This window comes from Melopsittacus undulatus, chromosome 5 (assembly GCF_012275295.1).
Source record: "Melopsittacus undulatus isolate bMelUnd1 chromosome 5, bMelUnd1.mat.Z, whole genome shotgun sequence".
In the NCBI taxonomy this organism is placed as follows: Eukaryota; Metazoa; Chordata; class Aves; order Psittaciformes; family Psittaculidae; genus Melopsittacus; species Melopsittacus undulatus.
The window spans coordinates 84,067,708-84,211,886 of record NC_047531.1 but is presented as its reverse complement, the minus strand read 5'-3'; the positions used below and the strand labels follow the sequence as shown (position 1 = coordinate 84,211,886).

The 144,179-nt window shown below is 39.8% G+C and overlaps 4 protein-coding genes across 7 annotated transcripts; 3 read left to right on the top strand and 1 right to left on the bottom strand.

The window, feature by feature from the left end:
- Positions 1-29,728: 29,728 nt before the first annotated feature.
- Positions 29,729-42,833, top strand: PYROXD1 (pyridine nucleotide-disulphide oxidoreductase domain 1). Its single transcript, XM_034062792.1, has 12 exons — positions 29,729-29,889; positions 32,378-32,458; positions 34,320-34,439; positions 35,764-35,892; positions 36,549-36,622; positions 37,408-37,568; positions 38,476-38,576; positions 39,380-39,509; positions 40,435-40,547; positions 41,424-41,546; positions 41,837-41,974; positions 42,472-42,833. Exons 1-12 carry the CDS (start codon positions 29,809-29,811, stop codon positions 42,718-42,720), a joined length of 1,500 nt encoding a protein of 499 aa, XP_033918683.1. The 5' UTR covers positions 29,729-29,808; the 3' UTR covers positions 42,721-42,833.
- Positions 39,033-63,439, bottom strand: RECQL (RecQ like helicase). 3 transcript variants are annotated; one of them, XR_004549611.1, is made up of 17 exons: positions 63,313-63,439; positions 62,076-62,182; positions 61,047-61,122; positions 59,468-59,665; positions 57,458-57,637; positions 56,518-56,624; positions 55,402-55,600; positions 54,129-54,295; positions 53,576-53,657; positions 52,392-52,540; positions 52,189-52,306; positions 50,474-50,612; positions 49,539-49,630; positions 47,185-47,404; positions 46,380-46,509; positions 45,920-46,167; positions 39,033-39,579 (listed from the first exon to the last, which is right to left on the bottom strand). XR_004549611.1 is itself a non-coding variant. In XM_034062790.1 (16 exons), the coding sequence occupies exons 3-16, from the start codon at positions 61,060-61,062 to the stop codon at positions 45,979-45,981; spliced, it is 1,986 nt and encodes a 661-aa protein (XP_033918681.1). In that variant the 5' UTR covers positions 61,063-61,122; positions 62,076-62,182; positions 63,313-63,439; the 3' UTR covers positions 45,856-45,978. The 3 variants fall into 3 exon arrangements, 2 of the variants coding, with proteins under 2 accessions (XP_033918681.1, XP_033918682.1); XM_034062790.1 differs by lacking the exon at positions 39,033-39,579 and having other exon boundaries at positions 45,856-46,167; XM_034062791.1 differs by lacking the exon at positions 39,033-39,579 and having other exon boundaries at positions 45,856-46,167; positions 62,076-62,135; positions 63,313-63,430.
- Positions 63,440-63,540: 101 nt separating this feature from the next.
- GOLT1B (golgi transport 1B) lies at positions 63,541-74,670 on the top strand. Its single transcript, XM_034063286.1, has 5 exons — positions 63,541-63,671; positions 67,206-67,297; positions 69,041-69,219; positions 70,609-70,690; positions 72,045-74,670. Exons 1-5 carry the CDS (start codon positions 63,647-63,649, stop codon positions 72,081-72,083), a joined length of 417 nt encoding a protein of 138 aa, XP_033919177.1. The 5' UTR covers positions 63,541-63,646; the 3' UTR covers positions 72,084-74,670.
- Positions 74,671-81,318: 6,648 nt separating this feature from the next.
- BCAT1 (branched chain amino acid transaminase 1) lies at positions 81,319-138,860 on the top strand. Of its 2 annotated transcripts, XM_034063016.1 has the most exons (12): positions 81,319-81,482; positions 93,636-93,809; positions 95,732-95,803; positions 110,657-110,857; positions 114,120-114,230; positions 115,117-115,236; positions 116,323-116,486; positions 117,960-118,102; positions 123,236-123,321; positions 125,410-125,550; positions 126,714-126,788; positions 131,586-138,860. In XM_034063016.1, exons 1-12 carry the CDS (start codon positions 81,474-81,476, stop codon positions 131,625-131,627), a joined length of 1,338 nt encoding a protein of 445 aa, XP_033918907.1. In that variant the 5' UTR covers positions 81,319-81,473; the 3' UTR covers positions 131,628-138,860. The 2 variants fall into 2 exon arrangements, with proteins under 2 accessions (XP_033918907.1, XP_033918908.1); XM_034063017.1 differs by lacking the exon at positions 93,636-93,809.
- The last annotated feature ends 5,319 nt before the right edge of the window (positions 138,861-144,179 follow it).

The following is a 144,179-nucleotide window of genomic DNA, read 5'->3' as shown; positions in this document are numbered from 1 at the left end:
GAGTACCACTTCAGTATCATAGAAGTGTTCAGATTGGAAAAGACCTTTAAGATCATCAAGTCCAACCATTAACCTACCCTTCACCAGACTAAACAACCCCAGTTCCCTCAGCCACTCCTTATGAGACCCTTTACCAGCTTCACTTCCCCCCAGTCCAGCACCTCAATGTCTTTCTCACAGTGAGATGCCCATAACTGATCTCAGTGTTCAAGGTGAGGCTTCACTGGTGCTGAGTACAGGGGGACTATTACTCTCCTGTACTTTATGGGCTAGAGCCTCTGGTCAGAGCATGAGTCACCTGTACTTCTCCTAGTTTCTCCCTTGGTTTTCTGAGGCCATTCTTGCTTATCCTTCCTTCTTGAGGAACACTTACTAAACAAGGACTTTCTAAAATCATTATTATTGAGTCCTTAGTTATTTGCTGTTAACTAATTTGGGTTGTTTGGGTTTTTGTTTGTTTTTCAGGAAACTTTTCCCAAGTCAAAAACCAAATGTCATTGTTTTTTCCTACAAGTTTTTTCATAGCATTATAGTAGGACATTATCAGGACCCTCTGCATGCACTCCACTGCTAATATGCATCTTACGCACTGAGGATAAAGTCAGATATCAGTATGTTTGGAAAACACCTAATGAAAGTGTTGTTAGATGAACCCAGAGAACATAAACAGTAAAGAAACCTAGCATGGTGCTACAATTCATTTCTGGAAGAGAAAAAGGTTGTGATTTTCTCCTTACTCATTCTGTGTTTTCCCAGCTCAAACACAGGCAAATGAAGCACAGCACTGACAGCATCAATACAAGTTCTGTAAGCATGAACACAGAGTGAGCCTAATGTAGCATAAAACTACTAGACCATGGTATCTGGAACTGAATGACTGCAGGAGAAGTCTGCTTTATCCTAATGCTTCTCTTCTTTATTTCACACCTTAGTAATATAACTTCTGTGAATCACCACTCACAGCTATGAGAGAAAGTAATTAAAAACCCAACTCCTTCTACATTTTGACATTAAACAATTGGCATTGGAGATTAATGACTCTACACTATGATTCCCTTAGCATTGCTATCAGCTGGATAAGCCTTTGTATCTGAAAGAAGGCTATACACACAACTAACCATTTCACCACTTTTTTGCACCCCAGAACCCTCAGCAAAGACACTGCCTTACAGATCCTCATAACCAGGATCTGTGCTACAGAACTTCCCAAGTTTTTCCAGCAAGATCACTCTCACCAGAGAAGGAATATTCTTCTCACTACAGAGCACAAGATAGGAGAACCTGGACTGCAAATGTCTTCCTCCTGTTGGAGGTTCCAGACTCTAGGAGTTGCTGCGAGGACTGTCAGTTTCATCACAGGCAATCCTCCTGCTTTGTTAGACACTGTTACTTTCCAGACTGGCTTTTGTAGGAAATAACTAAACATTGCTTTGAAAACACCACAGCACAATCACCATAACCAGAGGAAAAGATAATGTTTTTCAAGGCTGCAGACAGACACAGATTCCAGCAAACAACTTGTGACCCTCAGTCACAAGGAGAGTCCCACTTGACTTTACAAGCTATACAGAAATAACATAGATTTGTCTAATGAACACAAGAGGTAGCAAGGGACGAGAGAAGAATTTTACAACACTAAGGTAAATAAAAAACAACCTTGAAATGAAATGGGGGATACATTTTTGTTGCTTAAAAAGGAATCTTGCCTCAAAGTCACAGAGACTTTCAGAGTCTTTAATAAATGTGTACTCTCCTTCAAAACATTTCACTACATATTCAGGTAGCTATTTGATAATACATGGAGCAAATGAGAAGGCACATCTCATCTCTGATGTGATTTTTGCAGCTGAGTAACGTCTATTTTAATATCACTATCAAGTCAGTACAATATGTGGCTAGATTAAGAAACACTAGTAAACTAGGAAATAACTCCTGAGTCGACTTCAAAACCCCAGAACAGTGGGGTTTCAGATTGCTTACATTGCTAAAAAGAGCTAAGCTGACATTTCTGCAGCAAGGCAGCAGCAACAAGCCTCAGCATACAGACCATTTCCCTGACACTCTGTATGTGTGTTATGGGATAACACATTGAAGTTCCCAGTTTCTACTGAGCTTCAACTGATTAATCTATTATTTATAATAGTATTGCCAGCACTAGTATCGAAAATGTTTTTCTTTATGACAAACTCGTTTTGTCAACATCTTTTTTATGAATTCCAAAAAGATAAGGGCATCAAAAGAGTTTGAAATCAACACAGGGTATTGTTACATGGCCTGGGAAATGGGGAAGAATGAGTTAAGAAGCTTGATTTATTAGTAAGCTTGTGGCCTCGCAGATAAAGTAGGAAAAAACTAAGGATAGCATGATGAAACTCAGGAGGCACCTAATCAGCAGCCTGGGAAAAACCTTCAGAGACATAAGTAAAGACAGAGAACAGCTAAGGTAAAGGGGATGCTATGGGTGGCAAACCTACATTTTTCATCTTTTGAGACCAACATGCACCCCAAGGATTCACACCAGCACAAGAACTCTTTCCTGACTCTCAAGATTCAAAGATCATAACCTTTAGATAGGGCTGCTACACAAAAGCTAGCTTCATCCTAGAAGTGGAAATCTGTTTCTTCACTTAATCCTCGTATTAAGTATTGATTTTGACTAAAGACTGCAGGATTTAGCCTATTGCTATAACATGTCTGTAGGAAGAATCAAAATGATGCATGTTTTGTGAAATCCTTTTCTGCACCCTCTCTTCAGAAAAGCAAGCAAGAGACTCCAATGAGATCAACCAATGGTGATAAATTTTACTGCTCATGTATGACACTATATTTATTTATATATTCTGAAAGGGACTGGAGATTGGGTATGTGACTAATGCTAAGGTTATAAATTGCTCAGAGAAGAAATCTAAACATAACTGCGAACTTCCTCCTCATCCAAACCCATCCATCACATTCTAATAATATGAAGCACAGTTCTAATCAAACCTGAGCTGAACTTTTTTTTAATCCATACATCTGTATCCAGTGCATATCCTGACAAAAAATAAAAGGTTCTTGAGTTCGTTAGGTTGTATTACTGGAGAATTAAAGAACTACAGAACTAGCACAGACCACTGTGACAACAGCTTTACTTGTGTTTTCCATATCCTATAGAACCTTAATTTCCCTGTTAAAGTTTGTATAATATCTTATAACTGTGATCAAAATATCCCTAAAATAAGCTGGCACAAACTGTGAACTTCTTATTTTTCACTCTGTGCCTCAGAATCTCTCTCTGAAATACCTCTTTGAAAAATGCCTGTTTCAAACAAACAAAGATAAGCTGGAAACAAGACCTAAAGAAGTTGCATTCCTGCCTAGTTGTTTTCCACTGTGTTTCACTCTAAAGCCTAATAAACACTGCTCATAAATGAACACTGTTAACTATTTCACTTTGGCTGTAAGCAGGGAAGGATGCAGACATACAAATTACAGTGCTGGTCTGCTAATCTGTTGATAAAGCCATTTACTTTGGGCAACATGTTTTGCCACCACTAGCAGCTTCAATGGTCAGGGTACTGTGGGATTCTCCTTTGAAAACTGGTAAATTTGATACTCAGATCCATGCAAGTCTTTAAAGATGCCATTTGCCCAGATCAACTTCTCAAACCAAAACCAACTAACAAAATCATGTACATCACAGACCAAGTGAAGCTTAAGTATTAAGCAGGTCCTAATAAAGACCAAGTGCACAAGCATAAGATAAAGCACAACTATTTTTCCTAAGAGTATATAACTCATTACCACCCAGTATCATTTTCTGTTTAACCTTTTATTGCATCTACTTATGTCACTTTATATATACACTCTTAAAGCCTGTGTACTTTTCCCCCACCTTCTATGTCATGTTTTGACTTTTCTTATGTAATACTTTTACTTTTCAATGCATTAAAGGGTATTGTTGCAGCCACAGAACACTCCTACTGCACTTATCTTTTCCAGTATGCAAAAAATAGTATTAAGACAGCCTTTTCTTGCCCACCTGCACACAACTCTTCCTCTAAACATTGCTTTCCAGCAGATTTGATCTCTCAAGTTTGCTGCAATCTGTCCTCCTCTGCTCAACTGCTTTTAACGACTGCTCTCACTCCTTTCTCTTCATAGAAGAAAAGCCTAGGAAGAGGTTACTCACAGCCAGCATCCCTGCACATAGACAGAACATCTTATACTATATAACCTGACACATCCTTAACCTGTGGTACTAAATTAATAAAGGAGAAGGAATTCTATGAAGGTAGAAGGAATAACATTAAGTTCTCCCTTCCTCCACTCCCTTCTTTTTTCTTTTCTGAACAGAAACATACAGAAGAGAGTCAAAACCAGAGGACTACCCCTTGCAGGACACTGGCACACTCAGGATGAGTACTTGGGTACCCAGGTATGTCACAGCACCAGCTCTAATCCCTCTGAGCTCCCTTTCTTTCCCCTGAGTGTTATAGAGCAGGGGAAGGTAGTTCTTAATTAATCATAGCACCAGCCGAGCTCCACTTGCACATATTATCTCCAGATCTGAGTGTAACCAGAAGAAAAGGACATGGCTGTAAGTTATAAAGCAATAAAAGGGGCAGAAACCAGAAAGGGCAGCACAAATCATAATGCAGTGGAGGCTCCCTGTCAAGAGGACTCCAGCCAGTGTTAGTGTGAGGATTCATAACACAGAAGAGAAACTCCATGGGGGAGCAGAAAAGGCAGTGCCAAATGAAATCCAGCCTGGTCACAGGACGGTCTGTGTACAAGATTGCTTCTTCAGTTCTATTACAAAGACCCTTTCCCCATGTCCTTAGCCCCTCTCACCTCCTGCCTGTTACGACACCCGCTGCCCAGCCTGCCCAGATTTACACAGTACCCAATCCTTCCAAACCTTAGGTTCCCCAGTAGAACTGATATGGCCTCACTCTCCTGTCCCTCTAGCCTTTTGGCCCACATGCTGTTTTAGAGGCTGATGGCAACTATCCTGCAATGTTGTGTTTCAGCACAAATATGGTACTTGAAAAATATAAAGCAGTGTGACCTGGAATAGGATTCTGCTGCAGTCGGTTGCTACTGTCCAAGGAATCAAAAGAAAACAAACAGAAGTGCCCAGACTGGCTGGACACTTGAATACAATTGTACAGTTGAAGACATATGCAAATAAAACTGCTATGCCCCAGAGGGGAAAAAAAGCCCCACAAAAACATTTTTCTAGTGAAGCACAGGACTGCATCAGTTTCCACAAATGAAACTTAGTCATAAATTGGACAGGGAATGATTGCTCTGAGACTATGTTACAAGAAGAATGTGAAAGACACTTCTGATAGCAAAGCAGAATGGACCCGGTGGCCACATCATACTCCAACTACCAGAATGGATCCCTTTATCCCTTCTACCTACACATCATCAGCACACAGCCAGCTCCTCATTGGCAAGCTATGGGGCATTCATTACCATCCCCCCATCCACACTCACCCTTGCTCCAGGCTGCACCTGATAGATGAGCTAGTGGTGATCAGCTAATAGCTGCATCCCCACACTGATGTCTGCAACCCCAGCACTGCCCAAAGAGTACTTCACTCCTCATATACTCAAGCCCATTCTTCCTGGCAGAGTAGCAATATCCAAGTTCAGTGTTCAAGCTGCTCTTCTCTCTTTCAAAGAAAACTTAACAGAGAGAGAAAAACAGCTGTGAGCCAGGAAGACAGCCAAGTTTGTTTGCCCTTGAAAGGAGGTGGTCACACACAGCGAAAGGCAAACCGAGCAGAGAACTCCTAAGGAAATATATTCAGCTTAGTATCTTCCCTTAGCATTAGTCAAAAACTCCACAAGTTGGGCAGCAAGATACCACTGTCACCATCCTGAGGTCAAATGTTTGTTCTTTTTCAAACAAATACAGGAAACCCTAACAAAAGGGCATACATATTGACAAGGAGTAAACACTGTATTGATGAGTTCAGGTTCCCTCTCACTAACATAATGTGAACTAATAATATAGTTAATAACAGATTTGCTACAGATTAACAAACTGTCTCTCTAGATGAAATATCAGCAACAAGCATCAACATAACTGATTAATAACAGTCAAGCTGTATTAAATACAGGACAAGCAATAACTCTACAGATGTTCATAACTGATGGCTATAGGTTTCAGGAGAACAAGAACCAGTACAATTACTGGAAAGGCTGAGCTGTGGGAAAGTGGGTAGGAAATGATAATAAAAGTGCCTTTAGCCATCAAGTAATCTAATCACTACACTGACACACTTTTGTTCTGTAAAATACATTCAAAGTAGTAAAACACTACCAAAACAAAAGCCTATGTGAGTTAAAAGTTGAAAGAGCTGAAGAGTCCTGTAACCCAGTACTGTGGTGTGCATCATTTCTGGGGGATGTGAAGAATGTAAATAACTGTTAATATTGTTTCTATTCATATCTTACATTAGATTAAGGGGGGGGAATGCACTCATTCAGAACCATGCTAAGCTCTGGAAACAAAGAAAAAAACCCCAGACAAGTAGAGCTCTAGAGACAGGGTTATGAAGTAATTTCTACCATGCCACAGTGTACATATTCCTCTGCAAACAAAATAATAATGATGGGGGCTAAAGTGCTCTATGCTATCAGGAATAGAGTTCTGAATATGATGGCTCTTGTACTGGTGAAAATAACAAAAGAAACCATCCAAGAGCATAAGTAAAGGCAAAAAGTTCCTCCACAAAAGTGTCCAAGGCAACCAATACCTATTCCTTAAATCTAAAATGTTCACATCCCACATGTTGAGGTATATACCTCTACAAAAAGGGATTTACATTACAGGAATGTCAGCAGAGTTATATTTGATAACTCAGGTCATTTGAGGGTAAGATGAGTAAAATATTCTTGATAGAAATAGCTTTTGTTTGTTTTTTCAGGGACTGATTTGGTTCTCTATGGAAATTTAATGAGCAACACTAACTTCCAGAAGGAATACAAAGTTAAAACTGTGCAGTCTCTTTTCTAGTTCATTATGGTAACTGTTAAATTCATTGCTTTAGGAGATTAACTCTCTTCTTCAAACTGAGGCATTTACAAAGTGATAAAATCTTCAGGGTTTCCTCCCAATCCCTAGTGCTTCAGCTCAGACTAAAAAATAGCATCAGTTGTACTCTGAGGTCTTTTGCAGGACTTAAGTTAGCTCAGCAAGTCCTTTAGGAAAAATATCTATTAATTCTATTTCTGCTTGTGTATCTGTAATTAATGCCATGAATTTCCATTAAAAGCCTATGGTTACCATTTGGTTCACTGAAAATTAGAATCTTAACAATAAAATTCTAGGATATAGGGGAGTAAGCTACTGTCATTACATCTTTGTGGCACTGTAAATGGTACTTCCACAGAAATGTTGTGCTCCTACAGTGCAAATGGGAGCAACAAGAAGGGGCCATTTTCAACACAAATAAAAGTAAATTCTAAAAGTTAATAGTGATCTTAAGACATTGTAATACCATTCTCCATTTACTTCACTCTGAATATTGATATTACTACAATTAGCCCTTTCAAAAAGCAAAGACCTCTATGAAAAATAGAACTAATTGCGCTGGGCATGTAATTTATGAATTCATTTTTGAGATAACTTAAACCATGGCCCAAGTAACAAACTTCCTCAATGTTAATTATTTCAATGCTTAATGCATCTTAGGCTTTCCAGCTGTAGATTAACTTCACACATTCATAGTACACGTTGAACTTCTGTTCTATTCTATCTTGCCATAAAACACAGTAATGGATCATGGTCACTGTGACCGATACTTTAAAATGAAATTACCCCTACCCCAGTATAGACACCGTGACTGTACTTTTAACTAATTGGCAGTACTATTAACTACCCACATTTAAAGTGTCAGTGCTCATGACAGAAAGCAAGCAAAAATAAAGCCTAATTGGCTTTACTTCCTGCTAGAAGGACAAACTGCCCTGAAAAACTCTGGCTACCACTGAATCAGAACTGAAATTCACTGGGGCTGTGGATGCTTATCACCTCTCAAAAATGGGTAATTTGTCAAAGCTTGCATACCATATTAGAAATAATGAACCCACCCCCCTTAAAACAGGACACAAGAACTAGTTAAATTTTAAAGCCCCCCCACCTCCCCAAATCATTGAATTCAAAGCAATCATAGAGCTCTGCTGAACAGAATGCAATTACCCACATACCCAAATCAACATACAATTACATAGTTTGCTGATGAGAAGTCTGTATTTCTCCTCTATTCATTCTACATTCAGTTCTACCTCAGCCACAGCTCCACTCTCACTGATGCCCCTTGTCCTTCCTCAACCCTAATGCTGCTCTGTATTGCACACTTTTCCTTCCTGCTCACAGGTTGGCTCCAACTTTAAACAAACTTTTGTGTCACCTGCTGGAAAAGAGAAGGGTAGAGCTGCTCATCCCATCAAGAATCTCATGACATGCTATTGAGATCAAAAATTGCCACTGCACATTGAAACACTTATATGTCAGGCTAAATACATAATAGCTGGTTGTATAATTTTGATTATATATTAATGACTTCACTTTTCTTTTTAAACACAAAATACATTTAATTCAAGTAAGATATGTTAGATACCTTTTGCTGACTCATCTGAATATGAATATGCTTTTTCCATACTCATATGTGCATAAAGACCTATAAAGACGTGCAGATTAAGAACATCTAAAGTTATTTCTATAACTCATTAACTGACTGGATTTGCTGAAAAATACAAGAAAATATCAGCCAGAAGAACTGAAGAGCCACACAGTGAATGCTAATACAATCTCCAAGCAAATCTAGCAATAATAGCATTAGCTAGCCCTAAAAACAGATCAACTAACAAAAGCTGAATCCTGATCCACCAACTGGATCTGCTGATGTCTGAGTGTGGTTAATAATGTATTTATGGTTTTCTGTGTATGTGACTGTTATAAGTTTTTAGGGCTTCTTTAACAATTAGGGCTAAAGGCTTTTCTGATCCACAAGAACAAAATATGAAGAAAAGTTAAAAGTGAAAAAACAATTAAGGACATTTTGTTTCAGCCCTTCCTGCCAATCACAGTGAATACTGTTTTAGTAGGTGTTCTCCCCTCTTTTTTTTCCTGAAAACCCCCCAAAATGCTATAGGATGCATCAGCATTCCTGCAAACTGTCATTCTTGCAATCTAGTTTCACTTATAGTTAGAAATACTCTTTATTGCTGAGATTCTGAGCAGGATTCATGTGGCCAAACAGGCTGTAAGACAGGAATAAACAAATTCTTATAACTGAATTTATTGTAGCTTTCTTTTTTTGATCATCAGTTATCTTTCAGTAGCTTCTCTTCACCAGAGATACACCTGGAATTGAAACCCTCAAGTTCATGCAGTCAGCAAGAAGCAATCAATGGATTTATGTTATTTTTCCAATACTCTTTAGACATTCAAAACTAATACCAATAACTTTCATCTATTCATTTATCAGCAGTATTATCTGGCCATGTGGTTTATTTTCTAAGACAAAATGTTATTAATTCCTCCTCAGAAAAATGTGTTTATTATCCAGTCCTCAGGGTGCCCAACAAGTCAACAAGAGTCTTTCTTTGATTTAAAGCATGCAATTCTCTTACCATTCCCTACACTGAAAAGGACGCTGCTTGATGTGTCAGCATAACTGATGTCCAATGGGAAATACTGGAGTATATGAAATAGCATATTAAGTTGTAAAAATACCTTTAAGGAGAAAGGTTTGTTTGTGAATGAGAAGAGACTGAAGGACAGTTTCCAGTTTCTCACTGCTTTATTCATGGTAATTTTAAAGAGTACTGTACCTAAATAAGGTAAATTGCAAATCATTTTAAACAAGAAATCTGCTCCTTGACTTTGTAAGCTAAGATGGCTTGTGTCCAAAACAACTGTGTTGATTTACAGCTCTGCTTGAGCCCTTATTTTTGCCAACAGTAAATTCACAGGGATTCTGTATTTACTTAAGTATATTTCCCAAAAATGTTAAAAAAAAGTGCAAGAAATGACTGAAACTTGAAAGATGTTTTCCAAATGAGGATTTTCAAAAGTAACGTCCTTATAATTCATACTTACATAAGGCCAGATTTTCTTATCCCAATAAGGTTATTGTTAAGGTCATGGTTATTCTGTCATGCAAGGTTTTGATTTTAAACCTTGACCAATGTATTTATGATTTTAAGAAATAGGCCATGCTGACCTTTTCAGACAAATTATATGACAAAATAGAAAGCAATTCTGATAGCTTCCTGCTATTAGAAACAAAAAGATATGTTCCAAAAACTTGCAATAAAGTTGTGCCTCTGATGCACCAACAGAGGTAAGTGACAGCATCTGTGTTAGAATGAATCATCAAAAGGGACTAATAAAAAAACCCATTGCAAAAGAGCTTCTCCCTCTGTAAGTGATTCATGAATCTAATCTTAGAGAAGGAAGGAAGAATGAAAAGAAAAACAAAGAATAAAGGTAAAAAGTTGTGCAGTTGGAAAGTAAGAAGGCAGAAGACAGTAAGTGTGCTTGTCTTTGAGTACCACTGTTAACTTCTTGATGGATAGTTGCATACTAGCTATATCTGCTCAGAAAATTAAATATTACTTACTATGGTCATTATTGTAGATAATGCAATTTATAATAAAACTATTTAATATGGACCAATTGTTCCTCCACATCAATGCTATTCACAGATCAATCTAAGCAGAACTCTAAGATGCCAGATCTCTGAATTCTACAAACACAAAAGAAACACCTTCCATTTCCCTCTATATCAGACTGACCAAAGTCTCAAGACAGACAATATTCAGTCCAACATGTCAGAATTACAATCACCATTTCTCTGCTACTATTCATATCAGAATTAATCAGGCACTCTTACAACAACACAATAACTAACAAGAGCAAGGGAAGCAGAATATGGTTATTAAGGTCTAACTTTTAATGAATCTCAAAGTTTAAAACAGAACTTGCAGACTACTAGAAAAAGGACAAATATGACTTGCTGAGTGAAATATGCATGATTCCCACATAACTCCAGGATACAAAATACTAAAACTATTTCATTTTAATAAATAAATGAAACATTATTTCTAAAGATTTTTATGAAATTGTTATGATTTGTCAGACTTACTAAAATATTTTTTAATAGCCATAAAATGTTGTGGGGTTTTGCTGTTTGGTTATTTTTAGAGACTGTGTGTGAGAGTATAGGGTTATCTATTCTGATCCCTATTCTGATGCTAAAGTCAAAGATGCCACAAGCAATTCACAGCCCATCCAAAACCAGGTAAATAAAGCCAGCAGTTATTTCCTGTAACTGATAGTTAAACCATTAGATTCTCTAAGCCCACTGCTCTGAAGAATTAATGGCTATACCAGAGTTTATCTCTGGCTGCAAAGCTCTCTTGATCAGTATGTCTACTGAGTAGCCTCTGGGTCTGCTTATGTAAAAACATTATACACCTAATTCAATTCATTTTCACGAGAGGTTACTTCTGGAGTTATTCTATTCTTCTGCAAGAATGAGATGTGAGCTGCATATAACACCTGCAAAAGTCTCATATCCTATGTTAAAATTTATCTCCATTGCTCAGTATTTACACTGTCTTTACTGTTGGAACATGGTCAGAGGAGAAAGATCAACCTTCAGGTAGAAAGAACAAATGCCACTGACGTTTTAAATACTAAAATATATTCCTATAGGAATATAAGAGCACTTTCCTCTTCTCAGCAATACTCATTCAGTCTGGTTTGAATTCTGCATTGGCCAGTGCTGTTTCTTAGGTGCAAGCTTTATATTTATCCTGAGATAAGTGTTGGCAAACAGACATGTTTGATAAAGACATGCAGAACTATCAGACCATGCAAAACTTGATAACATTCCAGTAATAATTCTGTTTTGTGGAGTTCAAAAGGTGACCCCATAAAGTAAATAAGAATGTGGCCTGTGAGATAGGCTTACTACTTCTGTACTGATGAAAAGAAAGACACACAAAAATAACACGATATGGTCCTTGTTCCATTCCTTAGTCTGAGTGATGAAGTAAGATCAAGCTTCATTTTCAGAACTACAAATCACAGTATAACTTCTTGTCGTTATTTGCCTACCTTTGTAAATCATGCAGAGCATCTTGAGATCCTGAGATGAAGGTAGCCTCAATACACCACAAAAATAACTGACAGAGAACACTGTAAAAGCCAGAATAAGGTACGGTTAAGTAAATGCATTCAAAGTAAATCTATTTTATAGTCATGATGCTGTTAAATACTCTGGTTAAGACTACAACAATCTTACTCTGTAAGTTTCTTAACCAAAGACTGTGAGAGCCTGGAAGAATATTGCCAAAGAAGGTCACTCCATGTCCTTTTTCTGAGTTGATACAATTGTCAGAGACTAGATGACAGTCTGGAAGAGCCTTTGATCAAACCCTGTATGACTGTTCACATGCATACATAGAAGAAATATACTGCATTTCATCTTTGTTGCACTGTATTTTTTTAACTGATGGAAAAACTACAGCCAGAGTTCTATGAGTATCCATATATAAAATTACCTGTATATATCCCACTTTGACATACCTTACAGATAACATTGTAAAACATGTAACAAGCCATGTAATGCAACAAACTTAAGATTTTAGTTTAAAAATACTAGATAGAAATCATGCATTTAATGAAATTCTTAACGGCAAGGCATCTATGACAGCAAAGTACAAAATAAATCGAATGCATACTATGCACTACAGTTGTTCCTCATAAGCCTCTGTAGAAATGACAGAAATATAAAGCAGTTCACAAAAAAGGTTTCTGTCTCATTTCTGATGGTTTCATTTATCAACAAACAAGTTTAGCTCTATGACAAGACTACATTAAGAGAGCTATTAAGCTAAATGTGACCAAATGTTATTTGTTTTACCCATCAAAACTTATTACTGTCAGAACCACTGCCAACATCACAGGCTTGGAAAGACAGACTCAAAAGCTGGTTGCTTTTTAAAACACAGTTAATATACAGCATGGATAGAAGTTTTTTCCCTTACCTTGTGCTATTATGACAAGCCTGGAAATAAACAAAACCACACAAAAAAATAAAGGTTAAATCTTTATTCTAGATAAAAATCACCTTGAGGAGAATTACATGTGCTTCACTAAACCACCAGTAAACATCTCAGATATATCGTGGAGGTATATCTCCAAGCTGCCTAGTCACATCAACATAAGGCCATTGCCAAGACCAAATGGGGATGGATAGCTAAACTTATCTGCAAATGTAAGATGTTTGAAACACCTGGGTTAATATTAGCCACAAAACTAATTCACCTGTTATTTATCATTTCTTCCAGACCACAGAGGGCAGCAGGGACAATGAGCATCTCTAACTACATCCAAACTACCAGTTGCTTGCTGGGTTGATGCTAGTAAACTTTGCAGGGAGAAGTGAGGATGGCCAGAGGACCAGGAGATGGGTAAGAGGTACAAGAAACTAGAAATTAATAAAGCCATGCAGATAAATACATTTCTGTCAGGCACTAACTGATTGGCCCATCTAGGACTTCCCCATGGCCTCTGGGAGCCATGTCTGGGCTTCAGTATACTTGTCTCTAGATGGGTCTTGAGGCTCCCTTTTAGTTGTGTGTCCTAGTAGGATTCTTTGGAGAGACCTGGCTCACTACATGCCATCCTTGAAACTGCTGACAATGCCCCTACCCAGGCCCTGCCTTCCCTGCTCAGCCTGACAGGGTGAGGGGCACAGCCTGCAGTGGAGGACACCAGGAGACTTTAATGACCCATGGGTCCTAATGCCCCATTTCACCATAGGCTGAGGTCCATCCTTGCCCACACCATGCTGCAGGTGTGCCTGTGCTCAGCCTAATCTCTGTCCTGCCTCCTGGACACACTGCAAACCTACACCATGTTTCTGCCTCCTGCTGCTCCCCAGCAGCCTCCCTGTATAGGCCTGTTCCCTGCTCAGGGCTGCCCCACAGGACCTTCTGGGGTCTATGCTGGGGCAGCTGCCATGCCCCAGGCAGCCAGGCCCTCCTGCCCCTTGCTATTGCATCTGGCCCTTAAAGGCTCTCTAAATGTGAGCTCAGATCAAACCCAGGGTCAGACACAAGGGCAGGTTTATTTAGGGGAAGATGAGCTGCAGCTATTTCCTGTTAATTTGGTGGAAAACAACCCTGATTTCCACAACATTCAGTAAAACATGTCTTAAATAGTAGCTATACACTCTTAAATGTCTGGAGGACAAAAAATTCCTCTGACAGTAATTTAGCTTGAATATCTTCAGAGCACAGGATGCTATAGGGCCAAGTCCTGCCAAGCAGCATCCGTCCTCCACTGCCCCACAAGTAAGACTGCTCTCCTCAAGGTTTTTCAATGCTTAGCTCCTGCTCTCCCAACAAAGTATTTCTATCAGCTTTGAAAGAACTAGATTGTTTTTAGTAATATTCCAGAGAAAGTATTGGTCTGTAACCATAATTTCTGAGTGTTGAGGACACCAGGAAACAGCCAAAGTGACACTTGCCATCTACATGATGCTAGAGAGAAGGGGTAAGGGAGAGACAAACGCAAACACAAAAAGCTATGGGGAAAGATACATTTCTATCCTGAAAGCAAATCACTTCCCAAAGCTGAATTACAAGACACAATTTGCTGAGGTGGCTCTGTGCTTGACCTAGCCAGAGCCGGGTTCCTCCTCATTGATGGTGCTCTGACCATGGGGAGTGTAGGTGACAAAGGGAAGAGGGTGGCTCCAAGGGAGCAGTGTCACAGCCCCCAATGCTGTAGATTTCACTGTCAGAAATAATCCAGGCTGGTAGAATTAATGGGAAGTGGCACAACTGTGATCTGATAATGAGGTAACAGAATAGAACTGTCAGAGCGCTTCCCAGGGCAATGATAAATGATGTCATCTCTATTTCAGGAGGTTTCAGGTGGAAAGCAAGTCTTAACCACACAGATTACTGGAGGAGAATGAAAAGACACTATACCCAAGAATAACAAAATATACTAGGTTAGTGTTACATTGCATAGGGTTGGGCTGTACAGCCACCTCTGTGCTCTTTTACCTGGGGGGATCCTGGCTGAGCACACAAGGCTTTGTGTGATTTCCCATTTCTAGGTCTGTTTTCCATTCCCCAGCAAGGATGGGGAATGAATATACCCATTTCATAGCTGTTAAGCTGTGATCAGTCCAGCCTTATAGACCTCCAAGCTTTGCCAAGCCAAAACTGTTTCTGTTGTGCAGCTGGGTGGTCAGCCAAATGCATGAATTATTGGTGACAAATATAATGTATATGTTTTAGACCCCACAACTGAAAGGTAAATTACAGGCCTCGCAGGGTTTGCATCCTGTTAGAGAGTTATGATTGCTCCCTGAGTGAGAGTCCACACCAGTGTAGCCTAGACCAAGCACTAGTGAGGGTGCCTACACAGGTTCACATGCCTCTTGCTGATCCTGATCCTCATTGAGCAATGACAGAACTTTGGGAACTGCAAATTCCATTGTCAGAATTCACACACTGTTCATGAATTCCTTTTACTCAGACAATCCAGAAAACATGGGGACAAACATTTAACCACTGTGTCATACCACAGGTACAAGAAAAGGCAATAAAGAGCAAATGATACAGCAGCAAACCTAGCATATTTTCATGATACAGGTAGCAAATTTCCAGAACATTTCATAGACTATAAGAAACTATATTGGCTTCATTTAGCAGTCAGGAGGTCCAATGATAATGTTTGTATGTGTTTTCTCATGTGTCAATAAATTGTGAGTTTGCTTAGGTATTTGCTGTTGTCCAATATTAAAGAAATGGGGAAAAGCCAAGATTGTATTTTTAAAAGATAGCACAAGCCAATGAAATAATAGCCTGGTCACATACAGGGTGTTATATTAATATTTTATTTGGCAAATACATCAATACCAGAACAAATCATACTATTAATGAGGGAAAACATTCCCCATGCAGATTAGTAGTTCCTTCACAGCAGAAGGTTAAACATAAGTAAGTACTTTATCCACTTGCAAGGAAAAGCATTGCAAAATGGTAAAACTTGCACAGTATTTCTCCAAATTAACTACTCACATAAAAGTGCCTTTCAAATAAACAATTCATTATAAGGACTTAATACAGCATGCATAGTAGTAAAGAGGGCATTACTAAATTCCCTTCTCTCTGATCCCCAGGTTGTTATGGCTAATTGAAGCATTTTCTGACTATGAATTAACTAAAGAGACCATCACAACCATAGGTCCTCTCAGCCGCAGTGAGACCCATGAAAAGCTCAACTCTCTCAGCCTGTCTCCATAAGAGAGGTGTTCCAGCCCTCAGATCATTGTTGTGGCCCTCCTCTGGTCTCACTCCATTGTGTTGGGGCCCCAGAGCCAAATGCAGTACTCCAGGTGGTGACTCATGAAAGCAGAGGGTCAGGATCACCTCCCTTGACCTGCTGGACACACTTCTTTTGATGCAGCCCAGCATACTGCTGGCTTTCTAGGCTGCCAGCTCATGTTAAGCTTCCCATCAACAAACAACCCCAAGTCATGATTTCAGGCAAAAGAGTGTTTCTGCCATGTGAGTTAATGAGCAGTATGTATATAACTGGCAACTGTCCCCAGCCTATAGCTTGATAGCAGAATCCCACCCACTGGGTCTGCCTTCAGCCCGGTGCAGAGCACATCAAGCTGTAATCACACACACACTGTGTACAGGTTATTGGCCCTAAGCACCTCCACGTTTCCCCACCATGCTGCAACCACTGCCAGTACAACTCGGCCTGCCTTTGGAAGGGCATATTAGTCTCTGTAGGAATGAAGCACTCTTTAGAGACCCACAGCTTTTCTGCTTTCACCTAACAAAGGATAACATAAAGATTAATGTTCCAGTAACAGCCAAAACAAACCTCTTAGGGATTCCTGATAATAGTGCTTACTCATACAAACATGAAAGCAGAACCCAGTCAACATGTTTTCACTGGCAAATTCCTTACTGTTTTTGCTAATTACAGCACTTTTGACTAATAAGAGTATTGTGACAACACAAAACATTAATTTAGCTCATATTAAATTATCTGTTCATTTATTTTCGAGTCCAATGTGTCAAAATTATAATGCTTGGCACAGAAATGTTTCTTGAGAGAAAATGCCAGTAGCAATCACTTCAGAAGTAAAGAAAACATGCTAATCTCTGAATACCTTGTTACAGAACACATCAAAGTCAGCTAAATACTGTTTGAATGCAGTGAAATGACAACAGAATGCATAAGCACAGTATAAAGGCACTTCCAAGCAGCCTGGTGATGCTGACCTGAAGACCAGTGTGCATGGAGGGGTTGGCACCAGTGTGTGCTGTGCTCATACAGTGCTGCACATACAGCCTGGCTTCCTTCGGCCGTGCTGTGCTGCACACATCCTTTGGCCACAGGACAAACTTAGCTCACTAGTTACAATCAAAGAGCCAGTTACCAGCTCCCACTCAGTACTGGTGATTATCACCACCTGCATGGCCTTGTCTGTATCTGAAAGCAACAAGTTCTCATGTAAACATCCATTTTTGTTTGACAATTGAAATGATGGATAGAACTGTTTTCTTGCAGGGAAACCCTATAAAAGCTCAAAAGGCCACAGCTCTGGGTAACCTTTCCACTCACACTCTGCACCGTGTGCTACACCCCGACAGGAGACCCTTCCAACGCTGCGCAGCCCGGGGTTCCCACTCGCTGGAGGGACGTAAGATTACTCGTACTTATCCTCTTTTCTACAGCCTTAGCCCGTATGGTGCCGTTTCATGCAGCACTTTCCCTAGCCCCAGCGCCTCTCTTACAAGGGCAGTAACAAAGCGGCACCCGCGGCCCGCAGCAAGCGGGGTCCCGCTGGAGGCGCCGCTCTGCAGGGGGGTGCGGGACACTGGGCACGGATGATCGGGGTCCCCGGCCTGGGTTTGGGGCTGGGCGCAGGGCCCGTGGGCCAGCACTGCCCGTCAGTCTGCCGTTGTCCTCGGCGGGGATCAGCGTCCGTCCGCCTGGGAAGCCGTCAGTCAGCGGCCGCTATCCCGATGGGGGCTGCCCGGGGAGCCGCGGTGCGGGAGGCTGGCATCACCCGGAGCAGAGCTGCAGGCTTCGGCTTACGCTGAAGCCGGCGTGCAGAGGGGAGCTGCGGGCGGGGAGGGTACCGAAGGTGCCGCCGGGGCTGCCGCCGAGAGCCGCCGCCGGTCGGGAGATGGGAAGGGGGCTCGGAGGTGTCTGTCCCTTCGGGCGGCTCTCCTCGACAGCGTCCACTTTAGCGGCTCCCCAGTTTCCCCCAGCACTGGGTGGCAGTGGGCACAGGATGAGGGGATGGGTTGGCACGGGGCTGGCATGTAAGTGATGGGCTATGGCTCATCTATTAGGGTATCTAGACCGTAACTAATGGAAGTGTGATTTACTGCACGAATAAGGTGATTCATATTAAGGGGGGGGGGGTGTTTGAGGGAGCAGCGATGTTACAGGGACTTATAAATTGAGTCAAATTGAGTATATTATTTGAGACAAATAATATACTCAAAGTTTACTTTACAAAACTAATTGAAACTCCATCATATGCCTGTTGGGGACAGTCCTGGGAGACTCCTGCTGCTGCTGACTGGTGCCTTTCTAGGATCTCATTCTCTGCTGATGGTCATGATGTCATCTTTTTCTCCCCCCCAAAATCCGGAGTGCTGGAGATGAGCATTTAGCTGCCACAGGAGTGTTACATAGCAGTCAGCAGCATAAAATCGAATTAATTTGCTGTTTTCACCCAAAATTAAATCTCTTTGAGGTACACATTGGGACTTCACCACAGAATCATACAATGGTTTGGGTTGGAAAGGACCTTCAGATCACCTAGTTCCAACCATTCTGCCATGGGCAGGGACATCTCATGCTGGACCAGGTTGCTCAAGGCCTTGTTCAACCTGTCTCTGAACACTGCCAGGGATGGGGCATCTACAGTTCTCCAGGCTACTGCTATCTCTATCACTAGAACCCACATGGACCACTACAAATGGCTAATAGGCAGTGGGACGCACCAGAGCAGGCAGCCTCTCTGCAATATGCCTGATCCGTGCCCCTGGTAGGCAACACACCTCCCTTGAGACTGGGTCAGGCCGACAGATGGGTGCCTCTGTGCCTTTCAAAGTAGAGTCCACTACTGCTATGACCCGATGCTTTTTCCTGGCAGCACCAGTAGTGATCTTCTTTACCAGTGCATCAGCTGGTTGTTCATGTTGTGAGGTGTGTGTTTCCTCATTAGCCCCCTGCAAAACTACAAAGCGGTTCTGGATGGGGACAGTGGATTTAGGAGGATGACACTTGCTTTTAACTGTCCTCTTCCTCCTTTGGTTTTGCTGGGGGTTTGTTTGTTTGTTTTGTTGCTGTTTCCCAGCTTCCTGAGTTAACGGCCTCCTTCTTTCCTCCATGAGCTACAATGGATGCTTGCGGCCCCTGCACAGTTTGGGCCTGGCACAAGCAGTCCTGCTTCCTCTCAGCTTCCCTGACATCTTGCAGCTTACTGACAGCATCCTGTAGCTCAGCCACCTGCTGCAGGGGGACCTCCACCACAGAACACTGCATGCATCCCTGCCCATTGTGCTCCCTCCCCTCACCAGACCAGTGCAGGTGCTCTCTACACTCTGAGCTCTGCACTGCAGCCTCCCTCTCATCGGCTCTGTCTGGGTGCCTACACTGACCACCGCCAAGGCAGCCAGAGCAGGGCTCCCATGCCAGCCTCTGGTCATAAGGTGAGTGCTCACCATCCCGCTCACCGCACTGTGGGACCTGCCGCATAAAATGCCTGTACCCTCCCTGTTTGCCCACACTGTTCGCTCATGCTCCCTGGGGCAGGGTTTTACCCAGTCAGGGACAGTGATGCTCCTCCAGACTCCATCCCCTCTTAGTCAGTTGCTTGCATCAGCTGAGCTGATGGCCCCTGGGAAAGTCCTGTCGAGAACTTCAGGCTCCCTTGGTGGCTCCTGCCACTTGAGTTGAGGCTCCTGGATGCTGAGCTTCACCCCACTCCTGTGCTGAAGGTGTCCTCTCTCAAGCTACTCACATCAGCATTTGATCCTCCTCCTTTGACCTGCTGGTCACACTCTTTTTGATGCAGCCCAGGATACGGTTGCTATCTGGGCTGTGAGTGCACACTGAAGCTGGCTCATGTTCATTTTCTCATCGACCAACACCCCCAAGTCCTTCTCTGCAGAGCTGCTCTGAATCTCTTTGCCCAACCTGTAGCTGTGCCTGGGATTGCTCTGACCCAGGTGTAGGACCTTGCACTTGGCATGGTTAAACTTCATGAGGTTGGCATCAGCCCACCTCACAAGTGTGTCAAGGTCCCTCTGGATGGCATTCCTTCTCTCCAACGTATCAACCGAACCGCACAGTTTGGTGTCATTGGCAAACTTGCTGCTGGTGCGCGCAATCCCAGTGTCCATGGCACCAACAGAGGTGTTGAACAAGACTGGTCCCAAAAAGATCCCTAGGAGACACCACCCATCACTGGTCTCCAGCTGGACATCGAACTGTTGAACACAACTCTTTCCATGCAGCCATCCAGGCAGTTCTTTATCCACCGAGTGCTCCACCTGTCAAATTGATGACACTCCAATTTAGGGACAAGGATGTCATGTGGGACAGTGTTGAACGTTTTGCACAAGTCCAGGTAGATGACGTCAACTTCTCCACCCCTGTCCATCAGTTCCGTAGCCCCATCATAGAAGGCCACCAAATTGGTCAGGCAGGATTTCCCCCTAGTGAAGCCATGCTGGCTGTCACCAAGCACCTTGTTGTTTTTCATGTGCCCTAGCATGCCTTCCAGGAGAATCTGCTCCCAGATTTTGCCAGGCACAGAGGTGACACTGACTGGTCTGTAATTCCCTGGGTCATCCATTTTCCCCCTCTTGAAAACGGGGGTTATATTTCCCTTTTTCCAGCTGTCAGGAACTTCACCTGACTGACATGATTTTTCAAATCACAGAAGCACAGAAACACAAGGGTTGGAAGGGACCTCAAAAAATCATCTAGTCCAACCCCCCTGCAAGAGCAGGGTAACCTAGAGTACATCACACAGGAACTTGTCCAGGCGGGCCTTGAATATCTCCAATGTAGGAGATTCCACAACCCCCCTGGACAACCTGTTCCAGTGCTCTGTCACTCTCACAGTTAAGAAGTTCTTCTTGATGTTAACGTGGAACCTCCTATGCTCCAGTTTACACCCACTGCCCCTTGTCCTGTCACTGGATATCACTGAAAAAAGCCTAGCTCCATCATCCTGACACCCACCCTTTACATATCTGTAAACACTGATGAGGTCACCCCTCAGTCTCCTCTTCTCCAAGCTAAAGAGACCCAGCTCCCTCAGACTCTCCTCATAAGGGAGCTGTTCCACTCCCTTCATCATCTTTGTGGCTCTGCGCTGGACTCTTTCAAGCCATTCCCTGTCCTTCTTGAACTGAGGTGACCAGAACTGGATGCAATATACCAGATGCGGCCTCACCAAGGCAGAGTAGAGGGGGAGGAGAACCTCTCTTGCCCTACTAACCACCCCCTTTCTAATGCATCGTAGGATGCCATTGGCCTTCTTGGCCACAAGGGCACATTGCTGGCTTGCCGCGGAAAGGACTCAGTCAGAGACCAATATGATCAGACAAAAAGCCATTTATTGCAAAGCATTAACTCCTTATATACTATTGCTTACACACACCTACAGCAATTTGGCATATCATGATCGGATACTTGTCTTGAAGACCCTTAGCGACTAGCATAGAATTGGTTAAGCACAGGTGTGAGAACTTGACCTCGAACGCTTGCCAACAGTCCACAGTTCTCATAACTCAGTGAATTACAGCTTCTTCTTATCTTGCTTGCTTAGGCTTCCTCGGGCCTCCCATGGCCTTGCTGTATCCCTTGGAGTTATTCAGAGCTCATGTACCAAATATTCATTTTCCTGTGAGAACACTGTCTCCACACTGGCTCATGGTCATCCTCCCATCCACCAGGACCCCCAGGTCCCTTTCCCCTTCACTCCTTTCCAGCAGGTCAACCCCCAACCTGTACTGGTACATGGGGTTGTTCTTCCCCAGATGCAAGACTCTACACTTGCCCTTGTTGAATCTCATCAAGTTTCTCCCCACCCAACTCTCCAGCCTGTCCAGGTCTCGCTGAATGGCAACACGGCCTTTTGGTGTGTCAGCCACTCCTCCCAGTTCAGTGTCATCAGTGAACTTACTGAGGGTACACTCAGTTCCCTCATCCAGCTTGTCAATGAAAATATTAAACAGCACTGGTCCCAGCACCGACCCCTGAGGGACTCCACTGGTCACAGACCTCCAGCTAGATTCTGCCCCATTGACCACAACTCTCTGCCTTCTTCCTTTCAACCAGTTCTTGATCCACCTCACTACCTGACCATCAAGCCCACCCTTCCTTAGCTTATCTATGAGGATGCTGTGGGAGACAGTATCAAATGCCTTACTGAAATCAAGAAAAACTACATCTACCACTCTACTATCATCCCTTCACCTAGTCACTTCCTCATAGAAGGCTATAAGGTTGGTCAAACATGACGTCCCCCTCATAAAACCATGTTGGCTGTTCTTAATAACCCCCTCATCCTTGATATGCCTAGAGATGGAGTCAAGAGTAAGTTGTTCCATCACCTTTCCAGGGACGGAGGTAAGGCTGACTGGTCTATAATTACCCGGGTCCTCATTCTTGCCCTTCTTATAGACTGGTGTGACATTTGCCATCTTCCAATCCTCAGGCACCTCTCCCGTTTCCCACGATTTACCAAAGATGATGGAGAGTGGCCTAGCAATGACCTCTGTCAGCTCCCTCAGCACCCGTGGGTGCATTCCATCTGGACCCATCGATTTATAGATGTCCAGATTGCATAGGTGATCCCTAACCCAATCCTCATCTACCAAAGCAAACTCCTCCTTTGTCCTCACTCCTTCTGGGGCTATAGGAATCTGGGGGCCCCAGGGAGAGTCTGCAGGAGTAAAGACAGAGGCAAAGAAAGCATTCAGCACCTCTGCCTTCTTTGTATCCTCTGTGTCCAGGGCACCCACCTCGTTCAACAGTGGGCCTATATTGCCTCTTGTGTTAGTTTTATCCGCTATGTATTTATCATAGAATCATAGAAGAGTTAGGATTGGGAAAGACCTTAATATCATCTAGTTCCAACCCCCCTGCCATGGGCAGGGACACCTCACACTAAACCATATCACCCAAGGCTTCATCCAACCTGGTCTTGAATTTGAAGACGCCCTTTCTATTGTCCTTAATCCGACTAGCAAGATTAAGTTCCAAGGAGGCCTTAGCTGTCCTAATTGCCTCCCTATATCCTCTAACAACTGTCTTATATTCCTCCCAAGTGGCCAGCCCCTCCTTCCATAATCCATAGATTCTCCTTTTCCACTTGAGTTTGCCCAGCAGCTCCTTGTTTAATCACGCTGGCCTCCTAGATCCTTTACTTGATTTCCTACCCATAGGGATGCTCTGATCCTGAGCTTGGAAGAAATGGTCCTTGAATGCTGACCAACTATCATGAGCCCCTTTACCACCTAGTACCCTTTCTCATGGGACTTCCCTTAGCAGTTGATTGAACAGGCCAAAGTTGGCCCTTTAGAAATCCAGAACTGTGGCCTTGCTAGGTATTCTATTCCTCCCACAAAGGATCCTAAACTCCACCATCTCATGGTCACTGCAGCCAAGGCTGCCATTGACCATCATCACTTCAACCAAACCCTCCTTGTTGGGGAGTACTAAATCTAGCAGCGCTCCTCTCCTAGTTGGTTTGTCCACCATTTGCATTAAGAAGTTATCGTCAATGCACTATTACACTTGTTTTTGCAAATTGCTTCTTTACTCAATGTAGTATGGGACTAGTATTTAAGTTCAAAATAGAAGTTTTCAAACCTGACCCAACTATGTCTGCTCCATGAGCCATTTACCATGCAAGAGCAACAACTATCACTATTAAATTGATGTATAAAGGAGACACCAAAGACAAATTCTTTACACAGAGTTGTTTGGAGTCTGTTGTTTGGTTTAATTTAACCAGCTATAGAGATTATCAAAATTTTACCTGGTGCTGCTGCAGTACTGATAAGGACCTCATGGTTGTAAAGGAAATGAATAGTAATCCATTGAACCTCAAAACACACCATTGCATTACAAGTCCAAGCACACTTTACGGGACTTGCAAGTTGAAGTGGGCTTGAACTTGTAACGTAAAGTGTGAAATGGCACTGGTGTTGGCCTCAACACCAGACCCCTCAACACCAAGCCCCAAAACTGCAAGTCTACCAGTGAAACATTTTTTGTCTCCACATATTTCTAGGTCTGGACCATATGTGACCAAGAACACAGGCCAAGAGCAGGTATTGTTTGTCCCTCAAGAGAATAGAATTATTAATACAAATCTGTATTTTTCACTATACACAATACTTCAGTATATACCACATGCCAAATTGTTGTGTTAGGACTGAATCACAACAGAACTGTACTCTGTCCATTAGAGTATGGGTCCAACAAAATGGAGACAGATGGGAAACTGTTGATATCAACATGCATTGTACAAGAACAACAAGGATTTATTTGTGAAAGTAATACTGTAAGAGCTCAAGACATTCATCTTGACACTGGACAAAATGTCTGTCATTTGGAAATGCATCCTGACAAAAAACCTGAAACTGTACTTGTATATATTGGTAAAGGATGCTCTTTCAAGAGAACCCTCTGTGATTCTATGGTTGTAGACATTACCATAGATACAAGTAAGCACTCTAACATTTGTGTTTGTAATTTTATCAAGATGATGGGATGTGATTCTAATTATTCAGCTCCTACTGACCAATTGTTACAGTTTAATTACATGCTGATTCAAGATCTGCTGCCTACTCCCATTGGAATGAATCTCGACAAGAAACTTGCTACAACATGAATATCTGAAATGGCTATTGAAGCAAGCTCAAGAAAATGGATGAAAGACTCTGATTTCTGTCCATCATGATATGGAAAAGACACACCAAATTCTGGAAAGAGTGAAGAAAGACAGAGAACATCAACTGTGGGATACTCTTCAGATGGTCACCAGCAGCTACAGGAAGTCTAAAGAGAGTGTTTCATCCTGTTGTTTTACTGATAGTAACCCTTTTGCTTTTTATCTTGATAATCACAATGAATGTAAAAATCTGGAGTATGATGAAGCAATTATCCTACTTGTGATCCCTATTTAACATGCATTTTATATTCCCAATATATACGCACCTGATAGCGCAATATTGACACCTAAACGCCCTTGTGTGAAGCTTGAGTGACTACAGTCACAGGGTGGTTTTTTATGGGAAAATTGCTTGGGTGGGGGAGAAATAAGGGAAAACTGTGGCCCAACAGAAGCTGCAGTATTAAGGAAGTTTTTTAAGGTGAAATACAGTTTGGTTGGCATGCATGGAATCTATTCCACCACAGTTCCCTAGGCAGCACAACCTGCCACCTTAGCACATGGAGTAACGGAGGGTGGAGCGAAGTGGAGACTCCGTGGCCAGGCTCTGTTGTACTCCCTGCAAGAATGGGAACTTGATGGTACTACTCAGCTGATAAATCGCATGGCAGCTGACAAATGGAAAAGAGATGTCCATTGCTGAGCCAGCAACTGTGGCACAATCACTTTCCTCAGATGAACCTTGCTCATTATAATCTCATTTCAACAGCAATGCACAACACCTCCATCCCGAAGTTACCCACCTCCAAGGTATGACCACCCCTCACTGAGCATGCACTCTGCATTTTATTGACTGTATCTGAAAGACAAAAGTGAGAGAATTTTACACCAATCAGTAACAAAAGTATGTATGACTAGAGTCACTCAAGCTCCACCTAAATGTAAAAAAATCTGTAAAAGTGAATAAAGGAGGGGAGAAGTTCATTGGAACTTCTGGGATCAGTTGATGGGCTGAACCTGCCTTCTCCCCATAGGGACACCTATTGGGTAAGAATTTTATGCATGCTAAATAGTTAATCCATTCTAGCTGTTATTAGTGATTGTAGTTTTGTTGTGTATTGCTTCAAGCTTGTTTTCCAGCCAGTGTACTATCAACAGCACGTAAGGGATTTGATTCAGTGATGCTGTCAGCGTGGGTTCCTGAACAGGTTAGTCGAATCACCCTCCGATACAGTGGGCTGTTCAGTACGGTTCCCACAATGGGATGCAGACAGGCTGGTTGGGCACAAGGGTCTCGTCCTTCCTGGGACACTGACAGGCTGATCAAATATAAAGGGTTCAAGGAAACCCCCCTTATTATGTTACAGTGTGGTCTGAGCCATAGGGGTTAGGAAGTATTGCTTTTGATTCTGCATGTACATCAGTGAACAGTGCCGGACATCTCTGCACTCCAGAAGCACCAAAGCTCCTCTTCATCTACTACATCACATAACTGGACTGTTGGGTGAAATTTTCGCCACCGTGTCCTGGTCTCTATGGGACAAGGGATAGAACCCAATGGCAAGACATCTTCAGTGGTCCTACCTCCAATGTGACTGCTATCCTACACTTATTCTCACAACCATAATTTGGTTTATTATTCTTGTATTACTGAAATTAGTATTTGGGGTGTTGTTGGTTCTATTTTGTTTTGTTTTGTTTTCCGTAAAATATCTTTCTAGTAGCCAAAAAGAAAACCAATTTACAGATAAAATCTGCAACTTATGGTACCTGCAGGAAAAGTCAACAATACGTAGAAGTTAGACATCCTGACTGGAAGATCATTGTACATTGAGGAATTAGTGGTCCACAAAACTGCTGACCTGTGTTGGCCCAAGGCAGTGGTGGCTGTGCAGTGCTGCATATACAGCCTGGCTTCCTTCAGGCTATGCCATGCTGCACACATCCCTTGGCTGCAGGACAAACTCAGTCAGCTAATTGCTATCAAGGAGCCTACTGTTATCTCCATTCAGTATTGGTGATTATCACCTCCTGGTGTCAAAACATGCAGGTGTTTTTTTCAGAAGCAAGTATGTAGCTTTAAAAATCATTCAGATTAACCACAACAATAATATTGCATCTTCTGTCTTTATGTGAACCAAGTACTACCTGACAAATAAATCTCAGAATCTTTAATGTCACTCAGCCTGTAAAATGCTTTGTGCTCTTTTAAGGCTTTATCACTTTTCTGATCCCTTCCACAGGCCTATCAAATAGTATGTAATTTTCAGATCATTTTTATTATTCAATCAGTGAATCAAGCACCTCTTGTCTCCCTCTGCTAGCACTGATCAATTTTTCCACCTGCTTGACAAATGGAAGACAATGAAAGAGAAATAATTCCTTGTCGTATTTATCCCTATGTAGGGTTTATTGTCATATTCTGTACATTAATTCTTTATTCGTGAGTAATACATTACTCATTCCCAGATAAAACCTGACATCTCGACCCAAATCAACAAAGGCCTACAGACATGTAAAGAGCCCAAACACACTTGCAGAAAAGGCTGATAGAAATGCAAAGTACATCACTACTGGAAACCAGGGCAGTTAGATTTTCACAACAGAGCCTTGATTAGGAAGGCCTTGCTCTGTACCAAAGCACTGTGGCCATCTACCAGAGTATGCAGCATAGCAGAGACCCAGTCAACCTGTTGGGTTTTGTTTTGTTTTTTTCACAGAAAAATTATTGTGCTTTATAGTCAAGTATTTTGTTATCCAGAAGTTCTGTAGTCAATATCCACTCTATCTATGGACAAGGATTTGGCTACTGGAGTTTGGGGTGGTTATGAGTCACATTTGTGTTTAGATTGCCAGTGTCAGATAAGCAAAGTCATGCATTGAACGTGATGCACACAACTGATACGAGTGACACAGGCACCATGATGGGTGCACAGTGATTTTCAGAGCTCCTCAGAGAATATTAAGAGGTCTCATTTAACACAGAATAAAACCTACTTTCCTTAGACTGTCATCAACTTGCATGATCTCACATCCTTTGCTACTCCTTTCCAATGCATGTGCACTTGGTAAGAAGTATCAGGAATGAATCTGCAGTGTGTCAAGAATGAATGGGAAACCATTATATCCCCTACACAAATGATATGTTATTAACCTGGAAAAAAATGTACAGATCTGTACTTATCTCTTTGCTGTCAACTAGGAACTAGGAAGGTACACTGTAATTGCAAGCAACTATTTTCATGGACTTCATATGCCGCATCGTGTCCAAGATGGGGTTTTATATCTTTTGTGAATGGAGCAGTAACAACTTCTTGTAGTTTGCGCAAGGAAATGCTCCAAGTAAAATAAGAATTTCTCCTGTCATTTGTCATATACTGCAGGGTAAAATCCTTGGAAGGCATTTGTGTACTTGATGACGCAAGGCTATCCAATTTCTTGCACTGTTTAGGTCGGGTCACTTACTCAGGTAATTTACAGTGCAATGGAATGTGTTCAGAGCACAGAATTTAGCTTATGACCGAAATGGCCAACAACAGCCTGGACTGTGAAATTACCTTCAATGCCAGCAACAAAAAATTACTTAGAAAAAGGCAAAATGAAAGTATTTAAAACTAACTGCCTTCAGAAAGTGACTGTTTAAAGAATGTGATTGATGTCCTGATAGCTACAGGACTGCCTGAACAGACACTGGCCATAAAACAGGGTTATTTTTTGTGGCATGCACTCGGTAGTTTTATCTTTCATAGCTTATCCCTTCCTCAAAAAAAAAGCATTGAAATTCAGCGTTAGAATGAAAATTACACTTATTAATATGCAGAAAATTCCAAGATAAACCAGAGTGCAAAAGCTCAAACTCATTTTAAGCAGTTCATCTCAAACTGTAGGCATCACTGAGCAGTTTATCACATGTATCAATTTATTCCCTTAATTTAACACACTTCATAGAATCCAAGGTCAGAAGTAGCCTCAATGATCATCTGGTCCAACCTTTCCTAGTAAACCATGACCTAGACTAGATGTCCCAGCACCTTGTCCAGCCTAAGTGTCCAGTGTTGGAGAATATCGTATTACAGCAGCAGGCTTTTTATCCTACTCAAAACCAAAGGAAATAAACAGCAAAGTCATTTGCTCCAATGACTGACCACTACCAAAACCAACACAGTACAATTATACATCATGAAGAGAGGGCTACAGAGAGGGGTGAGGAGCACCTTAGGAACATCAGTTTCATATTCCTCTCCACACTTCACGCTAAATTACAGCTTTAGTATTGCATCCAAAGCTGATCGGGAAAGGGTAGGCCTAGGGAAAACACAATCTCTCACACTGATGTGTTTCATTCTCTTGACTTCCTATTAAGGAAACGGCAAAAGGACTAAATGTATTTCTTCTTTAGCTTTCATAACTATGTGCTACTTGTTCTCTTTGGTCCCTTGACAAAGTCCATGAAAACCCTTCAGCGTTCAGACCTGTGAAGGCACTGTCATAGGAAGTGGAGAAAGTAAACTCCAAATTAAACAAAAAAACCCACAAAAACAAACAAAAAACACCACATAACAGTAAGAAAATAAACAAAAACCAATGGAAAGGGCTGCATTGGGGTGCGCGACCGCAAAGAGGCTCGCCCTGGCCCTAAGGGAAGCTCCGCGCCGCCAGTGCAACAAGTTTGGGCACTGCCGCGCACCGTAGGCGGAGCTGCGACGCCGCGTCCCGCACCTCAGCGAGGCAGTGGCAGCGAGAAGGAGGTGTCAACAGCGGTGTCAACAGCGGTGTTTAACGGGGCTGTCGGTTCTCGGTGGCCCGGTGCTCCGGGGAGATGGCTGCGGCCCACAGCGGTGCACGGGGCCGGTTCGTGGTGGTGGGCGGAGGAATTGCAGGGGTGACCTGCGCGGAGAAGGTAAAAGGCAGGGGGGGGCGTTTAGCCGGCTCACGCATGCGCGTTTTCCCCATCGTACCCCTCCGCCGCTGGTAGACGACCCCAAGCAGTTTGGGGGGTGTGGGTGCCTCACACTGCGGGCAACGTGTTAGGGAAGGGAACCGGCGTCGGCCCAGCACACCCTGATTGCGACCCGTTACTGCACACAGACCCAGCGTAGGGACTTCCGTAGAGAGCAGTTCAGTACATTTATGTAGGAATTGCATAAGTAGTCTCATTAATTTAGTAATTACACTAAATCATACAAAACCGAGCAGTTCCAGGGAAGCGGTGTTGTAATGTAATAATGGTTATCTGTCTAGAAATGCTGAGAGGTTAAAGCTGAACTGCAAATAACCTCATAAAGGCTTAGGACCACTTCATAAAAAGGGGATAAAAACTTTGTGACTTGAGATGGGATTCTGTATGCTGGTCAAGAGGTCAGGAAGGAGCTCTACATGCCTTATTTACAGGCATAAAGGAACATACTGCAACTAAGGTGAATGCTGCTATGATGTGCTCCTTTTTCTGTCTTTGCTGGATCCGTGTTTAGGGCTGTACACCTGTGGAGATTGCCGCATGTCAGCAGCTTTCCATGAGCTCTAAACTTATAGCCTATGTTTTACTTCATCGAGATCACTAAAAGTGATGCTGTGTGTTCTAGAAGGATTTCTGCACTGTACTTCCATAGCTGGAGGTATGCTTGAAATAAAAGAGGAGGATTGGACACAATTTTTCTCAGTCCTGATTTTGAGCAAGTGTAGTTCTGTGGAACACAGTGGCAATAAACAACTTGTCCATCATGTTGCATTTTGGGTATTCATTATATGATGTCTTGTAGTTCAGACTTCCTAGGAAGCTATCCGAGAACAATCATTGCATCATGTTTGTCTCAAAAGAATTGATACAGAGTTACTTACATTTTGAGTAAATTTTGAAATATGCCAACAAAATGTCTTTGAAGCTGAGTCTGAGTTAGATTGTTTTTTTCTGTCACAGATGTTTTATGTCTTACGTTATTTCTGCCTTTCATGCTTATATTGCAACATTTCTTTGTGGATTGTGATGACTTATATATTTCCGTATGTATGGATATCTATTCTGTGTGGCAGATTTCTAATCCTAGCATTTTAGAAGGTAAAGAAATGCAGCAAACTTAATATGACCAACTGAAAGTTTGAAATAACCATTAAATCTTAATAAAAGGGCAGGGGTAAGCATTTGAGCATATGTAAGTGATTCAAAGTACATTGTGTCAGTCTTAAGTGTCTCAGTCTTGAGTTACAGTATACATCTGATGATTATTGCATAGAGTCACAGAATGGTTTGGGTTGGAAGGGACCTAAAAGAACATCCAGTTCCAACACCCTGCCATGGGCAGGAACTCCTTCCACTAGATCAGGTTGCTCAAAGTCCTATTCAGCCTGGCCTTGAACCCTTCCAGGGAGGGAGCATCCACAGCTTCTCCAGGCAACCTGTGCCAGTGTCTCACACTAAAGAATTTCTTACCTATACCTAATGTACTCCAGGTGGAGTTCCTTGAACTGCTGCCCACAGTTCTTTTTATGCAGCCCATTATATGAATGGTTTTCTGGACTGCAGTCACATGTTGACAGCCCTTACCTGATTTTTCATCCACCAGAGTCCATCTCTGCAGGGCTCTCTCAATCCATTCACCACCCAGTCTGTGCTGATACTGTCGATTGCCCCAGCCCAGGTGTGGGACCTTGCACGTAGTCTTGTTGAACTTCATGAGGCTCACATGAGCACACTCCTCAAACGTGTCAACATCCCTCTGGATGGCATTCCTTCTCTCAGCATGTCGACTACATCATACAGCTTGGTACTATCTGTAAGCTTGCTGAGGGTGCACTGAATTCCATTGTCTGTTGTTAATAAAGATACCAAATACGATCCTGTGTTTTCTACAGCATTCTGTAGTTTTTCTGTGTTGTATTTGATACAGCTGAGAGCAGCTGCTATAGCACAGTGTGTTACATGTCAATCTTTCTTCCTATTGTCTGTCAATACAACACGTACAGCTACAATGTGTGAAGCATATGTTAGGGACAATTATTCACTGCTATATGAGTAAAAAAAAGTATGTCCAGCAACTGAGTGTCTCCAGAAAGCACATGGTCATAGTCTGTTCCTACAGTTGGCCTTTAGAATATTGTGAAAAACAGTCATTTGAGTAGTACCTTATACCATGGCTGCAGTTCATGTATTCGTGTGGAATGAATTAAGATCCTGGGTCTCCAAATTCTGCTCTTTTCAGTTGTTATCACTGTTATGGATAGTAAGTAAACACTCTTGAAGTAGTGTTTATCCAGTACGAGTCCACTAGACTAAAGTAGTGTAGTAGCATATATTACTTTTTGGTAAACTTTTTTTGTCTTAAAGTCAAAATCTATTGATTGTACTCACCCATGTGTGTACTCACTCATCATTATTTCTGTTTCTTTACAAGCTGGCCATGGAATTCCCATCAGAAGACATTTTATTAATGACGGCTTCTCCGGTTATAAAAGCAGTAACAAATTTCAGACAGGTAAGAACAATTTAATTATGGTAAGACCTTTTCAGAAGTTTACATATGTACATGTAATTTAGAACGTACAGCTGAAAATGCTTACAAATTTAAACTTGCTTTCACATTAGTGTGACTTCAGTGGTGTTAGTAAGACTGAGATACATGATAGTGATTCCTAATCATTAGTAATTGTGAATATATTTACACCATTCGAGCAAAGGATACTTACATACATAGTGGAAGTATTTTCCAAGTTAGTGGAGCTTTATTTCACTGATTTGTTAGTGAGTGCTTTGTTTCAAGCACTGAAATGATACCTTTGGAATAAAATATTGAAGAAACTTAGTTTCACTAGTGATCCTCATATACGGTAGTATGTTTGAATTTGAGGCAGAAACAGGCTTCTGGCAAGTAACAAAGGGAAATTTCTGTAAAATTGCTTTCAGCTTTATCTACATGTCCAGCAGATTTGGTGACCTCTTTCCTGCTAGTTTGAAGAAGAAAACTAAATCCATACACAAGTTCAGATTCCTGTCTATGGGTTCATTAAGCTGGTTTCACAGAGGTACTCAGATCTTAGAAAGCACTGCTCTTTTTTCCTCTCTGAGGAAACTTTAATCTCTACGCTGAGCCATGGAACGAGTTGGAGGCTGTATTGCATAGAACTTGGGATGCAAAGCTGCCAGCTGGTGAGAAATTAGGTTTACCTCTCAGGGAAAGTCAGGACACCAAGAGCTGGACTTGCACCTGGCATTAATTGTCATGACTCACTTTTTCATAGAATCAGAATGGTCAGGGTTGGAAAGGACCTTAAGATCATCTAGTTCCAACCGCCCTGACATGGGCAGGGACACCTCACACTAGACCCTGTTGCTGAAGGCTCATTCCAGCCTGGCCTTGAACATTGCCAGGGGTGGAGCACCCTCACAGAACTCCTGTTTAAGTTTAAACCCATAAAAATACCATGTTTTTGAAACATGGTATCTAACAGGTGTGGCACATCTCACTACAAGTAGAAAAAAGTCACTCAGCAGTTTGTCTGACAGCCTGGTTTTATCGTAATTCTTCCTGGTGTATGAATGCCCAATTCAAATCACTACAGGGGAAGATAAAGCAGAAAGAGATTTGAACAGCAGTTCTTTGCATTTAGTACCTGTAATTGGCTATCAGCATTCCTTTCATTGGTTACATCCGTTTGTCCACACGCCTAACTATACATAGCTATTGCCTAAGCTAGAATTTCCGTGTTAGTCTCTGCCTCTGCTTGCAATAGCTCAGTGTATTATACTTTGTTACATATACAGTAACTGGTTATATTAAGATTGGATACATAATCAATAGCTTGCTGTATTAGTGGATACATGCAGTGTAGCACACAGCAACCAAGATACAATTGGTTACATTAAGCCCATGAGAGCCTGGTCTCCAAAACTTGCTAACACTTCACTATTGTGTCTTAACACATCCCAGTTTCTTCCTACCTTGCTTGCACTTCTACTTTGGCTTCTTTACCCACAGCTTTCTTCATCCTCGGTTCATGTCGAGCTCCATGTAGGCACCTGCTGACTTAGGATTGTGGCCTTCATAAACGCCATCTTCTAATGCTAAAACATTGGGATTGGGCACAATATGCCCACTGCTTTGCAGCCAGTCCACAAATATTTTTTTTTTTTAAAGAGAATACCAGGAACAGGCATGAAAAGATTCTGTATATAAAAAGGAACCTTTAGTAGTAACGTAGTAACATGTTTTGAGACAGTATGGGCCTTATGTTGTGATTCCTTTACCGGAAGTGAACATAACATGTTTTGTTACAAGCTTGAGAAAAAATAGATAAATAAATAATTCACATGTTTAAATACCTCTCCTCTTTCTACAGGTCTCCAAAACACTTGAGGAATTTGATGTAGAAGAGCAGCCGAGTTCACTATTAGAAAAACGATATCCCAATATTAAAGTTATACAGTCTGGAGTAAAACAATTGAGAAGCAATGAACATGTAAGCTAGTGTGTTCTCTTTTATGTGGTTTTCAAATAATATATATAAAAAAGTAACTTAAGGAATGGTTGAAAGTTTAGGGTGTGACATTCTGTTTAAGAACATTGAGTACTAAAGTGTTAAGTTACCAAAATTACAAGGAAAAGCTTCCTAACTTTAATTTCATTTATCACTCACACTGTTGGTCAAGTAGAAATATATACAGAGGACAATATTGTAGATCATAAATTACTTGTAAATTAAGAAACCATATGTTTTAGATAGAAGTCTTTGACACCTCAGAGATAGATCATTGAAAACCTGATTGGAATCACAGAGAACCCAGTTAGTGAAACCAAAACTCTATATGAATCCAGGTGTCTGAACATTTCTGTAACTCTTGAGTTACTGTTTGTTGCTACAGAGACCCAGTATTAACAACTTTGTGTTCAAAAAAAGCAGTTTTTCCACCTTCTTTCTTTTTTTCAGCAGGAAATGTGTTACAAGTATGAGCAGGTCCAGATCCTTGATAGTGTCTGTGTCAGCTTGACATATTACTTTTCACTTCAGCATGCATTTGTCACAAATTCACATTCAGATCTAAACTGCATTATGCTCATTTTAAGTCACAGAGGTATGATCCCAGTTAGATTCTATGAATACTCTGAATCTAATTATATTCTTAGATCATAATTATAATTTGGAGGATCTTTTGTCTAAAACCTGTAGCAACTCTCGCTACTCAAAACCTCTGTAAACTGCTTAGCCTCTACTTTGTAAAGGAACAAAGTCATAAACAGGTGAAATGTAAGTACTGCTTTGTTGCAGAATGATGTAGCTGGTTTAGTGCCTTTTTTCTTTAACAAAGGACAGAATTCGCCACCTTTCTAAACTGTATTCTGGTCTCTGCCTGGTTAAGTTAACACAGGTCTACCATTGTTGAAAGGTTTTAAATGAGATTCTTAATTGCTACTATGTGCATAGACCTACATCTGTTGCTAGGGTGGGGAGGATATTCCTCACATGGAAAACCTGTTCCCTAGCACAGCTAGTGAGTACAGAGTGCCACCAACTGGTAATCTTTGTATTTCACATTTCCTTTGAGTCCACGGTGTACACTTTCAGTTTCACCAATCATATGAGATCATACACTTAGGCTTGTAAGGGTGTGGTGAGTGTAATGCAAATAAGTGAGACACAATCAATGAGAGTGTGAAGGCTTGCTCTTCAGGAAGCCAGTTACAGCATTTAATATCTGCAGAATGCTGTGACATGAAGGAGAAGAAATGCTGATGTTTTCTTAGATGTTTCCAATAGGTTTTTATTTTTTCTTCACTTTTAACAGAAAATTTTCACTGAAGATGGGAAAGAATATATATATGAGAAACTTTGCCTGTGTGCTGGAGCAAAACCAAAATTGATTTTTGAGGGAAACCCATATGTATTAGGAATCCGGGATACTGACAGTGCACAGGTAAATGTGGTTCAGACATACAAGTGTAAAATATATTCCTGATTCCGATGGAAAATACTAAAGATGAATGTGGAGTGAAATGGTAAAACAGAAGGTGATGTTTGTTATCATATATCCTTAAATAAGAAGACTTTCAGTAGCAGCTAATTTATTTAGTGGTATTTTAAGGCTATTTCATTAGTCAGTAAATTTGTTAAGTTTATAGATATTTCATAGACAGTATTTCTAACATGATAATCCAGAATTAATGGTAATCCTTTGCCCTCCAGACAGAAGCCAGTCTGAAAACATTAACAGGAAGCAGGCACTAGTAGAAACTTCCATGAAGAGGTGTACCTGGTACATGATATGAAGGGCTACTTCTCACAGTGAAAAGTTAGTGAATGGCTTTTTTTGTCTTCCTAGTTTAACTTCTCCTGTCTCAATTTGAGAGTTGTAAGGCTTCACTAGTAACTGCATCCCTCAGTGTTAGAACTTCACAGGTTTCATGAGTGTTTGTACCAGATCTTGGTGTAAGTAAATGTGTATCGTTAGTCTGAGAAGATCAAAATAAGATAACTAACAGAGCAAGAAAATACTGAAAAGGATATAATTGATCAGTGTGAGGGAATGTATGACCTAAGTTGTAATTGACTTTTTTTCCTTTCTTAATGCAGGCTTTCCAGAAGAATTTGGCTCAAGCTGAGAGAATAGTAGTGGTAGGAAATGGTGGGATTGCGCTTGAATTAGTGTAAGTAAATGACTAAGTTTTAAAGATAGATGTGCAAATAAAATCATTTCTAGTGTGCAGGAGTTTGGGAAAAGGTTGTCTTGTCAAATTGTAGCGCTTAAAGAATTTAGTAGCAAAATTGATTAAAAACTTTTGCAGTGTAGTGATGCTTACTGTAACATCAAATCCAGCAAGCTTCAGAAGAAGCTTTGGCACATAGATACCAAGAATGTTCAGTGCCTGAGTTGGCACCACAGAGATTTCTGTTAAGGCTAATAAGGGCGGTATTTAAGTTATAAAACTTGTCTGACTTCTGGAAACAGAAGGTGTAATGGGAATAAAGAGGCAGTTTATCTTGCACCCACCCTAATCTAAGCTGACAGAACTTTTGAAGTGTCTGTGTGGCCTTTGTCACAGGTAGGCTACTGAACCATGTGGTCCTTCAGTCTGCTACATTACAAAAGCGCCTATATTATGCCAGTATATGATCTTGGTTTTTGTTGCAGGGAATCACTTTTTCACTTTCACTAGATTGTTCTTTGCATGTCTCTACCAATTCATGTTCCAGGTAGTACAGTACAGGTAGTACAGGTTGTGCTGGTGAGAAAGTCTGACCTGTCTTTTTTTCATGGGTTCCTTATGAAAATAAATACTTAGAAGCAGTGGTGGATTTGATAGCTTTAAACATCTTGGATCTCTTATTTCTAGGTTTTGTAATTAAACCTGTCACACTTCTAGTTGCATTGTTAAGAGTCAGGTCCTTTTCAGGTAGTCTGTGACTTTATTCATTGTTTAAATGTCTGCAGGTATGAAATTCAAGGTTGTGAAGTCATCTGGGCTATCAAAGACAAAGCCATTGGGAACACTTTCTTTGATGCAGGAGCAGCTGAATTTCTCATTCCAAAGCTGTCTGCTGAAAAACAAGAGGCTCCAATTCAATGTAAAAGATCCAAGTATACAATAGAAGGTATGGTGTTTTGGTCTTCTAACACTGCAGCAGCAGTTTTTAATGTTAACATAGTCTTAATATGAGTTAATATAGCAGGTCATAAATAAGGATTGCTGTGATTAGTAGCACCCCCTTCTTTAAAAAAAAATAAAGTAAAAAAGGGATATAAAACCCCATCCGGAATATATGTAGAGACATGGCAGCATGTAAAAGTACACTGATCTTTTATATCAGTGTTAAGTTCTCATTCAATTTCCTGTATTCCACCTGATGAAGAACTTGTTCTATTTTCTGTAATACATGGCAGCATTATGTAGGAAGGAACTCTCCCATAATAAGCTGTTGGAGGACCAGATGAAACCCCTCAGGTTGTAATTACTGATGCAGTGAAACTGCAGTCTTAATAACAACAGTCAACTAGAACTGCATGAACGAACATTACACAAACATGTATATGACCATAAAAAAACCAAACAACATGATTCTGGGTCAGAAGAATAAATAGTAAAAGAGTCAGCCAGAACATCAGAGAATGGCACCCAGTGTCCTTCATATGTATCGTGCTATGTTAGAACTTCCACTTTCATACAAAGGAGGGGCCAGTGCACATTTGCTAGCAGACAGTGATTAGCAGTCGTATTAAGCAACTAAGTCTACTGTGGGTCTCCAGAACTGTGGTGCTGTGGTATCTGTCTGGCTGTGAAGGGTCCATGCAGACATCCAGCAGGAGCATGGTTATTTTGGAGATGAGTGAAGTAATGAAAGGTGTAAAGTTGTAAGGTGTTAAAATACTGGCTTGGAGTCTGATTGGCCTGCAAAGTAACAGGTTTTGGATTACACACTTTTGGCTTTCCTTTTAGTAACCAGACCTGCAGGCCATGAAGTATGCATGCTAAATCTGATATTCTTCATCTCTTTCCCTTAGAAAGTGAGGAAAAAGAAAGATCTATAGCAGCATCTGACAAACTGGGCAGTGCCTTAGGCCCTGATTGGCATGAGGGTTTAAGTCTTAAAGGGACTAAAGAGGTATGGTCATAATCTTACTTACATATTTTTTTAAATGTTGCTTTAAGTGGGTAAGGATGACAGAACATGCAATGTCACATTCAGGATTATTAGGAAAATAAAATAATGCTTCAACTGATTCTCCTGTTCCATCAGAATTTAACAGGAAAGTATGTTAATACAGATACAGTAATATTCTGCTTCAGGAAGAAGGTGGCTACTCAGCTCCACTGGCATAGTTTTAGCAATTTGCTCTTCAGATTGAAATATAAATGTTGGTTTGTAGGTTTCTGTAGGACTGGTGTCAGTCTTTGCTTTAAACAGCAGCAGTGGGGCCTCTGTTGTCATTTAGCTGCTATACATACAGTAGGATTTGTACAGAGGTACAGGGAACATCAGTCTGCTGTCACAGCAGATAATGCAATATAAAATCAGTAGTGGGGTGAGCATTGTGTGTATTTATTAATCTCTTAGCTATTAGGCATTTGCATCACACATTAGAAAACAGACCTTTCAAACAGTCATAGTATCTACAGAAGCAGCTTTACAATGCCAGCTGAAGGATATTTAGGATATTCAGCAGATTAATCAGTGGGGTTTTGGCTGTTGAAGGCCATGGAAACATGTTGAGGTAGTGAAGAATAAAACCATTCAAGGCCAGAATCCACAAAAGAGAAACAGGTAACTTTCTGAGTTTGTCTCAACCTCAGAATAAGAGTAAGTGGCTGAAACATGGGTCAGTGGAACAGGATATATTTCCTTTGCTGATCATGTTTCAGATCATATCAATTTTGATCAGATCAATTTTGTCAATCTTTCTTCAGTTTTCTCATAAAGTACATATTGAAGTAGTATGTGAAGTAAAGAAAATCCACTTACAGCAAGAATTTCTACAGCTGCAACAGACTTCTTTGGCTTTTCCTGAAGAAGGGAAGAATGTGGAACCAGATGAAGGTAGGTGCCAGTACTGAGCAGAAATAACATGTTGAAGATTGGAGCATTGGAGCATGTTTGATCCTGTTTGCTGTTTTAGAGCAAATAAAGATTTGGAAAATAAATCCTTTATAAATCAAATGGAGCTCTAGCAATTTATAGTAGTTGAGAATTTGATTTATGGGCTACAATTAAATTACAAAATGCTATGGATAAGACCCTTTTACCACAAAGTCACCTAAATCCTGTATGCAGAGTAGTCCCACCTTTTAACAGTCCAGTAAAGTCATATTTTAATAGTGGAGGTAAAGCAGGTAAAATAGTGGAGGTAGAATAGGAGGTAAACCCCCAACAGAACAACATTGCGTGTCAAAACTGAAGTAATTCTTCAAGGAAAACAGAAGAAAATATTACTTACTTCATGAATTCTGTCTATAAATTCCACTGAATTGACATTAATATTTAAAACACTTTCTTAATAGCCAGTGACTTCTGGCATAAAATTCTAGGAAGTCAAATCTCTGGCATTCTTTTTGCTTTTGAGGTATTTCCTGTGCATCAGGAAACTTATATATAGAAGAATACTTGGCAGTTGCCAGATGCTTCAGAGAACATCCCACAGGTCTGAAGAAGTGCAGGTGTCAAGACACAGTATTTTCCCCCTATAAATGAGGGTTTTCAATCAGGAAAATTTCAGATAAAATTAATAGTAGGACTTGGAGCTAAGCTCAAAAATCTTATAGGTTTTTGTAGTCCTAAGTGAAGGTCAGAAAGGTTATGGGTAACCTCTAATTACATCTTTTTGCTTTTTATTTTTCCTATCTAGTCAGTTAGATGTCTCAGTAGATTTCTTTTTCCTTTTTATTTCTTCTCTGATTAGAAGACATAATTAATAACATAACACCTGTTGGTTACATTCTCAGGGCAAAACTTTCCCCTTTTTCAGTGCTTTGGCCTGTCTATGTGGAATTAACTAATGGAAAAATTTACGGATGCAATTTCGTTGTCAGTGCAACTGGAGTTGTGCCAAATGTTACACCATTTCTTGCTGGCAATAATGTAAGTATGATTTCTTTTGAAGTTAAAGTTGTTTTGGTTTTTTTAAGTAAGGTGAGCTAAGCTTTTTTCAGCTGGTTTATGCTTTTGTTCTGACATGGATTGCTACAGGTTTCCAGTGTACACCATTTCAAAATAAGGCAGGTATGCTGATGTTGGAAATATAACATGGATTTTTAGTTTCAAGTTAAACAATTTTATTCAGTACATAATGCTTTTCTAAGCTTTGGTTTTCATACATAGAGAGATTTTAAAGGATGTTTGAAAATCAGTTGTAAAATGCAGCACTGATCTGCTTTTAAACTTGGTGAGAAAAGAATGCAGAGATTGCTGGGAAATCCTGCTTTTGTAGGCCAATTTTCTCTGCTTATTTGAAGGGTTCTTGGTTTGATACGATTCAGGAAAAGCTCTGCAGGGGGCAGGGTTGCATTTCCATGTGAAGAAGTAATTCTTGATACATAGGTAGTGTGAAACATACTTCACTGTGGCACTCACTTTTCAGGGCATCCATTTTCTTCCCTCGATGGTGAAGGAGCCTTGAGATGGAGAGGTTTGAACCACGTTTCTGTTGTGGTGTCAGGCCTAATAGGGTCAGATTACACAGGACAGTAAGTAGCCATAAATTATTCACTCTGAATAACCTGTCTCTCTGTGCTACATGGCACCCAGAAGAGCACTTTACTGGCTTCCCGTAGTGTTTATTCATATCATTTTAGACCTGCAAATGTTTTGATTAAACAGAATAGTGAATTTAGTGGACTTTTTTAGGAGCCTGCCGTTAAAAAGTAACAAATGAGATGGCTGCTTAACACAGATAAAGTTAGATTACTTTGTTTAAATGATTATTTTTGTTATTGCTGAGTCATGTGAATGGTTTAGTTTGCTCTAGGTGAAGATGGAGGTCTCAAGGTGGATAAGAACATGCACACATCCCTGCCAGACATATATGCAGCTGGAGATATATGCACAGCATCCTGGGAACCAAGTCCAGTGTGGCATCAGGTAAATCAAATTGTAGGAGTGTGCGCTCAGCATCAGTCTGATTGCAAAGTAAATTACACAGATGGGAGAAAAGAAAGTTTAATTGAAATGGAAACCAGTGAATAAGTAGATAATCCTCATGTGTTGGTGACAGATGATTTCATCTAGGTGGCTGGAAGAGAAGCTGTTCAGCCTTGCTAAGTGTAATAAATCCATCATATGCATTGGTGAGAACAACAAGTGTTGGTCATTGCCCAGAGATGTTCTTACATGTTTTTTCAGTCTTTAAATGTATTTTTCTTTGGTTTTAGATGAGGCTGTGGACTCAAGCCAGGCAGATGGGATGGTATGCAGCCAAATGCATGGCAGCAGATACGTTGGGGGAGTCAATCGATCTGGATTTCAGCTTTGAACTATTTGCTCATGTTACAAAATTCTTCAATTACAAGGTAAAGTAAACGCAGTCTGATAGCCTTCAACCACTGAGTAACACATGTCGTTTACTTATCTTCACGTGCTGACACTGAGCAGATGCTTTGACAAAACGGTCTTCTCTGTGTAATAATTAACCTTAGTTTAGATTTTCTCCATTCATGCTGACTTTGAATGCTGAAACTGAAGAGAGCAATGATCTTTACAGATGTGTTACAACTTCCAATTGGTGACTGAGAACTGCTCTACTCTGCATCTCTGCACACTCATTCCATTTCACTAGGTTTCTGTCCTTGGATAACGTCAGCCAGAGGTCAGGATGGTAGCTGGTTCATTACTGGGTTCTGCGTATGATAGTTCAAGGTGAAGATTTTGAACCTGTGAAGGGGGGAGGTTCCCCCAGGACAAATATTTCCCTGTTTGCATCAGCCTTTTGAAGCTTAGAACAGTACTGGCAGAAGTACTAAAACCCACTGCAATGCTCTTCTGAGTGCTCTTGTTTTCTTTCTGCTAGGTGGTGGTTTTGGGAAAGTACAATGCCCAAGGCTTGGGTTTAGACCATGAACTGATGCTGAGGTGTACCAAAGGACAAGAGTATGTGAAAGTAGTGATGCAGAATGGCCGAATGGTGGGAGCTGTGCTGATCGGTGACACGGACTTGGAAGAAACCTTTGAAAACTTAATTTTAAATCAGATGGATCTTTCAGCCTATGGTGAAGATCTCCTGAATCCAGATATTGATATAGAAGATTATTTTGATTGAACAAAACCCCATTTCCATTTTGCATAAACTTTTGATGTCGAGTAATACGTCTTGTAAATCTTTTCCACAGGATAACCAGAAATGTACCAGGAATAAATGCAGTTTCTTAATAAGGTTTTGCATTGATGTTGTCAAAATACTGACTGGCAAATTAATCAGTGCCAAAATGCAGCAACAAATCAAGTGAATTAGTGTTGGCAAAGAGTTTTCATCTGGGTTAAATGAGTATATGAAAAGAAGGCTGTAACAGTCTTAAGAAGTGGGCTTCACTATGCTGTTAGAGTGGCACCACATTCACTTGAATGCAAGGTAGCCCTCACTTTTTAGAACTGAAGGAAATGTGTTAATTCCTATGCCTGTCTCATAGGTCTCTTCTACCCCAAACCAGGCAGGACTCACCTGCCACAGTTTCGAGAGCCTACTGTCCCCATAGTTTACCGCCAGGCACATTCTTCATCTTACCACATCATGGCATCCTGGCTGGTTATGATGGTGGTGCCTGACCCACCCACAGCTCCCTCCAGAGTTGGCTAGGGCAGAAAATCCTGCTTCCTACAGGTTCAGTTTATGATGAGTTGGAACTTGCCTTACTGATCATGGGCTACCACGATCCTCAGAAAAAAACCCAAAACCTCAAATCTGGCATTGAACCTTGTGTGTTCCCAAGCACTGCCTGAGGTCAGCAGCAGCTGGTGGGTCTTTCCCACTCTGGCAGCAGTTAGCTGTTTCTGAAAATGCTGATGTTCATCAAGGGAAGGCAACAGATATGTATTTCTACTGCTGAAAAGGGAGACACACAAATCCTATAGCTGAAGCTTTCTGACAGAACCATGACCTGACATGGAAGGGATGCTGGTGAGAGAAAAGAGACTGTTTGCTCTTTAAAATGGTGCAGATGTGTTACTTTAAGCCACAGGCAAGCATCAATACAGTTTTCTTTCACAAACAACAGGAATGTAAGCAAAGATTAAGTTTAATGTAGTCCACTGTTACAGCTTAAAGTAGCAGCTTTCAATGCAGGGGAGTTGGACTCTATGACCTCTGATGGTCCATTTCAGCCCACACTATTCTATGATTGCATGAATGAAGTCATGGTCTATTGCTTACAGAACAGGATGACTCTTCTTAGGACAACCAGATTCACCTCTCATAAGAATACACAGCTGTAGCTAGAATGAGCCAATGCAACAGGGGAAGGCAGGCACAAAGAGAGAGTATTTCTTGAGTGGCTTTTTTTTTCTGTATTTCCTCCCAAAAATCTATCTTTTACAAAGGAAAGAGCTCAGATTAAGAAAGGTAATATTGTTTCTAAACATAAATCTAGGTACTTCTGAAAGTCACAGAAGTGGTAGTTTTCTATTTGAATAACAAGCTGGAGAAATCCAATCCCAAGAGCAACAGGTGTATTTTAGAGGGATAAACTTACAATATTTCACAAAAATCTCTAAATCAAAAGTAATGCAGTCTTGCAACAATGCTCTGTTGAAACTCAACAATATGTGCTAGCAGGTGTAAGTATTGCAGAAGGGGCCACATTGCTCTGCTTAAAGTTGCAGTGATGAGTGATGTCCAAGTGGGTCAGAGCAACAGCCCCTGGCACAACAGAGACTGTGACCCACATGCAGCTCCAGAGGAAGGACAGATCCTCCAGCAGCCCACATCTCTGGATGTCAGATGTCTCTCCCTGGAGCTGGCACCCTGAGAAAGATGAGGATGACCAACTCCACCCCAAGGGATGCATCAATGCCAGCTGAAGCCAAGCCAAGTGTTCACACAATGAAGAAAAGGAAGATCAGAGTTACCAGGGAATCCCTCCAGTGGGGACAGAGGCCCTCACTGCCAACCTGACTAGCATGAATTGACAGGTGTTTCTTACTGGGTGCCCAGATCCCAGATGTTGCTCAGTGACTGTGATTCAGGATTTTAAGCCTCAGGAGTTAGGAACACATCACAGAACCATTGCCTTGGACCTCAGAGGAGCAGTTTTTCAGCTTATGCAGGGATCTGCTTGTCAGTGTGTCAGGGACACTGCCCTGGAAGGCAAGGGGACTCAGGAGGGCTGCTTGGTTTCCAAACCACAATCTCCTCAGAACACAAATAGTTTATTCCTATGTGCAGAAGGTCAAGCAAGCATGGTGGAATGCCAACATGGGTGAACAGAGAACTCAGCTACCTCCAACACAGAAAGGAAGCAGAAGGTACAGGATATCCAGAACACATAGAAACATTGGCTGAGCACAAAAGGAGTTAGAAATGTAAGAGCTCAGCTGGAGGTGGAACTAGCAAAGGATGCAAAAAGCAGTAAGACAAGCTTCTCTGTAAGTATCTTAGCAGCAAAAGAAAGGGTAAGGAAAGTATGGTCCCACTTCTCAGAGGGGCAGGGGAGCTAGTGACATAAGACATGCAAAAGATTGAAGTACTTTTTGTCTCATTTTCACTGGTATGGTTTTCCCTCAGACCTCCCAGGTCTCTGAGGGGACCTACTAACAGTCTGTGGGAGTAAAGCAGTACAGAAAGGTGGAGTTACAGATGACTTAAGCCAGTTGGCCAGTCACAAATTCACAGGACTGGATGGACTGCACAGAGGGATGCTGAGGAAGCTAGTTCTTAATCTTTCCAGATTAAGAAAGAAGGAAGCCAGGGAGAAAGAAAGGGTATGATTGTTGTGAACTTGCTGTTGTCTTCAACTAATGGAAGAGCATAACAGCAGTGGTACCACACTCTTCTCAGAAGAGCACAGTGGTAGGACAAGAGGCAGACAAGTTGCAATATAGGAATTAACAATTAGCTCTAAGAAATGCCCCATTTTTTTGGGCTGGGGGGAAAGTGGGGTAGTTATGAAGGTGGTCAAATGGTGGAACAGATGCTGAGAGGGGTTGGGGAATATCCATCCTTAGAGACAGTCAAACTTCACTGGGCACAGTCCTGAGCACCCTGTTTCAATTGAACCTGCTTTGCGGAGGACACTGGACTAGGTGATCTCTGCAAGTCCCTCCCAGCCTGTGCAATTCTACTATAGTGTTACTATACACTACACTTCCAAAAGAGTTAACAAGACAACATGGTAATCATTTACTTAATTATACAATAATTATTGTAAGATATGCACCAATTTGAGGGGTTTAAAGATACTTGTTTCCCTGTTTTGTTTTTTATTAAAAAAAAGGCAAAAAAAATTACTAAAACAAACTGAACTTACACACTGCATTGTCCATGGAGAAGTGAAGAGGATTAAATCCTAAATGTAGCCTGTGAAACTCAGTCAATAACTACTGGTTGATCATCTCCACCTGCCTGAAGCTTAAGCTTCTTTGCTTTTAAGTTAGAACCACAGTTAGGCCGTTTATGTTCCTGTGACTTCTTCACCACTGAATCTTGGACAGTCTTTGAAACAGTCTGAGCATTTTCTCTGCTTCCTTTGGAATTCGAAGACTGAGTTGGTTTGGCCTGTAAGTGATAAACAAATCTGTTCAAATTCTAGCATTTCTTTCCTTCAGAAGATATTTATGAGGTCTATTTTAAATGTAGTTGATTGCATTACTATGAAAAATATATTGAGCGGATACCAAACTATCAAAATAAATTACAATGGAAAGATACCCATATAGCAAGTCAGTGCAGATATAAGTATGTATATATAAATATATGTATATAAATACCCTGTAAACACTTTTCTTGTTTGTTATCCCGTCTATAGTTATGACATGTGCCTCATTTTTCAGCAGACCTGCCTTTGGTCCTATCTTCAGGTAGGATATTGTCGCAAATGCTGTGAAGCTGAAGTCTTCCCTGTGTAAAGAAAACCAGTGTTATAAGGGAAGGCTGGAGACAAAGACAGGCTAGACCATGCAGGGGGAAAATGGGACGCATTAAACCTTCTGAGGGACCTTCCAAATAGCAGCTTGGCTCTCCTTTATCTTTCCAAGTGGACAGAAGGTTAAATTAGAGTGACTAGTCAACACTTAACATCATTCAGTTTGTGGAATACATACACGCAGATACATGCACATGTCAATACGTTGGAATGCATGGAGGAAAATGAGGAAAAAAGATGCAATAAGTCTGCATTAGCCAGGCTGTTCTAACTTAAGACTTCATCTGGGCCACCCCATTTACTCTGCTTATCCATGGAATGTAAATGAGACTCCATATAGACAGCAGACCCATTCAAAATGATGCCTGCTGCAGATTTAAAGGTTCCACCTGAATACAGAAGAGCCCAGTTTTTTAAAACTGCAAGAGATGGAGCATTTCAAATGCTCCTCCAACTTCTAACATTCTGGAGCTGAAATACAGTAATCTTTTGAGGTTTTCTGAATACATTAAATGCATCTGAAATAAAGGCGAAAACTGAGACTACCGAATGTATGCAATAATACTGTGTAGACTGTGTTTGCCAACGTAATGACAACTAACTAGTAGATAGATATAAAAACTTAAAAAGGAAGTCATCATCTTACATACTTCAGATACTGCTGCAGCAGTAAATGGGCAATAATTCTCTCCAGCTCCTCTCGAGGGTGCTTGGGTGGAGTAACTTCAGGCACCCTCAGTTTTGCTACACCTTTCCCAGACCACGCATCGATTAATTTCAGTGGGGTTAGCTTCTCACTCATGTGTTCAGCTTGCTCAAGTATCTTGATTAGATCCCTGCAGTATCCTGTTATATCCATTTTCTCACATGCTACAAATAAAAGTGAAGTAATATTTAAATAGCAAGTTATTTAGAGTTAGTTAGATAGTATCCATATATACACTAGGTGTATACATATATGTATATATCTATGAATATATAAAAGGGCACATATATCTATAAATACATATCATTGTGCCATATAATAGTAATGCTTTTTTTGTTTTGTTTTCAAATTATAACTTAACAAATAAAAGCTATAACTGTCCCTCTGTCAAATTAGGATTTGTTTGTACTCAAACTTATGTTTCTACTTCATTATTAATACTCCAGTTTTGCAAATATTTTTATATGGATTTAACATTACAAACCACACAAATTATTTCAAAGAAGCACTTACAAACTGTAAAATTTCTAAGGTAGCTTCTATGTTACTCTGCAGCTGGATTGCTTTTCTTCACCCATAATATTTATTAGGAAATATTAGGGAGCAAAAAGGAACTGAAGACTATAAGTGAGACATTTCTTCTCTCAAGACAGTTATGAACAAAATGAGACCAAAAATGTATTAATTTCATAAAATTAAGCTTCATCATGAACAATTATTCTGAGCTCCAACACATACATGTAGTACATAATGATCATGCTTCTACTTCATGATCAGATTTACCCAACAGAATTACCCAACTGCCTCATCCAATACTAGGAATGAAGTATTGAACATGCAGTACTACTGCTAGGTTTCCTCAGATCTTGCTTAGATATCAAGAGACCCTGGGGGTAAAATGAGCAGTTAACAGGACATATTTCAACTGTATTTCGTCACATGGTTCCTGTAAGTCTTGGGTACAAGCCAGCTTCATACTTTTCTCAACCTCTGATCCCAGTATAAAGTTTAACTAAGCCCTATTTCCAACTAGAACAAGACATTGTTACTTAAATGATTTGCAAAAGAGGTTTATTATATAGATGTAGTTAACTGTATAAAGAAAAAAGAAGCTGAATATCTTTGTTTACCTTGCCCCCCAAAAAAGTGTGCAAGAAAATAAAGTCTGGTTATGAGAACAACTTTGAATATAGAGTTCTTCCTCAGTTTTTCAAGCACTGATCTCTAGATTATCCAAACGCTTCACAACAGGTATGTGCTATGAGGAGATGGTATTTTTTACATATTACAAGAATTCACCTGGTCCTCAAAGAAATTTAGGGTGGCTTTTTTGTGTTCAGTTAGAGATGCCCAAGTTCAACTTTTACCCAGCAGTCCTTCTAGAGTTTTCTAGATTTAGATGAGGATTCCTATGTCTAAATCACACCTCACACTTAGGAAGTCCAGCAAGAGATACTTTATGCATCTTCTGAAACTTATGGCTTTCTGGACGGATACCAAAAACTACAGTTAAAGCAGTCAGTGATCACCCATGAAAGTGTAGTTTAAGCTAGCTACCCAACACTGCCCAGGATAGCTGTGGTCAAAGCAGCGAAAGAGCTTATGTCCCAGAACCACATCCTGCTGAAACCATCCTCCTATATCACACAGCAGATCTTGTTTCCGTTCATCTTCCCAGTTCACTCTATGTCCAGGCCATATGCCTTTCCTCTTATGATCCCAACTTTCTTTCAAAGGAAGCATGCACAGCAGACAGACAGTGAGCAGTTAAGACTAACTCACAGCCAAATCTTGAATTAATGTGCTCAGCTGTTCTGTACAGGTGTGTCTCATGAGCACTGACATGTTCAGAGGACACATGCAAACTGTGCGTTCTCACAGCCTAAGTGAGAACAGCTCTGCATGTTGAGAGCAAGAGGCTCACTCTCAAAATAAAGCTTTAACACCCAAACAAATCCTGAGACAAACCCCAACACATGCCAGAATCATTTTAAAATAGATGAGCCAAACTCCCCCTTGCCCAAGCTTCACTTCTGGGAACAGGTGACTGGCTGAGCCTGAAAGATACCAAAGTGTCTGGCCTCAAGCAAAAAGCAGAAAGGATCCTACTAAACACCCTGAACTCAGCAATATTAAGTCACCAACACCTGATGCTCATAACAAAACTTGCACATTGGAAACAGGCAGTATTGTGAGCACACTTCAGAGAAGTTGCTGACACTTTCTCTAACGTAGGTATTTCTTTAAGCCAACGTTCTCCATGGTCACCATCCCTGGTTATAGAAACAATTTACTTACGGCTCTCCCTACAGCAGTTATCACACATTTTGTTGCAGTTTGCAGAATCCCATACTTCATCAAAATGATGCGCTATGAGGACTCGGCGACACCTGAAAAAGCAGAGAGCAAATGACTATAGAACATAAGTGTCTACACCTGTATTATAAATCATGAAACTGGCAAAAAGAAGGTCCCTTGGGTCAGCTCATATCTTAAAACAAGCATGAGGAATCAGGAAAAATCAGAAAACAAATACTGCTACACAGTATTCCCTGTCTGCTGTACTAATAGGAATAACCAGCAGCTTTTAGTAATAGTGAACACCACTGCAGGAACAGATTGGTTAAAGCACAAAAGTAATATGCAATTTCTATAGAATTAAAAAATCATAATAATATGGACTAATTCTTAGTCTGAGGCCAACAAAGGCTACACTGAATGCACAAGTTACCCACAACATAGATACAAGTGTTTTCCATTAAGTATTCCAAATAGCTCAGTGCAGCAGATGAAGCACATGTGATTCCTGTATGGCCACTGAACACTGGTACCTTAAGAGTAAAACCCAAAGCATTATAGTTTTCACTCTGAATGGGATTTGAAATCAAAACAGTGTTTGTCAACAGACATTTCACCTCAACATAACTGCTTCCAGAACTTTATCTGAAGCTGGCAAGGAACACACCAGCAGTCAGTCATGTGCAATAGTACATGTATTGAGCAGCTAAACCACAAACTCCAAACTCTAGACTCTGGTACAATAGGCAAAAAAAAACCTCCCCCACCTCTATTCTGAGGGGGGAGGGAGGGAGGAGTTTCTTTGATTTATTGTTGGCTTTTACTCATTTTGTTTGTGTGTTTTAAATTGCTTGTTTGTTTTCAAATGCCCTCTATAAAACCTCACTAAGTGGCCTATTTACAAACTAAGCAACCAAACCACCACAGTAACTTACTTCTTCAGATTCTGGCAGTAGGACACCATATTATACAGTTTCTCTTGCCCTACATTTTCCATAACTACCATTGAGCTGATTCTGAATATATCTCCAAAACCATAATACAAAATGCAGTCAGCTTTTTGGTCATCTCTACCTGCAATGCATTAAAAAGAATAACAAAAAATACAACAAAAAATAAAATTAGAAGAGGTTTATTTTAAGTACAGCTTTTTTTGTTTGGTACGAATACCACTCTTATCTGCATGGGTTTCTGCAGCCCCTATATAGAGAGGACATGACTGTAATACAGTATCAAGCATAACACACTAGGTAACAGAATATAGCATGAAACAGACTAGAAATAAAATAGAACAGTCTTCTATAAATACAGAATCAAGCAAACTGAGAATACCTCACAATGGAGATTTTGACTCTAACAAACAAAATAAAATATTAGCATCATACAGAAAATCAAGGAAATCACTACTTTCTCACCCAAACACCTCTTGGAAAGTCCTAGCCAAATACATCTTGAAGCCTAATTCTTGTTTAAAACACACTGTGAGCTTCAAATACCTTATTAAGTATTAATGGTAGTAAATTAAGAAACAGGTATGATATTCCATTTAAAACCAACTGTGCCTTCTATAGCTGAATTTAGATCATCTCTTCCTTCCTGCTGCCCACCCCTCCCAGTGATGTGCTGATGGGTGCAGACACACTGTGTACAAGATTCAGAGAGCAGAAAAGGCCTAAAAACCCCTAAACTTTTAAAAAAGTTTAACCTTTAAGAGCACTACTTCACATGGATAAGCAGTCAAAGAGAAAAAGAAAGGTTTCATAAGCTAAGTAGTATGTGCATGCAAATGAGTAGCAGTGCTTAATTAACCCCTCCCACAAGAATCTCATTTAAATAGTTATGAATAAGAAACACAAAAGCTTGCTTGAATCCCAAATTGATAAACATTAGGAAACAACATGGCCCTACATAGCCCTTGTCTCACCACTTCATTACTTCCCATCACCTCCAGCACTACCTAAAAGTAACCAGTGTATAGCATAAGCAGATTCAAACTCGCACAGACTTTGATGACTGCTGTACTTCTTAGGCCAGCATTAAGGTCAGTTTTTATCACAGAGCCATAGTTAAAATTTCCCCCAATTGCCCCTCAAGATTCTTAAAACGTTTTCCTCCACACAGATTTAATCTGCCTTTGAAAAATAATGCACAAGGTTGAAAACAAAAAAACCAACCAAAACAGCACAAAACTTTTTTTAGCTGTAACAGCTATTTAGTGCTGCTATACACTGAGCAATCGTTAAAATTCCCTGCTCCAGACTCCCCATCCTACTTGTGTTTCTGTGGCTACTGAAATTCATACAGCAATTAGATATCATCTAGAATCAATCTGAGCAGATCTCACAGCCCCGCTGCTATGCAAAGAAAAACAGATCCTTTCTATAACATACATCTGATCAGTCAATGTCATGTTATGATATTACTCTGGTAAGCCACAGATGCCACAAAAAATTAAGTAACTAAAACAAATGCTGAGTAAGGGCTGGGTAGCTTGCTTCAAAGCCTCTTTACAGAGGCAGAGTGGCATTACACACTCTGCAACCTGTCTCAAAGACAAGAACACTTCACACAGATGACTGAAATCAAAGTCCAATTTTTTTGGTTTAATGAATGGAAATGGCAGCTTTGCAAAAGCCATTTCCTACAATACCTGCACGTCCACTTTCTTGGTAGTAGTTCTCCATGGATTTGCTCATAGAATGATGAATTACAAACCTCACATCAGGTTTATCAATTCCCATGCCAAAAGCAACAGTTGCCACTACAACCTGAAAAAAGATTAAGAAACCATCAAGGTATCAAACCACAATTTGTTTAAATAAAACCTAAGTCTATGAGAAATATCTACTTAACCTGGATCTGATTTGCTGCCCATCCTTTATGAACTTTGCTCTTACATTTAGCATCCATGTTTGCATGATAAGTCCCTGCCTTGATTCCCAGTTTCTGCAAACTCATGGTAACTTGCTCAGAATCCTTCTGAGAAAAACAGTAAACAATTCCTGCACAAAAGTGAGAGATGTCTTATTGTAATATCTTAAAAACTCACAACAAACAATCCCCAATATTTAAAAATAACCTTGAAAGTTTTATTAACTTAAAAATAAATAAATAAAACCCAGCAAACAATCTTTGTGTCTATTCAGTTTCTAGTATGGTAGCCATGAAGGAAATTTCAATTATCAGCTTTGACTTGTAGGCTAAAGAGAAAATATGGATAGCAATCCACATAACCATAGAAGTATTCTATGTTCAAGGAAGACAATGGTTATTAATGCTTACATAAAGAGGTGCTGTTCATTATGATGTCTCACCTGATGTTTCAGATATTCCATATGCTTTTTGTCATTAGCCTGGGCTAAATTAAGGATCACACACAAAACCACATGATTTGTGATCATCTCAGCACAGTTTGTTCTCTGGAAGTTGCTCATTACAGAGTTCAATAGCAGGGACAGACCGCTGCCTTGGAAAACTGGATTCTGGTGCCTTTGTAATATGGCTCTCCTCTTTTATTTGCACTGCATAATTCATTGATTACATAAAGTCCAACTTTTACAGTTCTGCTTTCATCACAAAAGTGCAATTCACCCCACCACACACCATTCTGGGCACTGGATAATACATGAATCTTGCAATCAAATGTGAAAAAGAAGTGCTAAAGATAGTAAGTATCCTGACACACAGATACTAAATAACATAACACATGATTTAAGAACATGTGGGTAACCTTTTCTGAGCCTTGTTTTTACAAACTTAAAAATTGCTATTATTATGCAAATGTTGCTCTATATACATCAACATTATATTTCAATATTTCAGAATATATAAGCAAAACGTAAAGACATTTAAACACTAATGAATGAAAAGAGTAATTATTTGAGGTACAGATCTTACTAAAATTCATTTATTCTAATGCTGGATGTTTAAGGAATGGTGAAGGTAAAATTTCTCTACAAGTTTCAGGATGACTCAAAAACATTCCTTTAACACTGAAGATTATAAAAAAACAAACAAAAAAACACACTCCTTTTTACCTGAGAGTCCTTTGTATCTTCCATTAATCATCTTAACTATGTCCTCAATAAAATCTTCATTATTTGAAGGCTTATGCCGAACCTCAAAAATACAACATACACATATCAGAGTTCTTCAAGTGGCCACACAGTCTGCCAAACAATCCTATTTATTCTACTTCTTCCAGTACAATAAAAACTGTGTAACCAAAATTATTATATCCTTTTTGTGCAGAGTACATCTCAAAAGTCCATAGAAAAAAAACAAAACCAAAACCACAAGTTTTCCCATAAAGTACAATAAAAGAACCTGTGGCTAAACTGAAAACACAACGAATCACAACATTTTGCAACCATATGACATATTTTCCAGCAGGTTGCAGCAGTCTAACTCTGCTATCTACCTCTCCCCTGTACACAGTTCTATCTGCTAAGCCTTGCCCATAGAGACAAAGCAGCCCAAGTTCCTTTGCAGATGACAGCAAGTTCAGCAAGATGAGGAGATGAAAGGACACCATCGTTCAGTTGAAAAGCTATTTATTATTAAAATGTATAATTGAAAATTGAGACATACCTCATAGTAAAGATTGGGCCGGTTGAAAGAAGCAGTAAAGGTAATGCACTTTTGAACATGCAAAATTTTCTGAGCATCTTTTAAAACATGATTTGTAGCAGTTGCTGTCAATCCAATCAAGGGAGTATTGGGAAACTGTCTTTTCAAGATACCAAGAGACTTGTAGTCTAAGCAAGGGAACAGAAAGGGGAAAAGAATTTCCCATACCACAAAGTTAAACAAAGATATTAATGTAATTCATGTAGATAGTATTCAATGGGGTAATACTGCAATAAATGTTATTATTGATCAGTTTACTAAAGAACTAATTTATACACCCAAATGAAGTAATAAGAAGGCTGCACTTATCAAAACAGATGCTTTACCTTCTAATTATGTTTTACAAAAGCTGCCCCAATTCAAAAGGCAAAGCATATTAAAATAGAAGTCCTTAAAAAGTTAGAAAAAAATAAGTGTCATGGCATTAACAAACATTCAGGTTATTGTGCAGGTCTGTTTTTACAATCAACTTTTCAGTAAACACAGCTCTGCTAGTAAACAGTCAATATGGAATTGGATGCACAGACCAGAATGCACTAAGGGAAGATTCTAAAGGCTCAGTGCTGACAATCACTGCCTTAGAAGAGAAATGCAGCCAGTGGTACAAATTCCACATTGCCTGTTTACCACCATGGCTCTTTGCTCAGACATCACTTTTTAACAAAACTGCAAAGGCTGACTTTATGGTCACTATTGCTTCAAATCACTACTGCTTCAAAAGGCAAAGGAAGAGTAACCAGTAAGTAAGTCTTCTACAGCAAACAAGACAGGAAACAGACTGAAGTGCACTTTTTTTCCCTTGCAAGTGAAGGGCATTTAGAAGTGATCAAAGCATAGCTCATGAATTTACAGAATGCTCTAGCTCTTGTCACCCAGAGTATTACAAAGCGGTGTACAGAATGACATATTTTTATGTAGCATTAAAGCTGATTGTATTGCCCATATTAAAGATGGCAGCCAAAAACTTTAATTTTATTAAGCTCCAATTAAAATATACTGAATTAGGAGTTTTTCAGAATACTGACAGAAAAATCTACATTGACATCACCCCCCATTTGCATGAACTTAACTCCTACACAAGGATATAATTGTTTACGCATTAAAGTCCTTTAGCTAACACAGGTACTAGCATTACAGTAAGTATTTGCTTAACACATGAAGAAAGCATCGGCTTTATTTCAGACCTCATCCAGTATTGATGCCTGAAACTACAAACTGGATTTAATGAGCATACCAGGTCTGAAGTCATGGCCCCATTGACTACAGCAGTGGACCTCATCTACAGCAATGCGGGCAAGACGCCCTGCTTGATAAGCCTTCTCTAGCTTTGACATAAACATTTTGCTTTTTGCAATCTTCTCCGGGGTCACATAAATGAGCTTCAGTTGGGATTTTCTGTTTAGCATTTCGGTATGAACCCACTTCACATGTTCCTGTTTAAAACAAAAGGAGAAATCATGGGCTAACAAAATAGGACAACTTGCCAGCTATGTGCTGTGATACAGATAATGTGAATAAGTGTCTTGTGTACTTGTTTTAATAACAAGAACACGTTAAACCAACACCTTTAATGGAACAAATAGATTTCATGGGGCTATTTAGAGGATGTAAAGTCCCTTTAGCTGGTGCATGTTTCTAGACTTAAAAGAAGACTGGAGTAGGTGACTTTTTTGTCCATTAGTAACATGTTGAACAGTGCAGGCTTTTAAATATAATTATCTATCATACTTTAGGATAGGAAGCTGTTTGATTCAGAGCCCAAGAAACAACTTATTTCCCAGCCTACTATTAGTCAATTACTTTTTATAGTAAGTCAGTTACTTTTTACATATTTTCCTGACTAGCAGAAGGCCATGGTCATTAACTTCTACATGAAGATGGCTTTGATAGTTTAGTGGCTTGATGCAATGTGCCAAACTTGGAGGCTGCTTTAAGGTAGAACACTTTGAAAATGCAATAATAAATACTACAGTCTTGTACAAGAAATTATTTTACACTTGTAGTACCACAGGTGTGTTTGGTACATTACAATTCATTGGAAAATACCACATGATGAAGGAAAGATAAATATTCAATGGTTTGCTTTTTCAAAGTTCTATGATAGATTTTCCAAGTATTATAATTAACATTTTATATATAGTGTTCTTCTACAAAGACTTATAGTAGTGGTAAATACTATGTAACAGTTTACTACCCCTTATGAATTGTTAATAACCTCTTAGGAATTATAGCACAGTTGACAGAATGGCATTAGCTGATGAAACTGTGTCATTCATTCAGCAGTCATGAACAACATGCACAGAGGCACAATGCCAGCACATACACCACAAAACCATGAAGTAAAACATACCTTACTGCTTGAGGCATTTAATAAAGTTGCAGAAATACCAAGCTGTTCCAAAACCATGAGCTGATCTTCCATAAGAGATATCAAAGGACATATCACAAGAGTGAAACCTGTAACAGTCATTGTGTAAACTGTTGAGATGTCACAAGTATCTCCTGTAATACATTTTACCAATGCACTAGCCCCGTTCTGAAGGAACTGCCAAACATGAGCTTAAGCTTCATACACACAGTAGCAGATTCCCTTCCTATATAGCTGACAAGTGACTGCTAGGCCATATGGGGATACTTTTTATCAGGTAGCCACAACATGCACCTTTCCTTAGAATTTAGACAACAAACATCTGAGCTGCAATAAATAAAGAACTAAAATAAAAAACAAAGAAAGTTGAATTCACATCTGCGTCATGAGGTGCTAATTTACCTTATAACTAAGCAATGCTAGGTATTGATAAATTATGTATTTGTAAATAAGTAAAAGCCAACCAACTGGATGGGTTATTAAAAAAATAAATTTAAAGACCAGAACTGGACACTTATTTTCTTAAATGAATATACAAAGGTTCTCCCAAATAGTCTGAAGCTAAAACTTTAGAATGGAAAAGACAAATAACAGATATTCATACTTTGATAACTTACAGTCAGTACATTGATTAAAAGCGAAAGAAAGGAAAGGTAACATGTTTAAAAAGTTTTTTCAGTGTTTAGAGGAACATAGATAAATTATTCAAATCTAAATCTTATGCAAAAGGTGCATGCTTTTAAAGCTACTATTGCTCATTCAGAGAACATAAACTGAGAGAGAAAAACAAGGGTTTCTAGTCAATCTTTGCTGTTTTTTCTCATACAGTGATATTACACATCAATATAATGTTCATTCTCCAAAGAACTACAAAAAGAATAAATCCAGTTGTCTATATATGATCTTTTCTTCCCTTACATACCTTCAGAACAGACAGCTGGCAACTGGTAACAAAGGCTCTTTCCACCACCTGTAGGCATGACAAGAAATATATCCTTTCCTGCCATTGAAGCATTTACTGTTTCAAGTTGCAAGGACCTAAACTTCTGGAGTTTAAATACGCCCTGCAATGCTGTGTTTAGCTTCTCATACCATGGAAAATCTGTTAAGGGAAACAAAAAAAAAAGCAGAACATGTTTCATAACAAGTTAAAATACAAGAAGGAAGGACAATTTACATATACAATAACTAAATCTGGAAGCAACACAATTTTAGATCTGGAAAGGTGTTCAAAGATTCAACAATGGTACATAAAAAGCCACACACAGCCTGAGTTCTGTATAAACCAGTTTCTAAGGTGGACCTTTGAAAACCCTATGAAATGTAAATACAATCCACCTCCAGACTAAATGTTCTTACTGCACATAAGTGTGTACTAGTGTGAAACACCCACAAGCAGAGGAAGCACTTCAAAGTGCTAATGATCAAGGTAACTGCTTAGTCCACAACTAAATGGAAATTAGAAACCCGCCCTGAATATAAATAAAACCAGAGACTGAGACCTGCAACAGTTGCCTGAAGGTCTCCGTTATACAAATGCAGTGAATGCAAATAGTATAATGAAAGCAGGGCTATCATTTTTCCATATATTTCATATATTTTAAATTTAATCATCCCCAAAATAATGACCCCAACATTCTTTTCTTCACTAAAGACTGTTAAGACTATTACTTAAAGAGGTAATACTGTAAAAACTTAAATGATGCATCAAGAACAGTATTAACCATTTTCACATTATTAAAATTAAAATGCAGAACAACTGTGGAAAGTCTAGGCTACACAATGTGCAGCACAAGCATTAACTCTAGGACTTGAGGTTCCAAAGAACACAGTTGAGATCCAAAGCTCTCTGGAACCAAGACAAGCCTCCCACTGATTTCACTCAGCTTTATACTGGGATCAGATTTAGCAACAGCTCTTATTCAACATGTACAGAGCATCCAATTGCAAAGATGTTAGTTTTCAAAGCATAGGAGGAGAGATTTAGGCACAAAGCTATCCAAAACAAACTGATTTGTTCAATAGTATTAATCTGCAATTATAAAGTGTCAGTATTCTTACATATGCAGAACACTTTTCTCAAGCACAGATAAATATGGATTAGACTAGAAAATTTAATTTTTAAAAAAAGAAAAAAAAAAAGAAAATACACACAATAGATATAGGCAGAAGCTAACAATGTGTTTCCAAATTGCAAGTGAAATAAAAGAGAGAGAAAAAACAGTAAAAGAAACTCAATTTAATTTGGTTAGGCATAACATGGTCAAGACCCACCAACTATCCAGGAGTTCAGTTAAAGTTTAACTTGAAAGACACCACTTCCAAAAGAACAGGAGCCCTCACACCACCATGAGGCACTTGCCACTTGGACTAACTCTACCATGCTAATGTATTCTACATTACTTTTGGCAGTCAGCATCCATCTAACTTGCATTAATTTGGTAACACAATGAAGCTACATGACGCATGGCAAACACAACCAATGTCCTACCCACTCAAGCAAGAAACACAAAGACAGCAAGAAGCAACTTTGATAAAGCAAAATTGTTATTATCAAATCCTGAAAAGTCCCAGAGTAATTTTTTCTAGAAGATAAACAGGGAATATAAGTATGGCAGTATATCCAAATTTATGCTGGGATTCTTACAGCAAATCCAATCAAGTTGTGACTTTGCAGCTATAGAAGAATAAAAGTAATTATAACAGGCCATTCTTATAATAATTCTCCCCAGAAGAACTCAGATCAATATTGAGGAATGTCCAGGGAGTTACATACAAACATTACCCTGTGTAATTAAGATGGCAGGTCACCTAGCTGAACAAAATAAAATAGGACAATAGTATTACCCAAACAAAATTCTGTATGAATACATTTTTCCCTACTGAATTAGTTTACTTCTGTATTAGAATATTTGAACTTGTCTCTGCAAACCTTTTTTGTTCCATGCCTCAGCTGAGGTTTCAGTGTCTTTACTTCCACCTGCCTCCAAGTCTCCTGAGGCCTGCTTTATCAAGCTCTTTATTCTCATCTTCTTTTCGATGAGTTCCTGCTGTTTATCTACAAGCTCCTGAATTTGCATCTCCACTGCTTGCAGCTCATTTTCAACGGAAACCAGTACCTCCTCCAGCACTGAAGGGAAAAGCAAGTTAAAGGCAGTATAGAGACTACAGTAACATGTTAATCCCAGTTTTAAATGGTATTTTATTTGATCTGTTGATTGAGATAAAAATTAAAAGCAAACCAAATACATCTAGAGAAACAAGAAAGCCTAACAGGCCCACTGATGAGATTATAGCATCTAATATTGCATATGCCATGTAAAAATACTTAGCAAGACTTAACAACATATTCGTTACATTGGTAGATCATATATACACAGCTATGCTGCAAGTTGTCATCTCCGATATGGTGTGTTAGAGATATGCAACACTACCATTGCCTGCTTTGGTCAATAGAGAAAAAGTATATTACAATCCACTTTCCCAAAAGCAGTGCATCTCCAGAGAAACACTTTAAATTATTTTCTTTTCTGCAGATGAATGTAAAGCACTGAAAAGCACATTGCATAAGCCCTGATATTAAAGTTGTACTACAATAAAGATGAGTACTCCAGCCAATTCCAAGGTGAGCACATTACAAGATATTTAATAGAAAGCATTTACATGTGAGAAGCACCATGAACCTCAGGAAATAAAGGTTTTCTGAAGGCAGAAATAGTGATGTTAGCAAAAAACTACATTTTACGCACTCAGATCTCCCTCCTATGCAGAACCAGAGAATCTGATGAATGTCAAGGGTTGAGCATAGAGGAAAAAAGGTTTTTTAAACACAAGCCCTTCTTCACATCTGAAAAACCTGAGGCAAATGCTCCCCAAAAACTTGGGTTACACAAGTGAATCTTTGGTGGAAATTTGCTTCTTTACATCCTAATATGCATGTGTGTGAATTACAGACTGTATTCTAGAATCCAGTCCCCAGGGTTTAAAAGAGTAATTAACACATACCACAGTATGCCAAGCAGGTGCCACTGTTTCAGAGCCAGGTCAGAAAAGCATAAGAAGAAACGTTTTCCTCCCACTGCCCCACAGAATACAACATTTTTGCCCAAGCATAGCAGATATGATAATGTGCTTATGGAAGCAAAAATGTATGATATAGAAAAATATATCCTTATTACAAATGGCAAAAAATTGGGATGTTTGTCTTCCTAAATGCCCACTATTGCACAGCAGGGAAGAGCTGAAAGTATCTTAAATATTAAGCATATATTCAAATTATTGAAACCCAAGTAATTTCCTTGACAAACCTGCTTTTGTTTTACTTTTTATCTAAGCAATAAAAAGTTATCCAGTAAAAGAACTTTTTCTTTAAATCTGAAATACAAAGCATAGACTCCACACACTCCTTTCTGCATACATCAAATTCACATAAATAGCAATAACATCAGGTGATTGTGTCTGTTAGCTAAAGTACAGCAAAATGAACATATTGAATACTAATTTTGGATTACCTTCAACAGCTGCCATCTTTGGAGGTTGGAGAATGTTGTTATCCTTGGGAGACTTTATTTAACTGAACAACTATCACTAAGAATAAAAAAATAAATTAAAAAGTTATTCCATGAGTAATCCTTCTAAACTTCAAAGAAATTTACTATGAGATTTTTCCTTAATAGATGAGGTGTTAACGCAACAGTTTAAGCACTAGTTCTTTAATCTGCCTATACAAATATGCCTAACTAGACTAAAACATGCTTTTTTCCTGCTTCAAAAGGGACAGATACCAACTCACAACCAATTCCTCAGGCAACAGGCTAAATGAAACAAAGTTAATTTTGACCAAGTAATAAATTTTCTGCGAGAGGCACTGTCTAATACAGACCAGTCATTCACCTACTTTAGACATACTGCAGGGGGTTTTTTTTGTCTCTTCAAAGACTTCGAATTTATTTTTTTGAGCAATATTCTTTTTCATATTATATGCTAACAATACAAAGCCCAAGAAACTTGATATTCTCTCACTCTTGCTGAATTCTGAACTATTTATTATATACATGGGAGCCATATCTGAAGGAAAGTGAAAGCGAACAAATTCAGCTGACTGTCATTATAAGCAGATTCTACCATAACAAGTATTTTACTGCATTCCAGTAAATGAGGGGAAGATAAAAAGAAGGCGTGAATAAAATACTGACTTTGCCAGAAGAGGTTATTTTTAATTATAAGTTAAAGGCCCACACTTCAGAAAGAAGATGACTGTTGTATAATATAACTTAGCAGTGCCCAGGTCACATAATTTGAGTTACACAGTTCTGCCTTCATACCACCTGTCACCCGCACAAATGTATTTGTAAATATGAGTCTCCCCAAAGCACAGCGTGAGCAGGGCCATTCCAGAAAAAGCAGTAGGTATGGAACAGACACACTGTGAATGCAGTACACTTCTCGTAAACACAAACCTCACAAATACCACTAGGCTGACAGCTCAGGAGGCATAATCCATTTTCTTATCCAAGGAGTGTATAGAGAATGAAAATTACCTATGAATGCTTCCCTATGTGCTCCTGAAGTTCCATGAGTCTTTAATTTGGCTTCTGTTTCTGGAAGAAGTAGTGCAGTGTACCTTATAATTAACTCTGCAACACCACTGCCAAGAAAGACCCCCCAGTTACCATTTGATTCCTCAAAAATGCAGCTCCTAAGAAACTGAATAAAAATTAACACATTGCTTATAAACCATAGTGAACAAAAGGCACTTGAAAGTACCTTGTCCACCCAACAGTTTTACCTCTCTGTAAAAAACAGCTGAATTCCTTCGAATTCATCCCATTACAGCCTTTTTCTTAATAGGCCATCAGCTGAGGGAAAAGAGACCTCTGAGCAGATACGTGATGGCTGAGCCTAAACCAGGCAGGTTACTAACCAGCATCACTTTCTACTCTGCACAGATTTAAATCAGTGCCCCAGCATTGGAAGCTTTCTCACATCTGCCCAGATTCCAAAATAGAGCTCTACAGCCCCTATTCTAAGAAATTACATTACTAGATCATTAGCAAACCAAGAAATCACAACTTAGGGCAAGAAAAAAGCCCCAACAGTACTTGCACAAGCAAGATGTGTCACCTTAGCTGTAGTTTAATCAGAGATATCTAGAGGAGGGCCACAAGGATAATAAGGGGCTGGAGCACCTCCCATAGTAAACCAGGCTAAGAAAGCTGGGGCTGTTCAGCCTGGAAAAGGCTCAGGGGAGACCCTAGAGCAACCTTCCAGTACCTAAAGAGGGCCTACAAGAAATGTGGAGAAGGGACTCTTCATCAGGGACTGTAGCGATAGGAAAGGGGTAATGGGTTTAAACTTAAAAAGGGGAAGTTCAAATTAGCTATAGAAAATTCTTCCTTGTGAGGATGGTGAAGCACTGACACAGGCTGCCCAGAAGAGCTGCCCCGTCCCTGTCAGTGTTCAAGGCCAGGCTGGAGGGGGCTTTGAGCAACCTGATCTAGTGGAAGGTATCTCTGCCCACTGCAGGGGGTTGGAACCAGATGCTCTTTAGGTCCTTTCCATCCCAAACCACTCTGTTTTCTCTAGCCACCATGCAGGTAAAGCGGGCGGCAAGAGGACTGCCAACGGCCTCAGCTCACACCTCTTCCCCCCAAGAGACGGTGTCAGCCCTAGCAAGGGCCGCGCTCACTCCCCCTGTCCAGTCAGTGCCGGAGCGCAGGCCGCACACCACCCTCCCCACTCCGGAGCACCAGCCCCACGGCTGCCCCCAACTCGCACCTGTCCCGCCGGCTCGGAGGCCATTCCCGTCCGCTTCCGCCTCTTCCACTGCCGGCTTCCCCGTAGCCAACCGCCAGAAGGGCGCTGGCCCAAGGGTGCCCAATCCGCACCGGCGCCACGCTGCTTCCGTCTGAGGTAATGAACGCAGAGAGGCGGGCGTAGCGACGGCACGCCACGCAAACAACGCGGCTCCTGATTGGTGCTGCTCGTCCAATCAGCGGCCCCCTTTCAGCCGGCGGCGCGGCGAAGGGGGCTGCGTGTTTCCGGAAGACGTGGCCGTCGCCGGTTCTGTTCCCTGCTCTCGGTACCCGTTGCTCCCGGTCCTGTCGCCGCTATGATTTCCCTCTCCGACACCCAGAGTAAGTGCCGCTCCTCGCCACCGGTAGCCCGCGGTGGGTTGCCCATTGTGGGGCTAAGGACCGCCGTGCTGCGGAGTGGGTCTGTGGAGGAGTCCCGGGGGTGGCCGCGCTGTGGGGCGGGCCCTCCCGGTGTTTGCCAGGCCCTCACCTGTACTTCACGCTTCCGCTGCGCGTTTTTTGCAGCCATTGGAGTGTCTGGGGCTGAGGGCACCGGCCCGGGCCGGGTGGTGGAATGCGGTTCTTCCTCGGCCCACGCCCGCTCGGGGTACGGGCTGGGCGCGGCGCTGGGAGGGGAGTCACCGAGGAGGGGTCTGGCCTGTGCAGGTGATACCACTACACTCGTTTGCTACCCCGCGGCGGTACCCGATGAGCTCCGGTTGGAAACAAGCAAACCTGAGAGCGCAGGCGGGGTTTACCTGGCGGCCCTTGTCGGTACAGCTGCTTCGTGAGGGCTGTCAAAGCCGCACTGACGCCGGCATCGGGGCTGACAGCGGTACTGTGAGCTGTAGGTAAAACAGGCCGGAGGGGTACAACGAAGCCCCCGGCGGGACTGGTTGCTGGCGTTTGTCTTGAGCTGCGAGCTCCTGGGTGCTGGAAGGGATGCTATGGTGTGAGGATGGCGAGAATGAATGAAAGACGAACGGTAAGCCAAAGTAGTAGTTAGCTGAAATCTTCTACTGTGCCTCCATGTGGACATTGGTGGCTCTGAATCACTTAATTGTATGTTTCTGGCTTGACTGTGTTCCTCTTGCCTTCCTGTGATAATGCTGGATGTTAGAAGGTGACAGAGAGGGGTTGAAAGTGAAAAAAAGATAGTCTGAAGTGCAAGAAAGAATCAGAATCATAAAGTGATTTGAGTTGGAAGAACCCTTAAAGACAATCTAATTTCCAACCCCCCTGCCACAGGCAGGGACACCTTCCATTAGATCAGGTTGCTTTGAGCAACAGCAAGCCCTGTCCAGCCTGGCCTTGAAGAAGTACTTGTATGTAACTTTAGTTTTGTTAATAGAGATACTGAAAGGGAAAATACAAATAAATCAAAGTGAAGAGGTTCCCAAGAGCTTAAACTGCAAGTTAAAGAAGAATGTTTGGCCTTTGATTTAAATTAACATGTTGTATATTGTGCATTTCTGGCACAGTTGCCATGAAAGGAGATGAATCTGCTTGATAAGCACCATAGTATCAGTTATGGAAGAGGGTAAGTGCAAAAGACAGAAATGAAAATGAAAAGAACTAAGTTTAGCTGGATGGTAGGATAGTGGGAATACAGGTGTTGGAGAGCCATTCAAGGTCAAGGATGTAGACTGGCAGAAAAGCAGGCTAGCTAGCAGCATTCAAGGTCAGTGATTTTTTTGACAAAATTAGGTGCTTTGCTCTGTTAATGGGATGGGTACTAACCCTTGGGGTTTATTTTTAGATTTCTGATGGATTAAACCCTTGTGGGCTTTGCTTTTGCCCATTCCCCTATTCTCTTACCCAGAGTATTCTGAGGGAGAAAAGTTCTTAATTTGAGACCTTCAGCTAACTTCTGTGCTGACTGTTGATTTTAGCTGCAGAGCCAAGAGTAGGAAGTAAAATACTGCAGAATTTAGGGTGATTTAGTGTTTGGGTTTTCCACTATTTTTCCCAAATTATGGATATATTTCATGAGATATTTTTAAGTTCACTGCTGTTTGGAAAAATATGGAGTTAGCCATAGAGTCACTGGTGTGGTAGTGTGATTAATACCTGAAGAGGACCACTCTGTTAGATGATGCTTGAGAAGTTAAATTCACACCTGTAGTCTAGAACTTAAGTGATTTGTGGAATGGTGTATAAATCACCAGTAATTGCAAAAGAATGCACTTAGTATTGAAAAAATAATTTGGGGAAAATTAAAAAATACAGCTAGAAAAATAATAATTAAAAATGGGAACTTTATATGGCCTATAAACTGCTTTAATATTTTTCTTCTGAGAGCCTATAGTGCACAATCCTATTATTTTGTACATGAGAAATAAAGAATATGCATTGTCTTCCCTGAACTTTCACAAGCAATATATCTTCATTTTAAGCCTTACTATTTACTAAGCTGTTTTGGTACAGTGCTGCAGTAAGCTTGCAGAGATTACAGGGTTTCTGCAGAAAGGTTCAGACAGCATTGGTCTCTCCTCTCAGTACATCAGAATCACTATTAAACAATCCAGATCAAATGTCACATGGGTAGTATGTGTTTCTGCATTTCTAGGCATGGAAATGTTGTATTTGAGTAATACAGGAAGGCTCTTCTGGTGCAAGAGAAAGCATTTATAAATGCTTAACACTTACAAGAATTCCTAGTTCATTGTTGCAAAGATTAGGTATGAGATGACTGTGCTTTCCCCTTGCCTTTAAGAATGCTAGTCAAATATATTTCCAAATTCTGATATAAACCAAGTCAGTAATACCTTCTATTGAGAGACTGGGAATAATAGTCCTGGACCACTCCATTTTTCAGAGGTACTTGAAAGTGAAACTGAATCTGTTATAGCAGTAGATGACTGCAAACATGTTTCAAGTGAATACAGAAGTGTCAGAGCAGTAATTGCAGCAGCTCTTGGTAGTTGGCCTCTGTCTTCTTGCTAGATGCCTACTTTGTGCCATGTCTGCTGAGGGAATGAATACTCACTTCCCATGACCGCATATTTATCTTATTGGCAGCTGGTAATTCCCTTGGAGTTCTGCCTCCAAGTGTTTTCTTCCCAGAATACAGATTGTCTCTGCTCTTCTAAAGTAAAGAGTACTAGAGAAAAGGGCAGGCTGCAATTGTTATCTTGCCTTCAGTCAGCAGATTCATTGAAAATACAATTTGCAATTCTGTATTTCGTTGTAAACAAGTATTGAGAGTGTCTGTAGTAAATCAACTGTGGCAGGTTACTCAGTATTTCTAATTCTGGGTGGTTAAAATGCTCATAGCAAAAGCTTAAAGTGACAGACAATACTGTAGAACTACAGATTTAATACCATGTTGTCTGCAGCCTTGGTGAAAGATGAGCCCTTACAGAAGTTAGGGAAATTGAATGGTGCTATAACAAATTTCTTTGAGCTGTTTTGAAAGTTTTTTGCTAGAACTAAAGGGAAGTTCTGAAATAGGCAGAATGATGCTCTTGAGCTTTTAAAGCAACAGTGAATGATCAACTAGGTCTAATTTGCAATCTGTTCATAAGACAATTCTTTCCTTCAGACCAGCAGTAAACCAAAAGGGATGTCTTTATGTGTGTGTATATCTGCACACATGCTTTTTTTGTAACATTTGATTCAGTACATAGTGCCAAATACATACTTTTTTTGATAAGCAGCTTCCAAAGATATTTCTGATATTGAAGTAATTGGTGTCTATGAGACTTACTATATTTGTACATTCAGGAAAGTTTTAAGTGGTTATAAAATAGGTTGAGTTTTTCTATAAACTTAAAATGTCTGTAGACTAAATGATGTAAGGTTTACACAATTTTTATGTGTGAGTTTTTCCTGGTACCATGTTTTGTTATATACCTAAATCTGTTCCTTTTTCAGAGATTGGAATGGGACTAACAGGCTTTGGAGTGTTTTTCCTTTTCTTTGGAATGATACTCTTCTTTGACAAAGCTCTTTTGGCTATTGGAAATGTAAGTGCCTTCTGTTTAGTTTTAGATTCTGCACTGCTTAGAATAAAGTATATGATATGTTAAAAAAAATATCAATTTGAAACTGGATCACAAAAATTACTGTGGCAATTTGGTATAAAGGAATAGTTATGCTCAGTGATAAGAGTGAACCATTTTTCCTGATTAAAGGTAGAACAGTTCACATGAATTTAAATGTCATGCCTCCAGGTCAGGCCTACAGTATATTGGTCAGACAAGAAGCAGCTTCTTCCACAGTTGTTATGCTGCTGCAAATATGACTTTTAGATTGGCTGTGATTACTGATGCTTTCTTTTTAGTGATCTTGTAGGGTAACTGTCAAAACCTATGAATATATTTGGGTAAGAATAGTATTCTGTATATGGTAGCAAATATAGCTTTGTTGTGCTTTATGACAAAAGAAAGGAGTATGACTTGCTGATAGTTTTGATTTAGAAGAGCCAATCACCCTTCACTGTAGAGAGATTTAATATCTTTCATTTTTACCAAATCAAGATTTTCACTTAAGCCTAGAAAACAAATCCCAGTTCTGGTACAGAAAATTCTCAATCCAAAGCAAATAGAAAATGACAGGATATTTTCAGAATGTGATAATCTCTGTGCCTCTGCTGTTTTCAGCTTCACCAGCCAGCCAAGAGCACAGCCTGGTAGAGGTTTGCATCTTCTTTTTCTGATGCCTTAGTCTGTGGTCAAAATTAGTCAGTTTAATTCTGTAGTAGCAGAGTCAAATACTGTGATTCCCTGAAGGAAGATTAAAAAAAAGTGTATTTGAATTTGGGTACATTATTTGAAGCATTATTCTGAACTGTCAATAAAGTGTATAGTGGTAGACTAAAAAATATTGCTTATTTTTCCTTCTTCTAACATAAAGTGGAAATACAAGATGCTGTTTAGGGAAAATGATGAAAACGTAGGTAGGAAGAGACAGTGACAGATGATGACAGATTATGCAAGAAAAGTTACCATATCCTTAACAGAAACTTAAAAACCTATATATGTATCAGAAAGAGGAAGAGGTGGTAAGAAAGTGGTTTATTAAATAGCATCTAAAACTTACAGTTTATCCATAATATCAAGTAAAATCTGAGATACTCTCTACTCACCAAAAATGTTACCTGGGTGTATGCTTGCAACTGAAATAATTGCAAGTCCTGTTGATAGAAGACACTAAAAATAGCTCTAACTAGTTGGGACTAGTGGAAGAGTTCAAAATGTACTGGAACTAGTAAACAGTATACAAGAGGAAAACAAATAAAGGTAACTTTGATAATGCCCTTCAAGTGTTTTCATTTTTTGGCTTTTCAGTGTTTGGTAGATTACTACAAGATGTTGAAGATGTCTTTGTAACATGTCTGTTCTCAGTCTTTATGAACCTTTGCTGTCAGCAGTGCTAAGCTTCAGCACTGCCTGTAGATAATGATTGTACTTATATCATAGGACAGATAAAACTGTCATCACCAAGTCTTTTGACATGATTGTATTTGTTGGAGACCACAAAAGTAGACTCTTTGCTTTTCAAGCAGCTGAGAGAAGAGTTCTGAATGTTAGCTAGAAATGCTTTAAGACTGACTTGACAAAAGAAGATTACTAGTAAATTCTTTTTGAGCAACTCTTGGTATTAAGACAAGTTGTGCAAGAAATACAGTTAATTTTGAAGAATTATTTTTTGTATCTATATGTACATCCTAAACTTAGGAATTTAATTACTTTTTTTTTTCTTTCTAGGTTTTGTTTGTGGCTGGCTTATCTTTTGTTATTGGTTTAGAAAGAACATTTAGATTCTTCTTTCAAAAACACAAAATGAAAGCAACGGGCTTTTTCCTTGGTGGTGTCCTCATAGTTCTTGTTGGTTGGCCTTTAATAGGAATGATCCTTGAAATTTATGGATTCTTCCTGTTATTCAGGTAAGACTTTCAGAATACTTTTCTGTATTGGTGTCTCTAGGAATAAATATATGACAAGATTGCTGTGGTTTTTATTCTGTTGTTTGTTGGGGTTTTGTTGTTGTTTGGGTTTAGGTTTGGTTTTTATGGGTTTGTTTTTTTGTTGTTTTTTTTAAGGATACATCTGACTGAAGTGAGACACACACAGTTATTAATTTACTCTGGTTTAAATCTAGAATATCTCTCCCTTCTAGTCTTTAAGGTGCTGCCACAAGTTTCCCATCAGAGGTTTAGTCTTTTGCCATACTTTGACATGCTCAGATTGAACTCACTAGAGAAGGCTATTATGAGACAGTATCTCTTCTTGTACTCTGAGTTGCTTTTGAAGCCTTGTTCAGATTACAGGCATCCAAGGTTATGGCTAACAATATTATCCTTCCTGTACTGACTGTTCCTCATTTTTTGCTACAGCGGTTGTTTTAATCTATTACAAGTGGTTTGTGTGCCCTCCATCAGTTTACTGAACCTCTGAAATGATGCAGTTTCTAAAAAAAAGAAAAATAAAGTCTCCAGGAAAAATATTAGTATTTATACTAGCCAGCAAATTGTTCTTAACCAGTACAGTGAAGAGGATGATGACTGTGAAACTTCACTGTTTCATTGTGGCTGAAATCTCATTACACATTAATACTCTATGCAGGGAATGTATATCTGAACAAGAGAGAGCTCAGAATGCCACCACCAGCTGAATTGCTGTGATTGACTGCAAACAGCTGAGGTATTGCCACAGAAAACTTGTTTTCCTGCTGCACAGACCAAGTGGACAGTGCAGGGGGCTACACCATAGCAACTGTGCTAGGCAACACACCAGCTCGTGATTCAAATCTCTGACTTTACGTGATCTGTGAAATAAGTAATATGCAACTGTCGTGTTTAATTTTCTTTAGTCAATGTAAAGAGTACCATATATAGTATCAAAGGGAATTATTCAAAATTATCTTCAATTGTTTTTACATTGAGTACTGCAAGAATATATTTTTTATAAAAAGAAGCTGTCTCTAAATATGAATGGTGATTTTGAGAAATGAGTTGGGAGTATGAGTTCTGTTGGCTAAATTCGGTATTCTTTCTTTAGCTGGGTTTTTTTATTGCTTTCCTTTTTGAAGAGCTGATTGAGAGTTGCCAGCTATGAAGAAATAAGTCCATTTAAAAATAAGGTGTTTGTTTCCTGGTTTTCTCCTTTCTCTGGTGAATGTATGTTGATGTATTTGGTACAATTAATGTGCTGCTAACAAGCTACAAGATTTTATGTAATCTTGGTTTAAAAAATCTCTAATTTCTTCACTTTACAGCAATATAAAATAGTTTAATTATAAAAACTAATACAGCCTTCTGATATCTTACCTAAAGGGGGTTCTTTCCTGTGGTGGTTGGTTTTATTAGAAGAGTTCCAGTTCTTGGCTATCTCTTGAATTTACCTGGTATAAGCTCGGTAAGTGTTTGGTACTTCATGCAAAATTAGAAGCTTGTACTGTTCTTTTTTATTCTATTGTTATAGCGATAATAGAAATGCTTCGGAATTGAAACAAACATAACTTTAGAGCAGTGATTTTGAGCATATTCCCCTACTAGTTCTTGCACAATACAGACTGCATTAATTCCCAGCAAGAGACTTCTAGATGTAAAAGGAACAAAAGTACACCTTTGGAGAAGCTACCCCTACTTAGGCATTGTGAAGTAGGAAGAGCCCTGGGCTAGCATTCGGAGTGATGGGTTCTGCTTCCTCCTTCACTGTTGGCTATAGGAGACCAGACAGGTGAATCATGCCGCTATTCTGTGCTGCTTTTCCTAGCTGTACGACAAGGAGACCACTGTTTTTCTATGTTTGGTTATATTCATGAAAAGTGGCCTGTAAAAGCAAACAGTGTAGGTCAATGTTAAGTTGTAGCTTGTGTGGTGAATCTAGAAACTCATGATGCATAATCATTCATCAGATATATTTATTAAGGGCCACTGCACCAGACTCTGTCTTGCTATTTACTAAGATTTATATTTTTTCAAATGCAGTTTTCCATTTTCTTACCCATATAGCCAGGGATCTGAAGAAAATTAACAGGTGGCAGAAATATGGTAATCTAGGATGTTTCAGTCAACTACTTTTACTGTGCTAATTTGTGTTTTAACACAAGCTTTTTTAACCCTAGTTTTGAATTCAACAGTTTTAATAGCTACTACTAGAAAATTGAGGGTGTAACTCAGATGTATACCAGCTGTTTTGTTTTTTCTTTTAAATTAGTGTTCAAGATCATCTGTTCCAGTCTTACAGTTAGGCCAAGTTCTGGCTCATGATCAATTGAATGTTTCATTTGTCAATTGATCTTACTTAGTCATATTTAATTTGATCATAATGGGGTTAAATCTTGTTTTTAAAAGATGATTGTTAATGTTTTATTCAAAGCCTACGTAGGCTCAGAAGAGAACCCACAGTAATGGTCAGTTGATATATCTTACTTGGTCTACTAATGCATGTGTGGCTGATACTGTATTGTTTTGTTTTAATCATTAAGCTAGCAGTGTTATCTGCATTCTTCTATTTCCTTTTTCATTCTGTTGCATCTTCATGTTGCACTGTTAATGTCTATATGAGAAAAACATGTCATGCAGAAACACAATTGCAATGTTAGATTTTTAATTTTCACAAACTTCAGTCATGAGACCTTGGTGAGTACTATTTGACTCTCATTTTCAACTGCATACTAACTGTGCAAGTAGCAAGTAATATTTGGGATTAACTTCACTGCACATATATCATACAGCTTAAAATCTTTTTGTCTTCTTTTCTACAGCTTGTAGATAAAGTTGGAGAAAGCAACAACATGGTATAATGACAAGAGGGCAGAAGACTGATTCTAAATTTACCGTATTATTTATAAAGTCCTTTTGAAGATTACTCAGCACAAAGATTTAAGTTGTGTACAAAGGAAAAGCGTGTTACATTCTTTACATAACAGTTTAATTTAAAATGTATAGTCAACAATATACATTAGAAAAGAAGCTCAGCAAGTATGCTTCTAGGAAAATAACTGCAGAGTTCAGGAAGTAAACTGAAGAGATGAAAGTCATGGAATAACCCATGCTGCAACTGTGCAAGACTCTTTCTGTTGGTTTGGGAAAACATGCTAGAGGCAGTGAACCCCTGTGGAATTAATGGTGCCTGTACTTTGCCTTCTTATTTTGGAGGTGCAGTAGAGCAAACAGGCCTACATGTTTAAGGGTGACCCAAACTTACCCAGCCCTCTCCTTGCTATCCTCAGAGTGCAAAAGAAAACCAAACGGAAAACTTCTTGTGTAACAAGAGATACGTCTTTGCATGAAGGTTCAGATGACTGTTGAACTTTAAATGTGTTATGACAAAAAAGGAAGCCCTACATGGTTCTGTTATAAACATTTCTGTAAATATGTGGCTGAGATAAAACATTATCTTAATGTTTCAAAGCCAAATGTAAGTTGATTGTATTTTCCTTCCATTTTGGGATATGCAGAAGATCAATCTTCAGTCTTAAAAGTTGGTTCTAAACATTTAGAGCTCAACTGGGAACTCTGGAAACTGACTTACACTCCTTCCAGTTTGTTCTCCTCTAGTCTTGTTACATGTGCATCTGGAGGAGAATGTAGCCCTTTGTCATTAACATGAAAACTTGGTGAAATATGCTTAATTTACAAAATGCATTTGATTAAGGTGCTGACATGAACCCTGTGAAATGTATCTTATGAAAAATTGAACCTTTGTTTTTAGGTAGTTTGAAGCTAAGGTTTTTTTGTTTACTCTGGAACCACAAATTGACTTATTTTTTACAGTAATAAAATGAAAACTTAAAATTTCTGTGTATGTGAGTCTCTGGGGCAAAGATTGAACTAATGGGGCTAACTAAAGATCAAGTGCCAAGCTTCATATGTTTTGTAACTTGTTGCTCGGGCTGTCTTCAGATAACTTTAAACTTCTATCAGCCACAGCAACAACTTTGTTCTGACAGAATTTCATAGCTAACATGGAATACATGTCACCTACTAAATGCAAGGGCTGCATTTCTGCTTCCATTCGAATGTTAAACATGGTGCACTTTCAGTAGATTTAGTTTATGTAATCACTTCACCTAACAAAACATGATCATTAAGTAAATGTATTTGTGCAGGCTTTGGGGGTTTCTTTTGTGTTTAACTTTCTTTTTCCTTAAATGTAATCCTAAAAGAATTACCAGAATGCAGTGGTAGTATTTCAGGTAGCTATGTAGCCTTAAAGGTGTAATGACTGGGTTTTGGTGGGGTTTTCTTTTCGGTTGTAGGTGGTTTTGTTCCTCTCCTCCCCACCACCTTTATTATGCAGTTAAAGTTGGTATTTTCCAAAATAACTTTTAAGAAGAATCTTCATACACCAACTTTTTTGAAGGTTGCTATGAAGTTTATTTCTGTGAGACCTATTTAAATGACAGCTGTATAAATAGCCACAATCTACCATTCCCAATGTTTAATTTGCTTCCTTCTCCAACAGGCACAAAATGATTCGGTAAAAAAATACCATTATACTTAAAATTAATAACGTGAAAAAATAGTGGGTTTATTTTTTAATAATGTTTTAAAATATCTGTATTTGTCTGATGGCATGTGTATTACGGTTTACAGACAGGACTTGTGGCTTCTACCTCAACAGATAAACCAATTTTAACTGCTCCTTTAGATCTGTTGTGTGTTAAAATGGCTAGAGAATAACACTACAGCAGTTTAGCAAGTTCCTCTTGTTTGCTCTGGTAGAACACTAGTCTACTGTGGGAATCAAGTACTGTTTAAAGCGGACAGTGTTCATCACTCAGTGTTAGAAATTAGCTATCCAAAGCTTTTTGTTCTTGCCTTTTGAGAAGTAATGTGATGAGAAAGGTGGATTGCACAACATGACTATGGAGCCCTGACTGAAAGCAAATTGCTTGGGAAGTTGAAGTATCTTCATCAACAAGAAAGCTGATGGTATCTCTCAGAGGTGATGAATGTGTTGCTGTCAATGAGCTTTTAGACCTCTGAAGTGCTGGGATGTAGGCAATTCATCTCGCTTATGTTTAACTCATTCTTTTAAAACAAAAGTCAGTTTTTGTCAGATGTGAACTGTTGTGAAAAGCATCTGAGGGAGCAAAATTGTATGTTGAATTTAGCACAGTCTTTATCTCTGAAGATAACGTTGTCTTTGAAGCAATTTTGCCAAGATAAATGTGGGTGGCAGCAAAGGTCAAAACAACTTAGCCTTAAAGTGTTTCTGTCATTGTAAAAATATCTATCAGAAACAATCTTGGAACGTTCCCCCTTTTAATGTAATTTATAATTGCTGCTTTAAAAATCATAAGATGGATCTTACTCTGAGGAAATGAATACTGTAAATATCCTTGTCATACCTTGAATAAATGGGTACCTTTTTTATCATTTTTATTTGTGTCTCTATGTGCATGTTTTAAGAAAGTGTTTTGACAAGTTTTCCTTTCCAAGGGATAGGCAGTGCATACTGTTACTGCTTGACTACCTTATGCTGCTCTGACTTTCATAGTAAATAGTGTCTTTGATTGATCTTAAACAGAAATGTTTCCTGATTCTTTTACAATAAACCTTTCATGTAAACATCCCTGTAGTTATCCAGGTTCCAATTTGAAGCACAACACAACAAAATAGGTAAATTACACAGGAAATAGTTTATTTTTGGTGAAATTGCCTACTCTCCTTTCTGAGGAAATACGAACTGACAGTTGTAGGAGAAAAAGGGTGCATGTCTAGAACATAGAGTAGCTTCTAGCCCCTGTGCTTTCAGTTTGTCTCATGTAGATGAGTGCAAGTTTCAATGCTTCTTCCTTTGACTAAGGTTCCAGCCTCTCAACTGACTTACCAAAAGTTGGTTCTAAAGAATTCCAAAGAATTGGCACTTCCTAATTTAAAAGGAAAAAAATCCTAGATACCTATAGTTATATTTGTTTAACTGGGAGAGATATAATATTAACCTCTGTGGCCAGTTACTTTTAGTGACTGGTTGCCATTAATTAACCAGGAATACTTTGACTTTGTTATTACCCGCAATATGGTACCACTGTATTTTAGAGTTAAGCCATAAACGTTGTAAAGAAAGGTATCTTGTCTCTGCCGTGTCGTGGCTTGCTTTGGCTGTTACTTCTACCCTTCCAATTGCCATTACCAGCTCTGACAGCACTAGTGTCAGAGCTGGTAATGGCAGACTATCTTACCTAGCCGAATCTGACTTTTGGGAACCATTTGTTCTAATTGGTCCTGACATACTAAAGCATCTTTCAGAGGAGTTGGATCTTGTGTTCAGTCCAACAAAGAGATTTTGCAGCTGCTGTGATTCCTCACCAAGCCTCATTTCAGCACAATTATTGTATGCAAAAGCACCCTCAAATATGTATCATTTTGCAGAAAAATAACAGGATTGATGTGTAGTAATTTGGTGTGGAATTCATTATCTCAAACTGTTATGACTAATCATTTGGGATATTGCTAAAGACCTATTTCCAGCAATGCATGTATGTGTTTTTCAACGGCAATTAGTGTGTCTAGCTTACCTGCTGAAGTAGCGAATGTCTGGAGGTGTACTTGTTGAGAAGCATGTGTGTTCATGCATACTTCCCAGCAGGCACCAGTTTCCATTGAAGCTGCAGTACCACTTTTGCTGGGGAGTGTGGTAGATCTCCTACAGAAGTCGGTCTCCCCTTGGCCACCGGAGGGAGCCACGAGGAAGGGAAACACCGGGGGCCACCAGCGGAGGGGCTGCAAAGCCGGGGAGGGGAGATGGTGATACCTCATATGGCAAGTGCAAACGATAGAAGATGCTTTGTATTGTCTCCTTTTCAAATTGGCCATGCAATGAGGCAGCAGCCGGGATCTGACATGGGTTACATCTTCTGGATGGGTTACTCTGCTCTTCTGGAGTCCCTTTAAGCTTGATTTAATTTAAACTGGGGAGCTGCGGTATGGCTTTAAAACATGAAGTGAATGTTGAGCTTTCTATAAAAAGCCTTTCGTGTCAAAATGCTGCATGTCAGCCAGGCCCTCTCTTAGCTGGCAGGGTTTGTGTTGGAGTTTGGAGATTGGGAAAGCGGGTTTTCCACGTGCCATAGCCCAGCTGCCTCACTGCCTCCTTTCCTCCAGGCACTCAAAAGCTCTTCCAGTGACATCAGAGAAATTGAAACCTTACATTGATTCCCACAACTTAATTCTACTGCTTTGAAATAAAAGGCATTTTTTGACCAAAATATTTTACGTCACCTCCCAGGAAAAAAAAATCACATTAGGTCAATCTTTAAGTATTGGTTTAGTTTTCATATTGAAACGAAGCAGTTGGGCAAGTTGGGCCTAGCTGAGTGGCTTCTATCATTAACCATCTTAACTTCCCATGTCCAAAGAAGAGCAGCAAAGCTGTTGAAGGATCTGGAGCCCAAGCCTGATGAGGAACAGCCTCAGGAGCTGGGGTTGTTTAGTCTGAGAAGGCTCAGGGGGGACCTCTTGCTCTCTGCACCTGCCTGAAAGGATGGAGTGAGGTGGAGTCAGTCTCTTCTCCCAAGTAACAAGCCATAGGACAAGAGGAGATGGCCTCAAACTGTGCCAGGGGAGATTTAGATTGGATATTAGGAAAAATCTCTTCACCAAAAGGGGTAGTTGGAACAGGCTGCCCAGCAAGTGGTTGAGACCCAGTCCCTGGAGGTATTTAAATGACATGTAGATGTAGTGCTTAGAGACATGGTTTAGCGGTAGACATGGCAGTGCTGGGTTAATGGTTGGACTTACTGATTCTAACTTTTGTTTCCCAACCTAAATGAATAGTGTGGTTCTATGATTCTGTGAACTTACGTGGAGAATTAGCCTCAACTTGCTTAATCTGCCCAGAAGAAAACACAATAGCACAAAATACCAGGCGCTCCTGTTCCTTACTTTTCTGCCATTTTTGAAGCAGATCTGAGTGGGGGAGAAAGAAGCCACTTAGTGGTTATGAAACCTTGGGAGTTACCTTGGATGTGAAAATGGGCTGGCAAGGGATCATGGTGCTTCCCTTAAAAGGTGAAGGAGTGGGTTGATTTTGATGAGGCTCAAGTACCCTGGGTGCTACAGCCTCAGCTGGAGCCAGACATGGCGGAGAGCACATGAGGGGTAGCTCAGCTGCTGACTCACCCCAAGGTGCTGCTGCCAGATGCAACCATGCTCTCATTCCCACCTCGGGTGCACTTAAACCCTTTTTAAGCACCTCTGGAGGGCTTTGCCTCAGAAGCGTGACTGACACATGGGAAGGAAGCCAGCCCCATTCTGGCAGGGCTTTGAGGTGAGGCAGCTGTGGTGGCCCGGAACCTTCTGGAAGAGGCCTGCGGGGAGCAGCGCTCTGCAGGCCCTGACCGGCCCTGCCCTGCCTGAGGAGGCTGTGAGGAGGATGGAGATGAAGGAAAAGGAACAGGTGAGTGATGAGTGGCTATAAAACTGAAGTCTGACAGAAATGTCGGAAACAAATTGTTCCTGGTTAATTCCCACAGCGGAATGTTTTTCTTGTGCCTTTCAAGGCAAAAAGAAGTGACACATTCACAAAATGCTTCTTTAGGAAGAATATGCAAAATGCTGTTTCCCTGACTTGGTAGGGATGAAAGGGGAGGAGATGCGTTTATTTTGTTCCAGTTACCCTCATCCATGCAGATGTTTTCCTTTCAGCCTCTTTCCTAGTGTTCTGCCAGTTGTCAGGTGCTGTGTTACTGATTTGTCCTTTATCTTTGCTCATGACTCCTGTTTTTCAGTGTTCCTTTCTGCGAGTGTAATTATACAGCCTGTATTTCTTTGTGAGGATGCCAGCTTAGATGCTTCCTGCCTTTTAGCACCTACAACAATTACTTCCTACTCCCATGTTTTTATCTGGGTTTTTAAACCCACATGACTCAGTCCGTTTTACATCAGAGCCCACACACAGCAGAGTTGGCATGTCTAAGGAGGTGAAAAAATGCCATGAGGATGAAAAAGAGGAAATGAGCACAAGGTGAAGGTCCTGCCTCAAATACGATATTGCTGTTTTGCTGCTCTGAAAATGGCATTCACTGGAACCTTAGTTGGCACATTGACATGTGCCTGTGACTGCAGGGGAGGTCACTGCGCCTTCTTCTTTGTTTCTACAAAGAATCTTAACTGTTTCTTCTCTTTTCCCAAAATGAAGACTAGTAATTGCAACCATCATTTTCTGTGTATAAGGCTCATTATTTCAGTTTCTCCCATCATTTTGTTGTAGCTCAAAATGACCGGACTTTAAATGAAAAGAATAAAAAAAAGAAAACCCCTAATATCTTATACTTATATGAAAACATATATGCATATAATATTTAAACATAATAATTTGAAATTAATGTGGTTTTTTTTTAACTTATAGTTTTAAACATAATAGTTTTTTAGGGTTTTTTTTTCCTGTTAGGAAATTTCTACAACACCAATCTGATTCTTATCCAAAGGATTTTACTTTCCCTCACTTTAAAACTTTCTACAATTGTATTCCCAGTTCTGCAAGGCAGCTATATGGGAACCCTGTCCTGAAATTACCTTCTTAATTATTATGAAGAATTTTAGTTTTGCGACAGGTCAGTCACAGTGTTTCCCTGAGGAATATTTTGGGTGAAAGTTGATGTTTCCTTATTTTAATTATTTGTGCCAATGCATTTTCATGTAGTTGCAGAAACTAGCAGAGATTGGGTTTTGGTACAGAAGCTAAGTAGAAACAAAGTTTTTTCCAGAAAGATCAAAATATAACATTCTGGTATTTTTAGAAGAGATATTCTCTTTTGCATCTTTTTTTTAACTTTGTAACACATTTCAAAAAGGCTTTGAAAATATTGAAAGATCAAACTCAAATTGAAGCACAGATTTTGTCAAGATCATGGAATCGCAAAATGGTTTGGGTTGGAAGGGACCTTAAAGAACATCCAGTTCCAACCCCTCTGCCATCCATCCCCTCCAGGCCTCTGAGCATCTCTGTGGCCCTCTTCTGGACTTGCTCCAACAGCTCCATGTCCTTCTTATGCAGGGGACACTAAAACTGTACACAGTGGCAACCTGCATTTTGGGAGTCTTGTGTAGTTCATGTCCCTGTCCTAAATTCAAGATGATCAAGGGTATGGAACTGTTCCTATATTAGGAGTAAAAAGATTAAGACACTTCCTCTGGAAAAAGGGAATGGCTGACAGAGAGTTCAACAGTCTTTAAAATCACAAATGACATAGATGGGGTGAATATTTGGCCTTCATTTATGTTTATAGTTTCACAGTATCAGAAGGAAGCATGAAGTGAAATTTTCAAGTGGCAGATTCAAAACAACCAAAATTATCTATTTTTCCATAGAACAAAGCAAAATTGTGGAACTCACCACATGCCAAATTTTGCATGTGTTCAAGGAACAATAAATTCAAGGAACAAAAAATCCATGAAGCCTAAAGAATTCATCTTTTGGGAAACTGCTGGGGTACAAAGCCCTTGAGGCTAGGAGAGCACATCAGGTGTGCTCCTATGTGCTTATTCTGTTCTTGTAAATCTTCTGTACGCATCATTACTGTCAACTGTCAGAGGCAGGATCCTGAATTATCTGGTATGGTTGGTCCTATGTCATGTTTATAATATAAAGAATAATAATTATCCTAATTCATCAGGAATTGATTGGATTACTCTCATGAGCACTGAGTAGTAGTTCACTGATGATGAATTATGCCTCTCTCTGATGCTTTGCTGCCTTCCCGCCTCCTGGTTTTTGCTCCATTTGTCTTCTCTCCTAAATAGCCACTACAACATCACCGTTCACATGGACTTTCAGTTTGGGTAGTGACATTTCTTTGGAGTGCAAATGTTTGTAATTTCATTAAATAGTGTTTTTTACATAGCTGAAGACTGTCAGGAACAGATAACTGTTTATGTAATCAATCTCTGGCACTGTATGAGATAGAATAATTCATGTACATCATGCAAAGCAGAACCTGGCACTTGTGACAGTAGTGTTGAGATGAAACAGCTTCCTACAACTACTCTCAAGCAGATCAGAAGGGGAAAACATTTACAAAAACAGTAGTAAAAGAAGAAAAGACTTAACTATAAACTCAATAAAGATGAAAGCAAGCACACTGTGAACATCATACAGTGGTTATACTGGGAGCATCTTGTAAAAATTCATGGCTTGTACCACTACTGTGCAGTTTCACTGACAGCAATGATGGTAGAAGTAGCGGAGTAGATTGGCCTCTGATGTTTATTCTTTCCTCTTCAAGTGCAGGTCACCTGCTTGCCAGGTACTGAAATCAGCGATACAGCTGGCTGCAAGATAGCTGCCTGGGGTCTGAATAGCTGCAGAGGTGTAGCTACATGGGCTTCAGCATGCACTAGGCACTGGTTAGCAGGGGGAGGACTCAGAGGGCCGTTGTGAAACATCTGGCAATCCCAGCCAGCTCCAAATAGAACGGTTGTGTGGGCCCCTCCTGTGTTCGTTGCCAGTGCTGAAGGACTTGGCACAAGTTGTGCACGTAGTGGTGAAAGGCAAAAGGCCTAGGGAAAGCCTGCCTTACAGCTGGAGAGCTTGCTAGCGATGGGAGGGATAAACTGTGAGGTGTTTGGTGTGTCAGACAACTTGGATGCAAGAAGGAGGAAGTGACTCAGGGACTGAAAATGATGAGTTTCTTAAAGCTTGCTAAAACAGGGGTAAGAAGAACGTGTTGTCCTTGGTATAAATTACAGCACAAGCATTTAACTGTCTGCCTGTTAGACACAGCGTACGATGTGGGGCCATCTGAAGGACGAGCCACTGACCAGGACTGACCCCGCTAGCCGACCTGCCCCTGCGGATCGCTGCGGGTGAAGGTTTAGCTCCGGCTGGGGCGCTGCCGGGGGGGCGGTGGCCGGAGGTGTGCCTGCCCCCCGGTAGGGGTGAGGCGGGGCACCCGCAGCCCCTCGCCGCTTTCCCCGTTGGCGTCCGCCGTGCGCACCGCCCTCGCCCGCTGATGCAATCGGAGCCCGCAAGTAGCTGCAGTGGCCACGGCAGCAGCGGCAGTAGCAGGCTCGGCGGAGCCCGCAGGCGGATCGGCCGGCCCTGAGCCCCAGCAGCGTGCCGCAGCTATCGCCGCGCCGGAGGCTCAGCCATCACCGGGGTTTCATCGGAAGCACTGCACGAAACGAGTGGTGGTCCGCTGGGAGCCCGTTTAGCCGCGCTAGGGAGGTACTGCCCGTTTGCCAGCATGATCAAGGTAAACGAAGCGGGTTTCTTGCCGAAATCTTCTTGTCCATCCTTCAGGGGATGCGGAGTAGCAGGGGGGCTTCTTTGCACACAAGGAAAGCTGTAGTTTGCTGTTTGTATTTACGGATTTTAACGCTCTAGTTTGCTGCTTACGCTTTGCGAAGGAGATTTCTGCGCCCGAGAGCTTTATTGCTTGAGATTCAGAGGCAGGATGTATGTGATTCTTCTACCTCTTTCCATGTTCTTTCATTGCAGATAGCATGTGTGAAAAAAGAAGTAGTGAGTCGGAAGGGAGAAGTGGGGGAAGGGAAGGTGTATAATTTCCTTGGGAAGGAGGGGGGTTGGGGGAATATTTCTTACTCTTTATTTGTAACATGGGGCTCTTGATTATTAAAAAGAAAAAAGTTGCAAAGGATATGTTCTGCTGGCAGGCATTATGGGGTTTTATGCATGTGCGGTTATTGTAGGCCTAATGTTTGCCATTGTACTAAAATGGACTAAAATTCTGTGACATGTATTTAGAGGTGTTGAGTAATTTGAGAAATAACTTTAAATAGCATGGAGATAGCGCAGGTGGTTTTCAGTTAGATTAAAGGAACATCACAGCAATCCCGTACCCTGTGGAACAGCTGCACTAAGAATAGTTTTGGGTTTTGAAGATGGTCTGTGCTGGGCTGACTGTGAACTTCACAGCTGCAGCCTGATGCTAAAGTTAGCAGCTGAGATAAAACAAGACTCAGTTGTTTGCTCTCCTCGGGTAACTATAACAGGTTGAATGCTGGCACAACAGGTATGTGACTAGCTACTTCTCACCACTGATAACAAGTGTAACTCTTATTCTGTCCTAGGTCTTATCGATGTTGTTCTCCCCTGGGTGGGTCTAGCAGTGGTGCAGGTGCTGTTGATGATGGCAGAGCTAGAATGGGGTAGTGCTCTGGAGGAGGCTCTCATTAGTGCCATTTGCATTTTCCTCAACTGAAGAGTCTCAGACCAGACATAGCAGAAAATGAATCAGAAACTGCTCAGGGGAAATACCCAGCAGCTACCCCATCCAGAATGGTTCACTAGAATTCTGTCCCTAAGCAAAGAGTGAGACACACTGTCATGTCTTATACGATTTTTGGGGTACTGTTGTCTGTCTAGGCAAATGGGCATGATCCTGGTTTCCAGGGTGTTACCCAGCACCTAACAGTAATTCTCTGGCATGTCCATGCAGAAAAAGAAGTAGCAGGCAAGCCATAGACCTCCCTGCCTGTTTGCTCAAAGCAGGGCTGACATCTCTTCTCCCAGTTAACAAGTGATAGGACAAGAGGTAACTTCCTCAAGCTGTGCCAGGGAAGGTTTAGATGGGATAGTAAGAAAGAATTCTTCACCAAAAGGGCAGTCAGGCATTGGACAGGCTGCCCAGGACAGCGGTGGAAACACCATCCCTGGAAGCATTCAAAAACGTGTAGATGATGCCCCTAGTGACATGATTTAGTGGTGGGCTTGGCAGTCCTGGGTTAATGATTGGATTTGATGGTCTTAAGCTGAGTTGATTTTGTGATTCTCATTGAGTTCTTCTCACCTTCACAAAACTTAACTTTGCTTTATACTTTTACAGCAGAGAAGGCAGTATGAAGCAATAGCTACAGCAGTAATCTTGTCTCTTGCAAGTGGTGTAGCCTTGGGCATCTTGGTTCTGTCTGAGCCTTTTTTTTTGCACTGTTTGTTTAGACTGTAGGCTCTTCAGGGTTATGGCTGTCACTGTGTATCTGTAGAGCATGCATCAAAAGTGCAGAAAATTGCCACTTGATTATCACTATATTCATGCAAAACCCAATAAGTTTCTAAAGGTATCAGTAAGCAACAGTATTATTACAGCTCCTCATCCCTTCATTTCCTGCTTTTAGTCACAATCCTCCCTTTCTCCTTGAAGCATTTCGAGCCCAACCTCATCTTTCTCTTTCTTGCCTGTTTAAATGAATGTTACATATAAGAAATGAATTATGCCTCTGGTTTCTGCAGTCCTGCCTTGTTCATCTATTGCACTGATTGCTACTGACAGGCCTAGCACTCCTAGGACTGTGTGATGTACTGGATATTCTGATTTTTTTCCCATGGAAATTGAGTATTAAAATCTGCTGCAAAGTCATAGGTAAAAAGGAAGACTGCAAGATCATTAGGTAGCTTTAACACAGTCCGTAGGCTGTATCCCTGTTTCAATTTGATGAAAATAATCCAAATGGAATTCATTACTGATTAATGTATCCTTGGGAGAGCAATGTTAGGAAAGGAGGTAAATCAGCTCATTATTCATGTAAGCACACAGTTATTCTGAATTCGTTCAGCCATTTTAAAACAATTTATTTGGTGTGGCTATGCAAATGAATCAAAACAGACATTACTTTCATTGCTTCCTTATGTTACACTGTTTTTTTAAATGAATAATCTCAGCTGAATGTACTTAAATGGCAGCTTATTAGTAGGTTTGGAAGCAGGATCTTTACTGTTAGACTAAAAACGTTAAAGGCTCACTGTTAGAATGAAGGAGCTAAGGGGTAAGTTCTGTTTGGAAAATTTGCACGTGAGGGCTGATATCTTCATGTCACTACAGTGACATACCTTGTACTTCACAGTCCTAGATCAGCTCATCAGAGACTTCCATGAGCTCAAGCTGCTCAGTATGGTTGTGGCTTTTGATAGTAAATTGTGGCTATCCAACTGCAATGATGGCTGTAATGCAGAGATTAAATGAACAGCCTCCAACTTGAATGTCTGAATTTCAGTGATACTTGGGCATAAATCAAAGTAGTATGTAACCCTAATTTCTTATTCATAGTCATTCACATACTTGCAGGTTTATACCTCCAGTTCTTACCTAGGATGAAGTGAATGGGTTGTCCTATTTACCTTGGAAAGAATTTCATTACTTTATGACTTTAAACATTAAAGAACAGATAATATTATTCATGAAGCAGAGCATCTGCTGTAGAAGGACAATTTAGGAACTATTACTATATGCTATTGCAGATGAAAATCCAGTGTTATGCTTATGGAAAGACAGACTAATGTAATAATACCCTTCAACAGAGTTACTCATTTACTTTCTTCCCTTGAGGTCTGCAGTTTGCTCCAGGTTTTATTTTGGCGTATATCTGATGCATTAATGAAGCGAAACATATGACTTCTCTGTAGGTACACAGCTATTGCTAATTCAGTTTACTTATAAGAGCATTTCACATAATACTTGATAAAAGCAGTCTTAGTAAGCGCAGAAAACATGTTTTTTTCCTGGTACATGAATTGGGTTTAATTCCACAAGGTTCTGATTGTATGAATATCCCCCAGCATTCAGAGAGATCAGTGCTGCACAAAACATGTCCACTTGCTAAATTATATTTGGACTGTTGTCTGAGGAGTCATCACTTCTGTAATAAATGCTTGAGATTGCATTACCCTTACTGATAATGACCATTTTTAAACTTAATGCTGGGAGGCTCAGGGAACCAGGTTTGTTCAGTCTGGAGAAGAGGAGGCTTTTGGGGTGACATAACGGCAGCCTTCCTAAAAGAATCTGCAGAAAATCAAGGAGATGGGGCCGGGCTCAGCAATCATGTACAGTAGGAAGACAGGAGACAATGCCATAAATTGAAACCAGAAAGGTTCAGACTGGATATAGGAAAAATTCTCCCCACAAGGATAGTCAGGGAGATGGAATGTGTTGCCAGGAAAGGCTGTGCTGTCTCTATCTTGGGAGCTCTCAAAACCCAACTGGATAAAGCCTTGAAAAACCTGGTCTGAGCTCAGAGCTGACCCTGCTTCCTGAGACTTTGACACAGGATTAGTCCATGTTGTCCCAGAGCTATTCTTCCTAGGCTTTTTACAGTATGAAGAGTTCCGTGCAAAGATGCTCTTTAAAGTTACCAGTACAGGCAGATTTCTTTGCAGAAGGTAATTTCTTTAACAGGTCAGTATAGTAGTAGTATTTTGTTCTTCTCTAGTGTCTTCAGGTGCTCTTAAGTGCTTAACAGAAGAGGTTGAACAGCAGTGGTGCAAGTTTCTTCAGAAGAATGCTACTTTATTTGGACACTTTGGAGTTTATTGTTTGTTGGGGTTGTTTGTCATTTGTTTTTTTTTGGGGGGGGGGGGATGGTGGAGAAGGAGGGATTGTTTGTCTTGGTTTTTCCCTTACCTCATTACGATCCATGGTAAAGTTTATCTGTATTCCATCAGTGTGCCTACCACTGAGTCAGGAGAGGACTGTACCTCCTTCCTACTCTCTCAGCACCTTTCCTCTAAGTACTGTACTTTCTTTCACCATCAGCATCAGAGACCTAAGTTAGTACTACTTCTCATCATCAGAATACATCCTGGCTTTGCTGGGTTTCTTTTTTTCTTTCTCTTCTTAGCATGTATTTGAAGAATAATTCTTTAAACAAGGATCATTGTACCAGTAGATGCTGGCCATAGGAAGGGAAGAGGTATGTCAGAACTCCTAGTTACATTAGTTACAAAGGGAAGGTTAAGGGGATATATCAGGGATTCAAACACTTTTTTCTTAAGGGTCTTTTATAATATTGCTATTTTAAAAATAACAGCTTCTTCTTGGTTTTGAAATGAATTCACAAGGTGGTCTTTTTACTTCTTTTCAATGCAACTGATTGCAAGTGAAGTTCAATGCGTTGTTAAGAGTTCTTACAACTGAAAAGGTTCTGTCTGTAATATTTGATGCTGAATTGTCTAAACTGTGTAATTTTCACTTAGATATGTGAAAAATAAAACACTGGCAAAACTGTATGAAGCACTGGGGAAAAAGGGGAAAAAATGGGAACTAAATTTCAAATTCTGCCTTAAACTTGAGTTTAAACTTAAACTCTCTTTAGAAAAAGAAATGCAGTTTGGGAGATGAATGAAACAGTTTCCCGTGCCTGGAAGTGTTTGGTTTCTGTAACCATAAAGGGAGTCCATTGGATCATTTGGCTGTATTTGGTTCAGTTCAGTTTTTTTCTTTCTTTATCCTTCTAACCTAGTTGTGCCTTTTTCTAAACTTGATCCTCTGCTGTAACCTGGTCCATGGCCCAGGTTTCAGTTTGTAGTCTTTTTCTTTTTCATATTGACAAATGTCTCTGCCCTTAGAATAGCTTCACCTTGAAATATTATCCTTTCATTACCTTTTCAGAGATTATTTTTGCCATTTACAGGTTGGTTCTCTTGATAACTGGAGGCAGAAGTTCAGTAACATTCCTTTCTGGTTCTCCACAGAGCTGAAAATACTTATTTACATTTTTTTTTCCTTTTGAATCATCTTTTATGTGGTTTTGTTGTAGCCAACAATGTTTTAATCATGTCAATCAGGCAAAATATTTATTGTGACATACATATGAAATTCATGTTCTGTCCTGCCATTTCCAGGTGAACTGGATTGCAACAGTGGACAAATTGTATCCAATTCTGAATTGTTTTAAGATGTTTAAGCTTAGCTTCATAATTTCAGAAGTGAGAGATATATTCTAGTCAAGAGCATTGACATCCACATGGGTCGAAGCTGGGCAAAACCTTTGATTCCTGGGAATATTACAAGTAGCTAATTTGTTAATTTGGATTTATTGAGCTGATCAGGGCTGGTTGATCATTGATACAGATTTTGAGCTGTAAGAGGACAAGCCTACATTACTATTCTTAGTATTTCAAAGTTATCATTTTTCTAATAGAGACTGTATCACTCTTGACTTATGATGGCCTTTTATCATGCTATCATTTTAGCAAAGCTCCTCTGTTTCTTTGTGTGCTTAATGCTGACACCTCTACAAATACCTCATCTGTGAGCATACTTTTCCAAGGCCACTTTTAAGGTGCTGAGTGCTATTTTGCTCTTAAATTTCCTGGGCAGATTCCAGTTTGCTCTGGGCATTGTCAACAAATGATTGGGGATTTCAGATGAAGGTCTTCCTCACAGGGTGTTTAGAAAAGACACATAGGGTAATTTTAATGCAATTCCATAATTTTGAGTGTTACAATGTGTGATTTTCCCCTGTCATTGAGCTGTTACACAGTTGAATATATACCAAGTAGGTTGAGTATCTGCTTTGTCACTAGTTTAAAGTGTTTTACCACTTTTGAGCAGACATCGTCAAGAAAAGAAGCTTCTTGTGGGTGCTATCTCAGAATTTTTTCACATCCAAGGGAGTAATGTGTGACTCTGTATAGTGACACTGCTGTTGTGCTCTGCTTTCCTTGGCTTGTTAGTAAGCTTCCATGGGATTATTTACATTTGTCTGGTGTGGTGGATTATGCTTACTACTTTTCACTGTACCCACTGAAGCTCATAAAGACTGCAAAGCAAGAGAAGTTCCTAGCATATGCTGAGATGAACATCCATCATGAAAATGTTTCCTCTCCACAGTTTGTTAATTTGAACAAAACCACAAACGTCATTGAAGGTGCTGTCTTCAAACAGGTTCCAAGGATTTTCTCTGTGGGTTTGCTTGTTCCTAGTGCCTCTTACATCAAGGGGAAAGCTCCAACTTCCTCTCTTCATTGAATTGTGCCCAGTTAAATCAAATTAAGGCAGTGTTTGAACATAAAGCAAAAGACACATCCCAAGGATGTAACCCAGGCTTTGGTAAAATCCAGGGAGAAATCTCCCATTACTTCAAACTAATTATGCCAGCCTTAAAACCCACTGGAGCTAGTATAGGCCGGTCTTCTGCAGCTGTCACTTGTGTGCTGTTATACAAGAAGCTTCCATAAGGCATAGCTGTGAGTAGAGTGCACAGCCAAAGTCACATCAACCATTTACACTTGTTCTTTCTTGAGAAGACCTGTAATGTATATGATGGGCATGTTTCTATAAGGAAAAAGAACTACAGATTTACTAACTCAAGAGTCATGCACACTCTATTCTGGCACCTGTCCACCTCCAGGCAATTCTGTGAAGCAACCGCCAACCAGTGTTTTATGTATACCACCCAAAGGTATGCCAATGGGACAATCTATGTCTACATTTCCTGTCTGTAGAGGAAATAGATATTTGTACCTTCCTTCACTTAGGTGATGTGACTGAAAAGACAGTATTTTAAGGCTTCCAGGTATTACAATTAGAAGATTCATTTAAAGCTTATAAATAATGAAGGTCTCCATTCTTCATCTGCAACAAACAGTAAGATAAATGCAAGCATCATGTGGACCAGATCTCTATTAGAATTCAGGAGAAAGTACAGTCTTTGTTACACATCTAGATGGCTTGAATCACCCATTTAGAGAGAGCTATTAGATCACTCAATCCACTGTAAGCCATGAAACTTCGTGGCGGGGGGGGGGGGTTGGAACTAGATGATCTTAAGGTCCTTTCCAACCCTAACTATTCTATGATTCTATAATTCTGCAGCACTGTGGCCGTATGTCAAGGCAGAACACATATTTAGGTGCATACAGTTCTGCCTGTGAGCAAAAAAACAGGACTATGCTCAACATGGGAGAGAAGCATGTTTATAAGGAGTACCCCTCTAACTAGCTAGGCAGAGTGTACCTGAAGAACTGAACCCCTTGAGATTCCCAGGTTAGATAGCTGCTGCTGTGCTTTATCAGCTTCATCTGTTGGACGCTAAACAAACCTTTTGGGAAGCAGGGAACAGGCAGTAATTGCAGTAACAGCCTAACACAAAACAGAAAGTCATACTTATGCTTTTGCACCAGTAGCATTTGATACCCAGTGGAGAATTAAATAAGCCATGCAAAGTTATCAAGGGTAGATGTGATATCAAGCCAGCATATGTCTGCCCTTTACAGACCAGCAACCACAGTTGCATAATGCCTCATTGTACTCTGTGTTATTTGAGAGCCAGTTGTGTAAGTTACTGATTTATTATTTCTAGTGGGACTCTATACAGGGCTTGTGGTGAAAAAAAGTAACTCCTTTATTCCTTTATCCTCCAAAAGCTGTTTTTTTGGTTGTTTTCTTTTTTTTTCTTATGCCAGAGCTTTTGTTTTCTGTGTGTGATTCATCATTGCTCAGCATCTTATGTAAACCTTTCTTCCAGTGCAAAATGGACTTAAATGGGACACGGTCTGAGCACTCTGAGAATAGCTACAAATGACCCCTTATACAGGCCACTGATTCAGACCTAACTCTCTGTTTCCTCTGGTTCCACTGTAGTTATGAGGAAGGTTGTAAACAGGAGTATGTCTCTAAATAAAGGTTCTTGTCTGCCAGCTCTTTAAGCATGTCAGTTCCTCATTTTGGAATCCATCACTGTCTTTGCTGTAGTTTGTTTTGGTTTTTTTCCTTTTAGTTTCTCCTTGGAGTCTACAATGACTTATTTGCAAACTGCAGAATCTTTGGTCTCCTGCACTAAACTGTATGCTTCCCCTTCTAAGCCCTCAGCAGCTTTTCAGACAATGATTTTGTTTCTGCTGTGTACTCATTCATGTTATTTACATTATCATCTAGTAACTGCATCAAGACAGTTGCCTTGATCATCAGCTGCAGGATCTGTATGTAGTTTCCACCATCAGGGAATTTCCCAAATAAATTGTGAGTTATATTTTATGCATCTTTAAATCAGATCTGTACTTTAACTCTACAGTTGTCTCAGAATAAAAACCCCATATATCCAGGATAACTGAATCCCTGAGCAAATTAGCAAAATATCTTTTATAGTGCTTAGGCTCATTGCTGGTGTAACGGTGCAGTTAACCAAAGTTACGGGATACATGTTTAACTTTACTATGAAATCTTAAAATGCTAATTTAATACCCAGTATTGTAGAATACATGAGCAAAAAGAAATGTTAGAGAAAATGTAATGAACACAGGCTTCCTTGTGGTTAACAGCAAAGCCCTTTTACAATGTAGGGGAAAGTATGTATTAACATTTATTCTCTTTCTTGTTGCCAGTTTGATGTAAAAGTTCTCATATCAAGAACTAGGCCTAAACAATAAAACCAGGCAACTTCCAGGATTTTCATTATCTTGTTTGAGCAATGACTGTATCCCATAGCCATGAGACACTATCTAGCTAGAAAACAGGTGGATGAATTCATAGGTCAACTAGATCCAGCTGGTTGTTTTAACATGTTTTTCTTTCTGCAATTCTAGCAAACAATGCACTTGTTAAAAACCTAATTAATGCTAGAGCAGACAAACAAACCAACAAAAGAGGTACTTAGAAGCACTGTTCCTAGGAGTGAGAGATGGAAGAGCTCCATTAGGTCATCTTGCCTTCTCTCCAAATAGTTCAAGGCTGTTTTCCTCTATCAGAAGGGAAGAATTGATAATAAAGGAAATGGCATGGGAGAGTGAAAGAGCCACAGGAGGGTCATAGGAAGGAAAAGAAACAAGAACAGTGTGAGCAGTGAGCTTAGAAATCAAGTTTAAAGCACACTGCATTTGGAGGTCATTTGAGAAGAGGATTTCTTTTGCAGTACTTGCCTATTTCTGTAAAGGAAATAGGAAGGAGGATTTTATGGCTGTGCCGTAAATGTGTTAAGACAGATTCAACTACTGAATAAAGGGACATCACACAGAGATGTACAGCTGCTTTATGTCCGTTTAGCCTGATGAGGCTAGTGACAGGTTTTCAACATTCAACTCCATGTTGTATAAGTGTAATTCATAGCTCATCTTGTAAATTCTCTGGAATATCTGGAATAATTTTATCCTGAAGCTGAATAGATCCCATGTCAGGTTCCTCTTAAAGTTAGTTAAAATAAATTTTCTGTTGAAAATAATCTATTTTCTGTTGCTGCTGAACTCTTTCATTTAGCCTCTTGATAATCAAGTTTGTCAAGCACGTGGTTCTTTTTTGCATTTCAGAAGTAGTTATCCTTCACCTTGCCTAGCCTTGCTACCTTGCAGGTGAACTAATACAAGCTTTCTGATACAACATGTTAGGCATTACTTAACTCATTCAAATATTAATTTAAGCATCGAGTCCAAAAAATTGCATTGTTTCCTAGAGAGGTTTCCCACATGAGTGCTGGTTGCAGTGACTTTATCAACATTGTCCTGCACTTATTTGATCTTGTGAAATCGATTTGGTCTGCTTTCAGACTTGTGATATAGCTGTAAATGTTACTAAATATGAATCTTGGATGGACTAGCTGAATAATTCCATTTCTTTTTGTTCTGTGTTTCAAGGTTTTTCTAACCGATAAGTGGTGCTCATATAATCTGACTCGTCTTTCATGTAAATGTGATAAAAACAGTGATGCTTGTTTTAAGAGGAGCATATTTCAGTTTTATCGTAACTACTTAAATTGCTTTAAATTAAACCAAATGATCTACTCAGGCCAGAAGATTAATGCCTGCATAATCTTTTGGGCTAGTTTATCTATAATCTATTCAAATGTAACCTTACTTTGTGCAGTGTGGGTATCTTAGATTAATAAACTCTTGCTTGTTCTAAGCCCTGAAGCTTTTGCTCTGATGCAAAATTATCATTAACTAATGTGGAAACGTTCTTTTTCTGCTGCGCTGGTTGCTTTATTTCTTTTATTTGTTGTGTATTTTTATTACACTGCCTCACTGTTTAACTAGTGTTAGTGCCAGCTCAAGGTTAAACAAGCAGCCACAGAAATGTGATAACACTCAGCTGACAAGGCATTAGGGCATATATATGTTAGGGAAGTGCAGAAATCAACACAAATAAGAGCTCTTAATGAGAATTCTTGGTGAACTGTAAAAAGCAAAGCATTGAAACAGCACATGCCAGGTTGTCCTCTTTTCTTCTTTTTTTTTAATCTTGGGGTTTGGTTGTTTGATTTGACCACTCAAAGAGTTGTGGTCAACGGTTCAATGGCCAGCTGGAGACCAGTAACAAGTGGTGTCCCTCAGGGATCAGTGTTGGGACCGGTCTTGTTTAATGTCTTTGTCGCTGACATGGACAATGGGATTGAGTGCGCCCTCAGCAAGTTTGCTGATGGCACCAAGCTGTGCGGTTCCGTTGATACGCTGGAGAGAAGGAATGCCATCCAGAGGGACCTTGACATGCTTGTGAGGTGGGCTGTTGTCAACCTCATGAAGTTTAACCATGCCAAGTGCAAGGTCCTACACCTGGGTCAGAGCAATCCCAGGCACAGCTACAGGATGGGCATAGAAGAGATTCAAAGCAGCCCAAGGAGAAGGACTTGGGGGTGTTGGTCAATGAGAAAATGAACATGAGCCAGCTTCAGTGTGCACTCACAGCTCAGAAAGCAACCGTATCCTGGGCTGCATCAAAAGGAGCGTGACCAGCAGGTCAAAGGAGGTGGTCCTGCCCCGCTACTCTCGTGAGACCTCACTTGGAGCATTGTGTGCAGTTCTGGTGTCCTCAATATAAAAAGGACATGGAACAGTTGGAACAAGTCCAGAGGAGGCCACGAGGATGATCAGGGGCCTGGAGCACCTCCTGTATGGAGACAGGCTGAGAAAGTTGGGGCTGTTCAGCCTGGAGAAGAGAAGGCTGCGTGGAGACCTCATAGCAGCCTTCCAGTATCTGAAGAGGGCCTACAGGGATGCTGCGGAGGGACTCTTTACTAGGGCTGTAGTGATAGGACAAGGGTAATGGGTTAAAGCTTAAACAGGGGAAGTTTAGATTAGATGTAAGGAAGAAATTCTTTACTGTTAGGGTGGTGAGGTTCTGGAATGGGTTTCCCAGGGAGGCTGTGAATGCTCCATCCCTGGCAGTGTTCAAGGCCAGCTTGGACAGAGCCTTGTGTGACATGGTTTAGTGTGAGGTGTCCCTGCCCATTGCTGGGGTGGTTGGAACTAGGTGATAGTAAGGTCTTTTCCAACTATTTTCCAACTATTTCTAACTATTCTAACAAGAAAATGTTGTTAGCTCTGTAACACATCGCTGGAAATACTGCCTTGCTTTGTGTAATTGCATAGCTTGAGTGGTTTTGAGGAGACACTGACCCAATAGCTGAAATGTATCTTTAGGATAACATTGGTGTTTTAACGGGTGTGGGTTTAAATCTACCATGCTATTAAACACAAAGGGCAAATTTATGCTTGGCATCGCTCCCTTGGTAGTGTTGGCACTAAACCAAAGAGTAATTTTCCCTATTGCTTTTAACAACATATTTCAGATTTAAAAGCTATGGAGCTATTAAAATATGACTCCATCAATTAGAAAGTAATTGTGGTATGTCTTTCATGGTGCAGAGGGATTAACTCAATTTCATCTCAATGTTGTTAACAGAGGCAGTTAGCTACTTGCTTTAAATATGTGTTAAATCTACAAAACGTAATGACTTCATGGAGAACAAGATTGGCCCTGTGGCATGTGCCCAAAAAATTGGCTGTTGACTTCACTGAACTGAGTGGAAACTTTGAAATGAAGAGCAACGCAATGGAGCCCTTAGGCCCTGTTTCTGTAAGTGGTCCATACTTAAAATTCACATACAAGCTGTGTGTCCTTTTTTAAAGATTATGAAAGGGAATATTAAACTATATCCAGCTTTGGTCCTCTCTATGTTGATGCCAACACTTGCTTTAGGGCAACTTCATAAAGCAGAGATGGGAAGTAACTGAAGCATACTGGTTGGGTGTTTGTCAGCATTTGCTGTCACCAGTAATTATTACTAGAAAATCCAACTTTGCATACTAGATATTAGACAAAAGCCAGCAATGGAGTTGGAGATGCTGGAGAAATTCTCGTTCCACAGCTGGCAGTTATCATTCTACTAGCTGGTAACCAGCAAGCACTTCATTGTAATTCACTGCACTTTGAAGAGAGATTAGTTGGTTTAATTCATCTGCAGAATACTAAATATAAAAACTAGTGGTGTCATGAAGGTCTTCGGGATTTTACCACTGCATTTGGAAGCATTTGAAATTACAGGGAAAGCAAGGACCTATTATATAGGACTTAGTCCCCTTTCAGTTGATAGGAAGGGGCCTGTAGCTGTGATTACATCACTAGTGCTGTAGAGCACTATGAAAAGAGAGGAACAAAAGGGTTAAAGCTGATGGTGAGAAAAGGCAGGAGGGATGTTATGGCCTCCCTGGGGCGTTAGGGGGGAGGGGAGAGGAAGTGAAATCTGCTGTGGCTGGGAGCTTGCTATTTCTTTTGTTGGTAGCAAGCCTGCTACCCCTTAAAGACCAACCGAAGACCTGCTTTATTTTTTTCCCTTACCTGGCTACCATATCCCAAGATCTGCAAAAAGGGAAAAAATAATCATGTTATTTGCCTTGTGTGTGTCGTGCTTCACAGCCTGTGAGTCTGCGTCCCCAGGCCTGGCCCCACATTTTGGTGGCTGCTGCAGGACTGTGATGTCTCTCTGGCACTCCCATCTACCTTACTCACAGCCCTCTTTGTCGGGTGTGAGCTGCTCCCTGGTTAAGAGCTTGGGGTGGGGATCTCCCAGGCTAACCATGGAAGATTTCCTGTGCACCTCTTTACTTCAGGGTATTATATCCTTAAGTGTATGCTTTCCCACCTGGGCTGGGACTATCCCACCCAAAATGCAGCAAGGCTCAGGGGTGGCAGGGTGAGAGGAAGCCACCAAATGGTAAACAGCTGGTGCAGGCTCCTGCTAGGGCATTTCCCTTGTAGGGTTAAAAGCTTGACAGCACTGGCAACCCAGCTAGTGCGGAAGGGTCCTCAGAGATGTTAGCCTAATGCTGTGGGAACTGGGGATCTTACTTTTAAGTAGATGGCTTGCTCCCATCTGTGTTGTCCCTCTGTTGCTGAACAGAAGGATGCCTAGAACAGTCACTCCTTCCCTTTTAGTTCAAGCATGATCAGTGGCAGAAACCTTAGATTCAACATACTGGATAATTAAAAATATTCTGATAATGTATTTATATAGGTGGGCATTCCTTATCTCTGTCTTCATTTAAAGAAGAATGTAACAGAACCGTTTTTCCCCTTTTTCTTCCATTCTGCCTAGTCAGGCTCCTGTGAGAAAAGGTAAAAGCAAATCTATTACAAGGATGATTTAGTAGAGAAATTGACATCTGATGGAACTGTGTAAAATCACAGTTTATTCAGCTTTGAATGAAAGAGTTGTGATACTGTGTATACTGGTATGCACTTCAGGGCAATGATCTAATCCTGAGACGTTGTCTCTTGTATAAACCCCTGAAATACAGTTACAAAATAATGCAACTGAAGTAAAAGGTGAAAAGTTGTGCAAAGAAGCTTCCAAAAAGTTCTTGTTACTATGTATATACTGATGACAAAGGCTGAGTGATCACCAATGCAGTCTGACCCTAAATAGAATTAACTGAATGGGTATCAACTTTTTTGCAATGTCCATTGAACTTGATTTCCACTGTTTCTGTTTCTCCCAGGCCTGTCAGAATGAGTGTACAGCTGGAGGATGTTCAGGAGAAACAGGAAAGCATATGGCTGACTCTTTTAAGGTATGTTGTTTGTTAAAAGATGAGTGTCTGAAACATTTCAGTAGATGGTGCCAGTCAGTACACATAACATGGTAGTGATTGTTGTGCAGGCATTCATAGCTACTGACATGCTTGAATGTCATAATTCTGTAAATAACCCTGTAAATAGCTGAAAATATTTTCAATGTAGAAATTGTTACAAAAAGAGCTTTGTTACAGTTTCAGGTAGTGGTTAAAAGGTTAGTAGTCATTAAATGGAAAATAAAATGGTATAGGTGATTTTACTTTTGACTGTTACCTACTTGAAAAGTAGTAGAAATGAAGATTGATTCCTCCATTAACTGTGTTTCCCAAAGTCTTTGTAGCACTATTATTTCTTAAACTTTGGCATTAGGAATGGTGTCCAAAAGTATGTTTTTCCATCTGGTCTTAAAAGTTGCAGAGCTAAGGATCTCAGAAGGACTCCAAAGCACACCACAACCCTGGCACATTATCAGCACTCAACAAGCAATCACAGCTATGATAATAAGCAGTGCTGAGCAGCTGCCAGGAACTCACATGAAACTGAACTCATCGTTCTTTTATTTTTATCTTATGCTTAGAACTGAGCTCAGGATGTAACTCTTTTTCTCTGCCTCCTTCCTGAATGCAGTGCTAGTAATTGTGAGTTCCACTCGAAGCCTGTATGGACACAGATGTCAATGTTTAATTTTCTGTTGTAAATGTAAAGCCCATTGCTGTGTGCTCCTTTGAATTCTTCATGTCCTCATTCCCTTTTTTTTTGCCTGCCTCTCTTTTATATTTCTTTTACCTATATTCTTTATGTCACACATCTGCCTACTTCTTTTTCTTTCCCCTCTTCCCTTGCTTTACAGTCTTGAAAAGCCTCATCTATATTTTGCGATGTTTAAAAATAGTACCCAGAAAAAGGTGACTTCACTTGTGCTTTTTCAGCAGTTCCCTTCCTGTTATTGCTGACTGTTGTCAGCAGTACATGAGATGAAATTATAAAGATATGCTTTGTAACTGTCATGTTCTTCCTGATGTTTTTGGGCAGTGTCGCTGCTGTTCAGTCCTCTGAATTATGCTTAAGTAGTTATTTCTATTTTATTTGACAGCCTTTAGCCAGATATGGAAAATAAATGTGGAGAAAATGTGTTGGACTCCTTGATAAGATTTATTTTGTCGCTGGTCTTACTGAAAACAGCAAAGAATTCTTGAGTCTGTGACTAAAGGATTCCACCATGTAGCAACATGTCACTTAATTCCTTTTCCCCCATTCTCAGCCCTTCCCAGTTCTTTTCTTCCTCATTTTTTTTTTTGCTTTGTGTGTCTCTGGCAATTCTGCCCAAGAAGGAAGATTTAGGATGACTGTTCAGCCAGAATTGATTTGGAAAACGTTGACAAAACCAGGCATGCAATCAGTTTCGAAACCCTGAGAATTCACAAGTGTGGAGTGTAGGGTTGTTTTGTGAATTCACCTTTAATAAATAGACAAGACAGCTCTTAGTAGATTCATTCAGTAGAGTGTGCTAGTGTATTAGATCAAAAATTGCTTTACAGAGAGAACACTCTTGTGTAACCACAATGTACTGTTTCCTTCCACTCATAGAGATAGCCCAGAAGGAAGATAGATACAGTGTCAACAAGCTCTAACAGTGTTTGGTTTGTAGGTGAACTGTGCATAAACTGAAGGAGACTGAAGGCAGATTTAATTACACCAGCAGTCAAGCAGGTTCTCCAAATACTAGGTAGCACAAAGTTGGATTTAATCCAGTTTCCTTTCCATTGATACTTGTATGTCAGCCAGAATGGCAAATCACTGTAGTGGAGAGGCCATGCGAGGGGTAAAACACATTAACAGGTGGGACAGATGGTCATAAAGGGAATAATAGTAGAAAAAAACAGCTGGCTCAGGCTGAAATCTGATTTGTAAGTCTATTGCTGCCTTATGGCTCTGTTTCTGAAGATTAGCTGCAGTCACCAGAAAGGGGTTCATTTTTTTTCTTTTAGAAAATACTGTTCTGAGTGTTTGTGTGTGTATGAAAGTTTATGATGGGGATACAGGTACTGATTGAATGATATGAATTATTTGCAGTCTCTTTAACATCATTGTCAAATTAAAAAGAAAATAATTCTGAATGAAGGAAAAAACAACACCAGACAATGGCAAATAAAAGGGCCTGGATTCATTCTAGGGAACTTCACAAACATTTCTGTGGAAGGCAGTTACAGTTACAATTTAAGAAACTATAGCTAATAATATTTCAAAGCATCAAGCTGACCCATGGGGCTGACTGTGCTGAAGAAAACTGCGATTTTGTGCCAGTAACCCAACTAATCCAAGATTGTGGGAATGTAGAAAAAAGGGTATGGTTTTGGTTTATGCTTACATAAAACATATTGTTTACAGGGGATGGTATCCAACATTTGAATGCCAGACTAGCTCTCTGAAGACATTTCTGTTTGGAATGCAGTGCTGTGCTTTTTAGGTGGGGTGTGCTCCTTTGAATTTTACTGCAATTCCTGCTTGAGTTGGAAAGGTAGAATCAAAGTCCCTATATGCTGGGAGGGAAGGAATGAATGCTACTTTCAGCTTTCTCTACTAGCTGCTCACTGTTTTTGGTTCTCATGGGGTTCTCTTAAGTCAGTATCTAAGAAGTGGCATGTTTGTTTTAACTGCTACTGAGCTACCTTAACTGGACTCCTGCAGTTAAAAATCTCATCCTGACAGGTCTGTGATTTACAGGATACTTAAGGTATGGCATTTACTCTAAATGTGACCAGTGATCTTGGAACAGATAAGAAACATGGAAGGAAACAGTGATTATACTAGTTTCCTGTATTGTAGAAAATGTCAAATATCCGGAGTTTATCTACTTCCACTAGATTGAAATCTTTTCTCTCCCCTAACTGTTGTATAGACACATTTATTTATTTATTTATTTAAAGAACTGGCTGTGGTTTGTGACCCTAACCTAAGAAGCTGCACCAGGGAGGTTTAGATGGATATATAGGAAATAATTTCTTCACTGAAAGCGTAGTCAGACATTGGAACAGGCTCCCCAGGAAAGTGGTGGAATCAGTGTCCCTGGAAGTGTTCAAAAAAACATGTACTTTAGGCCCTTAGTGATACAGTTTAGCGGTGGACTTGGCAGTCCTGGGGTAATGGTTGGACTTGATGATCTTAAAGGTCTTTTTCAACCTAGCTGATTGCTTGTTGTCAGCATTGGATGTCTAGGGAGTATGAAACCAGTAATGGGAAGTGGAGTCATCCTCTGTATCACTGAATGTATTTTGGAATGTTGAAGCAAGAAATGCACATACCTGGTTTTGCTCTTATACACATTTCTTTGCATTGGGTAATACCATGTAATAGCACAGAGTTATGTCCTAGGCACTAAATTTTTATGATTAACATTCTTATTATACTGACAAGATTGAATGTTGTGTGGATGATGTAGTGGTCTGTTTGCATACATAACTCTAATTTGGTTTCTTTTAATGTGTATTTTAGCTCTGACATTGAATTCATAATGCTTGGTCTTAAGCAATTCAAGGCATCTATGATTGCCTTTTCTTACCCTCATGTTATTAATCCTGTTCAGAAAGATGATTTTAGTTACATAACTTTTTGCCATGGAATACGTTTTCTCTTTGAGAGACTGGGACACTTTAAGAAGGTGTTTAAGTTTCTCTGTGTTTTAATGACCTGAAGATATGCAAAATTAGTTGGGTAACTTCATGGTGTAAAATTAAGTTCTTTTGGGGTTTTTTTTGTTTGATTTTTTTTTAATGGCCTGTTTAGTGTACCAAAATAGTGCAAACTGTATGCATATACCGAGAATAAAGCAGAATGAAGTAGCTGTAGTTTACAAGTCGATCTGGATTGACTTGTTAATATGAAGACTCATGGTAGTGGAATGAAAAATGTTTATGTGGAGCTTCTGTATTTCAATGTCTTCTCATTCTACTTTAAATAACCGAGTGCTCCTGCGTAGTCTTCTACAGGCAGACAAAGCCTACCCAGGCTCTGAGCCAATGGGATGTGAGCCCATGGCAGACTGGAAGCTATACAGGCAGTTTAGTGCAGTGCTGTGCTCAAACTAATAATCCCTGTTGAGATTTTGGACTTGCTAGATTTAATACAGTGCTATGCTAATATGTTTGTATGACTTCCAGTTCAAACTTGGCTCACATCTAGCTGTGTGAGATGCTGGATATAGTGATTTTTTTTGTAATGATGTATGTTTCAGTATTTGTTTCTTTCATTGTTATAATATTTTAGAACCCAAGCACTGAACTAGGTCAGACTCTAAATTAGAAGGTAAAGATGGCCCAATGTCCGTCTGTAGACCAGTAATGAGTGGTATCCCTCAGGGATCGGTGTTGGGACCGGTCTTGTTTAACATCTTTGTCGGTGCCATGGACAGTGGGATTGAGTGCACCCGCAGCAAGTTTGCGATGACACCAAGCTGTGTGGTTTGATTGATACACAGGAGGCAAGGAATGCCATACAGAGGGACCTTGACACACTTGTGAGGTGGGCTGATGCCAACCTCATGAAGTTTAACCATGCCAAGTGCAAGGTCCTACACCTGGGTCGGAGCAATCCCAGGCACAGCTACAGGTTGGGCAATAAGGAAATTCAGAGCAGTCCTGTGGAGAAGGACTTGGGGGTGTTGGTCAGTGAGAAAATGAACATGAGCCAGCTTCAGTGTGCGCTTACAGCCCAGAAAGCAACCGTATCCTGGGCTGCATCCAAAGGAGCGTGACCAGCAGGTTGAAGGAGGTGATCCTGCCCCTCTACTCTGCTCTTGTGAGACCTCATTTGGAGTATTGTGTGCAGTTCTGGTGTCCTCAACATAAAAAGGACATGGAACTGTTGGAACAAGTCCAGAGGAGGCGACAAGGATGATCAGGGGACTGGAGGAAGAAGTTCTTTACTGTAAGGGTGGTGAGGCACTGGAATGGGTTTCCCAGGGAGGTAGTGAATGTTCCATCCCTGGCAGTGTTCAAGGCCAGCTTGGACAGAGCCTTGGGTGACATGGTTTAGTGTGAGGTGTCCCTGCCCGTGGCTGGGGGGGTTGGAACTAGATGATCTTAAGGTTCTTTCGAACCCTAACTATTCTATGATTCTATGACTGTGAATTTGGTTGGCTCTATGCAAAACATACCGTGCTGTTTCTAGCACTCTGCCTCATTTCATATCCTTGACAAACAATGCAATTGCATTAAATATAAAGAGCAGTAGCTTCCCTAAATGTTTCTATATTGGAAAGCTGCTTTTATATAAGCTGTCTTGAAGCAATAAAAGATGACCGGTTGGATATCTATCTGCGTGTGTGTACGTGTGTATAACATTATATAATAAAGCATCTCCAAGTATTTTGTGTCTTAGAATCATAGGCAATTTAGTCCATCCTTCTACTGAAAGTGTGACTGTAATCAGCACCAGACCAGATCATCTGTGACTATCTGTTGAATGTAGTGCTGTGCTATACTCTTTAGGAAAATGATTTTGTTCTGATGTCCAGTCTGAAGCTCCTGAGCTAAAGCTGTGTCAGTTACCATTTGGTAGGTCCTCTCCATATCATTTCCATAGAAGTACGTAGCTGTAGCCACTGTAAGATCAGGATTCCAAGGCCAATTCTCTGTTGTCATAGAAGTATTTGCAAGCAGAGCACTGCTTTAGAAAAGGTCAGTCTGATTTTCATCGTGATTTCAGCTGAATTTATTTGTGTTAACTTTTCGCCAGGGACAATAAAAGTATTTGCTTTTTACATGTGTTGAATAAAAAAAAATGTTTGTGAGTAGCAATCTTGTTAAATCACTTGATTATGCCTCCTAGCAGGGCATGTATATGTTGCGGAATTATTACAGGAGATTTACAATCAAGTCTATTCTCTCCTTTTCACCTGCCAAGAGGGAAACCAGCTACAGCACAGAGAATATTGAGTTCTGGGTGGTTTCTGCAGTATTCTGCATCCACACAGGCATTGCACAAACTCTTTTGAATATTACTGATAATAGCAGAGCAAGACTACTTTCACATCTGCTGCTTTCATTACAGTTATTAGGCCAGAATGGGTCTAGGTCACAGTAGTGATCAACACACAGGATATTTGCAGCTGAGCATCCTGTTTTGATGAAAGAGAGAAGAAATGAAGCCCAATATGTGTAAATGAATGTTTCAGTGATTGTTGGTTGGTGGGAGAAAGTGGCTTTTCTGAAGGAGATGGTGCAAGTTGCATGCACAGGTGGAGAGCAGGTTAATGCAGCTTAGTATTGTGGATGGCTCTACTTGGCACATGAATGTTTCTAAATCAAGCTTGTTCTCACAGAGTAGCAGCAGTAGTGTCATTGATTCAGGACTGTAGTAGCCAAAAAATGCTACTTTGCAATGATAAATTTTTAGTGCTGTGAAAATAATTCACCATGATCCTCCTGTGACATGTGAAGGGATGATTTTCCAGCAGTCTTCATGCCATCAGGAACCTACCTATAATGGAGCATTTGAGATATGTGGCAGGTCTCATCAGTTTTAGCTTGGTGGCAAGTAGTTCTGTGTTTCTCTTCAGGTGCGTGATGTCCTTCGTACAGCTGCAGACTTTCAGCAAATAGGTTTTCTAAGCTGTAGTAGGGGAACTGATTGTCCCATTATCTGAAGCTGTAGGATTTGCAAATAACATTAATTGTCTTAAGCAAATAACTGAAGCTTTTAGCCAAGATAAAAATAAGTTGCTAGGGGGAAAAAAAGCCAGGGGGCAGTTTGGCTGTGTTGATTTATAGCACAAAGAAAGTGATGCTTTATCTTCTGTTTAACTAGGAGCTTAAGATAAAGCCGGTGCCTGTAAAAGCACAGAAAGTGTACTAGGATTTTGGAAATTCCACTTAGGTTGTATAATTTTCTGGATTTATTTTTTCCAAGGTGAAGAATTGCTTTTAAAAGGCAGAACTATAGCACCAGCCAATGATTTCCAAAAGAAATGGACTCCAAAGCTTAGAAGATCCATGGTGTCCATACCTGTTCCTAAGAATTTGTAATTTTATCTTCTGTCTACCAGTGTGAGAAGGGAGATAAGAGAAAAAGGCAGGTTTGATTAACTGAATGTTTGAAATTATTCCTGTAATTTTAACGTAAAAGATTGTGCCATGAAAACATTTAATATTCCTCAACGTTCTTGAAATTCTACATGAAACTATGAATTCTGAATACCTTCATTGTGTAAATCCATTTCCCTCCATGGCTACAAGCTTATTAAACTCAGGGTAAGGAGATTTAATTGTAACTGCTCAGGACTTGGACGTGTGAGATTATGATTCTATTCTTGGCTACTCCACATAACATGTTTGTGACTGGCCAGGCTACTTAGGTGAAATATTTCCAACTTGTTTGTCTGAAATTTATGTTTGCAGTTCATTTCTTCTTTTAATATGACTAATTTCTTTTTAGAAGTAGAAATGATGTTTCCCAGACCAGGAGCTAGTTGTGTCTCAGGTCTTTGTGGACTGAATTTATAAGTTTTGCTTTAATACAGCATTATTTGAACATGTAAAATACCAGTCCACTGCACTAAAATGTAGTATCAGTTAAATGTCACAGACCTCTCTATTCAGTTTTCTGTATGAGCCCTCAGCTTGTGTTAGGCTCAAACATTCTCCCAGGCAAATTGTTTCTAAATATGGAACATTGTGTTTATGCTGTAATGCAGAAATACAGTGGTTGTGAGGCAAGGAGCAGCACAGCATCAGGAATTGCATTAACCAGGCTGTCATATCTTTCCAATCTGAAGCTCACATGTATCTACACTGCAGACAAGAAGTGCAGTTGCATGGCTGAGGAGGATTTATTTTTCATTGCTAGCTTGACCAGCAGTAGCAGTGAGCTACAGCAGTGTGGTTTTCAGTCCAGTGCAAGCATTGCATTAAAGTCTGCTCATACTGCTTCCCTCTTCATGCTTTCTTATCATTCAGTTAACTGGAATAGCTCTTAGCAAACAGAAGGAGTTTATAGGACCAAAATGCAACAATGTGTCCAGGTTTATGATTTAAAAAGGTTTTATATGCCAAATGTTGTATATAATTCTTTGATAGACGAGATATTAGTTGCCTGTTTTTCATAATCTGAAAATATCATCAGCTGGAGTAAAGGAGACAGAACCAATTAAAATAAACCGGTTGCTTTCCTTAAGATTTCCTTAATATCAGGTAGGAGGTTTCCTTAGGATGTGTAGTAACCCCATTTCTTCATCTTTAACTTTTAAAGTTATATACATCTTCTGATATACATCTTCTGATATACATCTTCTGAAACTTGTGTCAGTGGAGAATAGACTAATGAGTAAAGGATGAAACACCCCTCCTCTCCCCCCCTAAAGCAACAAAACCCCACTCCCTCCCCCCCCCCCAACCCAAACACCACAACCCCACCCCAAAACCTTTACTAGTCAATTTAATTTTCCTGAAACAGTATGAGGCTATAAAGATTCACATAGTTTTGCCACCCTTACATTTTCTAAGGCAAGAAGTTTGTCAATTCCAACCACTTACCTGTTGTCTTGTCAGAGCAGGTTTACATGACTGCCTATTGCTCCAAATCAAACATTCCTGCATCAGAGTTGGAGCATCCGTCAGGTCAGGGGAAAGATTAAAGAAGCCAACAATATGTTGCTTCTTCCCATTGCTTTCAGAATGTAGCAGAAGCTAATTATTTGGTTTGAAAAATATTTGGTAAATATCTGTTATGAATAGTTTAGGTTGGATGCCTTGCAGAGGATGGACTAGACAAAAGTCCACCCATATTTTCTGCTGTTCCCATGGCAGACTCACAGCTGATTCAGACCCTTAACTCCCTTTTGTTTTGTCATTTGCCCTGTGGTCTATTACCCAGTGTACAGTCAACCTGATGCAATGATTCCAGGCCCTAGTTCAATTGCATGTGCTAACATATTCTCAGATGAAGTACCAGGGAAGCTTTATGTTGAAAGATTTCTGGCTGTTCTCCCCAGTGTTGAAGAAGATGTTTTATTATATTTTGTTTCTCTTTATTTTTTTTATATTAGGAAAATTAGGGCTTTCTTCCTACTTAAATGTTACTACATCTTGACACACTTTCCATTTTCAAGCCTCAGGCTCTGCTGTAAATTTAAGACAGTAATGATGGTAAAAAAGATTATAGGATAGCTTACATTAACGTTACTTTTTATACTTTACAAGCTAGTTAGAGATTTTTAAGGATTTATTTAACTCTATCTTACTCTGAGTGGATAGAACACTTGTTCTTACTATTTCTACTATAGACTTTATTATTGTGAGTAGAACCACACAGGGCTTAGCCCTGTACAGAAAGAGATGGTCTCTGCTCCACAAGAGTAGCAGCCTTTTCCAAAGAAGGTGGGGATGGGAAAAGAAATGAACCCAGAGACCTTGATTTACCCAAGGTCTGTGGAACATACATCTCTTTTTCACTCAAATAGATGCTGCTATGGTGTCAGCTAGTGAGTAGTGGATAGAGCTGAGAGGGAGTAAGTCAGATAAACCAGGCAAAAATAACACCTGGGGAAAAGATGTACAGTTGGTTTCATCTACTATAGCAGTATCCAGCGTTTTTGTTTCTAAGACAGGGTTTAGGAACAGGGCTTCTTGTAGGAAGTGTTCTATGGGAGCAATTATGTGCAACATACAGAAGCCTGGGCCCTGTTGTATGGTGCTACTGGGCTGGAATATCTGATATATGAGCTTCTCTAGGCATCTAAGATCACTGCTCAGGTCAGCAAGAAAATGGGGCAATCCTCTGCCACCTGCAGCTTGACTCTGGAAAGTAAAAGAGCTGAATAATTTATAGGAAAAAGGTGGTAGCTTGCTCTTTGGCTGCAAGGCCAAAGAAAACTTGTTTTAGAGAAGAGTTTTGGTTTCCAAAGGTGAATGCGCAATCCTGTTTCTTCAGCCTAGTTACTATCCTCAACTAAGTTCCCCATAACTGCTTTTCTTTGGCAGTGCAAACCTCTTCTCAGTTTGTTATATAGGAAGAGCCAGGCAGAAGGTGTTGTGAGGCAAAATTCCTGCTCCAGCAGAAAGAATGGCTTCCTGGGGTAGATGTATGTGCTGGGGAGGTCTTGAAAAGCACTGATGAAGACTGTATGGCAGGAAAACAATATCCTTATCCCTGGAGTCCTCCTCAAAACCATTCTGTTTAGTCCTAGCCCAGTTCTCTCCAACTGTTCTACCCACACTTTGTTACCTTCCCTCCTTACAGTAATTCCTCATGTTCTTTATAATCAGCCTCCTCAAAATCTGCTCTTCTACTGCAACCCCATTTTGCTGTTCACAAATGTAAGGGCAAAACAAGTTACTCAATTTTGCCTACACTTTGTGTCTGTTATTGCATCAGAAGGCCCTGATCTTTCCTAGGATATGCTTACAAACTCAGTATAAGTAATGAAAAATAATAACTGCATTTGCTTTGTCATCTTGAATGAATCACTTTGACAAAAAGTAGGGGAGGTTACTTATTTCATCAGAGTAGATTGCATTCAGTCTCACTGAGTGGATGTTTGTATTTTGAGTATCTTTGCTGAAACTTGCTGCTACAGTTAAGTAACATGTAAGCTATTTTGCAGCTGAGGTTGTCAGCTCTGTTTTCACCCAAGGAAGTGATAGAAACGCTTGGCCCAGCAAAGCCTTCAGAAAAGTTTGGGTATGTGCAGTGAATTACACCTGTTAGAGCTGCTCAACCTATTCCTTATGGTCTTGTAGTTTCAGTGCAGTGAAAATAACTGCAGCCGAGGATCATTTGGCAAGGTGTTGGTAAAATAAAAATATGCACTTGCCTTCTGCACCTACCCAAGACAGTTCTCTAGGGTCAGAAAGGTAGGAATGTAGTAATGAGAGTAACAGCTTTGGCCAGAAGCTGCTGTCTGCTCTAAATCTGCTTCAGGCTATAGCAAAGGTTGGGTAGAATAAGCATTAAGCTGACATTTTGGCTAGGGGCACCAGAATGTCTTGCTACAGCTTTGGTTAAAATTGACACGAACCAGCATGTCATTTTAATTTGATCTAGCTCATAATGGAGAAGATCTGACTGATCGAACTATGAATTTCAGTTTCAAGAGGCCACAATGTATCTACTTGGTCTGGGTAAAGGTTTGCCCTGGAAGAAGTTGCATTGGAGTCAGCAGGCACTTTTCAGAGGAGAGGCTATTAAAAAAGATGCATCTTGACAAGACAGTGGCTTTTTATAGGTGCAGTGCTGCTATACAAGCCCTGAAAATCAACAATATCCAGCTGTCTTTCCCACCACCCGCTTTAGCCTACCATAGGCAGAGCAGTCTGGTTCTTCCTATTTCTTACTCAAGTGCCCTGGGCTGGGACCTAGGAACATGTATCTTATACATACTGTATTGTTGTAACATGGGGAGTTAGCAGGGATGGAACTGTCTTTGTAATTTTACTATAGGAAACAGGGGCTGAATAGCTGCACTCAGTAGACTCTGTGCCACATGTTTCTTTCCTTCCTTCTTTATCCCCCTTGTCTTTTTTTTGTTCCTGCATTCATCTGGTTTTCTTCCACTTTAATGGTTTTATTATTTAGGTAGCAGCATCAGAAGGTGCTTGAGAGCAGGTTGGTAAACAAAGCAAGTAAAACACAAACCTAATTGAAAATCACCCTTTGTATTGGCAGTACAAACAGTGAAGATCTGAATGGGTGTTAATGCTAATCCCTAATGCATCCTTAATATGCTGCTTTCAGGGCTGGGCAATTGTTGACAAAGGAAAGAAATAAATTGCTGTTTTATAAAGGTCATAGGTGATACCATGGTAGCACAGCAATAGTTTTTTAATGAGTGATATTCAAGTAGTAGGCATTAATAGGAAACATTAATACTTAATCAGTATTTCTGGTCCTAGTCATCTGGCCTTGCTCTGCTCTCTTAGTGTGGGTTCTTCTGAGTGTTTGTTTTCCCTCCTGCTGATGCTGTTTGAACAGCACCACAAAATGCTTGGACAGGTGAGATGTTGTGTAGGAAGTTTTATTGTTCAGGGACCTAGAAGAGGCTGAGTGCAATACTTCATGCTGCAGACCACACTGTGGGTCAAGTGTCACAGCTGGTATTGTTGAGTCAGGTCCTGAATGAAGGCTAGTTTCACTAAAAGCTGAAGGAGGTGAGAAGCAGCAGGTAGGCTCCTTGATCAGTGTGTGCAGCTCCAGGAAGCTCTGTGGTCCAGAAGCTATTTGCTTTTTTTCTGGATAAGCATCACAGCTACCTACCTCTGTAGGCTTTCTGCCTTCAAGTCACTCAACCTGATATCCAGCCCATTGATTTGTGTTTGTGACTGCAGGAAGTCCCCAGTCCTTGGGGCTGAAAGCTAAGCAGTGTGGGCTCCTTCTCTGAGCCATAGGCACTGCTGTGTGACCACCCATCACAGAGAAGTACCCATTTTATTGAACTTGCAGAAGTGAGCATGTGGCTCACCTCTTATCACTAATGAGCCAGCATAGGAGTGACTCTGGATCTAGGATGCTCTTTCTGTTAACCTTTAGAGTGCAACAGAGTGGTTGTATTTGATCAGCATAATTTTATTAAATTAGCACTCACATGACAGACACTTTGAACTGTCTCTTGAACAGTCCAAATCTGGAGAAATAACTTAGGTGGCAAAACTGGGTCAAAAAAAGACCAAATGCTCCCAAGTGAGCATGTTTCTTCACTTTGTGGCTGCAGTTCCCTGCTCTTTCTACATGTGCTTGTGGACCTGTGAGAAGAGCCAAGATAAAATCTTTTTCCATCCTTAAAGTAAAAGCTATTTGTTAACCCTGATAAGGTTAACAAACCGTTTTGTAGTGCTGCCTTTCAACTAGTGTGCTTCCACAACTGTGGGAGTGAAAAGCTGAGGCATAAAAGCAGAAATCAGCACAATGATGGGAGTTCTGGTGGATGAGACTCCATCTGAAAGCTCTGGTTCTCAGGCCACTTTATTGTAAAGTTAATTACCTTAATGAAAATCACCTGAGAGGTGACATAAACCATGGCTTCAGGGAGAGCTGTTAATCTCACTGGCAGTAGTTCTTTAGAAGTTGTGATTCTGTCCAGAGATAAAGCCAAGGATATAACTGCATTCTACATCCTTGCCTAAGCCCCATTCACATCCTCCTCCTGCATAAATGTTTTCCTGAGCTGTCTTCCATTGTGGATAATTACAAACACACTCCTTTGTGGCTTTTAATTTGATCCACACTCCTGTGGGGTTTTGTATTTTCTTTGTTAGTTGGTTTGTTGTGGTTTGCTGTTTGTTTTGTTGATTTTTTGTTTGGTTTGATGTGTTTTTTTTCCCCCAAAGTGCATGATGAAAGGCTGTCAGGTAAAACTCACTTTTGTTTTCAGGACATCATTAAGTAGTGCTTTTCCCATTGCAGTATTCAGCAACATAAAGGGTACTCTAAAGAGTTAAGAAGAGTAATTGTTGTTTTATCACATTAGGTATTAATTCAGTAAGGCTAATGCACTTTAATATTTAGTCAAGCCCTATAACTGGATAGTTTAAAACAAGCTTTCATCTATTCATGTGTTTCATCTCTAACTTAATTTCACATCTAAGCCATTAAGCAAACAAAACCCCAACCAAATCCAACCAACCAAAACCCAAACAAAAATCAACCGACCCATAAAACCAGGCCATTGTACGTTAAAGGCACCTTGAAAATCAGGTTGTTTACAGAGACAAGAGTGCATGTGTTCTTTTTCAAAGGCTTGGCACTATTTTTTTCTTATTTTGCAAAATGAGTCTGAGACGTCAATGGTATCTCTTGCAAAACATGCCTTTTTAGTGCACATACAACTTATTTGAACAGCAATCTGAACTACCCGCGTTCCAGTCTACTTTATATGTCCCCAACATAAAGAAGTAAGGTCTTACTTGGATGGGGGGGGGGGGGTCTGTAATAAGGGTCAGTGCTTTCTGAGTCATGTTAGGAAGGGAAATGGACCTTTGAATACAATTCTTTGTTGGATTCTTTCTTGCTTCTGATCAGCAGTTTAAATGATCAGATGGTACAGAAAGAGAATGGAGAGTGTGAATCGAGACTCTGCCCCCTTCATAGCCCTTTCTAGTTGTTTAGCCCCTATCTGTGTATAAAAGGGGAGTGACCTGTCAGTGCTCCTGCTTTCCTTCTTCCCCTGCTGTTCTTTAGGATGATTCACACCATATGAGCTACCGTAAAGAAAATTAACTCTCTCCCAGCCAAAACCAGTACAAAAATCCCTATTTTGCATTTCTGAGGCTAGCCATAGCTTGTAAGATAAAGTCTCTACAGTTTATCATGCAAGGAAACATTTAACCTTCTTTACTAATGGAGTCTTTCTAGGAAGATATGGATGTGAACAAGTTGATGTGACTCGAGTAATTTTCTGACTGCATGCTCTGATCTCTCACATTGGTTTTATGGATTGAAGGCAAATCAGCATAATGTATCTACTTAGCTGTGAGAGGGATTAATTTCTGATGATCAGTTTATGTTCTGAGATACAGCAATTGAGTGTTTCTGGAACTTGTATGCATATGTTAATCTGAATGTCCAATATATTTTCATCTGCTGATTTTCTGGTTTTACAGTTTGTACTGCTTCCTCCACTTAACAGTTCTTCAAAATATGCCAAGTACTTCTGGTATAAGCAGCACTGGGTATATGTGTGCATACACAGTATGAGGACTTTGCCAGCTACTTAGAGGTTAGCTGCCTTTAAGCATTCTGTTATTAAGTGTCCTCACAGGTAAAATATCGCATTTGTCCATGTTCACTGATGGAGAATAACTTAAAATCAGTCTGAGTTGATCATTTTTATACACTTTATTTTTGTCTTCATGTTCCTTCAGGCTTCAGACTTGATTATCACCCCAGCTACGACTTTGAAGGAAAAACCAGACCCCAATGGTTTGGTGTTTGGAACTGTGTTCACTGATAATATGCTGATAATTGAATGGTCCTTGGCTTCAGGATGGGAGAAACCTTATATTAAGCCACTTCAGAACCTTTCATTGCATCCAGCCTCCTCATCTCTGCATTATTCTGTAGAAGTGAGTACTGAATTGATTTGGAAACTGCTATTCTGTTTCATTAGCTCTTGAAACCGTACCTTTGTGATACATGGATTATTACTTTCTGAAGTTCATTAGTATTGAGTTACATTTTGTTTTGATAGCTGATGTCCTGCCAGAATAATTCCATTATTTACAACAAGGTTATATTTATGTTAGTATAACTCAGAACGAACTCTAACCTGTGGATTCCAGTTCACTCTAACTTCCTAGACTAGTGAAGGTGACCCTTTCTACATCAGAGATTGTAGTGATAGGACAAGGGGTAATAGGGTTAAACTTAAACAGGGGAATTTCAGGTTAGATATAAGGAAGAAGCTCTCTAATGTAAGGGTAGTGAGGCACTGGAACAGGTTGCCCAAAAAAATGATAAATGCTCCATCCCTGGCAGTGTTCAAGGCCACACTGGACAGAGCCTTGGGCAACATGGTCTAGTGGGAGGCGTCCCTGCAGTGGGATTGGAACTATATGACCTTGAGGTCTTTTCCAACCCAAACCATTCTGTTATTCTATAATGCCTGCGTGATGACAAATTCATTTGAGAAAGTGTTCTAGTTCACTGACAATTACTGTCCAGTTACTATTTCTTATGTAACTTAATGAAGCACTGGATAAAACTCTGAAATTCCAAGAGTAACTTTAATATGGGGACTGAACATGCACTTTGTGAGAGTTATTTTAAGCTGTTTTAAAGGTTCATATCTTGGATTGCAGGACAGACTAGATAGATGTTTGTTTGCAACTCCAAACAAGTCTGAAGAGCTCCAAACTAGATCTGATATATTCAGCATATACAAGTGCATTTAAGCAGAAAACATAGAGCAAGGAATTTTGGAAAGTGAAATGTTAAGTTGGAAACCAGCGTGGTTAACAGTTTCCGTGCTTAGCTGCTTACTGGCTAAAGCTGCCTTTTGTGTCTCCAGAGCAGCTTCAGCTATACTCACATTTGTGTGAGAACCTCAGCAGGGCACATATGGTGAAATGGGAATCTGTTTCTCCTCCCACTTCTGGGTAGGTGGGAGCGTCTCCACTGAAGTAAGTGGAGTTGCTTGTGCTTCTTTTATTATGTTTTTGTCCATTTCTTCTCCTTTTTTTGTTGTTTATTTTTTTAACAACCACTAGCATGAAGGAAGGATCAAGCTTTTCAGCTTCTCCTTGCTTGTTGTCCCTGAGCTCCTGCCTTCACCATTTTTTGTTGCTGCAGTTCTTTCCCCATCTAGCCACTGGGCCTCCAAAGGTCCTCTGTAAATTACAACAGGCCCCTTGTGACTAAGGCTGCAGCTCTTGATCTGCCCAAGAAGTAAGAAACCACGCTGGAGTCCTGGATCTATATTTCACTCTTAGTAGCATACTGCTTTAATGCTCAGCATCTGGCCTAGTCTGAAGTCATTGCTAATATGAATATGCTCTTCTTTTTTTTTTTTTTCCTCTTTTTTTCCCCCCATTTTTTTATTCTTTTACCCTTATTGCATCACGATTCCTCTAGCCAAGAGGACAGACAGAGGAGAATCTGGTGCCAATGCTGTGGCTCAATGAATACGCAGTGGGTATAATAAACATGATGAATTTGGCATTCCCTCCCCTTTTGCCTTGCCCTCCATGATGCAGTGTGGTAGTCTGGATCTGCTGAACTCCAGATCCAGCTCCTGTGATGTACAGATGTCAGATAATATTGTTTGCACACCACTGCAGCAACCAACCATCAAGCAACCACAGCAGTTGCTTTTATTCATGTGAGCATTTCTGGAACACATCACTGTCTCCCTTTTGAATGAGTGAAAGGTTTTACTGAGCTCTGGAAAGTATTTCACTGGAGAAAAAGATTTAACAGCTTGAGAAGGCTTTGTGTTTCAGTAATGATGTGATTCTTACTCCTCGCAAACCATTGATCAGATAGTAGTAGCAACATTCCTTTCTCTTCCCTCTCATTAAATATTCTGTGAGTGTGTTGGGGAGAAGGGTGGGGGGAAACAACCGTTCTGTGATAAGATAGTGGCATTACAGCAATGTGGTATTAGCTAGTAACTGACCCAATAAAAATCATATCAAAGTATCACCATATAACCAGCTATGCCACCCTTTATTAAAAATGTTTCTTTTCTTATAGCCACATCTGTCCCATTAACTGTTTCCTTTTCAAAACTGCACAGAAGCCTTTTAATAAGATAAATTTTTTGAAGGCCAAATGTTCTGGGTTCTAATTCTGGTTCTGCTACATAGTTAGCATATAGCCAAAGGAATATTGTTGCGATTCCTGCAACCCAGTTACAAACCAGTTAAAATTTGTCATGTGGAAGGACCTCACAAAGGTTTTCTAGACATTGCACTCCACTGATCCTTCTGGGGAAATGTTATAGAATTTAATAATAACGAAACCTTGAGTATTCTACTAAAATTACTTACACACAAATACAGGATTCTTTTTTTTGTTCCTAAATCTGTAACTGCAAATAACTATGGATATTTTGTGGGTATATTGTTTGCTGTGATTAGGAGATGCTGTAGAACATTCTGCTGGTAGGGCACTGATGGAATAACGTTTTTGGTAAATTGACTGTCAACACCAGTCATCTGGATTGTGCAGTTTGATGGGATAGCTGTGGCTAATTTAAGTTTCCTGTTAAGTATAGGTAAACATTTTCATGCATTCTCCCTCTAGTGTAAGGCTGATGCCTCTGTCTCTCATGCTAGCTAAACCCCTTTCCACAGCATAGGGTTGTATGGGGGAACTAAGTGACCAAGATTTTGCTGCAACTACAACAAGAACTACAACAGAGTTCTTTTAATTACCTTATTCCATGCTTCCTACTGAAATGAATTTTTGGACAGAGCCCTAAAAATATTTAACATATGTAATTAAATTCTATAGATCTTTTCCTTAAGGTGGAGAATACTGATTTAGCTCAGCTTTATGTATCAGTCAGGATGTAAGTGAATAGTTAAGTCAAACACATGCTACAAATTTTAATTGCTGTAACCAAGTTGTGAAAAAAATGGTTGTTGTTAAGTCCTCTGACAGATGAAGTCGTCTGAAGCATAGGCAGGTCACCTTTGCAATATAAATGTCATAAAACTCCCTCAAAGGAGCGTGCTGCAGGCATTAACTAGTTGGCACTTGTGCCTTAAGTACTGTGTAGTTCTTTGATTTTCAAAACCTGTTTGTTGCTTTTGCACAGATTATCAAGGGATAAAATGTCTCAATTATTACTTGCTTTCTTTTTCCTCCTTTTCGGCTTGGTAGTTGTTTGAAGGACTGAAAGCTTACCGAGGAGTGGATGGCAGAATCCGCCTGTTCCGGCCAACCCTCAACATGGAGAGGATGGCACGATCAGCAAGACGAGCAACTTTGCCAGTATGTAGTTAAGGTGTCTTGTTCACCTAAGTCAGAGCATATTTTCAGTTTCAAAATGCAAACCTCTGAACCTTTACAGTATTGTAACATTTATCAAACACTCTAACTCTTGAATAGCTCAGTTAAACTTCGTTAAGGGATCATATTCAGTGAACTGTTTGAAATACATTTTTCCTTTAAATCACCACAGTGTTTTGCTTTCTTCATTCTCTAATGCCTCAAATGTGTTTCTGAGGGATGAGAGCTGTTCTGCAGATATTTGCATGCAGAGCTGATTAAATTGTTCTGGCACTAATGTCCTTCCTTTTCTTCTTTCTACTTCAGTTAAGTCCTTCAGCCTCTGAGTGCCTTCATTTTTGGTCATGCTAGCAACTTAACGTGGCTTTTAACAACTGGATATTGGCCAGTGATTTTCCTCCCATGCTTATTAGGTTTATTACTGTAAAAATTTGCAGTTTCATGAAACTAGGAGACTTGGTGGGTCCCTCAGTGTTATAACACAAATCACTCTTTCTGCAGAAGAGGTGGTGCCATAGCTTGCAGTGTGCCAAAGCGAAGGTGTTGGCTGCACAGGCTGTTCTTTCCATGCGCTTTGGAGGCAAGAAGGGTCAGTGGCTCCTTTTTGCTATCTCAGAAGGATACTTTTCTTGCAGTCGAGGTCATCCAGGATACTGCATAAAAAGGCACAGTAGCAAAAACCATGGGATCTTTGAATTCTGTGAGAAATTAAGTCAAGGAAGACGGTGTAGTCCTATGAACCTCTATGGGCTGTCACTGTTACTTATCCTGATGAAGCATTCCCCTTAGCATATGGATCTATAAAGACCACAGAGTGTTTAGGCTCTGTTTCTCCATTTGCTTTTCACGTTTTGCTTTTCCTTACCAGCATTTTGACCAGAATGAGCTTCTAGAGTGCATCCGGAAGCTTGTGGAAGTGGAAAAGGAGTGGGTCCCATACTCAACCGCTGCCAGCCTTTACATCCGTCCTACCTTAATTGGAACTGAGGTAAGAAACATTTCTCTTTCTCCTCATAACTTTTGCTTACTTAAGCACGAAGGAAAAGCCTCTATCTATAAAGGGAAATATGTAGTAGCCACTAGACAACAGTATTACAGATCAGGGGCAAATCGGTTTTATGTTTTTACTTCCACGTTAGTCACCTGCAGCTCTACTTCACAAATTTATGTTGACCACACCACCACCTAGTGGACACATTGATTTAAGTCTCAGAAAGTAAACTTTATTACTGGTCTGAGTGGCAACGGCAAAATCTAGATTAACTTTGGGTTTTTACTAAAAGGATAGTTATTTGTCACACAGTAATGTATGCTTCCAAAATACTAATAATCTAAAGAAACTGTGAGGAAACAGAAATTTGTTGTGTTATTTTGTGATTTCAGTTTGTATCTTCATCCTGACTTCAGTGAGGAGAGTTTGGAAGATTCTGCCCAGTAAATTAAGATGGCCTTTCTGAGAGACACTCTTAACAGAACTAAAACCAAGCTCCTGTGTAAATTTATTCTTGAACCCAGATAAACCCAACCTTACAAGAGACTCGTTAGCAACTAGGTATTACTGAGTTTCACATGGGTGTGAGTCAAGCCTGTAGTATTTATGAAGGGAATTAGAAATAGGGAGTTCATTTTAATTAAAACTTTAAAATTAGTGGTTTTTTGCAGTGGTAAGAGAGAAGCCTATAATGGTAGAGCATAGAACTGTACACAGTATGCCAAGTGAGGCTTTATGAAAGCAGAGTAGAGAGGCAGGATCACCTCCTTTGACCTGCTGGTCACACTTCTTTGGATGCAGCCCAGGATATGGTTGGCTTTACAAATACTTATGAAGATTAGAATAATATATAGATAAATGAAGCAGCTGTAAATGAATGGTGATAGTATATAAAATTTGTGTTGTACATTGCTCTAGGTAGGGGGGTAGCTGTATAAATATTTTCATTGCAGCACTTTGCATTTTCTTGGTAAAAGCACTCTTGTGCTGCAGTTCATATGAAAGCAGTGTTCAAAAGCTAATTGTGTAGTATCTATTGCTAGTAAGTTTTGATTTATTTTTTTTTACATTCCCTTTTTTCAGCCTTCCCTTGGAGTGAAGAAGCCAACTAAAGCCCTACTGTATGTCATACTGAGCCCTGTGGGCCCTTACTTTGCAAGTGGAAGCTTTAACCCCATATCCTTATGGGCAGATCCGAAATATGTAAGAGCCTGGAAAGGAGGAACGGGGGACTGCAAACTAGGAGCGTAAGAGAACATAATTCTACATCTTCTACATAGTTTATGGAGGAGATTTAGTTTTTAGTGAAGTATCTAATCCAGCAGAAATAGAGGTATTAAATGTAGCAGTGAAACAAACACTTTACTATAACACAGATTTCAAAATTGTACTTCCCAAATATTATGTATACAATTCAGTTGCATATTTTTGTTTGCATATTACAGTCAAGTGGGTTACTTGCAGAGGCAATATTGCAGCATCTCAGGCTGAGACACTAGACCTGGAAGGTGTCCATGTAATACTTAGGCTGTTCCCCCTGCAGAAGTTGACACTAAAGGTATGACTCCTGTGATGCAGCAGTGTAGCAGCCTTCTGCCAGCTGGGCAGTGAGCAGCATTGATTGCTGACCTCCTCCTTTGGCAGGCTGTCCCAACAAGCTATCTGCAGTTAACTAGGGGAGTGCGGGTGTTTAAAGAAAAGCATGAGACAGTTATCTGCATCAACTTGCCCATCATCTGGCAGTTTTCTGCTGAACTAGGCCAAAGCACTAGCTAGGTAGAAACATCATTGTTAACATCCAGGTACTTGAGTTGTAGAGTTGAAGCTGCTTAGGACTGGACAGGAGCAAGCAATTTGGAAGTGGCTAAATAAATTACTCTATTATATGTCCTTGGTCTTTGGTTTAGACAAAGATTATTGCCTCTACCTGGGAGCTTTTTTTCTAGGCAGGAAGTTAGTAGCTGTCAAATGCTGCTCAACAGCTTTCTTTCATTCAGTCTGATGTTCTGAGAACTATAGCTTTTGTTTGGTTTTGTTTGGTTTTAGGAATACATTGTTTCCTATGCATCCTTCATATGTCAGCTGTGAAAAAAAAGGGCATAGTCTGGAATCACTACTGACTTGATTTGTGCCCAAAGGTGAAAATGTAACTCCAGTGCGGTCAGCACTTTGGGCTGCTAACTTTGGGTCTTGATGGTAACATCAGAAACTGTAAAGAGTTTTTTCCCTCCCTCAAAGCAGCTACGGAGCAGCTCAGTAGTCAGGTTCACTGTAGGCAGCATTTTGAGAGAACAATTGCTTCTTGAGGATATGGAATTTGAGGCCTGTCTGCAGCTCGTGAAGCTACTAGTTCCGTGAATGTCTTTTACTAGAAAATAAATAACTTACCTCTGGTGAGTTTTGTGTTTCAAGAGGTTCATCTGACATATGTGAGATAAGTTAGATGATTTTGTTTTCCTTTTTTTTTAAAAAGAAGAAAAAACAGCAACCCAAAACCCCAAAAAACCCACATGAGCTGGATGGGAAGTTTTTGGGTTGTAGATACAAATAATCTAGGAAAATATTAGTAGAATGCTTCCAATGAAAATATTTCAGGGACAAGCAGTGACTGTGCAGAGCACTAGCTCATAAGGTTAATGTGCACAAAACCTTGCACAGAAATGAGAAAATACCCAACCAGATACTTATAATTGTTTGCTCTTTCTTTTAATTTCTGGAAGGAATTATGGTTCTTCTATTTATGCCCAGCAAGAGGCCCTGGAATTCGGCTGCCAGCAGGTTTTGTGGCTCTATGGAGAAGATCATCAAATAACTGAAGTTGGAACAATGAATCTGTTTCTCTACTGGATAAATGAAGATGGAGGTATAGTAACACAAACCATGAAAATTCTAAGTAGAACAGTTGGGAATTTAATACACAAAATAAACTATATAAAAGTGCAGATCATATAAAAAGACGATTTATTAAAGGAAATGTTTGTTCTTTTCTGAAAACTAGTAGATAACTAAGTTATACTATTGTGAAAGAGGAGATTCTGGAGCAGCTGTGAGTACTACCTACTAATATCCTAAACTGTTGGGCCAGTCCACAGCCTCACTGGAGGCTTGGTGTCAACTCTAGCAGCATGCTTTATCTTGAAGGAGGTGTTGGGTCAGAAAAATATGGGGACATACTAAAGATACCTTATGGCCGTATAACTCTAAACTCTGTGTCTTTGGGTATGAGTGGTTCCCATTATCACTTTCTGACAAGACAAATATTCCTAAATGATAGACAGAAGTATTTTGCCATCCAACTGAGGAAGAACTCATCTCTCTCTTTGAAGAATTTTGAAGTTCTGTCTAGGGGAGGCAGAGAGAGAGAGAAACATGTCAGCCAGCATCCCACATTGCTAATGCTGAAAAGGTACTTTCAAGATATGCCATCATTCTTGAAGCCATTTTTACCAATTTGTACCCACAGTCATCTCTGAGCAATATATATGCTGATTAGAAAGCTATCTAGTTAATGAACAGCCAACTAGGCATCTCAAAAGTAGACATTAAGCACGCAAGTACTCAGAGCTTGAGAAGTGTTAGCTGCACCTGAGAACTGATTCAGAGGATTACCTGACTCTTGGTCCTTAAAGGATTGAACCACTGTATAGGCAAGTGAATAAAAGGACGTCTCCTGACTTCCATGAGTGCTGGTCTTCAGTGCAAGTTAAGTGTTACCAAATTTTTGCATGTCAGCACATGTATGATTTGGACTCCGACTTCATCATAGTGCCACAGGTACCTTTGAACACTGACACTTTTCTGGTAGTGATCAGTTGCAGTAAAGAAGCAACATTCTTTGGGGACAGCGGTATGCTTTAGACAGTGTAGGGTAATGGGAATCCAGCTACCTGACTTTCATTTCTAGTTACATTACTCGTTTTTCTGCAAAATCATTACCACTTTTGTAAGAGGAATGACACTCATTCAGTGTTGAACAAGTCTGTGATGTCTTGTGAATGAAACTGTAAATATGAGAAATCTTCTTGTTGTTACAGCAGCAGTAGATTTGTCAGCATAGTTAGATGGCCAAATTCATGCCTTGTATAACTTCTCTGGAAAGACGCAAAAATAGATTTTGGCTCATTCTGCTCAGGGAAAGGACACCAAAGGGGGGACAGAATTAGAATTCAATGTTCTCATTGTACTTAAACCAGTAATATGCTGGAATTATCCAGCTGCAGCACAGTACTGTTCCAAAGATCTGCCAATCATTACGTGACCAGTGCACTACTGAATAGTACTATTGTGAGGTGGCCATAACAAACAACTTGTAATTCATGCCACCCAAGCTAACTGTATACTGGCAAACCTGCCATTCCACACGATATGGTCATTAGCATCATTGGAGCACTTTTCTGTCTCCTGGTGTGTTGATTAATGTTTAATTTATGATATCTTTGATTAAGAAACACTTGCTGCCAAAGTGTGTCATCACACACCTACCTATGGCGTTACATTGTGATTTGTGTTTGCCATTATGTTCTGTCACTTCACAAAAGACACTTACTTAAAATGTGGTTTTGTTTTGTTATGCAAATTCTGCAGCTGAGAGAGGGATCTAACATAAAAATAGTGAGGCAGAAATTACAGATCATCATCAAAAGGAAAATGCCCTTCTTTGTGTATTCAGAGGTCACTGCAGAGTAGTCTGAACCGCTCTCCTTGGTTTATAACAAATCAAAGACCAAAGCCTGAAGGACATCTGTGCTTCCAATGAGACTAGGTTTTTCTTGCAAGCCTTTGCTATGTATTTTGAGTTACAGCCCTGTGATTAAATGTGACATGTTGTCTTGGGCATCAGGAGGAGCTTGGAAAAATATTTTCTTTGTAACATCAAGGAGGGAGTGGGGGAAGAAACTTCTCAGTTTCTGGTAAAATAATATGACATAGTCTCTGCTGCTTTTGTATTGCCACTGCTGCTCTGGCATAAATTTAAGAGTGTGATATTTTGGTTATCAAACACTGTTTATGGTTTATGTTCACAAAGTGAAAATTTTGGTCACCCTGCAGTTCCTTCCACCTGTCTCTTCAGAGCACATCAGCTGTTGACAATGAAACTGATTTCCTTTAATAACACCCGTTCTTTTGCTTAGAAAATAGGCTTGACTTTATGGAAAACCTGAAAATTTAAACCTATGTCCAACTTGAATATTGTTAACTATGAAATCTGTGTGCACTTTCCAAAAATTCCCTTTCTTCAGAATGATTTGGAACCACCTGAGTTTTACTTCTAGCTTTAATGTTAAGGCTTTGTGAATAGCATTCAGGCATTGCTTAATATTTTTGTGCTGTTATTAAAATTGGGATTAATAGTGCCCACTTCAAAATAGCTCACATAAATTGAAAAATAAGTTATTTCCTTTTTTTGCTAGAACAGGCAGGTAAAATATCAGGCAAGCTTGATTAGTGGTTTGTATATGGAGGATTATTTGTGCTGCACAATTATCTTTTACAAGAAGACTACTAGCAAAATAAGGATCGTACCTTCTGGTCTAATAGAAAGCCATAGCAATAGCAAGGAGGGTAGAGCATCAAATGAATGAGATGGCAGGCAAAGAAAATGAGGGGAAAGTAATTGAGGAAAGTAAATTGACAGAGACACAAAGGGTGAGTGCATGACGGGAGAGTAGAAGAAAAGCCTGAGGGGAATAAGGAGAAAGGAATAGAAACAGAACAAACTGGAAGAGAAAGTCAGCTGTTAATAATGCTGAAACAGAGGTTTCCTGGGTTCTCCTTGACCCTGAAGTTCCCTTCTGTTAAAATGTATTTTGGTGTATTTCTCAGCATTAGTTTAGTGTGAATAGTACTGAAGGCATCCCATACTTGGAATCTTACCTGCTATATGTTCATAAATACAGGTGTGTAAAAATTGAAGCTGTGTAATATGCAAGACCTCATTTTAAAAATCCCTTTAAACACTGATGGAGTACCATTGTTACAGCATGCCTATACCGTGCCTGGTTTAATGTAATACTGGACTTATAGTGCTACTACTGTAACAATAACAGCAGTCAACTGAAGAGAAGCCCTGACATTTTCCTTCAAATGTCTTTCCCCCCTTTTTGCTACTATACATTTTAAGGCTTCTAGCATGTGAAAATAATTCAGAAGACAAATGGAGTCTGTGAGCTCAGTCTGGGTTGGTTTGTTTTGGTTTTGTTTTTGAGATGGACAGTCTGATGTCATATGGAGACTGGTTTGGCATCAATTCACAGAGAGGATGAGTGGTTTCGGCATGCTGTGTTGTATAGCATTATCATCTCTGCCGGGTACCAGGGGAGCAGATGTTCTTTGGGTGGCCCCAGGCTGGTAGGCATCATATGTATAGTTGACAAAATTCTATGGAGCAGGCTGTTAGAAGCATTTTGTGATGCCCAACATCCTGGCTACTCAAGTGCTGTTTGGTGGCTGGTTTGGCCTGGCACCTTTTCAAACTAGCTCAAATCAATTAATATATATTATTGAGCTCTAACAGGTTCTGGCCAAGTTCTGTGGCAATATCACACAGTAGAGAATATTAGCTGGTGTGTAGTCAAAATCTGGTATTAAGGTACACATTGTTTGAAGTTTTCTGTTTAAGAAAGGGATGCATTTGTATGTGACTGGGTCACAAATGCAGAATATCAGGTCTTCAGTGTTCAGATTCAGATGAGACCTGTTGCTCATGGAAAATTTTTAAATGCTCTTTTTTATGGTAGTTGTGCCAGAATTAGGACCAGACACACATCATGTTAGGAGTGATGCTAGACAGACTCCAGAGAAAGAAAGCTCATTGTTCCTGACTGTATGAGAAAGAAGAGACCACTGCTGTGATTAGGAGTCTGCTATAGGTCAGGGAATCACACTATTGGTTAGTCAAACCAGAGCAAAATATATAGTGTTCTAGGGCAGCCTTTTTTATATACATTTTGGCATCCTCATAAAAGGAACATGAGGCATAGGTAGGAAAAACTTCAAGTCCAAATGAGTAATTCCAGGGGTGGCTACATTAATAACAGATATTTCCAGAGAATGGACAGTGAGTAGCAGATTCAATGAACAATTCAATTTATTTATTGTCCATTTTCACTACCTCACCCCAACTCCTAAAGCCTCCTCTTGCAGAGTGATGCTCTAATCAGTCTGGAGCTGTGTATGCACTGGCTGGCAGGCTGTGTTTGTGTGCAGAACTGTCAACAGAGTATTAAGCAGCTGAGCTCAACTTGCTATCTCAGCCCAAGGGTGAATACCATGATTCTCGTACCCAGCTGCAAGTTTTCACAGTACCTACAGGAACATTTTTTAACACAGTTTTGCCTTTGAGACTGATTCAGACAGGCCTGGATTCAGTGACCATTTACAGGTCATAAGGGGTGATGTAAGACAAACATGAAAATATGTATCTTCTTTCATGTGGCCTTGTATAAAAGAATCAAAAACTTTAATGGCTTGTGGATTTAATGGACAGGATAGTATCTTTATAAGACGAAGAAAGGTAATGGATTCTCATTGGGAAGAAACAATGGTTAGCAAAAAAAAAATATGAAGAGAAATTCTGAAAGACTGTGGATATCATAATTTCTCAGTGAAGATTTGAGACTGTCTTAAAAGAGCCTGGCTGTCTGAAAGAGTAAGTGCTCAGAATTCTCTGGTAATAGAAACACTGAATGTGTGCTATGTAATGGCTTAAAATTAAAAAGATTAGCTTTGATTTGCTGCAAAGGTCAGATGGAAGAACAAACACTACATACAAACATCAAGGAAGCCTCCTCTCGTGATACATTTGGCAAGGTGTCCACTGTTTTGCTTGTTGAGTAAATGGGCCTCAAAATCTCTGGTAGATGTTTTGTATTAGTGCTACAAAGTAGGGATGCTGAACCCCTTATTCGTAAGTTTGTTAATTAATGGTGTAATATCAGTACATTTTTCTGTTTCTTTGTTTTTCAACCAGTATTTCCATTTCATTTGTGTTTGACAGAAAATGAACTGGCAACCCCACCTTTAGATGGCATCATCCTTCCAGGAGTGACAAGACAAAGTATTTTGGATCTGGCACACAATTGGGTGAGTGTTTTGACCCTGGCAGTGATAGTTTCAACTATCGTGTTACAACATCGATGAAAGTAAGCATTTCTGGTGTTCAGTATTTTGAAATCTTAGAATATTTTGGATTGGAAGGGACCTTAAAGGTCATCTAGACCAACCTCAGCTACAATGAGCAAGGACATTTTCAACTAGATCAGATTGCTCAAAGTGCTATCCAACTTGACCATGAATGGTTTTCCAGGGAGGGATGGGGCATCTTCCACCTCTCTGGGCAACCTGTTCCATTGTTTCACCACTCTTACTGTAAAAAAAGAATAAAATTATCTAGTCTGAATCTCCTCTCTTTTAGCTTGGAACCATTACCCCTTGTCCTGTTGCAACAGACCCTAATAAAAATTTGTCTCTATTTTTCTTGTAAGCCCCTGTAAGTACTGAAATCCCTTAACCTGCGTGGGAACTAAGAGCATGCTAATTCAGATTTCCAGCAGCATCATTAGAATACCCACATCTGTCACACAGAACAATACCAAGCTTGTTAAAGTATCCCCGTGTAGTATTTAACATGAAAATTCTCATCAAATCATCTGGTCAAGCAACTTAAATCAAGGAAACAATTACCATGCATGACTAGAGCCATACTTCAGTCATCAGCACACTCTTTCTCCATTTAGTTCTCATGGTTTCACCCTTATTTCTAATAACTAGCATGCAGCCTAAAATCCAGCCACAGTTTTGAAGTCATCTGTCTGCTTCCAGATTCCAGTTCTGTCATGTAGCTATCCAAGAACCTACTTGGACACTTGGGACTACCTTGTACCTTGAAAGGCAGCAAACTGTCTGTCCATTGTGCTTGTACTGTATTCAGAGGTCTTATTGTGGCCTGAAAAAGAGTACTACAGAGCCAAAGGCCCATCAAGCCTGGTATCCTGTCTCTTGGTTTTGGCCCTTTTCCTCTGATACTAACTCAGCTTCCAACCACCTGTAGCTGAAAGACTTCCTGAAGTACAGTTGACATATCACTTACATCTAACTTGCAATGAAGAGAGCTAGGTATGTACTTTATAGCACATATGTGCCACTTGTTGACCTGCACTGAACTCTTACACATCTTTGTTCATATTGGAACACCCTAGCTACAGATACACATTCATGCTTCTCAGCCTGATCTCCTTTACAAGATAGATATTCTCAGTTGATAGGGCTTATTTGTGAGATACCAGACTCTCATCTCAGTCCTCTTGTGTCTTCTGCTTCACGAAGGTTGTTCTGTTCTTTGTGACCTCCATTCTCTAACCTATCTGAAACTCTGCTTATGTGGTGTCCCTGCTCTTCTCTCCAAATAATATTCTGTCTAGAGCTAATCATGTTTTCTGCTATCAAAAGCATCTGTTTCATGTTAAAGAACTTGGATGTGAAACAATGGCTAAGCTTTAATTTGTTCTAATGCAACAATAAAGTCCACATAAATCCATGAAATGAAAACATCAAAGTTCAAGGTTTATTTCTGTTCTGTAAACACAACCCCTCACTCAGTTGCTATGCATTCTTTAACACTTGTAGAAGGTAAAAAACAACTTATGTTAAGACTGTCCAGTGTGAATTGCTTTACTCATACCTGTAGTACAGTAATTTTTTATGTGACAGCTGTGTGCAGGCTACAGTGTGAAATTTTACCAGGGATTAAAGAAATCTATCACATGTAGCTGGCATGGGAGGTGGAATTAACAGAATGTATTTTGCTTAGGGATTGTCTGAGAGTGGGATCAAAGCTGTTTTGACATAATTGGGTAATTTTTGTATGAACTCTAGCATGCTTGAGACCATAAGCAGTCAGATCCTGTGTCATATAAACCAAATCAGAGGGTAGTGCCACTTATTCATCAGCATTGTATCTAGCAAAGCATTGGCTTCCTCAAAGGTAATTGTTGTGATTAGAATCTATCTTATGTGATACTGGAAGGTTTGAAAAGGTCACAGGATCATAGCCAAAACTTGACTGATTGCCACTAGGCTAATAGTCCTATTAGAGATGTTTCAACATGGAAAACAAAAGTACAAACCAGTTGTAAAGTCTTACAATGTTTATGGTTGATTCTTCTCATGCAGGGAGAATTCAAAGTGTCCGAACGGTACATCACTATGGGTGACTTGACAGCTGCCTTGGAAGAGGACAGAGTAAAGGAGATGTTTGGTGCTGGAACAGCCTGTGTTGTATGTCCTGTCTCTAAAATTTTATATAAAGGCAAGGTAAGAAAATGTGTTTCACCCCCCTTTTTTTTTGTTTTCCTTTCCTCTTCTGTCCCTTCCCAGCTCCTGCCTCTCCTCTCCTTCTCCAGAGTTTTATCATAATTAACTGCAGCTTAATTAAAAACCAGATAGAAAAGGAATGCTGCCAGAGGCTCCTGGAAAGATGATCAGTGTCAGTTTTTGTGTTTCCCAAGTGAGTTACTGCTATGTTATCAGAAGAGACCTTTCCCCCTTGTCTTCTAGGGTATTTTTAAGAGTTAAAATAATATATATATATTTGTGTGTGTGAGGAGAAGTTCCCAGCTCCAAGCCTGTCTGAAGATACAGAACAATACATTCTCCCTTGTTTCTTTTATTGAACATTTATTTTCAAGCCTAAGGCACCTGGGAAAGATGAGGAGAGGTGACTTTCACAAGGAACCAGATTTCTGAACCACTGCATTCTTTCCTTCTCAACTTCATCTCTTCTTCACCACTCATTGCAGGGAACCCCACTCTAATGGAAGAGGTTCAGGAGAGTGCACACTTTCTTTATGGGAGATTTCTCCTGCACAGGTGGAATTCTACAGGCATTCAGACTGTTAAGCTGACTTGATGCTATTTAGCCAGCACAGAGTTAGTTCAGAAGGCTGGATTATTGCAGCTGCATATATGGATGTGCTTTGTTCATTAAACATGAGAAGTACAGTAAATGTCTGTTAGATGATACTTCTTGAATTAATAAAACGGAATAGATGTATTGATATTATCAGGTGCTAAGATACGTGAGACATCATGGTGCTGAATTGTAAGTACTATAATTGTACCTGTTGTGTTTCTACACAATATACTTTGAAATTAAATACTGTGTATGGAGTTACTACTCTTGCTTGTACAACATACCCCCCCATTTTGGGCAGATCTACCGGAAAGCTTAGATTAGCCTTTATTTAAAAACAGCACAACAATTCAACTAATCTGTGTTATCACTGGTTCAGCATGCCCTCCTATAAAAAACATTTCAACTACCCTTGCCTACGTGTAAGGAAGGCTTGATAAATATTTAATCAAATTATTGACATTTATTTAAATTCTTGCTGACCCTAAGGTATTCATATATATAGAAAGCTATTTTTACATATTATTCTCCCTCTTTCTCCCCTCCCTTCTTTATTCTGTGTCAGCACTTGCACATTCCAACTATGGAGAATGGACCTCAGTTAACAACACGTTTCCTGAATAAGCTGAGTGATATCCAGGTAAACTGCTTCCTCTTATTTAACCAAATAAAATAATAAAAGGTGGACATTTGAAAACATTGGAAAATAGCCTTTTTAATAGTGCTGCTGTAGGCCCCATTATGTAATAATGTAAGCTCTTTAGTTTGGTGTGGTTATTCTATTGATTTTACATTTTTTCCCTTGAGAAAATATGATACGGATGGAGAGTAATGTATTACTTTCTTATTCATCTTGGAAGCTGAATGAGAATTGTAAGATATTCTTGTCACTGAAATCCAGTACTGTGCTCTAGGTTTCTTTTTAAGGGAAAAATAGCATTATGAAGCATCTTAATAGTCACGATCACAAATGAATATAGGCTAATTATTAAAGAGATGGGTAAAGTAGTAAGCACTCACTGGGCACAGCCAGCTTCTGTTTCTCAGCATCTTTCCAATTGCATGGTTACTTGTTCTTAAAATAGTTCCTTCCTCCGTGATTTGCTAAATATCAAAGTCTATTTGGAATATGTGTTTGACCTCCATGTCTGGGCATAGGAGTCAATACTGTTTCAGGTAAAGTCAATGAGCAGCACTTTGTGGCCCTTCTTGGTTTAGTTGCCTTCTTTCTTTTCCTTATTTAGCATAGTTTATGATGTGGGGGATCTGGGGATAAGAGTAGGTCTTGGCAAGTTACAGTCTCCTTTCCTTAAGATCTGATAGCAGCTGCTTGTCATTATTATGATTTTTCCAGATCAAGTCTGATGGTTACTGTTCTACATTCTTAGCTTGTGGCTCAAGATGGTCTTAGATTTGCTGCTTAATTTTCATCTTCTTGCCAGTAAGCCCTGAACCTAAGTCAGAATCTTCCTAAAGCCTGTGAGATGTCCTGCACCACACAGCAGTTCTGGATCCCACCAAATAATCAGAACTTTTTAAGAAAGAATCCTAAAGTTGATTTTTTTTTTAAACTCCTATTTTACAGGTCCTTTACTAGTGCGTGGAAATAATTTGACACAGGGTACTTCTGATGAGACCCCAGACAAAAACTACTCATGAACTGCTGTCTGCTGTCATATGTTGACTCACCTAAGATACCATGATAAGCACGTTCACTTATGCAACATTATTTTTCAATATTTTATGCTATATTTTAGTCCAGGTTTAAATCCATTGTTATTAACTGAATTTTTCTCCTGTTCTCCTGTGCTCTTCATTCTCTACATATTTTTACCTGTCAGAGCTGCTGGTTTCCAGAATAGCTACTTCTCCCAACACTACCACTCCCCCCTCCCCACACGGCTTGTAGTTCAAATATTGCAGCAGGACCACCTGACTGTTCTTTACTAGGAAGATGACACAGCATCATTATCTTTTATTCTTTAGAATGGTATTGGACATTTCTGAGTGCAGCTCAGGGAGGAAAGAATTCCTGATAGTCTGGTGTTTTTTGTTAGTGGCTGAGCCAGGCAAAAAGAGACATTCTCCCATAATATTTCTGTTGTTTCACCTTGTGCCAACCATAGCAGGTCCTTCTCTTCAAACAGTAGGACTGAAAACTAGGAAGAAGCAAAGGCACCTTCGGTTCTAGATTTTATTATTAGTTGAGGGGAAGGAGGGGCTTACTATGTCATGTTCCCAGCTCAGTTACATGAAACATTTTTATCATCTTACTGTATGAGAATACACAGTAGTCTTCTCCAGAATCCCACCACATACCACAGTTTTATTTCATCTTTCTCATCCCAAGTGCCTGATGCACCTATCTAAAATAATAACTGGTGTCCATCACTTTTTTTGTTGTTGTCATATGTCCAGTTTTACTGTATACTTTTCATTGTGATACATACTGACCACTGTTTCCATAGCTCTATACTCTGTATTAAAGCCATCTTGTTAGTATGTCAAATATCTGTCTCCAGTGTCTAAAAGCACTTGTGTAATTCTTGTGTTACCTTCTGCTACCAGGGCAATGCTTTTGCAATATATGTTAGGGTCTTCAACAATTCACTGTCAGAGTCTCCACTGATCCTTTCTAATTGCAGTCATACAACAGCTTGGCATCAGAAAGAGTTGAGGCCGGTGTTAGCACCTTGTTGTGTGTTAATACATAGGAATAGGTAATGCCTTAGCAGTTTTTGTCATGAGACAATCAAGTGCCTTCTCTGGAAGAAGAAGGTGGGGGTGGAATAAAATCTCTTATCTCTTTGCAGTATCAATGGAGTGTTGTCATATCATTTGGACAGTCTTAGCCTCTTATTCTAGAGAATCTTCAAGTTCTGAAGAATAAGATGCAATGGAAATTACAGCCAAACACAGCTTTGGTCTCTGTGCTGTGCTGTTGCCTCAATGAGAGTGGTGTACCTATTTCACATTGGACAATGAGCAGTTGTAAAAGAGTAAAAATTCTCACTGCGGACATTATCCTGCAGCTGAACTGGTGATCAAGAGGTGCATGGCTCCATATCCGGTATCACTGTAATGATTCCCTTCAGTACAATACATGGTTTGTTAACATTTTCAGTTTCTCTTCATTATTGTGTTTCCAAGCCTGTTTTCATGCTGCTCATTGTTCTTTTGCAAGTCTTCTGTGTTCAACAGGATTTCTTTGGGTTGGAACAGCTGTTCAGTGGAACTAGAGCTAGAGTGACAAATTAGAAAATCATGGGCAGAACTGATTCCATTTCTCATGCCAATTGAGAGAGACAGTAGTAGTACTGGGATATACATTTCCCTTCCTATCACTGAGTGGAAATCATGGTTACCAAAAGCTGATAACAACTTTAGATTAAATAATTTACATTGTATACAGTAATGGTGTGCTTATGAATGAGTTAATGAATTAGTCATAGTACATTGTCTTCTATAACTGCTTGAGTCAGCAGATTTGGAGATGAGATTCATTTCTCTGGGAATACACTCACTGAAATACCACTCAGATATTTTTGTGGGTTTGCATACTATGCTTTGACAATAAACAAGATTTCGCTATCCCCTTTAAAGTGTAGATCAGGATGCAACTTGGAAGGGGTGGATAGAAGGCAAGGTGTATTGTTTATACTATATGGTATGAAACACATTTTAACATTGTAGTCAAGACAGCAGTGAACAGATATTTAGGCAAAACCCTTCTCACAGTTTTACAGTGTAAATTGGTAGGCTGTCAGAAAACAACCAGGGAAGGAGAACATATGTCTTAAAATTTACAAAGCAGGACCTCCCAAAGCAGGGAGGGAAGTGAGGGATGGGACTGATTAGCCTGAGGTCACAAAGTCTTCAACAAAATCAGAAAAGGAAGCTAAATCAGCTTTTACTTCTGGAATGAAAACACTTGATTGTGATATGACATCTTCATTCTCCTTTTAATTCTGGAAGCAGGCTCAAATGGCAACTCAGACCGACCCTTGCAATTTCTAAAGTCAACATCAAAGCATGAGATGACAATGTTACCTAAAGCCAGCAAAACTTACAAACAATTCATTGCCTTTGCCTGCTTTCTGATTTGGGGAAATGGGGATGTCACCCTTTCTCTGAAAAGCAGTGATTTTTGGTTTTCTTTCCCTTTGCCTCCACCTTCAACAAAACTCTCACGTGAGGGTAATCTAGTGCTTTGTGGTTAAACTAATGATACATCTGCTTTTCCTTGGTTAGAGATCCCAAGGCAACCACACTGGCATCTGGGAATGCTGGAAATCCTTTGAACAAGTAATTTGTCCAAGGTCCCATGTAGCGCCATACCAGTGTTTGGTCAAACACCTTGCAAACTACAGGACAGGAGCAGCAGAACTAGTAATAAAAAGACAAAGTAGATGTGACATATGAGGGTCATTTAGAGGCTTTACCTGCTGGAGTAAACAGTAAAACACAAGCACGCTGAACATAATTTTTTGGTCTATCTAGAAGTGTACTTTTGTGGCTTATCCTGGTTTGGAGCTATTGCCTTTTCCCTGCTTTAATGTCCTTTTATCTCCTTTCCTGCCAATGCAGGACCTGGATTGGAGTAGCTTTCTTTTTTCCTCTCTGGAGAAATAACCATCAACTGATCTTTCCAGCCTACATAAAGCATCTAAGCATCTAAACAGTCTATTCCTCTGTGAAAAGTGTTTTCAAGGTCTCTGAGTATGGTGCTATGAGGGAAAGGGCTCCCAACTTTCATCTGCTGCTAGTCTATCCACCTCTGCTTTATTTATGTACTTGAGCCCTATGTGCATATTTGGGGCACTCTGGAATATTGTTTACAGGGCTGGTGACAAGGAGCTTTAGAATACTGAGCCAGTTTAACAAATGAAAGTGCTGTGTTGGGACTGTATCTTCCCCTGGAAGGGATACAGCTCCGTGTGTTCGGTTGCCTTTGTTTCTGCCTGGTGATCCTGCTGGTTTGCATATGGAAAGATTACTTGTTTTATTTGTGTTAGAATTCTCTCTGATTGTACTCTGTGGTATTTGTGGCAGGTTTTATTTCACATTCAGTCAGGAAACTGTAATAAAAAGCCACCTTAAAAATAAAAAGAAGTAAAACCAAATGTGTTTATTTATTAGAGCTTGAGTGGGGACATACTTATGAATGAATTAATGAACTGACCTCAGGGTAACGTATTAAATTGATGGAAAGCTTTAGTGAAACAGAACTGTTCTCTACCATCTCTAGTGAGTATCAGTATTGCTCGTTCCTAGTCTTTATTGGAAGATGGATAAAGCTTCAAGGTACCTTTAGAGTTTGCTCAAATCTATTATGGGTGGTGATTGTTACACTTTCTGAGGATAAAGCAAAGAAGTTATCAATTATATCTATCTACTTTTAACTTTTATTCTTAAGCTCCATTTTTCTTTGTTTCAGTATGGAAGAGAAGACAGCGACTGGGCAGTGTTGGTGTCATGAATGTGGAAGAGTTCAGACCCTCCAGACAGAACAGACATGAATAATGATAACTTCTGTAGCTGTCTGTGCATAGCATAGTTCCTGTATCAGTTTGCTCCCAGGATGATTGTTTCCACAATCCAACGAATGTGAATGCAATCATTTTGATTTATACTGTAATCCTGTTGGTAAACACCTGTCTTGGTAGAGGTGCTGAATGTTAGCAATAGAACTTTCCTAATGGTTTTCTTAGAGCCTCCTTGTGTCTTATATACAGTCTGAAAACTTGTAAAATGCTCTTCAACTGCTCTTCAGTTTGATTTGTTTTGACTGCCATCATCAGCAGAGCACCTTGTCATATAACACAAAGATGCCTATTAGATGGGCACTGACATTATTCTGCCTTTTGCTCTGTGTTTGGGAAACAAGTTTAGCCATATGCTCTTTCCTTTTGTACTCTGCTTGTGTGGAGTTCATGAGTTCACATAGCCCTCTTGATCCCCTGATGCAGGCTTTGTCAAATAACGGCTCTGTCCTCCAGGCCCAAGTTCTCTGAGTCGATCATGCTTGCAATATGCTCCCTGTTGACCTACTGCCCCTCCCTCCATGGGGATATGCAGTGGCTGCTTGGGCAGTGTGTACCTCTTCAATAGTTGAATACATCCTTCGATACATGATCTGAATGGCTGGGTCAGGCCCTGTTGAGACAAGAGTGACTTTGTCTGGTCTAGCACAGAGCTGGACATTGCAGACAGTATTGCCTTCCAGATGAGTGTCTAGAAAATAAGATTACAGAGGTGTGGCTGTGAAAGTTGAAGAACTCCTTCACAGCAACCAAACCTTTGGCTTGAGGAATTTCTTTCATCATCCAGTTACATAATTTAGATCAGCAAAATATTTTTCTTGTTCCCTTTACCAGTCACTGTGAAATGCATCTAGCTTCCATTGACACAGGTGTACTTTAATAGAGCCTTCCTATTAAGGAGCAAGCTATGTTATCAACAGAAAGGATTTAGCATAAGGAAAGAGATTTTATTCAAACCCTGGTTTCATTCTGATGAAGCGCATACTACTTCATATAGCACTACTTTCTCACATACAGTCTTGATACTATTTGGAAGCAATATCGAGCATGTAGCTGGGGAAATTACTTCTGCAAATATTCACTAACAGTCATACTGTAATATTTATTAGCTTTCTCTTTTTGCACACAGCTTTGTTGAACAGCTTTAAGATATCTCTTGCCAAAAAGAATCACCATATTCTGTATCAATCTTCCAAAGTGCTACTTCAGTGTAAAACTGGTGGAACTTTATTGACACTAATGGAGTCCTGTAAGAGGTAAAAGTGAAACATTTATTGCCCTAGTTTGGAGTAGAGATGCACCAGGATTAAGGAAAATATTTAGCACTTTATTTTTTTTAAGACCCAACAGCATCTCTCCTATGCTTTAGAAGTCCTCTGCAGTTACTGACAGTTATTAACATAGTTTAAGAAGACATACTATTATTTCTAATAGACCGTCCATGCCTTACACAACTGCTAAAAAGTAGCCTTATGGCTTTGCTGTTCATTTTTTATCAGATTTTAAAGACAAGTCCTACTTAGCCATCACTACCTTTTGCTTCCTCAAATCATGCCTTTTACTACCTTTCACTGCAGTCCAATCTAATATTTTAATGAAGAACAGTTGAAGGTTCTCTCTGACAATGTAACCATTGTTAAAACTTGTATAGTTTTCTCTTTAGGATACAACTGCAAGCACAAAATGTTATTTCACTTATAGTAGCAATAGTATTGTGTGTTGGCTTTTCTGACCATTTGAAACTGTATTGTGTGCTGGTCTTTGTTTGGTATCTTACTATCTATTATAAGCTGCTGGTATCTTTAATTAAACGGGTGGAAAAATTAACAAGGGGAATATGTCAAGATGCAATGTGGGGTAGAGAGTTTTATCCAATGAGACAAGTGTCATAACTAAAGAGTGCCTTTAACTAGGGTGTGGCATGGAGCTCTCTAAAGATTATATAATGAGCAACCACAGGTGGCTTGCTTTTACTGAACTATATAATACATCCCCTTATGTTCCTCTTAGATTTAGCAGCAAATGAAAAGTGGAAATATCTAACTTAAGATGTGTGGCAAAGTACTTGTATCATACCTTAACAGTTCAGGATGTTGATAGAGTTGGCAGGTATCACATCAAAAATCTCCATGAAGGCATCGGTATACTAGCAGTAACAAGCAGAATGAATAAGGACCAGAATTATTTTACTGTGGTGTAAACCTGAACGTTGTGTAAAACTCTTCTTAAATTGGATTCAAGTAATTTTATGTAAGGAGACTAGGCGTTTTCATTTAGTGTTGTTTGCACTGTTTCCTGCATTGACCAGAGAGACACTTTTCCTTTGACTGAACATTTTGAGCTGATGGACACTTCAAAATGATGTGAGTTGAAACTGAAATAACCCACAGAAATGCTTAGACTCTTCTAGCAAGGAAGAATGAAAATGTGTAGTGTCTTAACATGTGTATGTTAACTGTTGTCTTTAACATCTTGGTTAAATGGTATCCAGGTGAATAGGTTCTAGATTTTAAACTTTAAAACCTAATAAGGGAGCTGGCAGGTCAGTATAATACAGGAAATTCTTCTGATATTGCATGCTGTCCTACCCTGCATTCTACCACTGCTTTTTTATCCTGTTAACCAAAGGAAACAAATAATATGTGTAAATAATAGTGTTTGGTATTGCACTCCCCTGTTTTCGCCTGTAAAATTTAGGAGAGAACTGCGGTATTCCCTAAGCTAATAACAGTTTGTAAAAGAACATCTGCACATCTTTTCTCCATGTGCCCTGTTGGTTTAATTGCCACAGATTTACATAGAAAGAGTATGGTACATCATAACTAGGCAATTATCCATTCTTCATCACTTAGTTATGGCTCTGCTAATTGATCATTTAAGACGTAAGATAGTCTAACATTATGAGAATTTGAGACTATTCAAAAAAGATCAACAAATTAATATTGTTGTGTGATATTTGCATAATTGGCTGCAATTATTTAATGTTTAATTGGGTTGATCAAATGGGATTCAGCCTTTCACATGCTTATGTTTTACAAACACTGCTACTTTAAAATGATAATAACAAACTCCAGTTTTTTTTGTGGTCTTTCTTCTCCCCTTCATTCTTTTGATGATTATTTTCAGTACTGAGCATGTCTTTAGTTTTCTGTTGCATAAGCATGATTCATGTGTAGGGAAAGTCCTTCAGATGAGAGAACTCTTCATGAAACTGGCATTTCATACAAGCTGTTCTGATACCAAAACTTATGGCTTCAGCAACTGGTATTACTTAACTAGATTCTTAACTGCAGTAAGGGCAAATTCACTGAGAATTTACAGTGACAGGATCTGGTGAGAATGCTAATAAAGCTTCCTGCTTTGGGTAGATAATCTCTTCAGTCCATAGAAGTGCAAAGAGAACTTAATTTTTTTTAGGGGTATAGAAGGGAAGTCTGATAAGACAAAAGCAAGATAGTGAGAGCTCTCTCTGCCCAGCCATTGTTTACACCTATTCAACTATCTCAAGCTAAAAAGCAGCCGACCTTCTCTTTCTAGATAAACTCTTATTTAGGGTTTACCTAATTCAAAGAGATATCATTGATCCCCTCCTCTATACTTACTTTATACTTATTTTCCCTCGGGCATGAAGAATGCTGATGTTGTAAAATGTGGTATTTGAAAGTTTCATTTGGAGTGCAAGTTATTTGAAATGTCTGTCTTATACATGGTCTTCCAAGGAAGAAAACCAGCTGGAACTGATGTCATAGATGCTTCTTTAGAGGAGGAACCCTTTTGAATTCAGTGGCCTCTGTCTGTTGACAGTGCCTTGCCATGAAATATAATATGGAGATGGTAGCACAGCTTGCCAGACGATGTATGGCTCATTGTCTCTCTCTGCATGAGATTCATCCTGTTGATGATAAATTTAATGTTTTAGTGGCAACCTTGTATACTGAAAGGTGGGCAGGTGTAAATGATGGCTGAGTGTACCCTGAGGTGGGCTGTTCATTGCTGCCTTTCTTTGCCTTCCACACAGACTTGCAGCCGCTTTTCCTCAGCCTCGTATCATGATGCCACTTCGTCTCCTATCTAAAAGTGACTATTAAAGCAAGTTTTGCTTTCAACAGTAGTGATAGTTAAAAAAAGAAAAGCATTTTGGTATCTTGCAGGTGTTCAGGGGTCAGAATTGTACTTTGTCACCTGCACAGGTAATGCCTCATGTTACAGAGACTGCGACTGACTTTGTGACCCTGGGCAAGTTCTCTAACCTCTTTGTAAGCACAGAGTAGTAGTACCACCACTTTTACCACTTTTAACTCAAATCCAGATTTTTACATGAAAGTTATTTTACTGCAGATCAAATAAGCTTTCCAGAAAGCTTTTTAAGTGGCAGAGAAAGATGCTGTGTGGAGTCCAGTATTTGAAGCATTGCTTGAGTGGCAGTATCTTGATTATGCAGGAGAAAAATGTTATTCAAATAAGAAATCTATTTAATGTTTTCTGTATGAACCTATAAAGAAGTAAAATATGTAGTTCAGAATATAAAGTAGCATACAGAAAATCTTGAAACAAGAATTCACCTTCACCTCTCATACAGCGCTATCTTATTTTAAAGTGATGTGCTTGAAGTAAGTATTGTACCTCTTAATGTAGAAGCACTAGATTACAACTATTCTAGAAGTACGCTTTGTCATGCAGCACTGAGACAGACCTCTCTCAATCTTGACTACAGTTTTTCTGAACTGCAGTATTTAGTAGTTAAGAAGTGTCAGAGTTATGTTTTACTGTATTTTGTCACTATTCTCAAGATTTGGAAAAATAATTTGTAGGTCCTAAATTATTTAAGTAACTTCTTAATAAGTATTTGTAGATTTAGTCATAATAGCAAAATAGAATATTGGTATTGCACTAGTGAGAAATACTATTGTAGTAGTCCTTCTGTCCATGCCTTGCTTTAAACATGACCATTAGTGGGAATTCCAGGATATTTCCCCTGACTATGCAAGAATCTGAGTGCCATCTACAGCACACTTGGCAAATATATCCCCAGCTCTGTAAACAAAGCTAACTTAGCTATTACCTTCAGGTAGAACAGTCAGGTACATTAGGGATTAGATAGAGAACAATACTGAACTAGAATAGTCAATCCTTAGACTTGGAATAACATTTTGGAATTAGTAGCTCAGATTCTTATTAACCACACTAGTAGGATCAACCACACCCAAATTTACTAAAAATAAAGGTGTTTAAATTTACTAGTAGTAGTAGCATGGCTAGATCCTCGTTTCTCTCTCTGAACATGAATTTATACTCTTTGGTTATCTTAAAACTCAGTTTAGTGTATCTGGTTTTTACCATTTTTACCACAATCCTGAATTTTTTATCTTAAATAAAATATTAAATTTTGTGTTTATAGGAAGATCTTAAGGAGGATTTAAGAGCTTGATACAGAATTTTAAAGTCTTTAAAATATCTGCTGGATAACGTTAAGGTAAAAATAAAAAGACGACAACTTTGTGGAAGTTATTAACTACAGTGTTCTAAATGATTTTCCAGTACTGGTCAGTTTTGTTTTTTACCAAAGAGGTAAGCAGGGAATAGCAGATTAAGTGTAGTGCTTTTGTTTCTAAGCAAGAGTTGGGAAAGTTTCTAAGAGCTGGTTCTCTTAATAATGCTAACTCTTCATAGGACCTGGTTCTGTCATGTTTAGAACAGTCATTTAAGTGTGAGATGGAGGAGCTCAGAAGTTATCTCAGGCGGTACTATCTTGCAGGAACAGTTTTTCTTTCATTTTATGATCAAAGTGATCAAGATAGGAGCATGGAATTTGTTAAATTTTGCACTTTCATTTTGGAGTTCTGTTATAGTATTACTGAGCTATTATTAGTAGGTTATGGGAAGAAAGCAAACATTCCTTATGTAATCAGCTTCTTCCTGTATGCCAAATGCCCTCTTCATTATGATTTGGTCATGGCTGGAATTGTGGCCTCTTCAGGTGAAATAACAGGGTTTTTTTCCTCTGCTGTACCCTAGTGCACTCTCGGGTTTTTATGAAGTACTAAATACCTGCAGCAAATGCCAGAGCAAAGTCTTCTGTTTCCAGAATAGGTATGCTAACGAATGAGGGTAAAATTACCCATCAAGATAGGAGATCAGAAGAACGTCATTACCATTCTCATTCAGTCCAAAAGAGAGACTGTCCAGGTATACCAAATGTCTTTCAGGGTAGTAGATTATTATTGCTATTTAAGATTGCTCTTATTCAGTTGCTAAAATACCTACATCTGTGCCTACATTTTCATAATTTGCGCCCTAGTATATTAACTGAAAGCTGCAACACACTTATTTGTCATGAAACAGTAAAATATTAGATGGGAACAAACAGGTAATGCTCCAGATTATCTAATAGTGAGAAACTGTTTCCTACAGGTCAGTGGCCCATTCTGTTCCCATAATTTATACTTATTTTCTAGTAGCCCAGTAGTTGACTGGAACTGCAAGTAGGAGACAAATACAAGATTAACTCTGTTCCATAGTAGAGGATGTTGACAGAGTGAATCTATTCCCTCCATCTCCTGGGGAGATGGCTTGGACTTTAGCTTGGCCGCTACAGTAGAGTGATAGGGTGTAAAAGGTTCTTTGCCATGATGGAGACAAGTAAGAGTTTTATCTGAAGCTATCTGCAAACAATTTCTGTCGAAGCAGTAAATTTGGAAAGACAGATGTCCCACTCTACCTGACCTTCAAAGTATTTAGAAGGGTACAGTAGTAGTTACTGGGATCATACCATATAAGCAGTGGGAAATTAGCAACTTAAAGAGGGAGAAGTAAACACCTCTAAAGGGTCTCTGTTTTCTCAAATGTTAAAGTTAACTGCTTATTTTACAAGGATCTGAGCATATAAAACCAGTAAAAGACAGATGTGTGAAAAAATACTGGATAAACTAAAGGAAACTCTACCTCATTCTTCTCTAAAGGTTTTGTAGAAGCACAATTAAGCGCTCCTAATGGCATTGTTATGTATGGACCATCTGGCATGAAAGAAACACTTTATATTTGTATGTCTATAAATCCTGTAATAACTGTATTTTGCTGGCAGTAGAAACAGTCTATACTATTTGCAGTTTCCCTCATCAAATCTGTAATTATGCAATGTTTCTGTCTCCAATAAAGGAATTTAATGGGCACCTGTTTGTGGCATGTTATGAAATCATCACTGTTGAGTACAGCTAACTAAGCATAATTGTCTCATAGACGGGGGTTGTTATAAAATACATTCTTGAAAGCTGGATTAAAAAAAGAAGAAAGAATGAAGCATGGCATTTAAGAACAGCAAAGCAAAACACAAGTGGTAAGAAAGAAGTTAACTCTACAGTCAAATTGCAAAGCCTGTATTCTGCCTTCTGGCTTCCACTGAAGTCTAAAGATATGACACTCAAAGTAAAGAATGTGGTTTTAACAATGGCAGACATGCACCTACCCTGCCAAGCCTAGAGCCTGAGCCAGTTGTTTCATTTGAATACTGGACAAATCAAGCAGCAAAACAACTTACCTGCTAGCCATGTTGTCATGAAACAGTTTTTAACATACCAGGACTGTGTAGCAGTGATTGAATACAGCCTCCATTCTAAGGGTTTTGGGGCAATGAACTCATGGGAGAGAAGAAAGCCAGAAAACAACTTAATGCTTTGAGCACTTACTTCACGGGGCAGCTCTGAATAGTCATTACTTTAAAGTATATCAACTAGTGGGAAGCCCTTTGAAGATGGAAAGCACTGAAAGTGAGTGTCATTAAAATCTTGACATTTGCCATGTGTAGTAGCTATATTTACCAAAATACTTGACGTATTCCCCCTTTTCAGTGAAGGGAATGCTGTGATTAAAGGTAGTACTGATCCATGCTGTGGTAAAGTACACATCAGGGTAAATTTTCCATCTGGTTTGGTTCTAAGTGACTTCAGAGAAAGCTGGCATGGATACAGGACACTTTAATGAAGCTGTAGATAGTTAAATACTAGCAGTTGTTAATAACTGCTGCAAGAATGAGTCTAATATGTTAGAATTGGGCTTTATTCCTGTATTTTTGGCCTCTCCTCCTTCATCCTAAGGGAACCTTTCTTAACTGTAACTCTACTTTGAGCTTCACTAAGACAGCTTTCAAAACTTGTGTATCCCAATGCCTTGAAGATCAGTTCTAGAAGGTGCTGAGTGGGCTTCAGAGACAGACAAACCTGTGCCTTTTAGCAAAACTCACAAAGACCCCTTTATTCCTCCCTTTTGAAACATCTCAGTGGCTAGCAATAATCCTGTTCAATAAAGCGCTCACAGCAGCACCACCAGCACTGTATTCTTGATATCCATGGGGATGGAGAATATCCATTCTGAGGACTCTGATCTGGGATACATAGTCTTGTAAAGTTGCCGTGACAGAATAATTAGGTTTAGAATAATACAAGGGGAGGACAAAGCAGAAGGAGAAAAGTTGCCTTCTGTACACATAAACAGGGTGAAGAAACAAAGTGGAGCTTCCAAGATAGGCAGTCAGAATTAGAAATGCCAGTTTTGAGGGTATATCAACAAAAGTGTTGAATTTCAAGTTTTTTTCTTCATTTCCTTTTGCTTAGTTTTCTGATACTGTGGCATCACAGTGGTGAATGAACAGAGCTGCTAAAGGATTATCCTGTTGCCAAGAAGAGCAAAATTTCCTGTAGTAGCACCTTTGTTGTTCATGATGCTTCTTCAATGAGGGACTTGTGAAGGAAAATACAAGAATGTAGAAAGTGTCTACTTCTCTCTCTTCCAAGGGAATACTTTTTAATGCCAGGTAAGAAAATATTTGCCCTGCTTCACCTGCAGGTGGTATTAGATCTTTTTATTTAGGGTATTAAATTCTGAGCTTTCTAACGCCAGGTTATGCGAGACAAAACAATTTATCTTAACTCATAGAAACTCATCTGGGTCATTAAAAGAAATGATGTTCTCATGAAGTGATTTCAGAACAACCTCTGGTTTTAACTTTTTTTTCCATCTTGCTCATGGAATAATTCTTTCCAAAGGTTCAGCTTGGTTAATGGATGTTTAGTGGTTAATGGATGTTTAGTGGCATGTAGGCATTTATCCTCTACTTTGATGGCAGTATAGGCTAACATTTACAGTGAGGTAAAAAAAAATCCATATACAAAGAAAGTATCCTAACAAACTTAGTATTTGTAAGATAAGTACCTAACTCTAAAGGATAAACAGAAAACCAAATGTTTAAAACGGATAAGTTTTAACCACAGACTGTGTAAAATGAAGAAAAACTTTAGTTTAGAAACTCTACATATTATCCAAGGAAATTAATAATGAAATATGTTAAATTGTCTTCTTATTGGGTGAGAGAACAGTTGCATTTCTAAGCCACAGATGCATATTCATACTCCACAAAACATGCTTTTCAAACAAAAGGCTGATCAAGTCAATACTGATCTACTCTATAAGGCCAGTCATCTTCTGTACAGAGTATGTATTCAACGACCCCTCTGGGCCTGCCCAAAGGCAGACATAGGTAAACCCCTTGTCTAGATGGGGCCTATGCAGCTGAAGCTGTGACATGATATAGAAGAGGATGCTTTGCAAGCTTATATGTGCAAGGGAGGTAATTTTATACCCATCCTTTACAGAAACAAAAACACCACTGAGAGGTTGCCACTGCCAGAGACACTATCACCTGTAAAACAGCTAGGGCTGTTTTGACTCTCATTTTGACAGGGATGAATTTATCTAGAGTACCATAACTAAGCTGAAAACAAAGACTCTGACTTACCTGCCTTTTAGGTGAAGTTTACATAGATCATCACCAAGCAGAGCCAGTAGAAACAATGATGTCAGTGGAAACTTCAACCGGTATTAGCTCAGACCCTAACTTGAGGTGATGTTCACACTCTGAGCATGATGAAAAGAATGGCACCACTCTTCTTATTTCCAGCTGCTCTGTTCCTGACCTTCCCTTTGTGGCACTGCTGGGACTAGAGCAGTTGCAGAGAGACCAGATCACTGCTTGACCACAAGAAGGCAGAAGCATGTTACAGACCCCACACATAGGGAGATCAGGACTGCTCTTTTAGCCATGTCAGTTTTTACAGAGCTGAAGCCAGTTAAGAAGTCATGCTCCTATGAAACGTTAGGATTTGAGTTTCTCCCAGGTGCTAGCCATTTTTATTATGGCTCTTAAAATTTAATGCACCAGACCTTGCTTAAGTCATTGCTGAATTCTTGGTTCATTTTCTTTTACCTTCCTTTGGCTTGTACAAGCCTTATGCATGAGCAAAGACTGCAATATTTGCTTTACCGCAAAGTCCCAGCTTGGAAAAGAACTGAAGGTTTTGTATTTTCATCATAAGGAAATGGCTGAAGACTGATTAGAAGATAGTGAAAAATACTCAGTTTTTTGGACATCTCACTGCATAAGAATTAGGAAAAAAAAGAACATTAAATTTCCACAGATCAGGCTCTGTCCCCATATCTTTTAACTCCATTGCTTTGGATACTATTAGCTAAGGCTCACATTGTTCCTAAATGTTATAAACATTAATATTATTCCCTTCCTGCACTACAGAATCTGTTCTTCCTTATATCATGTAAAGAACAGAAAATCTGTCCTTACTTATATCATGCAAAGAACCGAAAATCTGAGAACATCAAACTGTGCTTGATGCCACAAGCTAAGCAAAATGGAAAGGAAAAAAAACCCTAAAATTGAACATTTTTATTGATATATCCTCAAAACTGGCATTTCTAATATTGACTGCCTATAATCCTGTCTTGAAAATGCCATCCCAGAAATACCAACCTCTAAGTATAAGTCATAGCACTGATTCTCTTTGCTATTCACTCCATATTTTTATGACTGTTGAGGAAAAAACAATTGAGTTTGAGCTAAACTCATGGTTAGAAACCCTCCCTAATCAGTTTTCCACAAAGACTTTCCCCCCTGAAGAGGTAGGATCAGTAGCTCACTGGTCAGGACAGACTTCACCTGTTCCATATTTGCTGTAATTAAAACGCCCACTTAGTTGCCAGGTGGCATCAATCTTCACAGTGTTATGCATACGAAGTCATTATAAGGACTGTGAAGGTGAGAGTTGGTTATCCATGTTATGTTGCCTTACTAAGAGAAATGCTATTTTCTCTTGCTCTGTTTCGGTATCTTCATCTGACGTTGATGATGGAGTTAAGCTGGGAAGTGCTAAGGGCTGCTATCAGGTGAGTCATTAATCAAAAGGTTTTCATATTTGTCAATGGCTGTGCTAAGGACTTTTCAGGCTGCATGGTCTGTAGCCTTCATGTGTGCTAAGGTGGGGAGCAGGGGAAAGTACTGCTGTGTATGCTTTATCTGAAGGAGCAAAGAAACCCAGTTTTTGGGAATGCAGCGTTTACTTGCATGGCACACTTAAGGATTCCTGAGTGAGGAACTTGGTTTTTGCTGTTTGGTTCCTTCAGACTCCTGAAATGAGGCTTCTTTTGTAATTTCTTTTAAATGAAAAGGCTAAAGAGATATTACCTACCTACATTGCTTGTATTTTTGCTGTCATGGAAAGAATCTGGTGAGACCCCAAATGCTGCTGTGCTTTCTCTCTCATGCAGTATGTCCTCCAAAAAGGCAAAGTATGATTTCCATTTTACTTACTTATTTATTTGTTCAGGGAGACCTGACTACAGTCTGTTACCCCAGGTAGAGGCCTATTGAACAGCATGTGTGTGTAAGCCTTGTAACTGATACTGGCATTATGTATGTGAACCATGACCAATCAGCAGGTTTAAGTCAGATGGCTGCTCTGGTTTTGAAAGATAAGTCTCATGGAGTTCCTACCTTGCAACTCCTTACCTCTGCTAAGGTTAATCTTAAGAGCTTGATTATATCTCTTTCCCTTGGAGAGTTTCCCTTTGTTAGTCTACATGCTGCTACATCCAAATGACACAAAGAAGAACTTCTTATTCCACATTTTGTTTCACATTTCAACAAAAAGTATATCCACATCTGTACTATTTCCTCATTGTTGCATATGTGTAATATTGGCAAGCTTTTTCATTACGAGATAACATCAACCCAGAAGGGAAGAAAGATGTCAGTAAGGCCGAAATTCAGGCTGACTAAAGGGAAATTCCCCAGATTTTGTAGGATAAGGTCATATTTAAAAGCAAACTTTATTTTCTGAGCACATATATGTCTGTGCCAAACCTCACAGCCTCTTTGTGGCAGCTTTTCCCTGGAAAGAGAAAGTAACATGAGCAAGGCTTTATTATCTGTTACTACAATTTAAGCAGCATAAGAGAGAGCCAACAATGTTTGACCAAGTGAGACTCTCAACAAGTCATACATTAAGTGCAGGGCAAAATTCATCTGCTGTAGAGTTGTTTCATCTTTTCTTTCCCCTCTGATAAAATATTTATTGTCAAGAAAAATAATGCTGATAGCCAGGAAATGTATGGTTTCATCTTAAAAAATTAAAAGTAATATTTCAGGG

What these genes read in the sequence shown, in the direction of transcription:
- PYROXD1 (XM_034062792.1), top strand. Translation starts at nt 29,809, where the DNA reads ATGGCTGCGGCCCACAGCGGTGCACGGGGCCGGTTCGTGGTGGTGGGC. An exon ending in GGGATTGCGCTTGAATTAGT is followed by an intron (nt 36,623 to 37,407) that starts GTAAGTAAATGA and finishes AAATGTCTGCAG; the next exon opens with GTATGAAATTCAAGGTTGTG. An exon ending in CAAGTCCAGTGTGGCATCAG is followed by an intron (nt 41,547 to 41,836) that starts GTAAATCAAATT and finishes CTTTGGTTTTAG; the next exon opens with ATGAGGCTGTGGACTCAAGC.
- RECQL (XM_034062790.1), bottom strand. An exon ending in GGCCCAATCTTTACTATGAG is followed by an intron (nt 53,658 to 54,128) that starts GTATGTCTCAAT and finishes TGTATTTTTGAG; the next exon opens with GTTCGGCATAAGCCTTCAAA. An exon ending in TAACTGCTGTAGGGAGAGCC is followed by an intron (nt 47,405 to 49,538) that starts GTAAGTAAATTG and finishes TTTTATTTGTAG; the next exon opens with CATGTGAGAAAATGGATATA.
- BCAT1 (XM_034063016.1), top strand. An exon ending in TGGATCTGGCACACAATTGG is followed by an intron (nt 123,322 to 125,409) that starts GTGAGTGTTTTG and finishes CTTCTCATGCAG; the next exon opens with GGAGAATTCAAAGTGTCCGA. An exon ending in AAATTTTATATAAAGGCAAG is followed by an intron (nt 125,551 to 126,713) that starts GTAAGAAAATGT and finishes ATTCTGTGTCAG; the next exon opens with CACTTGCACATTCCAACTAT.
- GOLT1B (XM_034063286.1), top strand. Translation starts at nt 63,647, where the DNA reads ATGATTTCCCTCTCCGACACCCAGA. An exon ending in TTCCCTCTCCGACACCCAGA is followed by an intron (nt 63,672 to 67,205) that starts GTAAGTGCCGCT and finishes TTCCTTTTTCAG; the next exon opens with AGATTGGAATGGGACTAACA. An exon ending in GGATTCTTCCTGTTATTCAG is followed by an intron (nt 69,220 to 70,608) that starts GTAAGACTTTCA and finishes TCTTACCTAAAG; the next exon opens with GGGGTTCTTTCCTGTGGTGG.